Below are 144,179 nucleotides of genomic sequence, written 5' to 3' on the forward strand. Positions count from 1 at the left end.
AAAAGGACCGAGAAGGTCCATTCCTATTTGATCGAACGGAGAGCGGGGTGTAGTAACGGGCTTGAGAAAACCCGCCGGCTTAAGCGGTGGCGTCTTCCGGCGCTGGCATTCACGGCAGCTTTTTACGTACCTTTGGACATCGTCCGAGAGTCCGGGCCAGTAGTACATGTTGCGTATCCTGGCGAGCGTCCGGGAAAAACCCAGATGGCCTGAAGTGGGCTCGTCGTGGCATGCCAATAAAATGTCGGCGCGAAGATCGGCCGGAAGTACCAGAAGGTAAGCTCTTTCTTGGCCTCTCGAGTTCTTCTTGTATAAGATACCTTCGCGCAAACAGAAAGAGCCGAGACGTCGAGCGAAGTGTCGTGGTAGAGGCATGGCGTGACCTTCAAGGTTGTCAATCAGCGGTCGGAGGTCCGTGTCAGCCCGCTGCCGGGCTATTATGTCCGATGCATTAAGTATACCGAGGAAACCGCTGTCGTCGTCGATTTCGGGACCGGAAGAGTCGAGTGGTGCACGCGACAGCGTGTCGGCGTCTTCGTGTTTACGGCCCGACTTATATACGATGGTAATGTCGAATTCTTGGAGCCGTAAACTCCAGCGGGCCAATCGTCCAGACGGGTCTCGCAAATTAGCCAGCCAGCATAGGCAGTGGTGGTCGGTTACGACTTTGAATGCGCGGCCGTAAAGGTAAGGGCGAAATTTCATGGTGGCCCACACGACAGCAAGGCATTCCTTCTCTGACGTAGAGTGCGTTCGGCGCCGGAGAGAGTACGGCTAGCATAGGCTATAACTCTCTCAATGCCCTCTTGGTGTTGGACAAGGACAGCTCCAAGACCGATATTGCTGGCGTCGGTGTGGATCTCGGTGTCGGCCTCTTCGTCGAAGTGTGCAAGAACGGGAGATGTCTGAAGGCGTTGGCGGAGCGAAGAGAAAGCCGTCTCTTGGTCTATTGTCCAAACGAAGGAGGTGTTGCTCCTGGTGAGGCGCGTCAACGGCTCTGCAATCTTTGAGAAGTCCGCAATAAACCGTCGGTAATATGCACAGAGACCCAGAAAACGCTGGACAGCTTTCTTGTCAGTCGGAGTAGGAAAATTGGCGACGGCGGCTGTCTTGTCGGGGTCGGGTCGAACTCCGTCGGCGCTCACAACGTGACCGAGGAACTTGAGCTCTGTGTAACCGAAGTGGCACTTCTGGGGCTTCAGCGTAAGGTCAGCGGAATGGAGGGCTCTGAGGACAGTTCGCAGGCGCACGAGATGCTGTTCAAAAGTTTCTGAAAAAACGACAACGTCGTCCAGGTATACAAGACAACTTTGCCACTTGAGGCCGGTGAGGACAGTGTCCATCATCCGTTGAAACGTCGCTGGCGCAGAGCACAAGCCAAAAGGCAGCACTTTGAATTCATAGAGGCCATCTGGTGTAACGAAGGCAGTTTTTTTCGCGGTCCCGTTCGTCCACTTCAATTTGCCAATAACCGCTCTTCAGGTCAATGGATGAAAAGTACTTAGCACGCCGTAATCTGTCCAGTGAGTCATCAATGCGGGGCAACGGGTAGACGTCCTTTTTAGTCACATTGTTTAATTTACGGTAGTCCACGCAGAATCGAAGTGTTCCATCCTTCTTTTTAACAAGGACAACAGGCGAAGACCACGGGCTTTGGGAAGGTTGAACTACACCGTCGTCAATCATCTCCTGAACTTGCTTTTGGATTACTTCCCGTTCTTTGGCGGAAACACGATAAGGCTGCTGGCGGATAGGGCGAGCGTCGTCATACGTAATGATCCGGTGTTGCGTTAGGGGCGTTTGACGAACTTTCGACGAAGAAGCGAAACACTGTTTATACTCCAATAGCAAGTGCTCTAAGGCTAGGCGCTTTCCTTCGGGGAGGTTGCAGTTGATGTCGACATTCGGAACAGATTGGTCGTCAGTGGCGCGCGATGATTGGTCGTCAGGGGCCGCTGCCGCGAACGCAAAGCAGATCGGAACATCCACAACAGCTTCAGCGGTAGCGATCGCAGTTCCAGAGAAAAGGTGCCGGTGCTCTGGAGAAAAATTTGTAACAAGGATCGCAGACCGGCCAGCGCGAATTGTTAGTAAGCTTCGAGCGGCGCAGATGCCTTGAGTCAGGAGGAGCGAATGATTAGCCTCGGCGACTGCTTCAGCGTCGTGCAACTCAGCACAGGCGACTTCAATCAAAACACTGCTACGGGGCGGAAGTGTGACGCTGTCGGCGAAAACGCGAAGTGCGGCACTGCGTTGGCAGGAGTTGTCGAGTTCGGCGGCTTGCTCTGTGGAAAACATGACGATTCTGTTGCGCAGATCGATAATTGCTCCATACTCCCGCAGAAAATCGATGCCGAGGATTAGGTCCCGAGAACACTCGCCCAGGACGATGCAGCTGACGACGAACGTGGACTTGCTGATCTGAACGCGAGCAGTGCACATACCCTTGGGCGTAACCAGATGACCGCCGGCAGTTCGAAGGTGCGCGCCAGGCCAAGGGGTAATCACTTTTTTCAGAATGGTCGCCAGTTGTCCACTTAAGATCGAATAATCGGCCCCGGTATCAACTAATGCGCTTACTCTGCGACCATCGATAAGAACGGGTATTTCTAAAGAAACGCGGTTTTTTAACTCTGGTGATGGCGTCGGCGGGTTTTTGTCGGATTGTAGCGGCGACGACGGGAGGTCTTCAGCACAGCGCCCCCCAGCGACCTCGCCCCCGAAGGTCGCTGGTTTCAGTTTTCCCGACGAGGACTTGGCGATCGGCCCGGTGCCGCTCGCGAGAAGCCGGGAGGTGTCGGGGAAGAGCGCCTCGGTGAGGGTGAGCGCGACTGCCGCTGCACTCGGGATGGATTGCGCTGGTCCGCAAGGAATTCTTCAATTTCAGGGGGTCGTTCACCTTGACGGGGTCTCGGTGAGTCGGTGCGGAAGCCTTGGATGCCGATGCGTCGGTAATAACAATTTCGATAAAGATGACCTGGCTCTCCGCAGTGAAAACAGAGCGGTCGTCGGTTTGGTGTACGCCAAACGTCGGCCTTTCGGAGGGGTGCTCGACGATCCTCGAAGTACTGCACCGGTTGCACAGAGGGCCGCGGGGCTTGAGGCGTGGCGTGAATTGGTGGCGGCGAAGCGGGAGCCGGACGCCTTGCAACTTCGGCGTACGTCGGACGGTGGTAGTCCCCAGGCAGAGGTGGTACGTCGACCGCAGGAACAGGGCCCCGGAACGCCTGTTGCACCTCCTCTCGTACAAGAGCGGAGATGGAACCGAGCGCAGGCTGCGACGGGCTACAAAATTTGTGAAGCTCCTCACGCACGATTGTGCGAATAAGTTCCCGCAAATCATCAGGATGCTGTCCGATGGTGGCAAACGATGATGTGACTGCAGCAGCATGCACGGGCCGGTCGTAACTGGCGCAACGCTGTTGCAGGACCTTCTCCATCGTTGTGGCTTCCGAAAGAAATGCAGCAACTGTAGATGGTGGGCTGCGCACGAGGCCTGCGAACAGCTGCTCTTTGACGCCTCTCATTAAGTGCCGAAGTTTCTTCTCTTCAGGCATGGCAGGATCAGCTCTCCTGAAGAGCCGCGTCATGTCCTCGACGTACATTTGTACGCTTTCGTTCGGTAGCTGGACGCGGGACTGGATTGTCCGCTCCGCTCTTTCGCGGCGATCCGCGCTGGTGTAGGCCTCCAGCAGGCGACGGCGAAACTCTCGCCAGAAAGTTAGAACTTCCTCACGGTTCTCAAACCACGTGCGGGCGCCATCCTCTAGGCTAAAGTAGACGTTTCTTAGTTTCGCGGCGTCGTCCCACTGGTTATAAGCAGCCACACGCTCGAAGTAAAGGAACCAGTCCTCCACGTCTTCGAAAAGGTCCCCGTGGAAGGCCTTGGGAACCCGCGGGGTCTGCAAGGTATAGTGGGCAGGTGTAGCACCGGCAGCTTGCGTGAGAATACCGGTGGCTGGTATCATGACTGTCGCGAGTGGTCCAAGCTCCGGTGAAAGTCCCTGCAGCCTCCGGCTGAAGCGGTGTACCGGGGTGTCAATCGGCGCAGGGCTGGCGACACGGCTCCCTGGAGGGGTTTCTTGCATGGGATACTCGTACCCAGCAGGCTCCACCAAATTGTCACGGAGTTCTCACGGAGAGACGCTTCAACAGCTGGAGTCGGCAAGAGGAGACGGTAATGGCGGCCGATCCGCGATAGCACGATCGCAACCTCATCGTCTTCGCGGACAGCTTGCGCCACCTGGCAACACTAGGTGGCAATATATATATATATATATATATATATATATATATATATATATATATATATATATATATATATATATATATATATATATATATATATATATATATATATATATATATATATTTATATTAATATATATATATATATATATATATATATATATATATATATATCCCTATAAAACGGGCAATATTAGAGAAGACAGCACTATTGAAAAAGATCGGTCCTCTGATCGAAACGTCCCGTCAAATAAAAACGTTTCCTTTAGCAAAGCGCATACTTCGCTATATACTTCTTGAACATTTAAAGCACATGCGTCATGCTCTCGCAAGCTACATATATGCCCGGTGTTTCAGCGAACAGTTTCAAAAATTTTCAAAAATCGGCTCTTTCGCCTAAAAATATGCTTTTTCCATCATTGTATTACGAGTGTTGGCGGACACCAGAAAATTAGACAATCTTTGTTAAGTAGTAAGCTAGATAACTCATTGTTAATAATTATCTTTTAACTAGCAGAATTAGGCGCCAAGTCGCCATTAGAGATTTGTAGCCGGTCGTTAGTAACAGCCATATCAGGTTTTAGAATTTAGAAAATGCGATTAGCCTTAGCGCTGTGGCTCGAGAAAATTTTGCTTTTCAACTAGTTACGTGCAATGAAGGGATTGCTTTGCCTGCATGCTTTTGAAAGCGCATTTATTTTCGCTCGATGCAGCCAAATTTTGTCGAGCCACAGCGGCGAGGGTAAATTATAGAAGCTGACATGGCTATTACTAACGGCCAGCTACAAATCTCCGATTGCAACTAGGCGCCTAATTCTACTAGTTAAAAGTTAATTATTTAAAATATTTAACCAGCTTATTAAGACCATTGACCGGTGTTCTCGTGTCCGCCAACACTGCCAATACTATATCGCAAAAATCATACTTTTACTCCAAACAGCCTGTTTTTCAAAAATTTTGAAAGTGTTCGCGTAAACACCCGGTACACACGCTTGAAAGAAAACAGGCATGGAGAAGAGACAACGTAGTTTTCTTGACGTTTCGGCCGGGGACCGACGTTCGCCTGAAGAAACTGAGCTGCGGACAGTCCCTTAAATTTATATGATGATGTTATCATTATCTGCACTCGTGACGATACAGAAAAGGTTAAAGTCAAGCGAAATCATGCAGCCGCAAATGCGCTTAAGTTAAGTATCAGGGTTCGTCTAAAATACCAAGAGAACATTGACACGTGTCAAATTTACAACGTGCGTAATAATTCGTAGCGCACGCGTGCGGAAAGGGTGGGGTGCAAAAAAAAAGACATGGTGCGAAGCTACATTCTGTTTCATATGCGTAACCCCCGATATGTACACATTCAATAAAGTGAATAAAACCACACCAAAAGGTAATGATTCAGAGCGCAATGTATTCGCAATAAAGGTATATTGTCTACTCACGTAGAACGCCTTTTATGAACGAAATAGAAATAAAAATCATGTCGCCGCTGTTCTCAAGACGTTGGTAAGAAAAATGGGGCGATTAAGACAAGCAAGTTATCTTACCTATACTTTGGTTTATACTTGAAGAGCCGGCTTTAATCTTGTGAATGAAAAATGATTTTCTGACTTCTCGGTAGTAGTGTGATCGAAACCAATATTCCAAGGTGGTGGTTTTCAATTTATCAAATGAGTGACATAAAACATTTACATGCTTAGATAAGGGAGGTTAGGTAGACTTGCACTGTGAACGTTGCGGATGTTGAAATGCATTCTCAAAGACGTCGCAGTTTGACCTGTGTATTGATGTTGAGAGGCGGAACATTCTACTAGATAAATTACGCTTTCATTGTCGCGATTGAAGTTACCTTTAATTTTTGCACAGTCGCTGGAATTTGGGCTAACAGCTATCTGTGACGTCGTCTTCTGTAAACAAGTTTTACAGCAGATTTGTTGCATGGTGCACAGACGGAAAGCGCTGGACGGGAGACTTTGTCAGAAGTTAAAAGAGCTCGCAAATTTTTCGCACGTTGGAATACAGGTAGCGGTGGTTCTTTAAAGATGCTGTTTAATCGGTCACTCTGCATCCTGGTATTATGATGTGTTCTAATCTTAGAACGCCTTTTATGTTGAGAGCAGAGGCCTAGTAGTTTAAGACAAACTTAGATTGGTTTTGGAAGATAGGTCTTTTGTTTCGCCCTTGCCGGCTACTTCTGCTTCGTAAGAACACTTCGAAGTTCTGCGCAAGTCTGGTAAAATGCCGAAGGAACTCAGCATATTGTGTTAAAGCGGATGGCCTGACTCTAGGGAATGCTATTTTTACAATATTTTACATGACTGCTGTTAAAGTGAAGATATATACTGTTGGCAGTCCGCAGAGAGGGAGAGAGAAGGACAAACGGAAAGCCAGGGAGGGTCAACTAGGCGAAACCCAGCACGCTACAATACATGTGGGAAGGGGAACGGAGGGAGAGATAGAAAAGGGAGAGAACAAAGGGATATGATCACTTTTCCACGTGTCCGTTGGCCGTTACTTGCAGGGTACATAGGGCACACACTGATAGTTCACAACCTTGCGCTCAGTCCTGAGTCCTTCAAGAACTTGAAAATTCCCTTCACAGTTGTCCTCTGCGATGAACGCCCGTAGGTTTCGGGTAAGGGCAGGTTCATAGTTTGTTATTGTGAAGAGACACTGTGACATCAAGCAAATTAATAGTTGAAGATCAGTAGGTGTGCGAAAATGACATTTAAGGGTGAAACGTATTAAATTTGGCAGTAAACGTAAAGAGTTCTTCTTCACTGTGGTGCCATATCATAAAAATATCATCAATAAAGAGTAAGTTTTAATGAACGGCTCTGAAGGAATTTGGTTTTTAAGCAGCCCATGAAGATATTGGCATAACTAGGTCCTATTTTGGTGCCCATTGAAGTTCGCTAACCTGAACCTAGTGGGTTCCGTTAAATTCAAAATTTTTAAGCTCAAGTATAAATTTCAAAAGAGCGCCTAAACTGGAGCTGTCGGTGGATTTTGGACGGCAGTGTTCATCATAGAGCGTCATTACGGACTGAACACCATCCATATGAGGTATATTTGCAAACAGTGAAGTCATATATAAGGTTACAAGCAGCGAGCCTGGCGGGATATTAAGTTCCTTGAGATCACAAAGGAAATAGGTGTTATCCTTAATTACATAAAAAAATTAGAAGAAGCATTGTTAATGAATGAATCTAAAAAACATGAAATATTTTAAGTTACCGTTTCCACACCGCAGACAATGGGTCAGCTGGGATATTCTCCGATTTTCGGTAACAAGTAAAATCTCCCGAGAACTCGATAAAGAAGAACTAAAGAGTGGCGAATTTTATCTGTAAATTTTCCAGCTGTCATAAGGGTTTCTAATATCAGAACGACTTATGATCTACATTGCGACGCCGGACCATAATCAAGGCGCTTATAAAAAGAGCCGTCGTCTACCTGTCTGAGGCCCTTACGGATGTTATCAGACGTATCATAATCACTACAGCGCCGCCTTTGTCTGCCGGTTTTATAATAATTTTGGAGGATGTCGCCAAGTTTTCCATTGCTTCAGATTCGTCCACGGATAAAATGTACCTGAAAGGAACTTTATATGCTTCTAGGATGTCGTGCTGAACCACTTTAATATACATATCCAGACATTTATTACGCTGCGCAGGAGGGACTCACTCTTTGAATGAGGGCAACGAATTTTCGCTATAATTGGCCCTGGGACGGTCATGGAAAAACTCTAGCAGTCTAAGGTTGTGCACAAAATTGTCAGCATGTTTTACCAGGGCAACTTAATTATCCCCTGATGCGGTATATAGATGGCACTAGAAAGAGCAACACTGGATAAACTGACAATAGTGGTGGATCGAAGAGGGTGAGGGTTTAAAAGCGACAGCCTTTGCTTCTTTCCTCGGAGCGATTTCGCCGTCACCGCACGTTTCACCTTGAACGTCCGCCCTGCGCCGCTGCCTTAGCAGCGCATCACCTGACTTCGCCGCTCAGCCGAGCAGAGTCAGCGCCGTCGTTGAGCCAGGGCTCCACGGCCGCGGAGCGGCTGCTGCCTGACAACGTGATCTAACCAAGTATCAGCTGGATAAAAAAAAAACAGCTGTAGTTTAGCAGCTGCTGACCTGGTTGCAGAGCGAAAGCTGTGGTGTATCAGGCAAGTAGGCGCGGCTTGCAGTCTGTAACGTTGAGTGCGTTCCGCACACTGGGTAGGCACGCACCCACCGTTGTTCGCGAGAAGTTGGTCACTCAATGAACGCCGCGGCCTATTGCTGCAGTGCCGCGTGTCTGCTACAACGTTGCCAGCGCCAATGCATGTAGCCCTCATCACTCTCGCACCATTGCGACGTACTTAAAAGCGCGATTGAGGTGCACACTGACCCAGGGAGCCAGTTATGCGCCCCTCGTTTACTCAAAATCATCAGCGTCTAGAACTTTGTCAAAGCTAACGACAATGAACACAATGAACGCCGACAGATTTCCCTTTGTATATCCTGGATTAGTTGAGCTAATCCACAGCCTAACTTTTTTTGACAGCATCAGTTAGTGATGCGACACCACAGTAGTTTGCTCTTTTCAGCACTGCTAGCGAGAAAGCAACTCAACCGTTTGACGTGGTATCATGACATCACACACCGCGTGGACCACTCAGCGCTCAGCTATGTGACGCGTGCCTAAGATATCATTTTCTCCACAAATCAGTGGATTGTATGACTAAGCACGCTGTGTTTCTTGCGTTACGATGCTTTTAATGATTTCCCATTGAATATAAACACTTCAGGGTTGCCGCTAGTAAAATAACCGTCCCGGCCTGCTCCTGCCAGAAAACAAGCCAGAAAGGCTTGTTTAAAAACAGCGACTAAGGATAACCAGGCAGGTAAAAAACCGAACTGTGGCAAAACGCCTATTTCGCACAGGGGTGAAAGAAAATCGCATCGTCGTTCACGAACATTAGCCCGAGTAGCCCATGGGAAGTATTTAAGTAACCATACGAAACTAACACAGCTGCATTAAATTTTTATGCTCCTTGTGTCTAAAGGCATCGTTATTCGGCGGCTGTTAAAAAAATGAGAATTGGTTGTTGCGGGAATGAAATGTCGCAGTATCTGTCTCACATCTGGGCGGACACCTGAACCGCGCTTTAAAGGAAGGGGTAAAGGAGGGACTGAGAGAAGAAAGGAAGGAAGAGTTGCCGTAGTGGAGGGCTGCTGAATAATTTAGACCTCCTGGGGATCTTTAATGTGCACTGACATTGCACAGCACACAGGCGTCTTTGCGTTTCGCCTTCATCGAAACGCGGCCTCGCGGTCGGGTTCGAACCCGGGTACTCAAGATCAGTAGCCGAGTGCCCTAACCACTCACCACGGCGGGTATAGTAAAATTATGTTTTTTCCCTGAGCTGTTGCTTAAACTTGTTTCCTTCGTGTTCGAAAGAATTAGTCTTGCCGCTGCTCATATTTGGCTTTGTGCATTTAAATAAATGCCAGTTCTTTGAGGTTTCTTTTGTCACATTCTCCCTTTGTCCTTTCACCACGCTGTTGTCATAACGCTATCTAGCACAAGCTTGCACAACCCCAAACACTCTTCAGTTGTGGTAGAACTTTAGTTGTCCGCTTGAGCGGTAACTTCACGTCCGTTTTTGAAGTCACATTTGATATAGAAAGGGTGAAAATTAGCATACTTCTAGTCCTAATCACTGTGTAGTATACAGTGCACTCTGGACTGCCAACGCAAAAGAAAACACTATTCCCCCGTAGTTCTTGTCAGGAGAACTACTGGAAGCCGAAATAATCTATTGCGCATTCCTCCGGCTGTGTCATGGCAGTTGGTGATGCCCTAATGGCTGCTATTACCAGAATGCCCTTTCTAGGCGCAGTATGCACGCTATAATCAACTTTAAGTGCTATTTTGGAGCCTCAAGAGGGTGTTTTAAGGTTGCGTCCAGTTCAATCACGAGAAAGAAAAAAAAACAGGTTCTTCCTTGAAATTGCTACGTCAGAACGCTCGAGCCTCCCACATCTCGCTCTGCTGCTGTCTTGACGAGACACAAATGTACTCGCCAGTAACCTGGAGGCATTAAGATGTCCGGTCTATGTCTCTTTCTTCCAGCGTTGGGGATTTTCACGCTCTCGGTAGTGATCCGGGATTCTTCCCGTAATCCGGGCTGGCGCACCCGTCGCAAATCCCAGATTATTTCTCTGAGAAAGCCGCTCAGCGTCGATGGAGTGAATCATTGGCCCCTTTGCATCAGAGTGTGATTACGGATGGTCTGGCGTAGTTGACACACACTGCCTAAAGGCTTCGTCGTTTATTTTTTTTTTTTTTGCTGTGGGCTTGGCACTGTTGGCTTTACTCCTCGTCTGATGCGGCCATGAGGCATAAACGTAAACATGTCTTCTCAGCGTAGCCTCATCTGGCTCAAGGTGCGTTAAGAAGCTGCGCTGTATGTGTCAGTGCCTTCTCTTGTTCCTGTTGCAATGGCCTCGGTGACCTATTTTCTCAAAGTCGGACGTGGTAAAAAAACCTTGAGCCAGTTCGTAAGTTTCATACGGGAAAAAGTGTGAGCACATTCAAACACCACTACATTTTTCTCGGCATAGCTCCCGGCTTGAAGTGCCTTTGGATCATCGGCGAGCATGTTTTCATCAAAGTGCATTGCTAGCAACTTCGGGAATGTAATGACTAGAAGTTCGAGCGCGCAAATGTACTCTGCGAGAACATCGCGTCAAAATTAAAATTATGGATATATAGCACAAATGATGTCTTTTTCAAGCATAGGCTAAGCTCAGGCCTAGTGGGATTGCATGAGCGGTCGACTGGTCATGCAACATAGGGATAATTCTTGTACCTAAAGATATTTGACTTCAAAAAAAATGTTTATGAACCGTTGAGTCTGTGTGAGTACAGTCCTTGGTACTTTCTGTAATTATTTCACGATATCTAAACTCGAGATTACTCTTATTTGTAAGGCTCCTTTAACTGTTCTCCTCTAATGCACACAATGTCCGAAGAGGACTAGTGTGAAAGAGGGCTCCATAATAATAAATAGTAGAAAGAAACAGGCTTTAAAAACGTCGGCTATGGTACACACTTGAAGAGTCTTCCGCCTTCAATTGCCGTGAAAAGTAAGGAAAGTATTTTTGAAGTTTTTCTTCGCATAGGAAAATTTGAAAACAGGATACCAAATATATCACAAGCAAGGACAAACTTTCGAATGAAGGCGCCCACATCGAGGAATCGCATTTCTTAAGGAGTCGTGTTTATTTTTTCTAGCATTTAGAAAAAGCCATTTAATAGCCTTACAAATCCGACTTAATTCTTTTGGAAATCCATTAACCCTTGTAAGTATTGGCGCCAAATAGTGATATTGGGAAAGTACAATCTGACAGACTGTTCAAAGTAGCTGCTTGCTACCTAGGTGGGGCAAAACGCCACAATTTTTTATTTAATGCTCCCTAGGTTTTAGGTGCGGAATCATAACTTCATGCCCTCCAACATGTCAGCTGCAGTGTTACTCACAATAGTATGTTTTGCTGCGCAGAAAAAAAAAGTAGTCAAGTCAGCCTTAATGAAAAAGGGTGCGATCGAAAAGGCGCGAAGTAACACTTGCCAAAATATTTTTTTTTCAGAACTGCTCAGCTGAATCTACCTGGAGTCCTATTCAACGTAAGCAATTATTCAAATAGAATGCATAATGGCAATGGTAAAATGTTGGATGTTTTGCTGCTCCGTTTCCTAGAGGAAAATTATTTTAACAGCAGGAATAAGAGAAAAGAAATCGATTTTATTGCTTGCTGTTTCTCTAAAGGGCTACGATTGATTCTCTGGTCACTGGGATAGTCAGAACATGCAAAAGTATTGCTCTGAGTGGCGACTACCGCGCAGGTCATATGAAGAAAGCTCTGAATAAATGCAAGGAGCGCCACTCCTCTCGAGCGTTTCAGCATTCCCAGAAGCGGCAGTGACGGAACTGCAATATATATATATATATGAGATATTGTAAAAACTGCTCTGAGCACCAGCGTCAAACTCTGTCCGGCGTGTAACAACAGCTACTGTACAACTCACTAACAATGGAGCAAGCATCGCTAAATCTGGCCGCAATCACATTCCAAACAACGAATTCACGCGCTACGGATAGAACCAAATCGCATGTCCGCTAAACAGCACTGAGCGAAAGGGGAACAGCTGTGGCACTAAAATAGATAAAAAGCTGCGAAGGGGGCAAGCAATTCAAAAATATCACATAGCCTGGCTACACACAGAGGCCAGAGGTAGAACCGTGTAGTCTGTAGTGGTTCATAGAACAAAGAACAAAACAGCGCCAGGGTAAGTTATAGTAGAGCGTCTATCATTCGAACAGCCCACCAAAAACTGTCTACATGTCCGCAGAGACTTGTATGTGTGCATTCATTGCATGGAAAAAAATATCCTTATTTTGAAATGCCATCCCAATTTGTCTCGTGAAATGTCTTGATTCGCACCGCAGGGTGCAGAAAATTTTCATATTTTCAAACTTCAAATATCATTAAATTTACCCTATGCCTATTTAGCTGCCCTTTTCACAGTTGGTTGACATGAGGCTGGTATGATAAAGGTAATTGAAAATATAATATTAATAATTAAGTTATATTTGTTCTTAATATGGGCGAATAATACAAAGGAAAACAAGATTATCGTATTTGAGTCTAGTTTTGCTCCACTCTCCCAAAAGTGCCTCGAATTGTGCTTAGTTACAATTTGTATACTGTACTATTCAATGGATGCAGCAAAAGATTCTTCGTAACAATTCAATAGAGATTTCGAATATGACCTAAACAAAGATAAATATGCCAGTGAATTCAATGCTAATTGCTTAACTAAACTGCAAAGTCACTCATCAGGAAGTGACTGAAATAGATTTCCATGAATATGTATATTGCTGGGAAGGTTGGAGACATTTGTGAAAGATACCTATCAGGATTTTTTTACTGAGCTTTATCACTGTCTCTCTCATTTATTCGCCCGACATTTTGCTGAATGCGGATAATAAGTGGACTTCTCAGAGACCCACAAAAACATAGTGGAAAAAACAACTCCTTAGGGTACAAGAAAGCGAGTAACGGCAAGGCAGCATGAAGTCATAAGGGAGCAGCTGAACCGAGATAACTGGGACATCTAGGTCGCCATCCATGTGGTCCAATGACAACATGAGTGTCCATTACCAAATAAAATCTAATCATATCATTCAAAATCAGATTTCACTTCAGCAGTAAAATGATTAGGCTAAACGGAGACAAAAAGACATAATAGGAATCTGGCTATGAAGTAACCGCATGTCGCGTGAAGCTTCTAAGCACCAAAAACACTTAAATGCGGTCTACCACATAGCAGGGTAAGTGGTTGAGATGCCTCCCCGAGAAAAAATACTGTTTTTTTGCTCGTTCCTCAATTTTACGCCGTTGTCATGAGCATCGGCATCCGCAGCGCCACCTGCTGTCAGCCACCTGCTAGATTGGCCTGTGGTAAAGTTGAGATAGGAAAATCCTTTCTACAGTTTCGATGAAGAGGAGGATGCAGAAAATTGAGGGAAGGAAAGAAAGTTGAACGGTGAAAAGTGTAAGTGGGAATGCCGCTCTGTATTTTTACTGGAGATGCAAAGTTGGTGAGTGAAGAGGAAAGGGTGGGAGCTTACGGGTCGCCTAGTGGCTAGAGCGTTCACCTAGCAGCGGGAGGTGCTCGATTTCAAACCCACCGCCAGAGAAAAATGGGTAGGTTGGGTACAGGCGGATCCTGGCAAGGCGCAGAGCTACTTTCTTTGACGTCCCACCACAGGTAACGCTTGGAAATTTGCGTTACACACTCGTAGCCGTACTGATCTTTTTTTTAAGTCTTCAAGGTATCAGTACATTAATAAACGCTTTCTTTCAGCGTGTGCCAAATGAGTGCCCCGTTTCAAGCGAAACCGGGTGAAATGCGTAAGTGGGAGAAATAGGAAATTTTCTGCTCATTTCATTGAAGGAAATTGAGCCTATACTGCAAGAAAATGAAAGCTCTGCTCTATGATCCGGGAGGCGAACCGCAGATAACAGCATAAATGCCTCTTTTCTGTTCTGCCTTGTAGCTTAACACTGAAAATCTGAATGCTTTCCATGTTGAGAGGCACTGTCAAGCATGTGCATTGTTGTTCGCGCCTACATAGACTATAAAAATTGCGTTCAATACATGAAATGCGGTGGGCGGTAAGGGGGGCGGGGTTATTCAATATATTCGCCTGGTCTTTCGTCTGGGTTGATTCCTGATGTAACTTCATAATAACTTTTGCAATAAAGGCGGCTTCCAGCTTTACCGAATTATTTCTTGCGAAATTATTCTCGATGCCTGAGAAAAATCGGAGCAGTATCATGCTTCCATTATTGTTGACAAATTTTGCCTACTCTTTAACATTACTTGATGTATTTTAGTGAAAATCTGCCCGTTTGTGAATAACGGAGATTGTGCTAAGTCCAAAAAGTTACCCCTTTAGGCAGGGAAAGTGCTTCTCGAAAAGCTTTGTTTTACGTATTTTGTCGATTCGTCTAATAAAAAGTGCATAGCCATGAGTACTTACTCACTGGCGTCCATGCTGATGATATCACATTTTTCGCATCAGCTTCTGATGTGCTTTTTTTTTGTCTGAGTGGAAGCAAGTTTATTTTCCCGCGAAGAGCGGATGAACACACTGCACCTGTCGGCCGGCATTTGTAATTGTGGGGTACTTGCCGCCCGGTCTTAATTATGCATGTACTCCGTAGTTCCGCCACTCTAAATCCATTTCAGAACCAATCATTGCGCAGCTTTTAATGGTTTTCCTGAGCCAGGTTCATAAGCAGCCTTGCATTTTCCAGTTTTTTTCTCTTCTCGCGTCTAGTTTGTTTCTCTAAATCGCTCATCGTGCACCTCTATTTTCTGCTATATTGAGATTTGCTTCCTTCATGAAGCGTGGCGAGACTGGATTCTAAATAAACTAGCTGGCTTCGCTCACAAGCTCACAAGCTCGAGCTCACATTTTCGTTGTTTGTAATTATATAAAACACAAAGCGCACAGTCAGGAACAAACCCCCTTCTAATTTATTTTCAGGCCACCATTTTGCATTGGCGTATGCTAAAGAGGTCAGAAATAAGTTGCTCTGTTCAACCCAATGACTGTTTATCTTGGCTCCATTTTATGGACAATGGCTGTATAAATATGCAGTAAACTATAACGGCACGAAATAAGTCACAATGAAAACAATGTCAGCCCCAGGCCACGAAAGCCATCAAAGAATTCAGGATCACAAACTTTTTACCCTCAGAATTTGGGGAAAAAAAGCGAGTTATTTTATAGAAGTTAACTCCTCGATACGTGTGGACGCGACAGCTCGCTCGAGGTCGATCTGAAGCATGCATGAACGGTGACTCCGCGTGGAAGTGAAGACCGTGGACTCAATAGAGTGTTCTCGGGAAGAAGTGGGAAGAGAAGCAAACAAGGTAAGGCAATCCTGTCATGCAAATTAGGAGGCGGAGATGCTGACACAAAGGGAATTGTTCTGCTATTTGAATATTCAAGCATATAGGTTAAGTTAGCAAGCCAGGTTCGGTTATAATTGCTGAAGCGAGCGAAAATAGCAACATAAAGGCGCACCAGAAGTTTCCGCAGTCGATGTTGAAGCAGTTGCACCCGCACTATGCATGAGGGTGCACTTGTTAGAAGACAACCGGCGTAAATGACAAGTTCCAATAGTGTGTGTCTGTTTTTTCCTGCTTTTGTTTTTTTAACGATCAAAATAACTTATTAGACCTGAGCGGTGCCATTCAACCTCGCACAAGGTGCAGCGAAGCGGGCAGTGAAGAAAAACACTCATTTTGTTAGTGACAAAGATAACATTAAATATTTCAGTGCATGACAATACTATGACAATACATTGAACGAAAAAAAGAGAAAACCATCAGGTGCTTTGCCGGATTTAAAGAGATGGCTTACCGCCAGTCTCTCTCTGGTCTATTTTGTTGTAGCCGCGGTGAGTGAAGCGGAAGCAGAATGACTAAGCAACATTTATTCGGCATGCTCGGCCGTACAGAAGAAGACTAACACCGGGCGATCTGCTCGCTCACCTTTTTAACAAGAGAGCAACGCCCCCTCAGCATTGCATCATCGCACGTCACGCTTCATCACGCGACACTGCCTTCCAGTCGCCCACAATGCGATCACATGACACTTCATATTTCACTCGCCCCACTAAGAGGATAAACATCCAAAACTCCTGGAGTACGTTCTGCACTTATCGACCATAGCAATTAAAAAGAACACTAGACACCATGAAAACCGGCAACCCATTGCCGAAACCTGAGTCGACGGCAGCTTTCCTTAAAGTTTAATTACGCATCTTTGTATGTGTCATACACTGGATATTTTATACCTGTATGCCTTATTTCCTAAACAAGAGATGATATAGATCGCTGCAAAAATTTTGCAGTCGTCAGTTACGAATTCCTCGCCGTCAATATTAGATTCTGTTATTTTCCATCTCTAAAAGCATGGCACTACTAAAGCCATTTATTTATTTAATCAAAATACCCCCAAAGGCCCTCATTCGAGGGCACTACATGGGGGCACTACAGTATTAGAAAGATTTAACGGCCTTAACCAATTAGAACATCGTGTGCTTATAGCTTCTACGTCAGACTGCAGTATTTCGCTATCAGTGTAAGAGGTTATACATCGATAAAACACACAATCGTCAGAACATAGTCTGATCCAAGATATCGTGCAACTGGGTAAATAATTATTATAGATGAGAAAAAGTAAAGGTGCCTGTACACTTACTTGTGGAACTCCAGATGTAACATAAGCATATCATGAGTTAGCGTTGTTAACTGATGTGAATTGAAATCTAAATGAGAGGAAATCTGCTATCCATGCAGTAATAATACAGTGAATGTTAAGTTGTAAAAGTTTAAGTAACAACCTTCGGTGAGGAACGCGATAAAATGCCTTAGAACATTCTAAAAATATTGCGTCAGCTTGAAAACCAGAGTCAGTCAGTGCATGTATGCCGTAAATAAAACCGGCAAGTTGGGAGTCCCATGAGTGGCCATTGCCAAAACCGTGCTGACGATCGAAGAAAATCTTATGACCTTCACGGCAGTTGAAGACATGAGTACTTATGATATACTGGAGTAATTTACAAAGTGTACTTGTAAAGGAGATGGGACGTTAGTTAAGCGGAGAAGCACAATCACCTGATTGAAAATGGATATTTTCTGAGCTATGCGCCAGTCGTTAGAAATGGTTCCATTTGATAGCGACTGGGAAAATAATGCGATAAATTTGCAGCAAATACTATGCGATGTATTCTCTAAAATATTATTAAAGCCCTGATGATCGGCGCTAGAAGACGTTTTAAGACCGTTTACTACAGATAAAACACCAGGCTTACTGGTGACTATCTCGTCCATAGTTAGACCCACTAAAGTGCTTAATGTAGGCAAGGAAGTAACGTCTTCATAAATAAACACAGTTACAAACGCATCGTTATGTTGACCGCACTCTGAATAAGGGATAGGAACGCCAATATAACCTGTGAGAGTGATGTCAGGTTGAGTTACTGGGTTTAACACAGCCAAAAACGGCGAGTGTTATTTTTCGACATAGAAGAAAAGTCGTGAGGAAAAAGTAGCGCCCAGTAGATTTTAATAGTCCCTTATAATCCTTTTCACGCGCTCTGCAGTTATCAAGCGAACTCGCAAGACCAATCAGTTTTGCCTGTCATACAGTTTTTATTTTTGTGGTCCAGCCGCCGAAGACGATTCGTAAACCAAGGAGAACTGCTATCACAGGTAATTAATAACATAGGAATGAACTTGTTGATAAGATCACTGAGGGCGGTTTTAAAGAGAATCCAGTTCTGCTTGATGGAGCAAGAACAGAATTCATACAAAGTTTTTGGAAAACTGTCTCTATTAATTCTGTGAAATTGGCTCTGCCGTAACGTCGTTAAACGGCCCACACGGTGTGCTCTGGAAACAAATACAGTAAGCCCAAGTTTTCTCTGCAAAAATCATTTACGAGTCGTTCAGACTCTTCCCAAGTGTCCGACTTCTGTGGATCAGCTGCACCGTAAAATAGAACATTGGATTGCCTAGAGCGATTTTCAAAGTCATCTATTTTTTCTTGTGCAACTGCAAGACCCCAGTAACTGTTCACCGCAGTATGAGCCGATGGTGCGGTTGCAAATTGCTCCTCTAAATCGAGAGCTCGCCTCGTCGAAGGTTAAGCTTTTCTTCTTGCGCCTTATGCATGGGTCCCGGCTTTGGCCCGATATCGCCTTCCAAAACAAGCCGGCAACATATAGATGATACACAAGCGTGAACACTCAAATCATGAGGTGGTCAAGACACAGCTAAAAGACAGAAATCATCGTCATGATAATAATAAGCGTCATAGTAACAAGCCTGAAATGGTGAGCGTGGGATCGCAGGGGCGGTGCCGTGGCCCAGAGGAGCGTTGAAAGGCGCGCTTTTTGTACTACCCGACCAGCAGTTTCAATCCCGCGTTGCCAGACGGAATCGAACACTGCATCCAGTATGGCGGGTCATCCGGTAAAGGTTAAGAAGGAAGAAACATGTCGATAGGGCGCAGTGGGCTGCCGAAGGCGTGTTGAGCTGGGAGCTTGTGTCGTTGAGCCATTCTCTCGTGTGTGTCGTCCGTGGCCGGTCCAGGAAAATCAGCAGCATGACCTGTAGAAACATCCGTGATGAACGTGGGATCAAAGGAGCGGTGCCGTGGCCCATGACCGGCGTTCTTCGTTTTTTACGCGGCAACTTCACGCTAATAACACCTCTTAAAAAGGCGGTCGACTATTTGGCGCTCATGTGTCTAAAACTATAATACCCATGTGAAATCTCGGGCCCTCATCATAAAACCTTCCTCTTACCCTCAAACCTACCGACAATCATGGAGCGAGTTTTATGCATTCAGAGTGAAAATCATAAGTTCAAAACTAATCTATCATCCCTCTATTGCAGCCGCAAGTTACCCAAACTAGATAATTCTCACAAATTTCATGACTCATTGCGTGGAAACCGCGTCATCATATCTGCCCGTAGCGTTTCTCTTGGCCTTAATAATTATAAAGAAGTCCGCTCACCATCTGAACATACAACTGCGCATATGAAAATTTTTTTGTCTAGACAGCAACGGACAAGAATGACCTTCCGGCCGACGCAGTTCACATCATTCAACCCCGCCTGTAGTAGGCCAAGTGCCGTAATGGGATTTTAGGTATTAATAATTAAAGGAATGCCCAAAGTTCGCCAATGAGATCAGCTGTATAAATACGTAAATAAATAATAATTGAATAAATAAATAAATTACGCCTATATACCCAGACCAAGAGGTTGTAAGGTCTCACAAGAACGATATTAAAAATGGCCATGTGGAAGTTCTCTTATTTTCCTACCTTATGACTCCACCCATGAAATTGTAATTTCATTGTTTTATACTTATCAGACATTCACAAAACAAAATGGCACGTAATAAACTTTTTTTCTAAATTGCTAGGCGCTTACGGTAACTTCACATTGCTCCTAATTTTTGCGGTCATCACACAGTTGATTCAATACTTCCTCCGCGTTCCCTTGCGATGCAACATCAAAGAGTGTACAAACATGGAAACACAACCTCTGTTTTTGTAATGAAAAATACGTGGCCACAAGGTGAGCGAATGTGCAGGACATAATTCTGCTCCAAAATAGTTTTGGTCTGCCCAGCAGCGCACGCGCACTATACACGCAGTGCAACCTCGTCTCAACAGTGTTGCGTGGAGAGTGAAGACGCGCAACATAGGCAATCGAACTAAAGCTATAGTCGTGTAAACGACCTGGTATATTTTTAGGATGAGAATCAGGAGGCCGGGGTTATATGAAACTTTCAACTTCCTTTTAGCTCTATCCTTTAGTCGTAACGTTTTGGTAGAGCCGAAAAGCGAAATCACTCAACTGCTGTGCGATAAGAGTGCGCGTTGAAGAACCGAAGGTAGCCGAAATTGTTGCGCAGCCCTCCTCAGTGGCGTATCAACAGCCCCTATCAGCTTTGTAACGCTACTCCCCACATACCGCACCACACCACACCACACCATACGATACCACATTATGCACCCCATAAGATATACCATACCAGATCATACCACACCATACACACAGAACCATACTAAACCATACCAAAGCTTATCATACCATACCATAGCACAACATAGCATAGCATACCATACCATACCATACATACCCAACATACAATACCAAACCACCGCATACCATACTGTAAAAAAGCATACCCATACCTACTGCGCCATACCATGCAAAACAATGCAGTACCACTGAAAACCATGTCATGTCATGCTATATAACATCCCGTAGCACACCGAAACATAGCAAACCATACATTACCGAACCATACTGTTTTCATTTTGTCGGCCTAAATATTTCCCATGCATTGCCTTTAGGCTAAAAAGTAAAGAATGGTCCCACATTTTGAAAGCATACGATACCGTACTGCACCATATCGTATGCGCCGCGATACCACACGAAACCACACAGCATGATACCATCATCTTCATGAGCCTCAATGCGTCTACTGCAGGGCAAAGGCCTCTCCCTATCTCTCCATTAACACTATCGTTTGCCAGCTGCGGCCACCGTAACCCAGCAAATTTCTGAACCCCATTCGAGCACCTAACTTTCTGCTGCTTCATGCTACGCTTGCCTTCTCTTAGAAGCCACTCCATTACCCTTAAGGACCACCAGCGGTTATCTTTCCTTCGCATTATCAGCCCTGTCCAAGCCCATTCTTTTGTCTTGATTTCAAATAGGATGTCATTAACCCGCGTAAGTTCCCTTACCCACTCTGCCCGCTTCCGGTCTATTAATGTTCGGTCTTTCATTTTTCTTTCTATATCTCATTCTGTTGTCCTTAATATGAGATGGACCCTTTTCGTTAGCCTCCACGCTTCTGCCCCAAAGGTGAGCACCGGTAGCATACAACTGTTGTATACTTTTCTCTTGAGGGATACTGGTAAACTGCCGTTCATGATCTGAGAGAACCTGATGTATGCACTCAACCCCATTCTTATTCTTCCAGTCATTTCCCACTCATCATCCGGACCAGTGCTCTCTACCTGCCCTAAGTGACATATTCCCTCACCCCTTCCAGCACCTGGCTACTAATTCTGACTGCTGTTAGCGATACTGTTGAACATTACTTTTGTTTTCGGTATGTTAATTTTTGGACCCACCATTCTGCTCTGCCTGTTTGACTGATCGATAATATTTTGCAGCTCATCTCCTGAGTGACTTACCAAGGCAATGTCATCAGCGAATTGCAAATTACATAGGTATTCTACATTAACTCTTATTCCCAACTGTTTCTAATCCAGGCCTCAGAACAGGCCCTGCAAACAGGCGGTGAATAGTACTACTGAGATCGTGTCTCCCTCTCGGACACCCTTCCTTATTGGAATTTTATTGCTGTCTTAGTGAAGTCCTGTACTAGCTTTGCTGTAATTTTAGATGTGTTCCAGTATTTTCAGATAGCACTCTTCTACACCCTGATTCTAGAATGCCTTCGTCACTGCTGAGGTTTCCACTGAGTCAAATGCTTTCTCGTAATAAGTAAAGGCTATATAAAGGGGTTTGTTAAATTTTGCTCATTTCTGTATCACCTCATTGACAGTGGTATGGTCTTTTGTCGAGAAGCTTTTACGAAAGCCTGCTTGATCATTTGGTTGGTTGAAGACCAGGGTTGTCCTATTTCTATTAGCCACTACCTTAGTGAATATCTTGTACTCAACGAACAGTAACTGATTTGTCTTCATGACGTGCTCTTTCTTATGAATTAAGATAATATTAACGTTCTTATAAGCTTCTGGTACGCTCCAGGTCATAAGGCACTGCGTATACAGAGTGGCTGCCCTCTTTGCATTGCTCCTAAGGCTTTCTCTACTGCTTCTTTCGTTTTTGGTGGCATGTCGCGTTAGCTTGTGCTACTAGCTCCCTCTTTAACGTCATAACTTCATTAGCTTCTCTATAGATTTGTGTAGAACCTTTCGGCTACTGTAACGACCTCATCTATATTGCTAATCGCATTGCCCTCTTTGTCTTTTAACGCACACGTCTGGTTTTTGCCTCTGCCTAGTTTCCTCTTCATCGCTTTTAGGCAGCCTCCGTTCTTCAGAGCATGCTCGATTATCTCTATATTAAACTTACTTACCTCTACTAACTTGCGATTATGTATGGACTTTACACCTCTGGCAGTTCTATTCTGTCTGTAGGGTTTGACGCCATCATGATTTCACCTTTCTTATCAGACCTTTTGTCCCCTCAGAGAGGTTGCCGGTATCAAGCCGAACCATCCTACCGACAACTTCTACTGCGAATTCTGAAATTATAGCATTGAGGTTATCGTTCATTGTTTAAACATTATGATCACCTTCCTCATTTAAAGCCGAACATCTCTTCTACAGCGACACCCTGTAGTAATCTTCTTTCTCTCGTACTGATAAAACTTTAATTGGCTTCCGTTTCACTAGTCGCTTCCGTTTCATCTTTGAGTCAAAGCCAATTCGAGATGTTACCATTCAGTGGTCGCTACAAGGCCAACTTCCGAGGACCTACACATACTGCACAATATGAGGGTGAGCGCATAGTATGAAATTTATTTCATTCCTGGTGTACAACTGGGTTTCTTCCACGTCCACTTCCTGGTCTCTTTTCCCTAAGAAGGTAGTCATGATCCGTAAGTTATTTCGCTCTGGGGACTTTACTAATGCCTCCCCTCTGCCGGTATCTGCTGTTCCTGGGGCCAATGCCAAAGTCACCTACCGCCTCGTCTACGGCCCTCTTCTTGCCTACCTTCGCATGGGATTAGCCCATGAGTACAGCGTACTGTGATTTTGCTTTGTTCATTGCCGATTCCACGTCTTCAAACAAGCTTTAAACGATCCGGTAATCATAGTTGGATGTAGGCGTGTAGGCCTGCACCACATTAAGCTTGTACCTCTTATTAAGCCTAATTACGATAGCTGCCGCCATTTCGTGAACACTCCTCTACGTTGCCAGCTATATCGTGATAGCTGAGGGATTTCACAGCCAGCTCTTTTCCGTCCGGTAATGCATGATAGTACAGTAAGTGCCCGCTCCTTAGTACTGTATGAGCCTCACCTGTTCTCCTAACCTCGCTAAGCTGTATGACATCCCATTTAACACTCTCTAGTTCCTCGAACACCACTGCTAGGCTAGCCTCACTGGACGATGTTCTAGCGCTAAACGTTGCCAGTTCAGTTTCCAATGGCGGCCTGTCCGGACACAGAGATACTTAGCACCCTCCGCTGCGCCACAGGTCTGACCGCCGCCGTGGTCAGTTGCTCCGCAGCCGCTGGGTACTGAGGGCCGAGATTTAATTGCTTTCTTCATCGAAGGTTGTAGACAAGTGCTACACCAGGATGCCAAATCATGCTCTGTTGACAGAGTTCGTGGTCGGTTCTGGTCACAGAGTTCAAGCCGCACCTCAGGCCTAGTTATGCAATTTCACAATGCAATTGGACAGTTAGGCTGCACCGAGATTCGAACGGCGGTCTTCTTGCACGCGACGCGGATGCTCTACGCGTCTACGCCATCGCTGCCAATACCGTGGTGGTACCATGGCATGATACCATACCATGCCATATCCCATGAGAGCATACTTACCGCAACGTATCATCTGTATCAGCCGCCTACCTTCAACGCGCAGAAGTTCGAAGTCTTTCTAGATTACGGATTGTAGACCAGCAGCGAACCTACGCCAGACGCTACAATCTACGAAGACGCCACGCAGAATAAATGCCAGGAGACGGAGTCTGGGGTTGGACCCCCATTCGCCGCTGCGGATTGATTGAAAAGCTTTTGCGCTGCTATTTCGGCCTGTGCAAAGTTCTTCGCCGGCCAGGTGAACTGGACTACGAAGTAGTTACGAAATGACTGCATCCCAGTGATGTCGCGTACGTCCAGACTTTTTTCATGTCGTCCGTCTAAGCCGTATTATGCGCGCCAATGGACGCTGTGTTTCCGTACTATGTGTTTATTTTCGCACGATCTTTTCCAATTGTTGCTAGTCGCATTATTAAAGCAAAACTTCTACTAGGCAATGCTGACAAGGTCGGGTCCGCAAAAACGTGTCCGCAGCAGTTTTGGGGAACACAGAACAGCTATACGTCAATCGATTGTTTGTAATAGGATGATGTTAGGATGCGCAGAAATCGGATGAATAGTTAATTAATTACAGCCAAAATATCCAAAAAGTGGGCGGGACGAAAACAAACGTCGCGCAAAATTTGTAAACGCCGGCTGTGTAGGACCATGTGCCCGGAAGTGTGGGCGGGGCTAAGTCGTGGCGCCACATTTGAACACTTGAAACGAATAGCGAGATGATACGAGGCAAATTGCGGAGGTAATCAAAATCCGATCAAAAATTAATGTTTAAAGAAAAGTGTTAAGCGTGAACTCAGGTGAATCATACGTGAATTATTGGTGAAATAAGGATGAATTAAGGGGAATTAATGGTGCAACAATGCGACGCCGAGCGATGCCACGCCAAGCTTGGAATGAGTATACCACCCCATCCGCTTCGACGCGTCACTCCTACGCCATTGGCGGTTTACTGAAGTGAGGTGACGATGCACCGAGCGACGAGGCACCAAAAATTCAACTAAAAATAAGTATACGGCCCCTTCCGCTTCGCCGCACCGCTTGAACGCCAATTGCTTTCTCGCCGTCTTCGCGTGCAGATGCTGTGTTCGCGCGCTTATGCCGCAGTGCTTATTCACGCATTGTGCGGGAGTGTTGCATCATGCTTACCCCACTTGTGCCATCTCAAAGCGCAGCTTCAATGTCCAGACCACATGTAAAGAGTGGCAAAGAGAGGCAAACAGATGCAAAGAGGGGCAAAGAGAATCAAAGAGAGGCGACGAGTGCCGAGGAGGCGGCAATGCTTTCGCATTACTCCAATTCCGGTTTTCCGCAGTGAACTAGAAGTTTTTTGTTTTAAAGAATCGGGTCGATGGTTCTGCGAGAGAGGAGTAATGCCGCGAATGCTATGAAGTGTTGGTTCATTCTTCAAAGCTGCTTGCGTGCCGCTTTATCGCTTTGTTTGTGATGCGAGTCGCTGCCACCACTTCGCGAACTTTAGCGTGCACTCTCAGACACCCTTAGAGCGTGTGGGGGTAGCGGTCTCCGTCACAGAGAAGATGCCTTCGACTCAGCGTAGCAAGCTCAGCCGGAGACCAGCTACCAAGTGACAAGGGGGCTGGTCGTTTGGTGCCCAGCTTGCGGCGGTCGCAAGCCAGCGAATGGGTCGAAGCGAAAGGTTCACAAAACAAAAGAAATTTTATACAGCAAAGAGAAGATACAGAGGATTTCACAATCACTCGTACGAGCACATACAAATTGATTTACAAAGCAATGCAACTCGTGCCGCGTAACACTTGATAGAGATTACAATAAAACAAAATCCTTGCACCTTAAGTGCAACAATACAAAGACAAAAACAAAAAAACAATTTTTTCACCGAGCACTGCCGCAGTCCGACAGCCTGAGGAACACGACGGAACCGATCCGCAGGTATGCGCACGTTACCTCGCTGGTCCGTGGCTGGCCGAGTGGTGTTGACCCGGGAGTCGAGCGGGCGCGCTTTTCTGGGGCTTAAACGGCGGCTCGGGCTGACAGACTGGTCCACGCCTCTCATTTATAGGCGCGGTCCGCGTCTGTTAGCTATTCGCGCCGAGGCAGGCGCGCACATAAGCGCAGTATCTACTGCACAATTTCCTGCTCCTTCTCCCGCAGGACGCGTGACCCCATTGGTGGAGCGCGGAAACCGCTTTCCAAAAGAACGCAGATCTTTTCTAGGGTGCCGCCGCTGCCGGCGCGAGAGCGAAAGGGAGAGGGCATCACTTTAGCACGGTTGAGGCTACAGTCTCTCCGCCGATATTGAGTAGAAATTACTCAGGCATTCTAGAGAAATCAAGGGCTCGCGCGGCCATGCTTCCCCCGCCGCCGCACTGGCGAGCAGAGTGGAAATGGCTGTAGCACACGCAAAGCCACGCGCTCCCCGGAGTTCGCCCTCCGCTTTTCACGTTCCATTTACGGGGCCCGCCGGCACGATTGCTTCCGCGTTGCGCCGCTTTCCCCGAATACGCGACGAATTTTGCGACAGACGTGAACTGCTATAGCTCGATTGATCGCATCAAGGCGGAGCTGATTCCACGTTGTTCGAGAATGTTGTAGAAACTTTGCCCCCAGCATCTCCAAATTTCGCTATCACCTTTAAATTGAGCTCGGTCGAGAGCGGTGGGCGTTACGTTCTACGGTCGGTGAGCACGCTTGTTATTTTCGCCGCCATCCAGTCAGTCACTCCATTCTCCATGGGCGCAGGTCAGCCCATGAACAGTTTTATTTTAGAATAACTTTTGGCTACCTTCCTCGCTGCTTCGACTGCCGTCACCACTACGTGACAATATAATCACATCAGGGCTTGCAGAACACACCTGACTACAGCGGATGTCAAACCTTTTTTATTTAATTCCCGAATTCTTAGCAATCCGGGAAGCTAGACTGAATTTCGCCCCTAGGCCATGTGAAAACGATTCTATCAAAAGCGAGGTGTTGCAAAACGGCCCCAATAGAGCGGCAGAACCGTAAATATTTTACGCCATGAGGCTAAGTTCTACATTGGTCTGAAAACCCCGTGCCGACGTCGTCCCTGGACGCCTGTTAGGTTACGGTATCGTTAACAGACAAGGGCTGTCTTTCTTGACTTACACTGCTGAAAATCCAGTTCCAAACAGAACAAGCATCACTGCGCGCAAATAACCAGAAACTAAGACCACTATCGTCAAAGATCATCTGCAAGAGCCAAATCCTGCGCAAAGAAGCACTAGGAGATTATTTCTTGATCGTTGGCACAGTCATTCTATCCTGATTCTAAATCACCAGTTTCTTGCTGAAAGGCTGCCCCTTGTTATTGTCCCAACCTGCATAAAGGTGCTCATATGAAGAGAGCTAGCACTGAAACAAAGGAGACACTTAAAGACCCGAAAAGTACACTGGAGAGCGAGTAATTAAAGGGTCCTCAGCCAGAACGTTTTTGCGGAATAATTCTGATTTAAAGCTGATTTGAATAATCTGAAAAGTTCAGAAATATTTTTCGTTCTATAAACAGAAACTGTACAGTTAAAATAGATTACGTTTTACGTTTTTGTGTCCGAGATTTTCGCACCAGCCGCCATGTTCTTTGTTGTTGGGCTCTCGGTTGCGGCGAGGCACACAAATATGGGGTGCTGTGCGCCGTGGTGCTCGTACGCCTGCGCATACATGCCTTCTGTCGTGACAAAAGTTGCGAATCAATATATGACTCAAGAAGCTGGGACTATGACAGGAATATAAATTCTGCCTTGATGATCAAAGTAAAATTTGTTTTCAGCAAGCATATGGAACGCTGGCACGCGTGTTTAATTTTGCAAAAAACACACATGCTTTTTTCAAGAAAGCAGATTATTGCAATATTTACCTCTTATCAGTGTCACAAGAGGGCGCATTTGTGCATACAGAATAGTAACACAAATCACGCATACGGACTCTTCAGTTTATAATTTCTTATTTTTTAAGTTCATTACCGCTAATTCTTAGAGCGGTGGTGTGGAAAAGGCAACTGGCTCTGAAAAAAAGCGATCTCCCTCAAGTAGCCACGGTTATGTCGTCTTTCAGTCGTTCCACTCTTTGAAGTTATACCGTGCTTTTTGCCTAATTCTGCGTACCCTAGAACAGATGACAGAATTCAGCGCACGTGCTCAATTACGCAACACAGATGCACAGGCATCAGACTGAAGAGTCATTGTCAGTTGCTAATTACTCTTAACATGCCATCGTCGTCAGCTCTGCCTAGAAACGTGTGCGCTGTGCCGTTATCGGTGATGTTCTACGAGAGCCATGCAGTTTCGGATGAAAGCCATTGAAAATAAAGTTTAACGCAAGGTTTCTACAGATCGTGTTCTTCCCGCACACATGTTCTTTGAAACTACGTGGAAGAGGCAGCTGTTGAGAAGAGACGTGTTCATGAGACGTCAAAGAAAATATTCAGTAATGGGTCGTCAAAAAATTTGGTGTAAAGTTAGAAGCACGTTGTATCAGACGTCGTGACGTATCCCTCAAAGTTAGACATTCACAGTGCGGCACAAACGGCTGTAAGCTTCAGCAATTGCTCGGCTTTCAGAAGCGTGCACCATGCCGAGAAACATACGACACCATTTGCAAAACCTGCTTTCAAGGCGGAACTCAGGCCACATTTTACCACACTTGCAGTCACCTATTTCTTACAGTTAACGCAAGTAATTATTCTAACTGTCGATGCATTGCATACAACAAGTTCTATTTATCGGCTTCTGTGCATGATGTGAGTATTTTAATATAATAGGCCACGCTTGGGAGAAGCACTTGCGCAAAGGGCGGTAAAATCGCCATACATATAGCAGACTTAGTAGTTCACAGAAAAATGTCCTCTTTCACGTATAAAAATGGCATACGGCAAGCAATATAAGGCCTTACCAAAGTTAGAGAAAACAAAACTAATACGGGAGCACAGAGTCTTAAGAAAAAGTCGTCACCTTATCTGAATGTGAGCACTCTTTAGCGTGTCTTGTTTCCAGCGATGCATAAAAAAATACCAGAACTTTTTGGGGCCATGGTATGCAGCGAACGCTTCTTTTTCAGAAACTCGTTTTATCCGTACCCTTTTTGGATAGGGGGCGCAGTTTTATCCTCTCTCTTTTAATCAGCCGTTATTGCAGGTTCTTCTTTTAAGCTCCCCAGCGAAAATTGTGATTATCGCGAAACTTGCAATTAGAAATCTGAAAGTGGACAAAGTGTAAGAAATTAAGTGACACTACTGTTTTTGCGGCTGTGAGCAGTTAGATGAGACAGTATAAAAAGAATGTATAAGCCTTACAGGTACCCATGTCTTCTTATTTTGTTACATTGTTGCCATTGTCAGGAGCCGATGCCTCGTAATATTTGGTACTTTTATAATTAACTCGAGCTCAGAAAACAAAGCAAGAGGCCAGCATGAACTTTCGAAGCCTTAGAACGAGGACATCTCGGCTATTGTGCCCTGTAGCTTCATCTGTCGGAAGCGCAGCTCTTTGTTCCGCGATGCATTCATTATGTCCGAGACCCTTAAAGACAAAGAGGTTCATAAAGAATGTCAGATAATCAAGTGAGAATGCGTGAAAACTTGCTGTTACGATTTAATGGCGAGCCTCAAAAAAGAGCGTGGTGCTGAAGCGTTTCTTCAGTGGGCTGCTAAGCAGTATGCGGTGCGTGGGAGAATACAGCTGGAGCTGATGAGTTTGATGGTGTACTTGAAGCAAGCGCATAGAAAGCGAGTTGCAAAAAGACACTAGCTGCATCAATATTTTTGAGTGCTACACGACTTGAGCGATGCAAATTCTGTGAGAACAGCGAAAAGCATGACACAGAAAGAAAAATTTGAATACATTATTTGAGTAGTGAACGGATTTGTTGGCGCCGCGTGTGTTTGGTGAAAATAGCGCAAAAAAATTCGGAGTAGGAAAAGTGTGTACAAGGGCAAGCACTGAATATAAAAAATGATTTAGTTTGGAGCGCTTCGCACACGTATACAGGCTGTCTCAGGCGAGGCGTATCGGTGAAGCATGGGTTAAGGACAAATTTTTATCGAAGATTCGTATCGCAGCCCATCTCGAAAAGTCAACTCGCAAAGCAAGCTATCCATTGCGATTCAGGAATATCAATCCTCATACTTTATGCCCTTGGATTTTCTGGCAATAACAGCGCTGGGCCGCCGCGGTGGCTGAGTGGTTACGGCGCTCGGCTGCCGGCCCAAAAGACGCGGGTTCGATCCCGGCCGCGGCGGTCGAATTTCGATGCAGGCGAAATTCTAGAGGCCCGTGTGCTGTGCGATGTTAGTGCACGTTAAAGAACCCCAGGTGGTAGAAACTTCCGGAGCCCTTCACCTCGGCGTCTCTCATAGCCTGAGTCGCTTTGGGACGTTAAATCCCCATAAACCAAACCAAGACCCAAGTACAGCGCTGTTAAAGTTCGGTGGACAGCCACATGTCGCACTATGCGTGGAAAAAAAAAATCAGGACGCTCTGTTCGTTTTGAGAGTTGCTTTCAGTTTCCTTGTTTGCTTAAGGTTGCCATCCGACATCTCTTTCGAACTGCGATACGAATTTCAATAAACTTCCGTGAGCAGTCCATTCTGCACAATCAATAAAAAGCTTCCTGCGCTTCCTGCTGTTGCTTTTTTTGTTATAGAATAGGACTTCCTCTTCGGACATCTAGCCAGTCTTTTAAAATTATGTCCCAGCTGTAAACGTAATGTATCACAGCAACCATTTGCCTGTTTCGTGCTGCAGCTACACGAAACTTTATCTTAACACGGTGCTCAGTGGCTCAGAGAAAATTGCGCTCAGATCGGCTGGCCGTCAGTCATCCCCCCGCTTGACAGCTCAGGGTATAGCCTAGAAAATGCGGGCAAGCGTTCCCCAAGCAATCTTGAAGGAAACAGCGCTAATGCCCTTTTAAAGAGGTCTGAGCGGGCGGAGTTGAAAAGAAAGAGCTGTTTTTGGCGTAGGATTGTGATCCTGAGCAATGCCATCACATTTACCAGAAAAGCCTACTTCTAGAAATTTAATTAGGTCCTTTACGAGGGCCTCGTATGTAAGGCAAGAGGTCTCGTAAAATTTACCTACAAAGCAACATTTGTGCCCGTAGGTGTACAGTTTACACTCTTTGAAACAGGCGTCCCCTCTCTGAACAAAAAAACTTTAAAGCGTTTTCATGGTGTAGGAGGAAAAAACTGGGTAGAAAACTGACCATCATTTTTGGACAACCATGCCTGGCGTCTACCGCGAGTTCGCGCAACGTTTGCAATAATAATAATAATAATTGGTTTTTTGGGGGAAAGGAAATGACGCAGTATCTGTCTCATATATCGTTGGACACCTGAACCGCGCCATAAGGGAAGGGATAAAGGAGGGAGTGAAAGAAGAAAGGAAGAAGAGGTGCCGTAGTGGAGGGCTCCGGAATAACTTCGACCACCTGGGGATCTTTAACGCGCATTGACATCGCACAGCACGCGGGCGCCTTAGCGTTTTTCCTCCATAAAAACGCAGCCGCCGCGGTCGGTTTACGTTTGCAAAGGCAAAAACCAAATCAACAATGACGAGCAATAAAAGAGGAAGAAAGGTTTGACTGCTTAATTAAAGCGTGCAAAAAAAGGAATGTCCAATCAGTATGAAATGAAAATGTGGCCCATGTTGCGAAACGTATATGAATACATAATATGCGGATCTACAGGCCACGATGTAAGACGGTTGCCACGTGATTTCAAAGAACTTGAGAGAATACGAAGTCACTTCAAGCTTTTCCGCGTCCTCTGTTTACTCTTCGTGACATGCGAATTGACCACCGTGTGCTCATGTTCACATGCTTGGAAGCTATCATTAAGATATCGAAAAATAAATCCCTAGTTGTCTTTTTTATTTTTTATATTTTTGCATAATATATATATATATATATATATATATATATATATATATATATATATATATATATATATATATATATATATATATATTTCCCTGACAAGTATCAGCTGTAAACTATTGGAACATATCATAAGTAAACATATACTAACTTTCCTCGAGGATAACGCGTTCTTTTATCAGCATCAGCACGGGTTCCGAAGAGGGCTATCTACCATAACACAGCTCATAGAAACGATACATGATTTTAGTTCAGCCATAGATGCCCAAGAACAAATAGATGTCATTTGCGTAGATTTTGCAAAAGCATTTGACAAGGTTCCACACAGTAAATTACTTTTCAAGTTACACAAAGCAGGAATTAGCGAAACCATTCTTAAGTGGAATAAAGCCTATTTGAATAATCGTAGGCAGGTTGTGCATGTGGATGATTGTTTTTCTTCTACATTAGAAGTATTTTCTGGTGTTCCTCAAGGGTCGGTTTTAGCTCCATTACTGTTCCTAATTTATATTAATGATATTAACGAGGTTACCGAGTCTCCCGTAGAATTGAAGCTTTTTGCAGACGACTGTTTAATTTATTCTCGAATAACACAAGCTGCCGACCAAATTAGAATAAACCGTGTCCTTAATTCCTTGCATCTTTGGTGCAAAAAATGGGGCATGGAAATTAATTACACAAAATCAACTTTTACGCATATAACTAATAAGAAGACTTTGCAGTTATTTTCTTATAATGTTGGAAAAAATAATCTAAAAAATGTTGATACCTTCAAGTATTTAGGCGTCACAATTGCACATAATCTGCAGTGGCATAAACATATTAATAATGTGTGCTCGACAGCTTCCCAAAAACTTTACTTTCTGAGGAAGAAATTGGAACATGCAACAAAAGATGTCAAACTGATAGCTTACAAAACATTCATCCGCCCATCCTTGGAGTACGCTTGTGTTGTCTGGAGCCCGCACCAAAAAGTTCTAAATGATAAACTGGAACGAATCCAAAGAATGGCTGCTTGGTTTATATCATCAAGATACAGAAGAAAGGACTCAGTGACGGAAATGCTGAACTCATGTGGGCTCGAGTCACTGGAAAATCGAAGGAAAAAATCAAGACTAAAACTTTTCTTTCAAATAATTCAAGGGCACTTCAAGATAAAATCAGATAGATATGTTCAGCCTCCGGGAAGACGGAGCGCGAGAACAAGCCACACTCGATCGATCAAGCCTTACGACTCACGTATTGATGTTTTTCGTTACTCTTTTTTTCCTGATGTCATCGAAATTTGGAATGCTTTGCCTGTTGAAGTTGTCGAACAATCGGAAGTGCACAAGTTCGAACGTTCTATCGATATTTTGTGTCGGGGGCACCCAACTTGATGTTATGAGACATGAATTTTTTCTGTTGTATATTGCATTGTATTCCCTCCCTGTAACGACCCTCAAGCGAGGGTCAACAGTATCAATAAATAAAATATACAAAACATTTTCTTGGTCCCATAGCCAAACGTTAGTGGCGGGTCTACCCTCCGTTTCCTTTTTTCCTGTTCATCTATCTACTAATATCATTTGCTGCTAATGTCCCGCGATTTAATTATTTGCTTTATTAACTCATTTTATTTCTTTCTTATCAATTCCCGATGTAGTTTCAAGATGACAGGTGGGAACATGTCTTTTTCGAAATTATAAAGGTGCAAGCACGAAGAATATATATATATATATATATATATATATATATATATATATATATATATATATATATATATATATATATATATATATATATATATATATATATATATATATATAAGGAGGCTGAGCAAAACTAATTCCCAGGCTGCAGATTAACTGCAATGAATTGAGGAGTCATTATAATAAATACATTGATTACTGCATCACAAGAACAACGATAGAGATTGTTTCCATTGGTAATGAAGATTGAAAAAAGAATATATAAAACATTCAACTCGTGAGTGTATTGTTGTGATTGCAAGGAAATCAAGTTTTTGCAGCATACTTAGGTACAAATGCCTAGCACCACACTGAAGAAACTAAGGTGTCAGGAAGAAGGCCGCAAATTTACGTGTGCTAGGAAGCATTCAAGGACTCTTTTTGTCTCATTTTGGGACATTTTTCAAGGCAGAAGAGGAAAAATGGTATGTAAAACTTTCTTACATTTCTTTAAATCTTAAGTCTTACGTGTGTGTTTGTAATTCTTTCAACCGCTCATTTGCTTTGTGAATAACTCATTGACGTATCATTTTTCGGGAAATTGCGACTGTGGGTATTTCCGTGATTTTCACCTGTAAAAGAATATGCATTTTAAGTCTAACTTATTTTTTCATATAGCCACTCTCTTTCCATATAGCGTTTTTCTGGAGCAGACGTGCTGAGGGTTTTCTTGGTACATCTCAAGAAGTAATTTAAGGAAGCCAGAATAAAAAGGAGGAAACAAGTAACACAGTAATAGCGCTTCGAGTCATTCGGAGATATATCATAAAACTGAAGTTTTCGGGCCGCCACCCATAAGCACTGACTCGTACGTTCAAGTATTGAAAACTTCGCGCTGTTTTCAGTTCTTCAAAAAAAGTTGCATCTCCTGAATATTCGACTGCTCTTCGGCAAACACCACATCTGCTATTGTTACGCCCTCGCTTACTAACAGGCCTCCAGCTCCCCGATTCAGCGCATTCAAAATATTGAAGCATGCGATTGCCCTAATCGCTGTTCGGTACGCACCACCACGAATTGCACGAAAGTTTGGAAAGCTAGGTGCAGCGCCTCTTATCGTCAGTGCAACTACGCCGTCTGCTATAAAGCCCTCGAAGATATCTCATGAGCGTCGAACCGCCTGCACCGCAGAAAGAAGCGGTCAGAGAGGTCCCATCATCATCATCATCATCATCATCAGCCTTACTACACCCACTGCAGGGCAAAGGCCTCTCCCATGTCTCTCCAATTAGCCCTATCCTTTGCCAGCTGCATCCACCCTTTGCCTGCAAACTTCTTAATCTCATCCGCCCACCTAACCTTCTGCCGCCCCCTGCTACGCTTACTTTCTCTTGGAACCCACTCCGTTACCCTTAAGGACCAGCGGTTATCTTGCCTTCGCATTACATGCCGTGCCCAAGCCCATTTCTTTCTCTTGATTTCGACTAGGATGTCATTAACCCGTGTTTGTTCCCTCACCCACTCTGCCCGCTTCCGATCTCTTAACGTTACACCTATCATTTTTCTTTCCATGGCTCGCTGCGTTGTCCTTAACCTAAGCTGAACTCTTTTCGTTAGCCTCCACGTTTCTGCCCCGTAGGTGAGTACCGGTAAGATTATGCTGTTGTACACTTTCCTCTTGAGGGAAATTGGTAAACTGCCACTCATGATCTGCGAGAATTTGCCATATGCGCTCCAGCCCATTCTTATCCTTCTAGTTATCTCCCTCTCATGATCTGGATCAGCTGTCACTACCTGCCCTAAGTAGACGTATTCCGGCACAATTTCTAGGCTCTCGCTGCCAATTGTGAACTGTTGTTCCCTTGCTAGGCTGTTGAACATTACCTTGGTTTTCTGCATGTTAATTTTTAGACCCATCGATCTGCTCTGTCTGTCTAACTCGTTGATCATGATTTGCAGTTCACCTCCTGAGTGACTCAGCAAGGCAATGTCATCAGCAAATCGCAGATTATTTAGGTATTCTCCATTTATTCTTATTCCCAACTGTTCCCAATTCAGGCTTCGAAATACCTCCTGCAAACATGCGGTGAACAGCATTGGCGAGATCGTGTCTCCTTGCCTGACGCCCTTCCTTATTGGAATTTTATTGCTGACTTTATGGAGGAGTATAGTAGCTGTGCAGTTGCTATATATATCTTCCAATATTTTGACATAAGGCTCTTCTACCCCCTGATTACGCAATGCCTGTATGACTGCTGAGGTTTCCACTGAGTCGAATGATTTCTCGTAATCAATGAAAGCTATATATAGAGGTTGGTTATATTCTGCGCATTTCTCTATCACCTGATTGATAGTGTGAAATGATCTATTGTGGAATATCCTTTAGGAAAGCCTGCCTGATCATTTGGTTGATTAAAGTCTAACGTTGCCCTGACTCTATTAGCGATTACCTTAGTAAATACTTTGTAGGCAACAGATAGTAAGCTGATCGGCCTGTAATTTTTCAAGTCCTTGGCGTCTCCCTTCTTATGAATTAAGATAATGTTTGCATTCTTCCAAGCTTCTGGTACAGTTGAGGTCATAAGGCATTGCGTATACAGGGTGGCTGGAGAGAGGTCCCAAGGTGTGTTTCAAGAATGTGTTTCTATGAGTGAATTGAATACGAAGAGTGTGGTTCTGCTGTCGAATCGAGTAAGGATAGCGTAGAAATAGTCATGCAGGGTTGGGCGAAGTGCACTGCAAAATTGAGTCGATTGCACATAGAGTGTGTTCGCAACCAAATAGAATAAAAATAGTGTAGGTAAAAATCAATTGGAGCCGGAATTGAACATCAATGCGCATGTTCGCTACATGGGCATTCCTAACGGAAACAGCAATTAAGGCGTTCCCAGATCCTTCTTTGGAGTAATGGCTGTAACCTTGAATACAGACAAAGCTATTCTTCACTGGAGCAAAGACGTAATGCAACGCCACCATGCCACAGTCATGCACATAAAAATTAAGCTTCACTGCTGATGTAGGAACTAGCTTCAGTGTGGTAGATGAGCGCGGTCCGATCTATAATCAGTGGCCCCCAGACTGTGTATCGCGCCGAAGATTCCTAAACCTGGTTAAGCACTGCTGGATCATCTTGTCTCGGCGGCCTTGTATAAGCATTACAAATGCTTCCCTAATAGCAGACCCCTTCGCGGCGCTAATCTATCCTTCCAGCGAATACTGAATGCTATTTAGGATATAGTCGTCGAGTGGGCGCTGTTTTGCGAAATTGTTGGCGTCTCTGCATACAAAATACTCGCAAACTAACTGAAAACTAGGAATATATTCTAGCGTTAAATATATTTCAACATGCACTTGTTTTTTTACTTCAGAGAATCAAAGAGGAAGGTATTCGTTCCCCTCTGCAAATGTTTCCTGCTCTCCAACATCCTAGCGCATTTCCTATGGTACAAAAAGAAATTTAGGGTTTATGGTTTAGATTTTAGAGGGGAGGGGTAACGTCCCAAAGCGACTCAGGCTATGAAGGATACCGTAGGGAAGGGCGGCTAGGATTTTTTACCGTGCACTGACGTCGCACAGTACACGGACCTCTAGAGTTCCGCCTCCATAGAAATTCTACCGCCGCAGCCGGGATCGAGGCCGCGCCTTTTGGGTCAGCAGCCGAGTGCCATAATCACTGATCCATCGTGGCGGACTATAAAAAAAAATTTCTCCCGACTATACTCGCGAACAGCCGCCCTCCCTTACGTACACCGCTGCTCCCACTACGTTAAGGCAGGCGGCGGATAGAACAGGAGCACCTTATGAGAGCTTGTAGCACATGGGTTAGACAGGGAGCTACGTAAATGACCGCCTCATGAAGCAAGCGTGCGCAGTGCCACAAAGCATAAATAGTTATCCTTGCACTGCGGTAAAAAGCGAAGAAAATGATTGATGTCTATTTTTGTGCAGGGGAACATCATAAAGCTACAGGCGACCAAAAAACGCGAGAGATCAAAGGTGATCTCACTTTTTTCAAGAAAGGGCACTATGCGTCACCATACCTCCAGTGCGAAAACAGCCACGTGACAGCGGACAAAAAGTGACAGGACGCTTATCACTGTGTAACGCGAGATTCAATGACAGCTGTTAAGGTACTCATACTTCACAAAATGATACGGCCGAGAATGTGCGACCGACTTCATATCTTTATAGTTGTGCAGTGATTTTTTGTTTTCCGCGCATACTCGTTTTCTGGATAACACGCCTCTCCTGTGCGCCGCTCTATGCGCGTGGCATCATTGATGACAGTCTTTTCGGACGGCGCGTTTCCCAGCAGTCGCTGCAAGTGAAAGTGCTACATTCCTACGCTCTCGCCAAGCTTCCTCATTCCGGAGATATCCTACCCCTCCTTCTACAGTAAATAAACTCCTGATAGTTGCCCTTGAAAACGCCTTCCTCTAGCACTATGGGCTCTCATCGCACCTTCCTCCTTTCACGATACCCACTAGTCGAGTGGTTCCTGCTGCAACCACCCTCCGGTTACACTACCCTACAGTTTCACCATACACTTCTCCTTCCGCGGTAACTGCCCTCTTGTTGACTACTACTCGCTTTCGCAACATCCTCCTCACTCCACGGCGACAACCGAGATATGTGTGTTCCGATGGAAACCACCAACCTGCAGCGCCTTCATACGCTCTAGCCATACCCTCCCCAAGTCCCTTCCACGGTAAACATCCTCCGGTTGGGGATTCCTTCGCTCTGCACACACCCTTCTCCCTTCTCCTTAAACGCCTTCAGGATGGTTTCGGTAGAAACCGTGTACTGGTTAAGCATTTTTTCGTTCTTATTATACCCTCGTCCTTCCATTGTAATCACCCTCTGAGTGGTATCGGATGCATTGGGATGTGTATCGGATGCTAGTTCTGCAATATTTTAGACGGCTGCTGTTGAAGTGAATGTACTGGTGACACTGAGCAGGTTTCCTGTAAAGCAATCAGTTAGATGATCTTTGCCACGGAACATTTTCACATGCAGAAAAGTAATTGTCGGATCGAGTAAGACTGGGCAAAGGATATTGATGGAAGAAAATTATGACACTCTGCAATGAACGTGATGGGTTTTTCCGACTCCTTCTGAACGATGACTCGGTTGTGCGTAATTGAAAGTGTCAACGCCTCCAGTGCATATAGCATATTCTGAATTACAGATTAGACACAAGACAGCCAAATGAAAGTTTTGTGTTGCATGCGTCACCGAGCGAGGTGATTACATCTACATAGGTTGGACCTCGTCACCCACATCGCGCGTTCCAGTGTGGGGAGAAGTGTAACCCACAAACGCACCTATAGCTGCCGTTCCCTCTTTTCACCCAATTTTCTTTACAAATAAGTCCCACTGCCTCCGACACAGGCGCCGTGGCCTTTTCGCAAGTCCTCATAATTTTAGTTGCTTCTGTGGCTTTCTTGGAGCAGTCGAACGCATCCACCATGTTTTGAAAGCCTCCCGACTTTTTGGCATGAGTTAAAGCATGGAAGAACGAGCTGGCATGCTGCTCTTTCCTAAATAAAAAAATTGTCTTTTTTGTGCATTTCTTCTCCTTCACTGTGGTTTGAACACCGGCGTTGTACACGCATAGAAGAAAAAAAAAACGCAGGTGCACACAGTAAAGCCGCGAGGGAATGTTTATGCGGCACACTTGTGTAATGGTGTAATGAAAAAACACGACACAACGTTTTTTATTTCAAATTGTAGAAGTGGAAATATTATGGCACCGGATTCAGAGGCACGCGAATCGAAGTGCATCGTTTTTATGAGAGGCTCAGTTATCTGCTCAATAATAAGGTAAGCCTGTCAAGCTACACGCGATGCACTACACAGGACATAACGCGCGGCCATAATGTAAGGTATAGGGACAGTACAAGGAGACAAGATGGGACACAAAAAAAGCACATTCACTGCACCGCCGGATAATGTCTTTAATGTGAGCATCATATCCGCTTCCACATGTTACGAGCAATATGGTGGCGAACAGTTTGATCACATTAAAAACTACGGTGAACCCTGCATCGAGTTTGAAAGGGTCATAACGTTATGATGCATTTATAGAAAAATTGTTTTATTTCCTGTATAGAAAACAATAACGTGAATTTGCTCGCATTCAAACTCTTGACCGAATGCTTATAAAACATTTGTGTCTGTATCTCTTCTACGCTTCTCTAAATAGTGTGACGATGATTGTCTGTTAAAGGATAATTCAAAACAGACAAAATAACCCGTATTAATTTATCTGCGTTGTTATTTTCCTTCCGTCCCAGTTGTAATGAATTCAAGCCGGTACACAACTCTTCCAAGAGGCAATTAATAGTGACCAAAGAAAAGAACATTTACCAACATGTGGAAGCGGATATGATGCTCACATTAGAGAAGCAATGAATGTGCTTCTTTTGTGTCCCATGTTGTCTCCTTGTATTGTCCCTATACCTATCAGGCGCTTTCAGTGTCCATGTACCTTGGCTACTACTTTCTTCTATGAGAAAAATAATACAGACAGAGGCGAGAAACAAAGAGCAACACGACGCAGTTAAGGGGGGGGGGGGGGGTTGGCTACCCTAAAGATTGTGGTTAAATTATTGGCAAAAATAGTTGATTCACTTCTCCCAAGGTTCCACAATTTAGATATAAAATTCTATTTATCCAATCTGTAGTGGCGAGGAGTGCTTGGTTATTGATAGTAGAACAAGGAATGCATAAAATGGCAGCTATGCGTCAAACACAAGAGGCGACATGACTCGTTTCGAGCATTTCCTCTTTTTGAAAGTATTAATCCGAGGATGGGTGGAACATAGTGTTTCTTCCCATCTCCAGCAAATTGTGAAGACATTCTTGAAAGCTGGCTGTGTAACGTTATGGTCTTCCTTGCAGTATAGTTGCTTAGGCAGCCGTAGCGTCTCCTCAAAATGCTACCTTGTATTGGCGCACCAAGGTCGCCTTTTCAACACCACTATCTTTATTTAACAGACTGTGCAGCAGTGCGCGCTGGGTTAAATCGAAGTTTCTTGTTATTGTAACAGACTAGAATTTGACAAAGTGGGCGGTGGGTCGGCACAGAACACTCGCGCTAGGCCCACCGCCATTAAATCATACCATTGCCATCTGTAATGCAGTCCTCTCTTCAACTGCTTGCCGTCACGTAACATTTGGTGTGAGGTGCGGAGTTCATCCCCATCCTGCTCCTAGACCTTCGGCGTCCTGCGTGTGCCGAGGTCATCGGTTGTGCGTTCCTGTCCGCACCGCCCGGCAGTGCCCCAGCCCACCAGACCAGAACCGACCACGCCGTTCAGCCCCCCCCCCCCCCGACCAGAGGACACGGCGACATGGCGAAGCCGCTGCTACTCGAACCTATGACCCCCACCAACCCTAGAAGCCGCCAACATATTCGAACACAGCCCCTGCCCATGCCGTTCGGTGTGTTAATGGGCCTCGGCCGTCAGCTCAAGGTGACCTACGCACGGTCCGGAAGCTTCCTGGACCAGCGCTCATCTGATCAGCATCTCGCATACCTTTCATTGTGACAGCAAGGCCTGCATCTTCTTCTCTACTGTGTTTATCCCTCCTGTCACGCCCATCGTCACGTCCTACGTTTCGTCTTCACGGCCATTCTTCTAGTTCGCGCGATCGGGACGATCGCTGGGCCGCCGCGGGTAGTGTCACGGACTAGAAGACGACAAAGTGGGCATTGGGCCGGCACGGAGCACTTGCGCTAGGGCCACCGCCATTAAATCATCCCATAGCCATCTGTCATGTAGTCCTGTCTTCACCTGCTTGCCGTCATGTAGCACTATTATTGAAAATAGGTGCCAGAGAAACTTGTCGTGAAGACTCAATATGCCACATGGTGTAATATTCTAGCACTGATGACAGATGCGAATAAATACAACCGCAATACAGCCGCTGACTTTAAGCAGCGTTGAATGTGTGATTTCAATATGTATAAGGCTGTTATTTGCATCTGAGTAGAAATATCCTCAAGAATGTTTCGTTCTGCTTGCCGACGAAAAGACCCTGCCTGAGAAAAGAACATAGGTAAACAAAGTATGAACTACTAAGGGTATTCTGCTGTCATAGTAGTAACGGGGAACCGAAAGAAACGGCCGCTGACCGTTTTTATCATCATACTCTTGCTATGAACCAACCCTGCGTTTTCTAATAGACGTGGCGCTCGCGTATACCGCAGTCGACGGGGGGTGAAACATAGAGAATACTTGTAAAAAAAATTTCAAATCAGTTTCCTAATTTAACATTGAAACCGTAATGCCAGCCCTTCTAGAAGAGTAATCAGGTAGAACTATGAAGCGGTTTTTCGAAGGTGCTGTAACGTTAAAGCACCGCGATGCGTGCGCGTGGGAATCACCATAGGCTTAGGGGGCAGGGCGGGAGCCAAGAAACAAATTGAAGTAGTTTCCTGCAATAGATTTCTCGTCAGACAGAGTACCCATAGTGATGCCCGTTCCTTAATGATTGACAAGTGCTTTGAAAAAGAGTTTGTCAAAGTGTGCAGCGGCGTTTCGATGCTGTCACTTCAAATGGCCGCATTGTTTGTGTGTTGTGAAGCCTAACATTCACACTAAAGCCGATCTCATTCGCTGTCGTTACTTTGAATCATGGAAGCATCTCGTGTAGTCAGACATGCTACATCGTAAATTACGTTTCCTGGAAAAATACTCCAGTTCATATTAAACACCTTAGATAGGCTTACATCGCAGACAGCCCTCACATAGCCCGATAAACGAATCGTGCACAACAGCAGGTAAACATCGTGCTTACACATATATTCGCGTACACCGAAGTGTTGTGGGGGCATACGTATCGTATGCGCCCTCGCCTGCTGCAGTGCATGATCCATTTCCGATCACTCGTCGTGGCGCCTGCGAACTGTGTTTCCATGTACTTCTTTCTAGGTTGTCGAACTTGAACGGAGCTATTTCGGATGAAATGCAGCACACGCGCATCTATGCGCGACTACAAAAAAAGCTTAGGCGATACGAGGAAACACCGAACGAAAAAAAATGTCTATTGCGGGTAGGTTTGACTTCACAACATACATTCATCGGGGAATTTCCTAACGATGGCTACGAAATCACATTTCATGCGCCGTCAAACTTTACTTCAAGCAGTTGGCAACCTTTAGCGAACAGGCACGTAAGTGAGTGCTCTGATATACGAAACAAAGTTTGAAAAGTTTTGCTTACGTGTGTTTCTACCTGTCTCGATCCCGCCCCGTGCACCCAGCTGAGGGTGACTGTCACGCCCACGTAACGAGGATTTCAAAAATACCGCGCCTTTGAAGTGATGTTTCGTACTTTCACAATCTCTTCTGAAAATGTACATGGTAATTCTTTATGAAAGGAAAGCATTGTATGTGCGCTGTGAAATCAGAAAACTGCTTTGAAATCTTTTCACTACATGTATTCCAGTGGGAGCTATCCGTACTTTTCACCTCCAGTCGACTCAACTGGCAACAGCAGCGCCATCGCATCTTGTTAATGTCACAGATTTATCTTAGTGTGTATTCAGTTTAAAAGGATGCTTTTGTTCCTCTTTCGACTAACCAAAACTACGACCTAGAACTTAACTGCAGCAAAAAAGCACTTCCTTCCTATTGGGCGGGCTCAGGTGGTCTGGTCCTCCTCCTATCTGCTTATGATCGCACTTGTCAGAGACGAACGAACGAAATGGGAATGCGGAAGAGCTCGATCTAGGCATAAAGACTCATTCGTCGCGACTCTTCGCGTATACTCTCCAGATGCGCCGATACTGTAATACGGGGAGCGCCGAACAAAGGAGTTTTTTATCGTGCCGCTCACGGATATAACGCATTCTGATACAGCCTGTGTACAGTGAGTGGGAGTACAATTCATTTGTGGCGCTTTTAGCGCGAGACTCACGGGTTGTGCCACCGCTCCTAATGGCCCTTGCAAGCGTGCGCTACCGACACAAAAAGAACTTAACAGTAAGGATGCTGGCCAAAACAGCACGTTTCATGTTTGCCGCCGTTCCTACACACCTTTTTTCCTCCTCAGTTCTCTGTCGCCGCCACTTTGCAATTCCTGATAGCTCTTTTTTATTCTTTCTCTTCCAACACTCCACCAAGAGAATAGAGTGATGTTTTCTTTGTATGCGCTGCGTTGAATAACACGCTGAATGTTTCATATTGTCAACAGCCGCTCGCGCGTGAACTCTTTTGCGATTCTTTACTTGGCATTCAGGTCAAAGGCAAAAAAGATGCTGTTTTTGACGAGTAGCCTCCCGGGTGTTCTTGTTTTGCAATGTCTTTTTTGGCTGGCCAGTTCCAGCTAGTGCGCTTGACATTCAGCTCCTGCCATTCTGTTTCCTGAAGTCCGTGTTCTTGTAGCGCTCAGTAATTCCCTGTCTCCTTCCTCGGTGCATGACAAACAACTTTTTTGAATGATGATAACGATAAATTTTTATGGCTAAAGTGCATCTGTGGCCAAAGAACGCCATGGCATAAGGATTTTTTTATTCTTCTCAATGTGGGGCCAAAGACCCATTTCCCAAGCATTTAACTCTAAACAACCGCAGCCCCAGTTAGGGGAATGCTTGCACCCATTGTATCACAGGTGGGTGGGTGCACGGCGGCACTGGGGATTTAACTCCGCACCTCCGGCATACGTGGCGGATGCCCAAACGACTATGCCACCGCTGTGGAAAGGCAAAACGCAAATCGTCGGTCGGTGGAAGCTTGTATCTTTTGATTTCATTGTTTTGGTCTTCTACTAGGCATTTCATTTCTTATTGAGCAATTGCGAAGCAAAGTGGTGCAGTCGATTTTATCTCTACATAAATTATCATTGGTTTCCTAGCTGTACGACCAAGAGCTTTCAGAAGTACAATATGCCCTTTGGGCTGGCAATTCTGTAAATTTAACCCGCTGTAAATGTAAGCCCTAAATAAAGTCTATTGAGAAAGTGACCGCAACAAGCAGCTAAAATTGTGCGGTATTACACTCTTCTTTGCATATCATCGTTCAAAATTGTGATAACACAAGTTTAGACATGTAGATCTTAAAAAAAAAAGAAATCCTTGCATGAGCATTTGCTCCGAGAAGCGTTACACTAATCACGGCGGGGAATTTTAGAGCTTAGTAGTGTGACCACGTGCAAAACTAAATAATTCTCTCTCGTTAACTTCCTAGAAATAAAAAAAAACAGCAGTAATATACTTTAACCTAATAAAGATTTCTTTAGCCATGTCCTCAATCTAAAGATGAAATGGAGAATTCATTTTTTATCTAAGGTTTCTCGAATGTCGACACTGAAGTGTGCTGCTCGTTTAAGAAGTAATTGCTGATTTCACCTGCTTTGTTTAAATGGATTGTTGAGTGTCTGAGCGAGCTGCGTTCCAGCATCGATTTGCAAGGTGGTGTCATGACCGTATTTCTGTTTTAATTATTTAATTAAAACATTTGTTGGCAAAGACAAACAAACATTTCACAGAAACGGCCGGAAAAGAGTTCTGCGATAAAGAGAGTGTGTTGGCACCAGAGGTTTTCTACTTGCATGGCCTATACAGCCCACACACTTTTCTTTCCAGTCTCAGAATAAAAGTCACAATGAGCCTTGATTCAGGCGTCGAGTGGTTGACGTAGAGCTCTTAGAAAAAGAGTAAAAAAGAAGTTATGAAGATCTACAAAACCTATTCGGCCCGAAGGTCGCTTTAACATCATTTCATTTTATCATCGGAGAGGAACAGTTTTGAACAGTACACAACAAAGAACCAATCATAAATTCAGCATATACAGTAGGTCAATATATGACCTGCTTTGAAGCATGACTGTTGGTAAGGAGCGATCATGATAGCTGGCCACTCAGTAATGGCGGGGAAAAAAATAAGGAGGTTTTGGTTCTTTCAAAGTACGATATTCTCACGAAGTGGTGACTGCAATCCGAGGAGCATAACGACCGCGAAGATGGCGTCTAAACAAAACTTTATTTGGGGCTGACTTGCGCACACACTGGACTTAATCACTCGGCGGCGGCGTAGCAACAAGCGTGTTCAGAGGTCGTTGAACAGAATGCCCGCCGTTGTTCGCCGTGCTCAATTTAAAGCTTATAGCGACCTTTCGGGATGAAACGTGCAAAGTGACTACAACATTCTGGAACAACGTAGAATCAGCTCTGCCTGGCTGCGGTCCTTGCAGATAAATCTAGACGCGTCTTGCGTCGCAAACAAAGCGATAAAGCGGGGTGCCGGCAAATCTGAAGAATGGTCAACCAAAAACTGCAAATTCTCGTGGAAATATTATTAATTATCTGTGCCTCTTCATTGTCAAATATGCCAGAACTGGGCTTGGTTGGTTCTTCACCTGTTTTCTTTCTGCCGTTGTTTTTGTGTTTCATAGGTGGCACTTGTCAATCCCCTGGGCAAAACACAGCTGCTCCATTAAAATCACTTGCTTGCTCAAGCTCTCTGTTTTGTTCAAGAAGTACTTTGGTTTCGGCTAGGGTGAATCGCTTTCCTGTTGGTTTTGCGCTCGGATAATCTTGGGACCTAGTCAAAAAAAAAGTTTGATTTTACCAGGAGTGTAGTGCTGAATGCATGAATGTAACTTCCGGTCTGTTAGAAGTAGCACCTACTTCCTGAATTCTGATTGTTGTTTACAACCTCTTATTCTTGTGCGATCGACTTTTGCGATACGGCTGGCGTGCATCATAAAAAGTAAGGATTTGGCAGAATAAACCTCAGTTGCAAGTTGGCGCCTGTCCTGTTGTGTTCGTGTGCCTCTTTGGTCCTTGTTCTTTTCGCGCCGTCCTGACATCATCTAGAAGCAGTATTTTGTCTTTGTTATTTTTCAGTCCGTAAAAGGTTTACGGATTTTAGCCTTGTAACCAGCAAATAGGAAGGAACAGACAGCTTGTTATTATTCTATGAAAACAGTAATTCGAGCCTTTGGACTTAGCACCGAGGTTTGAAGGACAGTACGCCATGTTGAAGCATCGGACTTGTCGGTGAGTCAGCGGTACTGTATTTAAATTATGTGAAACTAACATCTTTATGTTGCAACCTTTCTACTTCATTAATACAAAAATCAATCAGCGCGAATGAAGGTTGGGGGAGGCTGAAGGCAGTTGGTGCAAGAAAGTGTGCTGAACATACAACTGATTTAATGAGCGAAACGTACATAATATATAGGTAAAGCAGTGGTACAGAAATATCAGATGCAGTCAACGTCACATGACTTAAAAGGGCATAAAAGTGAAAAAAATAAGAAGATTAACAAGGCATAGTTGAGCGTTTGAGGTTACGTTATGTTGAACTGTACAATACAACCCATCTAACGGCCGTCCATTTGTAGATCGCAAATGCAGCTGTACTTTCTTTCGGCATCAAAACCAGATTTAAGATTCGATGCCAATAAATCGCCCGCTTGGGTAACGTCCGCAGCTCACCCTACGGGACCGACTGAAAAAGGGCGGGGGGGGGGGGGGGGCAAAATAGGAGTTATTTGAGCAGCACAGCTTAAGGCCTTGTTCTTTGTTTACCTCGCACAACTCGGAAATGGGGGGGGGGGGGGGGGGGCGGTGCCTTCCCGGGGTTGGGGAACTGTGCAGACTTGATCGCTAATGCTCTTCCTGATACCCTTGGCCTGCAGCTGATGCGGCTTCTTCAGAGGACACCGGGGAGCTGTGACCCCTTTCGCGGCCCCTACCTGGCGGCGGACGAACTGTTATGACCGCAATTTTAGCAACTCGTCATCCGTGAGCTGTGAAAATGGTAGCTGTTATGATCGTGCTTCTAGCAATGCGTGCTGGAGCACACGACATCTTTCAGCTGTCAACGAAACATTCACCTGTCAACGGCTGCACGCCGGATCCCTTCTTGTCCCGGGAAAGAAGGTTCCGTCTCTACCGCGCCTCCTGGCCACTTTGACGGGGCGCTGGAAATAGCGCAAGACTGAGTCAGCACGACGCCTGGGGGGTGACAAAGGTCCCAGATCTTCCTGCACTGAGACCAGCGGCGGCAGGAATAGGCCAGAGTGTCGAACCTGATTTTTTTCATATTCGGATCGGATTCGAATTCAAGCTTTTCTAGTTCAGTTCCGGGTTCAACTCCGGAGTGACATTCAGTTCCGGTTCGAACCGGTTCAGATAGGATCGACGCGGTTCAAACGGGTTTGGGACCAATAAAATTCAGAACACATCTTGATTTTAATGAACCTTGTTATTTTGTTTACACTTTCTCTGACATTGGGTATTAAATTAAATAAGCAAAAATTGTTTATGCGAGATCATTTCTCTTTGCCCACTTTAAAGTTATCGTCTAAAAGGAAGGAATTTGCGTCAATGGAACACAAATCGAATGAACGAAAAATAAATGTAAATTGGCCATGTACACACCAGAATTGCCTTGCGGAGCCACTCGGAAGGTGAACTGCAAATAATGATCAATGACATGCAGAGCAGAATGCTGGGTCTAAAAATTAACATTCAGACTACTAAAGTAACGTTCAAGAGTCTAGCAACGGAACAGCAGTTCACAATTGACAGCCAGGAACTGGAAGTGGTAAAAGAATACGTCTACTTAGGGCAGGCAGTGACAGCTGATCTGGATCATGAGAGGGAAATAACTAGAAAGATAAGGATGGGGTTGTGCGCATATGGCAGGTTCTCTCAGACCATGAATGGCAGTTTACCAATATCCCTCAAGAGAAAAGTGTACAACAGCTGCATCTTACCGGTTCTCGCCAACAGGGCAGAAACGTGGAGGCTAACGAAAAGAGTTCAGCTTAAGTTAAGAACAACGCAGCGAGCAATGGAAAGAAAAATGATAGGTGTAACGTTAAGGAACCGGAAGCGGGCAGAGTGGGTGGGGGAACAAACGCAGGTTAATGACATCGTAGTCTAAACCAAGAGAAAGAAATGGGCTTGGGCTGGGCCTTTAATGCGAAGGCAAGATAACCGCTGGTCCTTATGGGTAACGGATTGGATTCCAGGAGAAAGTAAGCGTAGCAAGGGGCGACAGAAGGTTGGGTGGGCGGATGAGATTAAGAAGCTTGCAGGCATAATGTAGGCGCAGATGGCAAAGAACAGGGTTAATTGGAGAGACATGGGGGAGGTCTTCGCCCTGCAGTAGATGTAGTCAGGTTGATCATCATGATGATGACGATAGTTGAGTTTCCTCCTTCAGGTGGCGATGAGAGGAAACATCTTGTTGATGAAGAAATCGGGGTTTCTCGATGACCCGGTGATTCTAACTCGCAAACATTCACGTTACTCGAAGAAAGGAAAAGGTTAACTGCATAAATAAAACAAAAATAAAGAAAGAAAGGAAAAAAACTATTTACATGACTAAACCATTCATCAGACGAATTCAGCCCTCGTTGTACCCAGAGCGCTTGTTTTTTAAACCCTCTGTCTGCGCCCTTAGCGGGGACGGCAACCAATAAGATTACAAGCGACTCACCTCACCAATCATTGGTTAGGGAAAGGAAAATAAGGTTTCCGCCAAGTGATCACAGATTGGGGAAAGAGTACTGATTAAACATTTGGAAAGGGACAGGTTGCAATCAAATACACAAACAGCACAAACGCGATCACCCTTTCCCACGGTACCCACGTCACAGCCGTTACGGCTTTTCTAACATTGTCATCTGTTTTCTCATTCGCACACGCGACAAACATATGCCGACGAGACGATCACTAAAGTTATTTACAGAACACGTCGAAAGAAAAGAAGACAGTCTTTACGGGAATAATCGGTTTTATGTTCACTTGGATCCTACCTAGCCGTATTTCTTCCATCCCCAAGGCCTCGCCAACCCCTTGGCAACACACACATGTCAACAGCTGTACCTGGTTAGGTTTCTTTCCGCGGGGTTATGCCCGTTACGGCGCGGTGTAGACAAGTACATCCGCCGCAAGCAGGAGAGGCCGGGGCGGGACGGGTCCCTTTGTAGGCGACTTCTGAGCGGACTTCCTTGCGAACACAAGACCAACAAGTTTGCAGAAAGGTCAGCGAACTCCACTATGATGACACCAGAATACATTTGGTGAGGTACATAACGCGATTTTGCATCTACAAAACCCTCCAGCTTCAGCAGTTTCGGAAACTCTGACACGAGTAGTAGGTCTTCCCTGAAAATGATGGGAATGATGGTGGTGCGGGGCCGTATGACGAGACCACCGAATTCGATTCGGTCAGGTGGCACGAGGAGGCTCAGAGAAGTTCCTGATAATCCATGGAACCACAGTAGATTGGAGCTTCGGAGATAGCCGAGTAGTCTAAGGAAGAAATAAAGAAGATTCTAGATGGCCCTGCCATTGGTTGAAACCCCACTAGGTGTTTAAGTGTGGTACTTATTTTTATTCTAATGCGAAAGCACGATTAGCCCTATTACGAAAAAAGCAGGGGGCGTGTGTGTACTCACAGAGGGTAGAGAAACTCGCAGTGATAGCAGGAAAACAGGGTGACGTCATCAAGCGGCCATATGAGACACAGCAAGACGAGCACCTCCCAATATTACCAACAATCGTAAAGAAATTGTGACGCGACCGTTTGTCGTACAGCGTTCTAGGTGGTATCATGCGAGTTCTCACGCATCTAGCTTGCATATCTTAGTCAAGTTGGAGGATAGCTTGCGACACAGATTCGAACCGGCGACATATGCGCCTTCAATTGTATTCGTTTCCCGACTTTCATATAAAAATTGTCACGAAACCGTTCGTCGTACAGCATTCCGCGTGGTGTCATGCAATTTCACGTTACATATAGCTAAGGGTTGTACTCTTTGGTATTTATTTTTACAAAATTCGGCGGAGTTTTTTCGGTGTTTGATTCAGAACGCCACTTTCTGTTATTTTCGGGAGATATTTTCTTCTACATTTGATTTTGCAGGTTAAAAATATGATGTCCTTTTGAGATAAAAAGTGACATACAGTTTTCATTGGCCATTTTTTTAACTAACCGCTCATGTAGTAGTATGTTCCACAACAATCGCCATTTTACGAGCTATCTTTGCAGAAAAAAGTCATACAGTCGTATAAAAACCAAAAACACCATGAAACAAAAAACGAATATAGAATTGGAATTTTAGTGGTGGATACTTTATTGTCACATTCTTGCTTAAATTTGAAGTAAACGGAAGGACCGAGTATCCTGTGCTCCGCGTACTGAAGCAGCGATGGAACTGCTGCTTAATAGTCGCGGAAGCCAGAACACGACATCTTCGGCGCATTTATGCATGGTTTCGCATTGACGGTTGCTTGTTACACTACCAATAGTTTTCAAAGCCCTTACAAGCCGTAGAAAAATATACTTAACCAAAGACAGCCCCAAGTCGATGATACGTCTCAGGCGGCATTCCTCTAGCCAGTAGCACTTAGCTAAGTGGTCGAGCCTTCCTACGTGCAAAGGTGTGGCTGAATTCGCTAATAAATGCCTCAAAATTAAGTCACTCTATTAAATTCCTCAAATACCTTTGTCTCACCGTGTTCTTGGGACCAGCACAGTCTTAATTTTCTGCTCTAATGTATTTTAACTGGCACTGAATAGTCAGATGTGACAAGCATGACAGAAGTACCGACTTTTTTCGATTGAAACCCAATTTCAAAAAAAATAAATTTGGCTTACTTGCCACGGCGCTTTTCGGTTTAAACCGAGAAGTTCAACCCCTACATATAACTTAAATGCGCTAGTCAGGTTGCAGGCTAGAGCGTGTCATACGGGCGTGCGCATGTGTGTGTGTAGGTGGGTGTCAGTGTACCCAGGGACAGAAATGCTTTCGCATTCCAACAAATAAGCGGTCTTAAAGGTGAACTAAAGAGGATTCTGAGCTCGTCTCTTTACCACGGGAACTTGATCTACACGCTCAGAGCATTCTTAGAAACTGCAAATTGTTCTCCAGTGCGGGTAATTTTCCTATTAAAGCGAAAATAAACATCCCGGCTCCGCCGTCTTTTTATTAACGCACCTCTGAAAACAGAAGGAATCAGCCAGTGCGTGTGGCGCCTTTCAGCGAGCTGCATGGCGGCTTGCCGCTCTGCCATCAGCGGAGGTATATGTAGCGATCGGCGACAGCAAGGATTCCACGCGGAATTTTATTTCTGTGTGCGTAATTTGCGGCTACGTAGTCTGCGACTGAAGCTATGTAATCACGGAAAGTTAAAAACAAAGTAAAATCGAAATCGAAGCCGCCATATGACTGGCTGAAGGGAGCTGCCCTCTATGGCTTCCTCCTCTTTTCGGAGGTGAGTTCAAGGAAAAGGCTGGAGCGGGGACGTTTAGTTCGATTATTAGGGAAATCGGCCGAAAAGACCCAAATTTGGAGTCTCTAAGAATGCTCGGAATGTGCAGATCGAGTACCCGCAGTCAGAAGACGAGCTCAGATAACACTTTAGTTCATCTTTAAGCGTCCCTGCAGTATTCTTTTTTTAAGGCGAAAGCGTAACTTTCCTCATGAATCCGCCGGCAGTGTCCATTAGCAGGAAGTGTCTGCTTCGACTGTCAATCAAATGACGTCATCAAAACGAAAAAACTATAAAAAAGAAATAATAAAAAACACAAAATTAAGAAGCACAGAAATAAAAATACGAAATATAAAACTAAAATTAAAAATAAAAATAAAAACAACAGAAAAATACAACGGGCACTGACGTCGTGGAATAAAACTCGCGTTTAGAAAGTTCCATGGTTTCGCATTCGCGCACGCAAGCAGACTTAAAAGCCCTCATAAAGTTTTGCTTGAACAGTATAGACTTCTTTCCCAATTATAACCCTAGTTTGTGTTAGTGTGCTTGTGAGTGTGTGTGTGGGTATGAGTGGGTGCCTGTGAGTGTGTGCATGTACGTGTGGTTGTGTACGCGTGCGTGTTAGTTGTGTGCGTGTGTGTGTGTGTGTGTGCGCGTGCGTGCTTGTGAGGGTGGGTGCGTGTGTGTGTGTTTGCGTGCGTACGTGCGCCCGCCTGTGCCGGCGTCTGCAGCCTCCACCCTTGGTGCATCCAGTGGGCACACATCCTGACACAAAGTGCGAAAAATGCATCGTAACCAATCTTCACCCACGTTCACCATCGCCCCTCACACTCACTTCAAACACATGCAGCCGAGGCGGATTGCTGTGAATGCTCCACGTATGCCGTCGCCCAAGCGTTCTATAAAAGAACGGCGACAAGCATAAGCCTCTCGTCTCAGGCAACAAGAATCGGAAGGGCGACACCGAGAGGGAGATAGAGTTTAGGCACTTATTTTGGCCTCAGTAATAACGAACGCTCGCTTGTTACGAACGAGGGCGCGTGCTACCATCAGAATACGCATTAAGATACAACGAACAACCATGTCAGTGTAACTCGGTTAGAAGCAACGAAGAGGCGCCGTAAATTCGGGATCGCAGTCGAGAAACCCGTGCATCCGGTAAGAGAGGATTTCGAAGAGCGCCACCGAGCCCCGTAACACCCATCCTCAGAAAGGATGGGGAAACCTAGAAAGGCAATAGGAAAACAAAACACTTCCTACAAAACTGCACGCCTTTACCAAATGGTGCCATCTAAAACGAATGCCTTGCAAGGCGACATCTGCGCTGCTGGAAGTCCCCTCAAACTTTCGCGTTAAAGTGCTTGAGTGCACGGGGATGAACGCCTGCGACCGGAGGCTGTCCGTTGTCGTCAGTCTAGAAAACGGTGGTACTTTGGGTGGTAAGCTTTCGTACGCTACAAGCACAGCACAACGCCCTGCTTACTGTCTCACGTTTTGGTGTTCTTCGAGGAAAGTGCTTAAATTTCATTGGAGGGATGCACGATATTCTGGTCGAGTGGTTTTTCAGTTAGAGCAAGGCATGGCGACAAAGACATTAGATAGTGCTCGTGATTAACAATTTTGCGACACACTACCTGTTGCCTTCTATGTCTGTGGTGACAATGTTCTTCTCGCCATCGAATGAACTGTGCAAATTCATCCACCGCACATGGGCTTTATTCACTCAGTAAAGATGTCCTAGCATCGGTTCTACAATACAGCGCATGCTGATAGCAATTTAATGGCAAAGTTGAGGTTGGATATGTTCGTTCACCACCGTCGAAATTTTTAAGGCCGCGTGGATGGAATTCACGGCGGTGGGCATTGTATATTGCCTCTGTAAAGCATTGTTTATGGCCTATGAAATGACTTTACACGCCGTTGAAAATCCGCATTATCAGACAAAAGATAATTTGTAGCAACGCGTGTTTACAACACAGATGCCGGGCATGAGTCTACCTGGGATGACATCGCGAGATGCGAACCTTGACGCTGGCATTGAAAAGAGGTTGCTTACGAAGCCATTCTACGGGAAGTACGAGCACTCCCCGAATGCCAAGAATCAGCCGACGAGTAGGCATACCTGCCACCGGTTGCCGCGGACGCTTTAGCCGCACTTAGTTAAATCATATGCTTAAAGCAGCTTAATTAATGCTTGGCCTTGGCAAGAAGCATACGTATGACCATTCTGCAGAGCTTGGAAAGCGCCCTGATATGACCTCCTTCGAGGAAGCCATCACGCATATCGAATTTTTCTGAGAAACAAACGCCAGTTTCGTCGCAGTTCGCTTTTCTGGTATAAAATAAAAAATCCTTATACTACAAACCTCGGATACAACGAACGCAATCCGCGTGACCCTCAAATTCGTTATAAGTGGGCTTGACCGTGAAAGCAGCCCGACAAAGAGTTCAAGATTCAACAATTCTAGGAAAGCGTGACGAATCCGCCTTTGTAGTGATTGTCATGCATTTTTTTAATAAGCACAAGGCATAACTCAAAATCATTTCGTAGCAGCTACATTTCATCCCAGTAGTGTCATTCGGGGCGTAATTATCTTCGCACGCCAGCTAGCGCATGCATTTCTGCATTGCCCCTTTGGTAAGCGCTGGTTGGTATTTTACGGTAGCTTTTTAAATTTGATTATTTCCGTTCTAGGCAACAAAGAATATCCAGATTCTGAAAAAAAAATGTACGAATTTATATATCCTTTGTATGTCATAATAGTACACTTCAGGCAACAATCATCTAAGCTGGAAGTTTAAATGGTTGTCGTCGCCCTTTAGACTCCATATGTGAAAACATTTACTGCGTCCAAATGTTTTTAAAATGTGTCAAATAAATAATTTTACACCCTGCACTAAATAATATGGTATAAAGGAGGTTCCACCTCCTTACAACTCTTATTTTTATATGCGGTTTATGGTCGCAATGCGCCCCAAGTCCCCGATGGAGTAAAAACAACACCATTTTGCGCCATCCGCCCCGCCACCTAGTGGCTCCTCTGCTTTCAGTCAGTCGTCTGATAATTGTGGTGAGTGGCGACCGCTTGGTTATCATCATTGCTGGATCTCTGCTCATTGCCTGCCGTGGTACAAGATATCTGCTTGCCGTTTTTCGCTATAGTAAGCTACATAATCGAAATGCTGCTGTGAAGTCTCCAGTGCTATCACCCTACCTGATCTTCCTTTCTTAGTGTCGCCACCGTGTTATAGACCCTGCGTGGGCCGAATTCTCACAGCTTTTTTTCAGTGTGGTTCTCACCGCACGTTGCAGCAGCTTCCAGTACATTGCATGAACATAGATCTCTGAGAGAGCGTAGTTTCAACGCTGAGCTCCTGGTTGAGCTGATGAGGGCAAGCTTTTCTTGAGTCACATTGAAAAGGCAAGCCCTAAATAATTAATGTGAACGCAAACACTGGCATACCAAAATACCTTCAGGGGTGTTTGCTTTCAAATCATTCTGCTCTTCTTAGTGAAATATAGCGTGGTGCATGACAGCGAAAACAATTCCGCGACTCCTTTTCAGTTTTCAACTATTGATTCTGTAACGTGGCTTAGGTCAGCGCTCAGGCGGCGGCAAAGCCACGGCGGCGACAAAATGTCTGCTCTGTCCACGTCAGCAGGCTCTCGCTCTGAGTGATGGCAGTGCGGCTAGGATAATGCCCTTCTTCTTCACAATTTTAATGCAACATCGCTTTATCTACGATCACAGACAACCAAACGAGCTTGTAAAGCAAAAGCAAGCAGACGACTCTTTCTGCCTGAACGGTTCCTTTGAATCGTTCTGGATCGGGTCCAGTGCTAAGATGACAAAAAAAATATGGGCTCGGTTTGGTTGCGGTTCCGGGTAAAAATACGTGTTCGGTTCCTGTTTCCACTACGTGTTCGGTTCTGGTTGGACACCTTGTACGAGAGCACTGCCAGAGCCAGATTTACTGAGCCTCTGGGATGGCCATCCACTCCCTAGGTGGTGGAGCCGAAACCGGACACCTCATCTCGAATAAAGGATCTGCCGGGCCCTGAGTCGGCGGCCACAAATATTTCCCAAATCAGGGGACGCCCGAAACACATGCGCTCGGGGATATATAGCGAACTTTTATCCTTGTCCCGCGCCTCCAGCAGGGAAATAGATGCAATCCTCGGCAGGTTAACACAATAGATATTGAAAGGCTAGCGCAGCTCCCTCCAGAAAAGAATGAAGGGTAAAACATTTAAAATTGTTGAAAAACCACTTAATTAACATTTGCTTTTTACACCAGAAAAACATGACGTGGCTTTTATAGTATAGTTGAACGCTATAGTCGTATTGAACAACTACAGCGACGTCCGTCTTTTAACTAAAGCATACAGAAAATCAGCTATAAAAGTGCTTTACGTTGAAACCGATTAGGCGCCCTTTACAGAAAGAACAACCATGTTCACATGCACATACATTTTTAAACCTAGCCAGTAGTCACTAAATAGGATACTCAACGAGCTGCCCCGAGCAATTAGACCATTTATACACGAGGACGAAAGCTAAGAGATAGATATACCTTATCTAATGTTTGATATCGCCCGGAAAACTTATCTCCTACCGCATTTGTTCCGCCTTGCCTCTATACATGATTCTCAATAACAAACTTTCACAAAACGCTAACATCGCACGAGTGCATACGAGGATTCTGCCACAAGTAATGTAAAATTTGGCATAAGGTTTTTTAACGTGACGCGCATCATTCAAATTCTACATGTTTTTAGATTAGAGCTTATTGAATAATAAAATTTTTTCTCTGGTTGCAGGTAGCCAATGGATCTGTTTCATTGCATGTATCTGAGAAAGTCAAAAAAAAATTAGGGTCCATCATAAAATTTTTGACAAAGTAAGGATGTAGGCTGTCGAACAATTCAACCGGCTACCAAAGTTTACAGAGATTATTGACAAGAGCAATGTGCTCAGGCAGATTAAAAAATACAAACAAAGAACAACACCTTTGAAGACAAAGCATGCAGTGAGAGAACACAGGAGAACATCTGCCATAACCAGTAACACGTTAATCGTAAGCGACCACAAAAATTGACGCATGCCCAAGGGAATCGCTTGTAATGGAAACAATGTTGAGTAGTACCTGTGCATTGAATAAGCTGCTTTACAGTTATGTTGAATTTGCACGTTGTACATCACTTGATAGAGAAGTTATGCCAACTTTTGCAATAATCTCAGCACAACCCTAGTATTAGAAGAATGCTTTACACCAAACAAAAAATTATAAGATTGATTGCTCAAAAAATGGTAACCCTACGTCAGAAGTGCTTCAATATAGGCAAATAGGAGCAAATGCGAAGCGTGCCTCAGTGCGCAGTGATTTTCACTGGGGTTGTAACGGTGTCTCTTCGAGCTGTAGAATCGGTGGTCATGTCATAGAGCATCCGCCCCGCATTCTCGACGTGCTGGATTCAGTCCTAGAAGATATTCGTTCCGCCGCCAAAGAAGTTAAATATGCCATGTGCGGTAAAGCATGTTTGCTGCCTTTTTTTTTTTAGGAGTGCGTGTTCGAGCTCACAGTGAATGGAGTTTAAGGCCATCCAATCAGGAAAGGGACCACGAGGCGAGAGGAATAAATTTGTACCTGTGTGATGAAACAAGAATATTGAAAACAGTTTTATCAACACCGATTCCCTAGGTGTGATCATAGCACAGTACTCCAGAATACAACACTTCACTTAATAGAAACGTCATACATTATGTTAAAACAGCCCAAACGTAAAGACATATGACTAAGTTCTGTTCTTTCGTAATCCACATCGGTATCAGCAGCAACAAAAGGTTTAGGCTAGCTTTGCACCAACCCGCAGCGTTAGAATAATGCGAGAAAGTGTAACACAGAGGCCTGGGGCTCGTTCGGAGTAAATTCAGAGCTAACTGAGAGGTTTCATGCGATAAAAAAGTAAACTGCATATTGTATATGATTGAGCAGGTAGTCTAAGAATTGATGTCATGTAGACATCAAAAGCTCATCACACAAGTGACCACAATATCGCCTTTGTTTCGGGCATAACAATATCCACAGAATTTAGTGCTCAAAAAACAAAACGAACAAGTGCACGACGTTCTCAGAGGTCTGGTCTGAATAAACTACTTTTTATTTACATTCATTAAATTTAAGAATTTAAGGGAAAAAACTTTTTACGCGTCATTACAATAATTGCATCCTATAGTTTACATACTTTTTTTATAGAAAAAATGCCCCGCGATAATGTTCGTGGGTTATTAGTTCTCTAAAAAGGAACTAACGATTGAAGAAAATTTCAGAATTTAAAGATATTTCGGATCTTTCAAAAAACAAGCGATGCTTAAACCTTGCTTTGGCGCATCATGGCTGAGTTGCCTATGCGGCAAAATCGCAGCGCAACACTAAATCTTCATTAATGTTGACAGCTGATCCACCTAGGCGGATACTTGCTAAGAGCATTGACCGCGAGACCACAATTGCGTTTCTTTTTCCTCGTCTTCGTATATTTTGGCCTCATGGTCATTTATCTGCATATTTCGGGATTTATTTCGCGTGCTTGCACTGAAGGCTAATGTTTGAACTGTACTTTTTCTTGTTTGGCTAGGCAAACCGCGGTCCAGCAGCTCCTTACTGGTGTTCATGGTGACCAACTGTGTTTGGCACAAATTGGTGTGAATATAACTATCATTTTAATTTAAGGAGGGCAGCATATATATAACCATATTACAAGTAATCTTTTCCATTCGTTTAATGCTCCTGCCACTTTCCTCATCGATCGTACTGATTTTACTAAGAGGATTTATTTCTCATCGTACCACTTTCGTTCGATTCAGTAAGCGAGGCTGTAAATTACAAGACACCTGCCTTTTAGCCACTCCAGCCGTATATATCGGATGGCGAGAGACCGCTCTGGTGCTGGCTTTTTGATGGCCTAATTGACTTTTAATGTATCGTATCACGCGCTGATGGACGGCATGCCCTATCGGCGCACACTGGCACCCAAGTGGTCCCGTTCATTAATCACCACTCACGCAATATAGCCCGTGGGCCCAGATCTTGGCGGCTCCTGCGACCTCCTCGACCAGATGCCCAGCATGCTGTCTCTCTCTCTTTTTCTGGCTCCCCCGGTTACCATATGTCGCACTTTATTTCCTTTAATATGGTGCACTTCTCTTGCATGTCCTTTGGTAGATGTTATCTCGAGGTGGCGGTGGTTCAAACGCGGAGCTCCACGTATCCGGAGCCTCATTTCAGGCAACTGCCCGCTCTCCCCAGGGCGCAACACCTGGCATGACAAGAGCAGTCAATGAGATACTCGTCTCACATCGAATTATTTCTTGCTTAGACGCTTATGCGCGGCTTGTTTCACCGGCGCCTGGTGACGGCGCTGGTATTGGATTCCTCCCGTTGGGAATTCTGTCGAGGGCCGCGGGGAGACGGGAACAGGGCAACGTGAAATGGTGACCGCCGTGTTCCTCCCGTTTCTACAAATCGGAAGGAATCAGGAGTAGGAGTTCAGATTACTGACCGGAAGCTGATCACCCTGTGCGCACTATCTTGAGTATTTCCCTGGGCGTTGATTCGATAAAGGACGCATGTGCTATCTAATATTACAGTGGTATTCATATAGCCGCGCTACCATTGGTTTCAGCGCGCCTCTTCTTTATTCACAATTAAAACAGCGCGGATGTGCCTATTGCATCTAACTGGCATCGATTTTACACAACCTATTCGTTGAGTTAATGCGCGAAGGCCAGATAATTAACGCGACATGTATAGAAACGGTAGATTGTGCTTAATTGGCTGCACGCTGAGAAATGCTCACTCTTGTGAAAACTGACGCGTTTCTTCGCTTGATGCTTTACGGTTCTTGCCATTGCCATTTCTTGCTAGTTTAATAAGAATGAACCACTCAATCCTCTTAGTTCTTGAATGTGACGTTTTGTGCGTGCGCTGGGTTAATTGCCACTTGGCTGCAAATATTTTTTCACTCTATACTCACACTAGGCCGCGCATATCTTACTTCCTCATCTTTCCATGACGGCAAGCATTTTTTCACACCTTACAGGGGTAAAGCCATGACGCCCGCATGAGACAGGATATGCGCTTGAAACAGGACACCATTGGTTTTATGCGCTCATCAGCACTAGTGTCGGCAGATCAGTCACCAAGGTCAAAAGCGACGGCAATTCGTGTCAGACTTCCGCTTTGCTGTATTTCGTTTCACAGCTTAACATCCATAAAAACTGTCACTTCTGCAGAACTATTCTGAGCTTTTTTGACGTGAGTATTCGTTGAAAGGAAGACGATCAAATGACACGAAAAGTTCCTCTGCGAGCCTACATTATAAAATGGCTTGTTGCACAGCACGAATGAAAGTGAGCTAACATTCGCTACTCTCCGTGACAACTTGCAATTTGTCTAAATCGTAGCAAGTTCTGTTTTAAAGCGAGAGCTCTACTCTTCGCGGTACAACTTCCGATTTCGATGCGGATCAGACAATGACCTTCAATTCCTCGCAAGGTCAAAGCGCACTTGACTGCGTGGTTCCTTAGCAATAAAAGGTTGTACTAAAAGCATTTGGCACGTATTTTATTATTCTGATATAAATTTTTCATTTTTGGTCCCTGTGCTTAAATTGCAATAAGGATGCTTTCTAAGTACGGTAGGAGTGATATTTTGAACATTATTACGAATTCATCAAAAATACAATTTCTACCGGCTTGGTATATTTATTATGAATTAAAAATATACTAAAATATACATTAAATGCAATATATTACATTAAAAACTATATATATATATATTTATATATATATATATATATATATATATATATATATATATATATATATATATATATATATATATATATATATATAGTTATTACAGAAAAAAATATTCACCGTTGCTTTAAAAAGGTGTACTAATCGGATTTACCGGATGGGACCGATAAATGCTGTCAAACGCAGAACTAATAACTAAACCGGCTATAAGTATAGGGAGCCCATCCCACAGAAAACGCTTTGTCATTAAGAAGTCTATGACAAAGCGAGGTTACGTGAAAGGACTTAAACGCGAAAGACGTCGCCACACAGCAAATGCTGACAGAAAGTGGCGTCAGCACAAAAGAGCTGCTCCGACGAGAGCGATACTTGGCTTGCTTTATATATGCCCCCCGAAAGACGACACATTATCTTGCCAGTGAGGCGTTTTTTTGCGCAAAGTCTGTGGGCCTAAAAATCGTTGCAAAAGTGACTGAGTGGTCGCGTTCGAATCTTAGGCTCTTTAAACCGAATTCCTTGTCGTAACTAGCGTGAGGCATCGGTCAGGAGTCGTACTGTCAACCAGCAAATACATGGGCGCCTATTGGAGCCGGACGGCCTTGGCAATCGGGGCTCTTCTCGCTAGCATGTTCTGGCTCGGAGGTGCGCATGGCGCCCTCGCCGGTATAATACTATATCGCTCTGCACACGTAATTTAAATAAGCGGTGATTGGCTTGCTACTAGAAGTCACGATCAACGAGAGGACGAGAAAAAAAGCCAGAGTTGTCCCTTTCCCCGAAACGTTATTTCGAGCATAAGGTTATTCCGCGACACCTGGAGGTGTCCTGCAAGTACGGTTACGCGGACAGCCAATTTGTTAGCGTTCAGGTATACTTTGGACGAATTAATTTTGTGTTTAAAAAAGCATGCTTCAAATAGATTGCCAACATGCTAATAAGATTTCTCGAAACACGATTTCCACCAATAGATTATTCTACGGCAGCTGGAAGAGTGCTGCAAATATACGTACGCAAACTGCTCATTTAATAATATTGAATGATACTTTGGACAAATTAATTACGTTTTTACGAATGTACACTTTGAATGCATTGCCAACATGAAAATGGAATTTTCCGAAACGTGTTTTCGAACTCTAGATTTTTCAACGGAAGCTTGAAGTGTGCTGCAATTATTTTTTCGTTAGAATTTAAGTATACTTTGTTGGAATTAATGTCGCATTTATTAGCGCACATTTTATTTATATTCCGAAACTACAAATACCACTAAGTGTTACGAAACGTGATTTTGAGCACTTAAATATGTTTAAAAGGACTGCCCGTTTCATCAAAATGCAGTACTCTTCAGGCGAACTAATTCCATATTTACGAAAGTATACGTTTATTAGATTGACAAGATTCTAAAGCCGCATACATATTTTTTCACGTGTTTAGAAAGTGCTCGAAGCATGGTTTAGGTGACGGATTTATGGCAGATTTCAATATTATACTGCGAATACAAAGCATAAAATTTCAGGAACCTATTTCTAACATAATTTTAGTTCATTCTTGAATACAAAATATGCTTAAAAAAGAACATAATTACCCCGGTCCCACCGCATATTCCAAACGCATTATTTTTCGCTAAGGGATGGTATGGCCCAAGCTGTGGCAATATGACCACGTGATCATATAGCAAGACCATGGGATACCTGATTTTGACCTTTGACCTTGACGCTGAACCTTGACTCTTAACATCTGACTTCAGACAGTGGGCATCACGTGCTTATAACCTTTTATGTGCAGTAATAAAACATTCAAACCAAGCGAACCATGCCTCACCATGCTTAACAGGTTTTGCTCGTATAACTAGGTTCAAAACAAAGTTTACCTACAGCCATTTTTTATTTGAACCCAGTTACTCTGTGTTAGTTTCCGCAGCATGAAAATTCCTGTGCAAATTCAGAACTAGCCTCCGGCCCTCTTACTTCTATTCAGTTGGCTTCTTGGTTCACTTCATGGAATTGAACTGAATAAAGCAAGCACTCATTTCAGTATGCGAAGAAATTAACAGAAGAATAAATGAATCCTTTATTGCAAGAGAGGAATGACACCTGGCCGCTGCTGGGGAATAGGTAGAAGAGATGGGGGCTTAGGTGCAGAGGCAACTTATAGTCGGTCGACTTCGTAGCCTTCAGAGCAGCGCGTTGTAAGGCCGTCGACTTCTCTTACATTACTTGAAGCAGGTCGCACTCATTACCGTATGCACCGATGGCATGTTGCGCTGCCTCCTTTGATAGTATCTGGCCTGGCAGTGTCGCCATGTCCTCATGTCCTATGCGCAGAAGTTTGTGTCGCCTTCGTGTGTAAGATGTAGATCTGCTCTACAGTGACCTTGTGATTGGGTGCATCTGCTGTGCATAGGTTCGTCGTGTTTGGCAAGAGACCGCATGTTAAGAAGAAAAGTTCCAATATTGTCTGCTGTCTTACCCGGAAGAATAAACAATGCAGGATTGCACTTAGCATACTCTAATTTCTTTTGTATTTGAGTATAACATCACGGGAACACTGTGGCCCGTTTTATTTGCTGGTGACTGCTTTTATGTCAGGAAATCCATTCTTCTTTTGTCCGGTGATGTTGAGACAAACCTCTGGTGCGGATGAGCTTGATTTTGTTCTTGCTGAGATCAAGAAGTTTTCAGCCGGTCAAAATGAAATACTCCCTGATGTGGAGAATTTTGAAGGCCAGATACGTTCTGGTGAGCAAACAATTTCTGATCTGAGTCTGCCCCTTGCAGACTTGGAAAGTCTTTTTTGGGATATTCCAACCATATATCTGATATAGAATGCCCCCCGGCTGTCGCCGCTGCGACTGCTACTGTTGTTGCTAACCTTGAGCCTCGAATAGACGACGCAGAAAACAGGTCACGCCGCAAAAGTTTGATAGTCTATGACTTCCAGACTATAATTACAGATAACCATTTACCGAATCAGAAGAAATACTAAATAGGCATTGTTAGGATAAGTTAAAGTTAACCTTGGAGCCCAGAGAGATATAGCGTGCACATCACTTGGGTCGTTATAACGAGGACCGTCAGTGGACAGTTATTTTCGTCTTTCAAAAAAAAATTCCTTTCAAAGGGACCCATGTCAAAGGATACAAAATATAGCATTCGAGAAAATTTTACCCGCCCTGTTCAAAAATACTGCAAAAACATTGTCGCGATTGCGACAGAATAAGTCGGACCGTTTTCCTTGCAGTACAAGACTTTATTTAGAGGCAAAAATTATAGAAACTTTTTGTGCCGAAAAGAATCGGTTAAAGAAATAGCTTAGGTTAAAGAAATAGCATTGCCTAATTATGGTCATGCCTTTCTCTTAGAATGTTTCCTTTTAAGTTATCTGCCACTTACAAACCGGCAGCAGAGAAGAATCAGACACAAAGAAGATTCACACAGACGTGAACGAACGTGCATTGACAACTGAAGATCTATTAGGAATGCCGCGTAATATACACTGCAAAAGTCAACTCACCTAATTAGTTCTTATGGTAATTTGTTGGCACCGCTGCGCAGGCAGTTCACTTCTTTCTTCGATAGGCACACTGAAAGCGAGCTGACACATTGTTCTCCGTATTCATGGATTGTTAAGGCTTCCAAGATTTCTCCAGGTAGCTTGTCTCGGCTATTTATGAGTATCTGCAGATGATGTATGTCAGCGGGACTTGGTAGTTTTTTTACATTTTCACAAACTTAAAAGAGCACCGCCAGGTTAGTTCCACATTTCCCAGCTGTGGGATTAGCGTGCTTTCTTGTTCTGTCATTTACAAATCTCCCATCTGTCCTATGTAATGCTTTGCACAGGATACGGGGATGCGATAAACGACGTTTGAACGAATTCAGGGTACTTCGTTCGGTGTTTTGTCTCTGTTCTTGATACTGAAGCGGTCATCCACATGTTACACACTTAGCTTAGTCGATTGGCAAGATAGGTCGAAAGTTGCAGTTTCCACGTGTGATCTTCTGACTGAATCTTCCGTAAAAGAATCCCGACATTGTGCGTTTTCGCGCTCAAAAACACTTATGATATGCTTTGTGTGGCAGATTTTACCTTGAGGCAAAGAGGCTCTAGGTTTGCAACTTCGGGCAGAGACAACACCTTCTTTTTGTCGGTCATTAGGTTCTTTGTTTGTACTTTACGAAAGTTCTTGTTAGTGCTTCCAATGCTCTCGTTCCGAAGTTGCTTGAATCCACCACTACAAAACCCGCTTCTTTATCCGCTGGGCACAACTTTCCGTTGTTCTCTTTGTTCCTTTATTGCTGGTTCAAAACTTGTCTTCTGTTCTTCGCATCCATTTGTGCCGTTTAAGGTTTCAATTCGTTATGCCACAATTCGGCTTGCGTCTTCGTCGTCCGCTTTGGCAGCGACTTGTCTAAAAATGGCGAGCTTCCTAGCAGCATCAAGTTTAGGTGGAAACGCGAACTTTGGCCTGCGTTCCGACACGTCACTGGTTCCCGACGTATCCGACAGTGTCAAGAACCGTGTTTCTCGTTTGGACGCATTTTTTCTTCTTTCTTCAAGCCTTTACCAATGGAAGGAACCGTGCATTCCACATATTCTCTACATGAACTCTCGTGGAGACGGAAAAATTACGAAACGATTTGCCGCCTCGGGCTCTCTCCTTGAGAATTTTCCTGCATAATTGAATCTGTCTCCATAGACCTGAACGCTGTATCTTTATTACCCTTTTTGCATTGCCTTGGGTCGATGAGATCATCCCGAAGAAGGCGCCTAGTTCGTCCACCAGTATGTTTTTTTTTTTCATGCAGCAAGACAGCAGACGTGTATGACAAGTGAAGGTGGCGATGCATTGGCACATTGGTGTTGCATTGGCTTCTCGGAGCGGTTGGGAGCATACTCAAGTCTACCATTGCTTCACAAGAGGAATCCCTGTACGTTCAGAAAAGTGCAGGGTGCATTCGTTCAAGTGTGGCACCTGGCGTAACTGATATATACCTCACTCCCTGTGACAGAAGGATTCAGGAAGCACTGAAAGACAGACGCATCGTGAGGATCTTGCAATACGTCGATGATTACTTGGTGCTATGAAGCCATGAGAAGGAGTATAGAACGGTAGGACTAAAACACTTCGCAATGACCATTTTTCGAAATAACTACCCAGGGGTCAAATTCAGCTGGTAGCTTCCTGAGCAGACGCCTCGCGCTTCCTAGACCTGCTCCTTGAAATTATGCTGGGGCAGTTGTGTTGGGCATACCAGCCCCAAGCAAGCAAGAAGGTCCTCCCGCTCACGTGAAATCATTCAGAGACGGTAAAAAGTGGACTTGCGGAGGCGTAAACGCAGTCTGCGCTAAACAACTCATGTTAACGTCAGATGGGCCTGAGCTTCTAGCGCTAAACTTTTAGGCTTCAGGTAGGCTTCAGGCAAATTCTTAGGCTTAATAGCACAAAAGGTCTTGCTGCTGAACAAATTTGGCAAAGAAAATAAAAATGCACCCGATGAAACCACGCAAAGAAAAAAGCTTTGCGTGGTTCCTTACGTCCACAGGCTGAACCACAATCTTATGCAAATCGGGAAGAGGCACCACATTGAGATCGTTTCCGCGTGTGTGCGCGCGTGATTGGGGAGCAGAAAAAACGCGATTGTCAGACCAGACATCGAACGAAGTACTCTGAATGTGTTCAAAGCGTCGTTTATCGCATCCACGTATCCTGTGAAAACCAATATATAGGACAGACGGTGAGGTTTGTCAATGTCAGAAAAAGAAAGCACGCTAAAGCCATAACAGGGAAATCTGGCACTAACCTAGCTGTGCACTGCAGGGTTTGTGACAAATGTAAAAAAACTAACAAGCCTCGCTGAGTCATTTCATGTGCAGACACTGAAAAAGACCCAAAACAAGCTAACTCCAGATATCTTGGAAGCCTTAGCAATCCTTAAATATGGAGAATAATGTGACATCGCGCCTTCATGGCGCCTATCGAAGAAAGGAATGAAATTCGTGCGCAGTGCACGTGCAAACAGATAATGATAAGAACTCTTGCGATGTGTTTACTCTTCCAGTGTATATTATACGGCGTTCCTGATAGATCTTCAATTGTCAGTGGAACCACGTCCACGTCTGAGTGTTTCTTCCTTGTGTCTTGTTTTTCTAAGCTGCTGGTTTTAAGTGATCATGCACCAACTAGCTCAACAATCTACCTTATTAACAGTTATCTATACTAACATACGCAGTCTGCTTTCTAAGTGCGATAGTGTGTCCAGCCTCATGGTTTCAACGAGCAGCAATCTTCTTGTACTGACAGGAGCGTGGCTGACGGATAATGCGGTCGGCGTTGAAATTCTGTCCAATCATCGAAATTTTAACCTTTTCCGTGCTGATCGCTAAGATTTCGAAAGAGGCGGCGTCCTTATCGCTACAAGCACTCAACCACTTTGTTCTCATGTTAACATCCACTCAGACCTCATAAAACGTATTATGGCTCGTTTTTGGCTCCACATCGCTATCTATACTAATTGAAGTTTGTTAAAGACCCCCCCCCCCCCCCCCCAACCTCCACAATAACCGAAAATTGCCTGGAAAGCTGCAGAAAAATTTGAACTAACTTACAAGAAGATAACCTATCGCACACATCCTCCTTTTTGGGGATTTTAACTATCCCGAAATAGATTAGAAGACCTCTCGTCAGCCTATTTTTAGACGCAATGAATCCCGGTAGTTTGTGGATGTGTGCTTAAAATTTAAGGGCACAGGGTAAGCACTATACTTCCCATGCATTTTAGGCCATGTTGAGGTACATGTTTGTCACTAACTAATAACAGTAGCCTAACAATACATATATCATTGTTTGCCAAATTTTGTGCTCTTTTTACTGAACTAGAATATTTGAAATGCGCTGAAAATTCGATTTTTAATAAAATTTTTTCCGGTAGTACACAAATCTGGCCTTTTTTTGCGCATTTCAAAATTCATAACAGAATAACTGCTCAGTGAAATTGCTTAATTCCAGTTCAGTAGTTGGAAACACTTATGTAGATGATTGCAAAAAAAATCAGTCGTCTGTCTTGAAAGGCATTGGAAATAATGATACCTTTGTAAGAAAAAACACTGTTTTGAGATAATAGAGCGTAAAGAGAAAAAAGATGTGAAAAACCATTTTTTATTCGCAGAAACGCCTCCATAGTAATTGGTTTAATAGCCCCCTGCTTCGTAGTCACTGTCGCCGTCATTTTTTCGCTTTTCGGCTTGTCGTTTTGACTGTCGGGCCTCTTTTGTAAGCTGTCGTGTTGCTCGGTCCGCAAAGTACATGCGCTTATGGTCAGCTTCCCTCAGCCACTTGATGGTGTTGCTCCCTGGGTTCAATCCACACGCCTTCAAAATGTTGGCCCGTGCGATGCTACCATCATTAAATGAAAGAACAGCATCCAGTGTTGCCATCCGTAGGGTCCGAAGCCTAACAAACACGTTCTTTGGCGCGCGTTCCCAAACAACATGGTTGAACGACTCATTTGCATTTTGAGTTCGCCCATGCAGGCACTTCTCTAGGAGCTCAGCCTTCGATAGCTCCCTATAAATGAGTTTGATAGCCTCCAAGACAGATGCAGGCAAACTCTCCTTGTGGAAAAATGGCTTGCCCTCTGACTGACTTCTGTTGAAGGCACACCACGTATCAGGTCCCTTTGGGCAAAGTCCATGGCATGGGTCATCGTCTGTGGCCGATAAGTGGAAGAAGGTTGCCCAAACGGCCTTTCGCATTTCATCCAGGTTTCCTACATTTCTTCTGATGGCCAAACCATAGTACGTCTGGAGCTTGTCTATTACTGCATCACTCAGTCGGCCTCGGCCCGAGAGGCTCTTTCCATCAGAGAGTTTTCCTGCTTTGTTTCCTTTTTTTAGCCTTCGTAACCTTGTGCCCATCCTTTTTGATTGTCTTGGCTAAAAAAGAGGAGCTGTACAATAGTTGCCAAACAATTTTTTATATGTAGCTGATTTTAGACAAGTTTTGAAATCAGGTGGTGGACTTTTTGGTTGAAAAAATTGACGTTAATCCTGAAAGGGGGCGTGGCCGCTCACTACTTGGTTTCGGAAAAAGCGTTTTTCAGCCGTAAATATGGCTTTCTGAGGAAAGTGCGATCATGGAACATGTGTAAAAAGAATTGAACTTCTAAAATTCCAAAAGAAAAAAAAAACGATTTTTTTCTAATTTTACCTTACCCTGTGCCCTTAACGTTGCCAAATTTGTGACCTAGCCCACACGCATCACTGGAGATACTGCTAACATTCTTCATCTTACACTATATAGCCACCCCTAAAGCCTCAGCTCCGTTACTTATCTGCTGGAAATTAGTGATCACAAAGTGATCCGTGCATCCTTTACATTCACTCCAGTAATAAAAGAAACGTCCAAGAAAACGATTACCTTTTACAACTAACGATATCATGAGGCCGTCAACAAGGAATCAGAAGGCTTTTTCTTATCACTTAAGCATTCCTTTCAGGAAGAGTATCCACGAAATCTGGTCGACATTTAAGCATAAAATGAACGAACTCGCTAACAAATCTGTTCCCAAATGCAGCTTTCAACCAAACCAGCAGAAACCATGGTTCACAAAGTTTGTGGGCAGATTAGAAAATCAAAAGACACGTTTGTTCCGCAGTGCCCCACAGAATGAAGATGACCACGTATGGGATACAGTTTACGCTGCTGAAGAGGCATACCTGCTCGCAGTAAAAAACTTTAAATGGTCATTTTATCACAACCACCTACCCAAAATACTTACAGATAACCAGAATAAAGTCTGGCAGCTTTTAAACCCGCAATATATGCGTAATGTTGCGTTACTGATGGTTCCGGTTGTGCTTTTTGCGAGGTTGAGTGCGCTTACACATAATTCTGCCTTCAAGTCTGCATTCACTAAAGAACAGGAACCGCCCCCCTCATAAGAGCAAATCATCAAACAACAGTAATGCCAGCCGTTACTCTCACTGAAATCGGAATATCGTGTCTATAAAAAAACTAAAGTTGTCATGATTCACCAGCATTGAGGAAATCAGTACAAAGGCACTGAAAAACATTAATCATACTTGTGCCAAGTTTTTATGCTTGTGGTAATCTCAACCTCTTTCAACAGGTTTCATATCCATGACTGGAAAGTTGAGAAGGTCGCTCAAGTCTACAAGTTGGCTAGCAAAGATTCATCGCTTAATTACTCGCCCGTATCACTCGCCAGCATACCTTTTAAATTCATAGAACACGTCATTTGCTCTTTCGCTATGCAGTTTCTGGATCAAAACAAGTTGTTACACTCACTGCAACACGGATTTCGCATGGGATATTCCTGTAAAAGTAAAGTAGCCATTTTTGTTCATGACTTGCATACCAACCTTGGTGCAAACTTCCAGACAGACTCAATTTTCGTCGACTTTGCTAACACATTTGACTAAGTACCCCTTTGTCAGAAGTAACCGAGCAGTGGGGTTTCCCTTCTTAGCCTTGTGGTGCAGCCGGTACGGCGTCCCTACAAACTGGAATATGGCCATAGGGGAAGACAAACGTTCTTCTCACCTCACCCAGATTCGCAGCTTAAGAGCTTACCCAAGTGCGCCGCTTTATGGCTAAGTAGCAACACCCCGTTGCTGGGTTACTTTTGACAAAGGCGGTACCTCATAATCGCTTATTTCTGAAGCTTTCCCGCTTAAACTTGCATGCCGAAATTCTAGCATGACAAAAACAATTCTTAATCCAGCGCTGTCATACAGTCGCTGTCAACAAAAGAAAATGTTTAAGTTCTTATCAGTCTCTTCAGGCGTGTAACAACAATCTGTCCTTTAGCCACTTCTGTTTTTAACTTATATTAATGACCTACATGAAGAATTAGAAAATAACCTAACTTAAATACAAAACTGGTGCAATGACTGACTAATGACAGTTAACACAAGTTGGTGCAAATATACATCTTTCCGCCATCGGTGGGACCCTCTCCTTCTCCACTACTGCATATATATATCTTTGTGTTCATCCTTGTCACGACCTTACATGGATTACGCATATTTCAATGATTATATCATCCGCCAACAAAAACACTTGCATTTTCAAAAGCGTAATCTCCGCTCTGCTCTTGGCATGTGAAACTCCTTCCATACAATTCAGTAGTGAGATCAAAATCAGAATACTCACCTCCCATTTGATCTCAGAAACAAGCATATCTCGGTAACTCAATTGCAGCAGTTCCAAACAAAGCAACTAGATTCACTGATTCCTCATACTCTTTTGATATCAGCATATCTTTAAAAGCGCAGTCCAACCTCGCTCAGTTTTCGGTTCTTTTGCTGTGCAACCTACTTACCCTTGCTCATCATCGCCACATTGTTAGTTTATGTTGGTTTTATAAGCTATTTTATTATGAACTACTCCAGGAACCCTACATCTGCGCACCGCCTTCACGCATCTCCCTTCGCATCGGCCATCAACAGAGCAAGTGTCAAGACCTCACACGCGCACTGCTACAACCTCTTCGTCATTCTTACCCCGCACTGCCAGCGACTGGAACGTCTTTCTCTGAGAGATTGCTGCTATCATCAGCCCATCTGTGCTCTTGAATATTTTCTTTGTATAATTTGCTTAAAAATTATATGTACGTATTCTGTTCTTCATTTCTGCGTGCCCCACCCCTCATTTATTACCCTCTAACGAAGGTCTTGAAGCTTTTAAAGTTAAGTGAAGGGAAGCGTAGCTGGTATCCAGTTGTGAAATTGTCGCGTTTCTTAGTGGCTCGCGTCGGTGGTTACCACCTACCATGAGTCGATGGATTCGGCGACAATTGCAACACTATGCTACCCGTCGTATATTTTAGTGTCGCTCCGACACTATTGAACCTAAATTTAGATCTCTTTGTATTGATTTTCACAGTGAACTGAGTGATAACTAACCTAATTCAATTAGGTAAAAGAGTACTCACAAAATTTTGTATGCGTAAAAAGCCAATGAGCTTTTTTTGTTTATATATTTGCTCGCGAATGGCAAAAATATCAACAGCATGAAGCTTTATTCAAGTCGGGAAGCTCATGCACCTTATGGGTGGTAAATTCGCCAGGCAGGTTCAGCGGAAAACGCCTGGTTACATTAGGTATACCAAAATTTGCAAGAAGAAAGAGAGAAGGAGGTGGTGGGGGTCTAGAATTGATCGATAAAACTACAGGAGGCAATGTTGTGACCAAGGGCTCAGTGTTTGATTAATATTTTTGCATTGGGAGACTTCAGCACAATTTTGAAATACTTCTCCTATAGTACTCTATCCAAATAGGCGCTGGCGTGCTCTAAGGCAAGTCTGTGATATGTTCAAGTCATACTGGCTGTTGCGCTCTATGTTTTTGAGCAACTTTTCTGAGCGCATTGTGGAAAGATGTAAAAATACTGCAAGCAACACTCTTAGGTCCTCATCAAGCATGTTCATCTGCCTTTACAAGTGTCGGTGGTCTTCTGCTGGCGGCTGATTGCACTTCTTCAGCAGGGCGACAAGCTTCACAGCAAATAAAGGGGACATCTTGTATGCCTGGTTGTTCTGCTACAAAAGCGGCGTCATAACTTAGAATAACCAAGCAGATTCCCTCTAAGTGAGAGCAAATTCAAGATTTTTTTGTTAATCTGCAGAGTTTAGGCAAGTGGGTTGCAGTCTTGGCACCCATCTTTGACGGCGTCAGTGCGCTTGAGAACAGACTACAATGGGCGCTATCGTTTCACAACATCGGCCGGGGCCTGATAGGACTTAACCTCATTGCTGCTGAGTGGGTAATTATGGAGGGGCTGTTTTATTCCGGGCCTTGTAATCCAGAGACTGTTGAACTTAACACCCCAGTTCAAGGCAGCTCTTCGAGAGAGCCGTGATGTAGTAAACTTCACCTAGACGGCCCATATTGGCGGTCTAGGTGAATATTGGCCAGGAGGCCGGCTGCATTCGAGGTTTCTTCACCGTATATAAAAAATCGTCCCACGCATCGTCCAGAAAAATTATCAACTAATGAGAAATAAATTCAAGAGTCAAGTCGGCTGCTAGCAGTTATGTGTTCGGCCGTGCCTACAGTGGTATTTGAAGGAGAAAACAATGCATTGCAGGGCTAATGTAGTCGACGTAGGTTGAAAACATTTCAAGGTACCACAATGAGAGTCAGCTTAGTGTTTCTACACCATGAAAAGCAAAGAAGCATGGAACTTTCTTGGGGAGAACAGTCACCGGCTAGCTTCAAAATGTCCTAAAACCGGCACTTTTCGGTTTTAACGAAGTTCATTAATCCGCCAGATGTTTATCGGTGTTGGTCAGCTAACAGCGGAAAGTAATCGGCCTAACACGTAACGTAAAATGCACAAAATTTTACCGCACAGTGAAACTGGTTGAACGTGGAATAAGCCGAAGTTCTCGGATTAGTGACTGAATGTACCCTTATAGTGGGCCGAAAAGCTTGCAGTGCCTCTGTATTGACCGAAAAAATAGATGAAACAGCTAAATCAGGACCTCGACGCTCGGCAACCATGTTTTAACTCTGTTCATATAAATATATATTTCGGCCGCCGTAGGTCGTTCCGCAAAAAGGCGGTGGCATATCGACCAAGATTTCAATGTCGCTTAGATGTCAGCGCGTAAGAGTAGCCCCTCCGTATAATTTCCTACGCTACGGTTTTCTACTTGCAATTTCAACGACATAAAAGGCAATGCAAAATCAGAACTATGCAGACACTAACATATCCTAAGCGGCGTGGCTACTTACCAAGGTAAGGCTATCACTACGTTCTGTGAATGACTGGTAAATAAATGTTGCCGAAATATAGTTACTCATAGTATCAAAATCAAATTACTCACACTTTTTGTTATGACTGGCAGTCGGTAAGTTTTGCCACAACGTCCACATTGCGTACTTGAGTGCCAATGCGGCTCTTCAAAATCGAGCTTAGGGACTGTAGCATAATTTTCTTTTCAGTGTCATGTCTATAAGAGGATATGAAAATACGCAATCTTTACAATCTAAAAAGCACAGCACTCAGCCTGTGCTGGTGCTACGTAGGGGCTGAGACAACGCCCCTACGCCCTTAATGGCAGTTGAGCGCAGTGAGACAACCGAAACAGCGACTGCTGTCTACACGACCAGGCTCATAATCTGACGACGATGATGGGTTTTTAATGGCACAAACACATTATTCGCCAAAGGGTTTCATTAAAAAGAGAATTTTGACTCCTGGGGGTTGGATCAGAGACCCGTTTTCGAAGTAGTTGGCCTGAATAAGCTAAACAGCAAGCCAGGGGAAAGCTGTGCCATCGGTGCCCACCAAGCGGCACAGGAGACCGAACCCCGCAACTCCCGGAGGCGAGGCGGAGGCTCCTTGCTGTTAGTCTCATCAAGTGTGTACGATTCAGTGCGGTTGAACTGCAGTTAGATAAAGAGCGTCGCTCTAGTATGCCCACGACGGCTCCATTCAGTAACAAAGACCGTGTTAGTTGCGGCGCCACAACCAGTCCTCTTGGCCTGAACAATATTTGCCGCACCTTGAGTGGGCCACAAAAGCTGAACCCTTTACTGCAAAATGCGACTCTGACTGCAATCCGAACGCACCGTTGCCTCTGTACGCATAATTTTTTTTTTGCTTTTAAGGAGGATTGCCCATACCAGTGTGTTCCAGCCAGACACAAGGGGCATTCCGGACGCTCTGAGCAGGCAAACGCCCCAGTAGTGTAGCCGGTTCCTTTTCTTGTGCGACTTCACTTCATCAGTCATGGCTTCTCTCCCTCCTCTACAGGAGTCCATAGCCGGGAATATTCGATGGCCTAACGAACGCGCGATTCTATTGTTTCTAGATAAGAGCAAAAGAGCACAGGGGGAGCGAATTATATAGACAGAATAAGGAGGCGGTAGAGATTTCAGAAATGGAATTCACACTACGATGGGGAGTCGGCGGCTTTGTGTCATGGCCTACTAACGCGCGCCGCCTGCGACATGGACTTCAGTTATTGCGGAAGACTGTCTTCCTTACGTTCGCTTTTCGAGCGTTTTTCTCATTTCCGATCGCTGTGTCGAGTCGTTTCCCGTTGAACGCCATTTACTCCCAAAAAAGTGCAAGTAGAGGAAACTCGTCTACTTTACATGCGCAGCAGCCCGTAAAAGTTCCGGAGCTGCATGCGAAGTTTGATAAAACTTCTCTGTGCTCATGCAATTAGCGGAAAAGCTGGAAATTCAGCTGCCTTCTTCTGTCTGCTGTTTAGGGCCGCCTCTCTGCATCATTCGGCAGGGTCAAGAAAACTGTGCGAAGCAGGCGGGCAGTGGAGTGCAAACGAATAAAAGATGAACGACAACAATCGAGAAGGAAACTTGGAAGCTCCATACATTTCGGTTTGAATAATACAAGCAATAGAAAACAGTTCAGTGAAGAACGACTGCTTTGATACCTATTTTGAGGACAGTCACTGTCAAACGCACAGCGCTACACACAAAGCAAGGGTATAACTCACCCGAGATATGCGCTCATAGCTCAAGCTTTTAAGAAAAGGAACGCATACTAGCATATCACTACATTTAGTGCTTGGTGTGCACCGAGCAACGAAGCTTGGGATCGACACACGCTGCTCTCCATCTGGGAGTAGGGAAATGAGGCCGCAATTGTACTCTTAATGTGACCTCCTTTTGTGTACTCACCCTCTGCCATGAATAGTCATTTGCGCCAGCTCCATTTACAAAAGACAACTGAAATGAGCTCAACACACGTAGATGCGCGTGTCAGTAAAGTTTGAAAAAAGAAGCAAAATAGCAGTGAAAGATATCGAGGAAATCTCCGCGTAGAACCTAGCACTGTACTATGCTTCCACTAAACTTATACGAACTTTACATCAAGAAATCAAGAAGCAGGACACGAATATGCAGTTATCAAGAGACAAGAGGGTTTACCATGCCTGCAAGTTTTTGGCCGCATTATATTTGGCCGCATTAGACTCAGATAAACGTCATGGAATGTTTTCCCAGTATAAATCAATTATATGCCTCTTCCTGCATTAGCGGGTGTTTGCCTGGCAGCAAAGGCACTTGTTTTGGTGTGAAAAAAGGATGTTAAAAATTTATCTGCCGTTCCCTTCATTCTCGTCATGTTAGGAGCGGAAAAAAGATTTCATTGTCAATATTTAAGAGTAAAAGGCGGTATAGTTTCAACAGCCCCAGGGATCGCGACGAAAAAAACTGTCTCGACGAACCACAGTTTACTGCGATGGCAGCCTCGAGTGGCCACACCTTTATGTGATTTTTGTAAATGTTTCCAGTTTAAAGAAGCTAATTTTCGATTCAAGTAGTGTCTTTTTCAGTAAAACCTGTAATCTATCAACATTATTGTCATCAGCTTGCCTGCACACAGAGCACGCAAAGCCTTTCTCATTTCTCTCCGATTAATTTTGTTTTGTGCCAGCTGCGGCCGCCCTATCCCGCAATACTTCCTAATCTATAAATACCTTGCAGAAACAGACCGTAAGCTGATCGATCTCTAAATTTTCAAGTCTTTTACGTCTCCTTTTTTATGAATTAAGATATTGTGAGCGTTTTTTCATGATTCTGGTACGCTCGAGGTCAGCATACATTGTGTATACAGAGTGGCTAGTTTTCTATCACAGTCTCCTCTCTATCCTTCAACAGATCTGCTGTTACCTAATCCTCACCAGCTGCTTGCCCTCTTTGCATTGCTCTTAAGGGTTTCTATACTCCCTCTTTCGTTACTGGCCGGATGTCGAATTGCTGTGCATTACTGCCCCTCTCGTTCGGGTTCTGATTACTTTGGCTACTCTGCATATTTGTGTAGAGCAATTAGGCTACTTTAACTACCTCATCCATATTAATGCGAAAACACTCATTCGCTCACCAACACGATCCAAGAATCTTGTCACCGTATGCACGTTCACCGTTCACCGTGAGTACGTTCGTACGATCTTGTGCCTGAGCTTACCTTAGTTACTCGGGTTACCTCTGGTAGCAGCTTGGGTAAGTACGGAGCAGCATCCCGCCAACTGAGCGAGAGGTTATTCGAGAAGACCAATCTTGGTCACACAATGCCTACTAGAGGCTGGTACAGAAACCGCCACCTGAACAACAGTGACGCATAGCTTAATCGCTGTTCTACTGAGCTGGTAGTGGTATGAGGACTCGCCGCCTTCTGTGCAGGCTTAGTAGAGAATTACTGATTCTGCATATACAAGCACTAACCGAATAAGGATATTACGTCGTAACTTTAAGGAGACGCTTAAGTGTCCCCTTCAATTGAAGAATGAAAACCTGCTTTAGCGCGTGACACTGTTTAACTGTGTTAAACAGACTACATGTTAAAACGCAATAAACGTCAAGCTGTTAAACAGAGAGATTTGTACTCCAAACTGGACTCCATTGCCGTTCATTTATATCTATTGCGAAATGGGCATTCTCTGCAGTGAACCGCACTCTGGTAAGGTAGAGAAAGCTGTGGCAAAGGTAAGAAAACCAACAGTACGGAAAACATTGAAGCAGCGCTCAAATTATCTCCGCATTATGAGTGTCAGCATGGCCTCTGCCATCTTCACCATGCTGTTTTAAGAGTGTTTGTAAAAACGCTGTCGTCAATTTTCTTACTAAGTTATAAATGTATGTGCGAGATGTATTTTTACGATAGCGAAAGGCGGACCTTCTATGCTGAAAAGGAATTACATCTTGAAAGAGCCTCACTATCAGTGGAGCCTTCACATTCTAAAAGTGTTTGAAAGCATTTGCTGAATTTATCTAGAAAATTGCTAAATGGAAGCAGAAAAACAAAAATGCGTGCTCATTAAAGTATGCGTCCCGTGCACTTCTAATGCGTTTACGTTGGCTTCTCTTTGAAACAAAAACGTGTCTTAAAGGCCCATCTACCTTTCGCATCTCCAAAGCTCCACCAAATCAAGTCCTTGAACCTGTGACCTGTTCGCACCATGTTTCTTCAATTCATAGCATTGTTCTACAGCTGCACAAAGAACGGTGCGCGGGCAAGGGGGTGCCTGAAAAGATGAAGTTTGATGTTTCATTCGAGCAGACAAATGTGACCTGGGTTTGCTGAAGTAAATAATCGAAATCCTTTACTTAATATGAACCCGTATAACGGTGGCCAGAGGTATTACTGGCAGTTAACAAGACTTCCTAACCCGCATCCAGTAAAGCGTGAGCATCGCAGGGTAAGTGTTCTTTGATAGCAAGGCTGGTCCTTTGATGACTTACATACCACAACCAGGAAAAAATTTCTCGGTCGTGGTTCATTAGAGCTGTTATATGAGTGGCGGAAAACTGGTTGTGCCTGACTATAATTCTGCAAAGCAAAAAAGAAAATGCTTTCCTGCCTGACAACTATGAGCACCACTGCTCCTTGTCCTACTACTCGCAGTTCTAGTCGAAGGTGTGTTTGACTTCTTTGGAGTGCGTAAATTGGCTGCGGTTTTTGACAAGCTTGCGGCCATGACGTAACAGAGGTGCGACGGCCCTGGCGTCAGCACAGACTTCATTTGTATAGGCGAAAAGCGAGATCCCGCACGTCCGGTTTGCTCACTGGTGTGTTTTTGTACATATTTCACGATATTCCGGCGCTTTTTGCTACCATTAAGGAAGTACATGATAAGATTCCGCATCTAAAAGCGCAGTGAAAACCTCTTCGTGGCATCTCCTTCATGAAAAAGTAATCGGGTATGGTCTATCGGCCCGAAAGCTGGGAAATGTAGACGATCAGTGTCTCTTCATACCTCGTTTGCGCCGTTTTAATTGAATAATCAATGTAGTCACTCACAGCGAGATCATCTGATGCGAGGAGGACGACAGATTTCTTTATTTCTTTTATTTCTTACTATCATTCAACTTGTGTATTCGTTACGGGTGTTTTCCTATGTAATAAAGATATCTCTGTTGCTTTATTATTATTATTATTATTATTATTATTATTATTATTATTATTATTGTTATTATTATTATTATTATTATTAACTGCGTATTGTATGCGCGCTATGCAATGCTGGAAAACCAAATTATTTAATGAGCGTGGTATAACTACAGCGCTAGGCACTGATCTTGCGTTACACAAGTCGAGAAGAGACAGCCGAGAAGCATCAAAAAAGGAGAACCCTAAGAGAGAACCGTATGCTTTGAATTAGTTTCTGCAGCGGCCGGTGCGCTGCAGCCATACTGAGTGTTCTTACCTGGCCGCAGATCGAAATCCTTTCCTTCGGGGGAGAAGAAACGCGCGCTCATTACAGCAGAAGTCCCCATACAGGTTTTTCCTTCTTTCGCTCTGTACCGCTTCCCCTGCCGCCTTTTCTCTCTTTTATCTGAAGTGGCAATACTTGTACTCGCGACCACACAAAGTCAAGCAAGTCAGAATTGCTCCCAGCGGCGTGAAAAGAGATAATGGCCTCTTGAGCCGCGTCTGACAGACCGGAACACAGTGGGCAGTTTTGCTTATAATCATCTTTTGCTCTTTTTCAAATGAATGCTCCGAAAACAACAAAAAGAAAATTATTCGACTGGATGTGCAGATCGCGTCAGGGTGCACGCTGTCTATCGCACCCGCCTCACCGCCGCCCCGGGGCAAAAAGGTGGCATGGGATATATATGGGCCCAGACACCACACGTACTCCTCCCTTTTTGGATTTATTCTTTTGGTTAGTTCTGCATCCAGAGACCCTGCCTCATACTTCACTTCAGGGCATCGTAGGAGCTCCTCATTTCGTTGCTGCATGTTTGTACTTTTAAACTTGCATTCGTCAATTTGGGGAAGGGCGGCGAAAGTGGCGATGCTGAAGGATGCACTCCACGCAGTTCCCATCTCTCTCTCTGCGCCTTTCCGAAGTGTTAGGGTGTCGTGTGGAGATACCACAAGATCCCTTTCTTCTTTACGTCCGCGCCCTGCGTGGTGGTGGCTTTGCTACTGCCTCAAACTGAATTCTGGGCTTAGCCTAGCGTGGTCACCTCAGGCAGTTTACCAAATTATATGAGGCGGCAGCCCAGGTAGTGTTTTGTGTGTGTTGTAATGCAGACAAGGCTAAGTCGCAAACTCTTCATTGCCTTCTGTTCACAGCGCTCGTGTTCGAGTTCTTCGTGATAATACATCTCGAACCGTTTAGTGCACGCTTCCTGCATTCAGGCTTGAGATCAAAATATTTTAGTGAAAAGCAGGAAGACGTTGTAAAGAAGAACAACATCAGTCCGATCTGTGTCATTTGGTGAATCAAACGAAAGGGTCAGAAAATTAACTTATGCCTGCCCTTTGACAGCGCTCTATCGCAAACGTATTGTTTCATTCGCTGTCTTTCATTTTAAAAAATCTGCGTCACAAAATGCATTGCTTGGCACGAAAGGTTGTTGTATATCACCAATATATAACAATGATTCGAAGGCCTCATTTCTTGCATCGCTTGTTTTCTTTCGTTTTAATACTTAATTTTGCACTTTGAGCTTTCCAAGCCGAGGAAGGCTATCATGGAGCTGGTAAATACCTCTGAGGTGAAATAAAAATCGTGCGTCCTCTGCTCTTTTGTAATTCGATTCCTAGTTCCAGGTTATTTTATCACGTTAAGAGGAATTTCAAGTCAGTTTTCCAAATCGATGAATATGAACACGTGGGCGTGACTATAAATAATAAGCTTACACGGTCAACGCATATCTGGGATGTTTGCTCAGCTGCGATAAAAAAATTGTAGTTAATAAATAGGAAGCTTAAACACGGCCCTGTAAAAACTAAAATGTTAGCCTACAATGCAATAGTGGGATCTAAGTTAGAATATGCTTCTGAAATCTGGGACCCGCATACTAAGCAGGACACTATGCAACTCGAGCGAGTCAAGAGGAAAGCCGTGAGATTTATACCCGGAAAATATGCCAGAAAAGATTCGCCGCCATCAATAATGTAACAAAACATAATAGAGACAAAAGAAAACACGCATAAAAATTAATCGTTTTGTACATGTACAAAATACTTTTTTTTTTGCAAGTATAATAAGACGCTACCAGCTTCCCTTTGTCGGCCTACAACGAGAACACGACAAAGTCATGAATATTTGCTTGCGCCAATTTTCGCAAAAACGAATGCTGACAAGTGCAGTTCTTTCCCTCGAACGGTGAACGAGTGCAATTCACTTCCCACTGGTGTATTTTAGTCCAACGATTTCACGGCTGCATTGCAAAATCATTTTTTTTTAATTTAACCATGTTGAGGCGTGATTCGTGCTTCTTTCTGTGGATTATGTTCATTTCATGTTACATTATATACGCTGCTCTGTGCATTATTTTTGGTTGTGAAATGCACCTCCTGCTTGGGCCAACGTATTCGCCTGTGGCATTACTAAATAAATAAATGAAATATGTAGCTATTCGTATTAAACTTGTGCCACTTTGTCGCCCTAAAAAAGGGCGACATTGCGACTGTGTTGATTGTGACCGCTATCTGCAGTTGATAGCAACAGAGCAGCGTTTTTGTTTTTGCTGTGTCGTTTCGTTGGAGTCGTAATACATGACGCCATGACAACGCAGCTTCTTGATTGTTCAGAACAGGTTGATATGATACTTGATGCCATGACAACGTACCAGGCAGACTGTCTAGGATCACCATCATCATCAGCCTGACTACACCCACTGCAGGACGAAGGCCTCTCCCATGTCGCTCCAATTAACCCTGTCCTTTGCTAGCTGCGCCCACTCTATGACTGCAAACTTCTTAATCTCGTCCACCCACCAAAACTTCTTGAGCCCCCTGATACGTTTGCCTTCTCTTGGAATCCACTCCGTTATCATTAAGGACAAGCGGTTGTCTTTCCTTCACATTACACTCCCGACCCAAGCCCAATTGTTCCTCTTGATTTCGACTAGAATGTCATTACCACGCGTTTGTTCCCTTTCAGGAAATTTCAAGATCATAGCGTGGCAGAAAGGAAGGCCACACAACTCTCCCCCCCCACCCGCCTCCTTATGGTACGGGTAAATGTACGAACACAGACAAAAGAGGTCGTGAAGCATTGTGCACAGTTTGTCGCACTGAAGTAAACGTCATGACTGCCGAACACGATGCGGCTGCACTGCACTATAGTGACGCTTGATACACCTGAGAGCTTCGGCACCCTCTGAGAGACACCAAAACGAAGGCGAGGGGCAGGAGCCCGTCTTGATTTTTAGAGCACCAACGCCCTCGGTATTTAAAACTTGACGGCGCTGGCAAAATGTTACAGGGAGTGCTGGGGCAGTAAGAACCCATTTTTCTAACCTGTCCACTGTTCTGTCCGCTTCGTACTGCCTCGCGCCCAGTGATCTACGCAGCCATAGTCGCCTAACACTTCAGATACTGCCAACACACCGCTACGAGCATTATGTTAAGGCACTTGTAGCTTTCAACAGTTGCTGCTCCGTGTAGCGACGAAAGCTGAGTAGCAATCCAGACGGACAAAGGCTGGCTTTTAATGCATAGCGTCGACAATTTTGGTGCTAAAGGCATCGGCCATTATAATATTGCAGCAGGATTAACGTGCAGACATGCTGCGTAACTCACGTCCAACGAAAAAATGCTTCTCGCAGGTAAAGAGCTAACTTCTCCTCGCTCGTATTTTGCACAGAGGGAGAGTTTGACAGTTAAGTTAATTTGATACTTTTAAAGAGAAAGACGCACATTCGTGAAAAGACGAAGATGAACCTGCGCCTCAGCAGCATTGCCGTCGCAGCGAATTTTTGTGCTCAACCTGGCTAGCCTCAGACTGTTTTCGCCGCTGCTCCCGTCGTCACACTTCCCTTCAATACACCCCATTCTTACATCTGGTGGACGTGCCAGGCAACAGCCCTGAAACTCCGAAGCCGTACTCTCCAGACACCTGCGATGCCTTATAAATTCACAATCAAGGCGCGCAAGTAAGGCCAGCGGTGATCTGTGCCGGTTCCCTTCCCCAACGGGTCGCGACCATCTTCAGCGGGACCGATGAGCAAGATGTCGAAGATTGGCTGATGTCTTACGAGTAGGAGAGAGAAAGGGAATTTTAATGAAAGAAAGGCGGAGAGGTCGGCCGGTGGTAACAGGGCCCTGGCCTGCTACTCCACACAGGGGAAAGGGAAGAGGAGGAAAAGGAAAGTGTGAATGAAGGCTGATGATGGCATAATACAATGAGTTTCACGGGTGATGTCTATGCACACGCACACACACACACACACACAACACTGGCTGGCGCTCGCATCGCGGTTACTGGACACACATAAAACTCAAAACTGGTGTCTGCAACACAACACCGACACATGTCATGAACCATGCAGGTTGTGCACAGGCGGTCACAAACGAGTATCCAGGCCTGTTTCACACAAAAAGTTGAGCAGGGCTTTTGTCACACGCCACCAATCAGAACGTCTCGTCCTTGCGCCCACAAGAGTTTCCTCAGAGAGAGGGCGAGAGTCCAGGTTTTTCACGGTCGCCTCCAATGTTGTTCTTTCAGAAGTATACTTCGGGCACACGCAAAGAAGGTGTCCAATAGTCTCTGGTGTGTTGCACTGTGCGCAATTTGGGTTACTTTCGATGCCGATCTTGTGAAGATAGTGTTTGGTGTAGGCAACGCCAAGCCGTAGCCGGTGGAGTAAAGTCCCATGACGTCGCACCACCACAGATGGGAAATGTAATCGTGAGCCAGCGTCAAGCTTACACACGCGGTCCTGTTGATGACTCGGATCATGCCAGTGCGACTGCATTGCCGCCTGCATTAAAGGCGCCAACAAGGCTCCAATGTCTGATCTTGAAAAGGCTATCTCAATGAAAGCACCATCACTATGTGCCATCCGAGCCTCGGCGTCAGCACGCTCGTTTCCCGCTATGCCGCAATGGCTCGGTATCCATTGAAACTTTATGATATGGCCGCGGTGGAAAGCCTCGGCTAACAAAAGCACAATCTGTTGAACCAGCTGCTCGCATGCTCTTGGTTTTAGATAAGTTTGTACGATCTGTAATGCCGATCTCGAGTCGCAGAATATAGTCCATTGCTGCGCTGGCTGGTGACCAATATAAAGGACGGCTTCTCGTATGGCTGCCAATTCGGTTGCCGTAGAGGACGTTTTGTGCATGAGCCTGAAACGGTGACATGAGGCATTTCCTGGCACTATCACCGCTGCAGCTGAAGAAGTGGTCGTAACGGATCCGTCCACGAAAACATGCTGGGTGTTAGTATACATAGATGTAATGTATGACAGTGCCTGCTGTTTCAGTCCGACTGTTGGAATGTGCGTTTTCTTTGTTATCCCTGGGATTGTTGTCCGTATAGATGGTTTTGGTACTGCCCAAAGTGGCACCTCCGCAATCTGGTGTGGCGCGTAGTTCGAAGGCAGCGCATTGCGCTGCATCCAAAGGGCTCTGGAAAAGGCTGCATCTGGACGCACCGCACTAATGTTAGTCAGGGGGTGATGACGATGCCTGGTCAGATGCCGCAAATGCACACGAAGTGGCTCCTGTTGAAAATAAATTCGTGCTGGGCAGGCGCGGGCCTCATAAAATGTGCCCCATGTAGAAGTTTTACATGGCAAACCCAAGCATACTCTTAAAGCACGAGCCTGCGCGCTTTCAAGCACACGCAGGCCTGATAGTCTGACCCCCGAGAGAACGGGTGCACTGTATCTGAGAAGGCCGACTACCAGCGCCTGGTACACGTGTAGTAAAGATCGCTCAGAGGGACCCCAACATTTTCCTGCCATACACCGCACAATGCTTGCAAAGCTGTCGAGCTTTTTCTTGAGCACAGAAGTGTGCTTCGTCCAGGACAGGTCACGGTCTATCGTAACACCTAAGAATTTGTGATGTGTTACGTAGGGAACAATTTGCCCGTCGATTGTGACCGGATACCACGCCATTATCTTGCGTGTGAAAGCCAATGTTACGCTTTTAGTTGGCGAAAGTTCAAGCCCCTGACGGCGCAAGTACGCAGACGTAATGGACACCGAACGCTGCAATCTTGCTTGCACTTGGGGACGCGTGACACTTGATGTCCAGATGCAAATATCGTCTGCGTAGGCGGATATTGAAACAGTCTTCGGTAGTTGTTTGAAAAGGCCAATGAGCACGAGATTGAACAACGTTGGACTGAGCACTCCTCCCTGAGGAACACCACAAGCAACATGATGATCTGCTGTGTCACCTTCAAGAGTCTCCATGTAGACTGTCCGGTTTGTCAAATAGCTTGCAATCCAATTGTGTAGACGTCCGCCTATACCACATTCTTCGAGTGCATTTAGTACTGCATCATGCTGAACATTATCGAATGCGCCCTTTATGTCGAGGAAAAGAGCAACAGTCAACCTGTGACGGCGTTTTTCATGTTCTACCGTTGACACGAGATCAATTACACTGTCGATGGCAGACCGGCGTTTGCGGAAACCCGTCACTGTGGAAGGGTATAGCCCATGTTTTTCAAGGAACCATTCTAGACGGGTTAGCACCATACGCTCCATCGTTTTGCCAATACAACTTGCCAGAGCTACTGGTCTGTAGGATGTTAATGTGAGTGGCGATTTCCCTGGTTTGAGCAAGGCCACAATGCGGCTTCTTTTCCACTGCTGTGGTACAGTGGCAGAGGCCCAAGAGTGGTTGAACAATGTTAAGAGGGCTTCCATTACCTGTGGGCCTAGATGACGAAGCGCATTGTATGTTATTCCATCAGGTCCTGGGGATGAAGGATGCGTGCAAGCAGAAAGAGCTGCTTTCAGTTCTTGAGTTGTGAAGGGGATGTCCAGTCGATCGTCCATCGTGGGGGGAGCACATCGATGCTGCCGAGGTAAAGAAGCGCTTCCGGCAATTCTCGAGCAGAAATCCTCCGCCACCTCTAGTTCTTGCCGTCTATCATGAAGTGCCAATGCACGGAAAGGGTGTTTCTGCTGGGGAAATGTCGGCAGTGCTCGAACAACGTGCCAGATTGTGGAGAGTGGTTTGCGGGGATCCAATCTGCTGCAAAACGACCGCCACCGTTGTTTGCCTAGGTTCTCCAAATAGCGCTGTATTTGCTTCTGGGCACGTCGAGAGGCCCGGAGATCCGAGACATCCTTTGTCCTCCGGTATTTTCTTTCTGCGCGCCGACGAATCGCCCGAAGCTGCGCGTAGATCACATCCACTGGTGCTGTGGAATTTGGCGCTGAGATATTGCGTGTTGCATCGTGCATGGCCGAAATAATACGCTGTTCCACATCTGTTGGATCAGCGAGTTTCCCACAGGTTTTTTCTAGAACAATGCGGAAAGCACTCCAGTCGGTGCAACGTATTTTGGCATTTGGAAGACGGTGAAACCACCGTAGCTGCACATACGTCGGTATGTGGTCACTTCCATAACTTTCAATATCAGAACACCACGTTGCGAACGATGACAGGCGCCTGGATACAAATGCAAGGTCCAGGCAGCTGCTGTAGGTAGTCCCGCGTAGAAATGTCGGCGTGCCATCATTGAGCAAAACGAGACCTGCATTGTTCATGAACGTGGCGATATCCCGTCCTCGAACGTTCGTAACAGCGCTTCCCCAGCCGTGGTGATGCGCATTGAAATCTCCTACTATTATATGGGGTTCCGAAACGCTGTCAAGTAGCGATTGTAGTCGTAGGGCATCAAATCGACCCCTTGGTGGTATGTAGCCACCTATAATAGAGATTGTGCGCCCATTCAAAGTCACAGTGATTGCTACATACTCGTTGCTACGGCCCCCAGGAATTTGATGCCGAACGTAAGTGAGGTCACGACGGACGCATAGTAGTACCTTGCTCAAATGCCCAGCCGCTTCAGAGAGGAAACTTTCATAACCGGACAGTCGAAAAGGAGATGTGATATTAGGCTCACATATTACAAGCACCGGAAATCGGTATTTGAAGATCCTGTGCCTGAGATCTGCTAGGCGGCCTCGCAGACCTCGAGCATTCCATTGTAATACTGCCGATCGAGAGATTCTCTCCTGCAGTGAGGGTGCTGGCGACAGTAGAGCCATAATTTTGACTGCTATTAAAGGGTGGCAAGCACCGGTTCAATAGCGTCTAAAATTTGGACAGCAGCCTTAGCAATTGGCGTGTCCACTCCAGCAATTATCAGCCGTAAGGTGCCTATCAGCTGTTTCAGCATCGCCCTGATTTGATCATATGTTGTCGACACAGCCGGCGGACGCACAGGCGGACGTGTCACAGAGCTTACAGTACGCGATGGTAGAAGTGGCCACTCTGCGGGGTCCTCCTGGGGGGTTGTCAGTCTTGGCTCTTGCGGAGCTGGAGGCAGTGGCTTTTGCGCGGCAGAGCGGTCTCGGTCCTCCTGATGTGTTGACACGTCATTTACTGAGCTCAATTTCTTCTGCCGACTTCGTGTCCTCCTCCTGGAGCGACGTACTGCGATTGCTGCTTCTCGGTGAGTAGAATGGTCTCTCACCATTTTCTTCAAGGTCTTCATCTCTGTTTTCACCTTCGGACATTCCCTAGATGTTGCCTCATGAGGACCTTTGCAGTTGGCACAAACTGGAGACTCAATCGTACATGTAGGTCCATCGTGCACGCCACCACAACGCGGACATGTTTTCGTGCTCGTACACGCAGCACTTACATGTCCAATCTTCTGGCATTTTCGGCACTGCACCGGTCGGGGCACATAAGGACGCACTGGGTGCCTCACAAAACCCACTTTCACATGCGATGGTAAAGTAGTACCCTCAAACACTAGTTTGACACACCGTGATTTGCCGAAACGATGGATGTCAGTTATGCGAACAGCACTTGATAGCAGTTGCACCAAGTCCATATCCGTGATCTCTATGTCCACGTCAGAAATCACACCAGCAGTAGTGTTAAGTCCATGAGCGAAGAACGAGCGGACTCGTATGTTGCCAAGGACAGACACGGTCTTCAACTTATCCAGGGTTGCCCGGCTAGAGACATCAACAGAGAGGATATTCCTTCTTGCGTTAATACGCACTTCTTTGACTTGGCCCGGAACCAGTCGTTCAAGAAGAAGAGTCAAAGTCTTCCTGTTGATGGAGTTGAGATTCTCTTCCTCAACAGGCATGTATGAAATTGTGTAAGTGAGAGATTGCTCACTTACATTGGCCTCGTTGGTTGTTTCCTTGCTCACACTGGATTGGTGAGGCATCTTCGCTGGCACAATGGACTTGTTAGCCCGCTTCGTACACACACTGGGCCCACACTCAGTCGGGGTTTTGGAAAGCTTCCTCTTCAGGCGCCGACTCACAATCTCGGTGTAGCCTCCGTCGAACTCCATGTCATCCGAGTCAGAGAAACTGGACGATACCGGGAGCTCTGAGGGGAGATCCATACTGCATCCAGGCTGATCTGTGCAGTTCACACTGCTAGCCACAGAAGGCAGCAGAGGCGGCGGGTCATCCGCCATCGCCTGGGACGGCGAGGTTGCCTTGAAGGCTACAGAAGCACAAAGTATTTCAAAAAAACAGGAGCTCGATCAAGAGATGCTGCCGTTCGCAGCGCTCTTCTTCTTCCTTCCGAGTAGGTGAGCCAGTACAATAAATAGGGCGAAGCGACGAAACTAAATAACGTCCTTTTTTATCTTACGAACGTGACTAACCGGTTTTATCGGAGCCATGAGGTGGGGATCTAAAAATGGTCGGACTTGAAGACGAAATACTCCCATGTGTTCGGTCGTCCTGGAAACTCCGCGCAGAACGACGCTTGCGCGAACGGCCTTAGCAGGTCGACAAAAATTTCACAGCCTACATCGAAGATGTCCTTAACTAACGCAAAAGTTTAAACCTCTACATGTCGCAAGCAGACACGACTAAACACGTCTTGAATGGCACAGACGAGGACGCCTTTGAGATGGTGTTAAGGCGCGACTTGCGGAGCGTTGCTGAAGTCGTCACCCCCTGGCAAAGCTTCGCGTAGCTGCGTAAGCAGGTTGACGTCCATATTTGTCTCCGGCTCTTCGACATGGCATCCAAGAGCAGATTTCCGAGGCTCTTCCGCCCGCCCGTCTGTCAGCACCTGTCGTCGCTCCACTGACATACGCCGACGTTGTCGCCACATCTCGGCTGCCCACCTACCGTTTGTATCCAGAACCTGTGCGAGTGGTGGCTCCTTATCTTCGACCGTCTGTGTGAGTCAGCTATGCCTTGAAGCTTGCTGACACTTGCTGCTGACAATTGCGGCTTGGCTGTTCATGTGACATGGCTTTCCCGTCGTCGTCTCCTAGTCTGAGAACTAGCTTCTCAAGCTCCCGCGTACCGGCCTGCCACGAGTCAGTCCTCCGGGTATGCTGAGCCTTTGTGAACCCCTGATGTTTGCCCAGACTGTTCGTCCTTCTATAGACACCGTTCACCTCCGCCGAAACACCACTCAATCTCTCCTATGCGCCGTCGCCACTATACAACTAAAGATGAAAACTAGGTGCTGCAGTTCATAACGGTAGACGTGCGCTCCTGTCGAACTTTCAAAGGCATCGCGCAAAACATGACAATCAGTGAACTTTCTGTAGAGGGCATTTCTGTAATCGCGCTTCTGGAGATGGTTGCTGCGATTTCTATAACTGGCGAAGAGCTACGTATCTCGCTAATAGAGGTAAAGGCAACAATTTCTGGTCTGCAGCTTCGCACGGCCAGCGCTCAGCGCATCAACCCGTCCGCAGGGTGCGCCGTCCGAGTGGCGATCGAGGACTCCTTCTACACTACAGAGTTCTTCGTGCTGCCTTCGTGTTCCCGTACTGATATTCTAGGCTGGCAGTTTATTTCGCCCCATGAAGCTATCATCGACGGTGCTGGAACTCAAGTCGGGTTGTCGGTCTTACTCAATGCTTTGGCGGCCGCTACTCCTCCGTTTGTCTGTGTGTGTGAAAGCCCTCGCCACCAAACACATTGACCTTCCTCCATGCTCTTCTGTCCTTATTCGCCTCTCTTGTTACTCCCTTAGCAACGACACTGTCCTCTTCACATCGGCTCACTCCGCACTCACTTTCTCCGCTGGCTTATCAGTACTTTATATATTTATCCCATTTTCATCTCATACCTCTTTGTGTCTTGATGAATCTCTCTGCAGTGTCCAACTCATCGAGTCAGCTCATCCGCAAGGATTCTGACAATACGCTACTCCTCGTCATTAACGTGCTCAGCCCACCTTTTTCTGCGCCAGATCACTTTTCTACTGAAGTGTTTATTCGCTCCATAGACGACGAACTTCCTCCACATCAAAAGACACAGCTTATTACTGTCTTTTTAAGTCCCGCTCCTCCTTTGACGCTCACCAATGTTCCTTGGGCCAAACTTCCACTGTCACCGATCGCATCGACGCTGCTGCCCACACGGCGCTGCATTAGTGCCCCTATCATATGTCTGCAACAGAGCGCCAGATTATTGAAGAGTAAGTCGACGAAATCCTTCAAAACGGCGTCATTCATCAAAAAAAAAACATTCCTTGGGCATTGTTTGTTGTGCTATTGAAAAAGCATGTTGGCTCCATATACTTTTGAGAGGATTACCGTCACCTTAATAAGATCGCGCGCGAGGACGTCTATTTCCTCCCACACATTGACGAGGTTCTGGACTCTTTGTAAAGGGCAGACTTGTTTTCTCTCTTTGATTTGCAGGTACTAGCAGGTCCCCATGGAACGAACGATTGCTCAAAAACAGTTTTAGAGACAACGAAGGTTTGTACGAATTCACTGCGATGCCTCTCGACATTTGCAATGCCTTAAAACCTTCGCACGAATGATGGATAGCATTTTACAGGGATTAAAGTGAAAGATGTGCATGCGCTAACAAAACGACATTGTCGTTTTTTCCCCTGACTTTGGAACCCATGTAACCCACCTGAAGCACGTCCTTACCTGCCGCCCTGATGCACACCTGCAGCTCAACTTGCAAAATGCTGCTTTGTTAAACGTCAACTAAGCATTTTAGGGCCATGTCTCCTAGGCAGGCGTTTTTTCCCGACCCGGCCAAACTTCTTGCTGAGGCCGCCTTTCCCAAACCTGCCTCCATCAAAGACCTGCGCAGCTTCCTGGGACTCTGTTGCTACTTTCGTCGGTTTATTCGAAACTTTTCTCCCATTGCTGCGCCTTTAATACAAACGCCCGGCAGTCCCGATTTGTCGCTGTGGTCTCCAGCGTGCGACGGTTCCTATGACCTCTTGCGCCGCCTACTCACGGCGCCACCCATCCTGCGTCATTCTGACTCTATTGCTGCTCACGGACGCCAGTTGTGCTGGCCTCGCCGTCTTACTCGCCGACCGCATGTGCTGTTTTGACGAAAACATCTGTGCCTGTGCGAGCCGCACACTCCCGACTGCTAAATCTAATCACTCTGCGAGTAAAAAAGTGTTTGGTCATCGTATGGGTTCTTTCCAAATCCCGTCCTGACCTCTATGGTCGCCTTTTTGACTTTGTGACGGAAAAAATGGGCTTTGTTAGCTTTCCTCGTTGAATGACCTATCCAGCCGCCTTGCCGGTGGGCTTTTCGTCTGCGTGAATATGACATCCGCTTCGCCTATGCCTCCGTCTCCGGCCGCAAGCATCAAGACACTGTCGGCCTCTCGCGCGCCCCCTTCCAGTCGAGATCGCAGGTTTTTCCCCCTCTGACGCAACCCATCCTTGGTTCACATCAGCGACATGCCCTGAGCTCAACGTATCGACCTCTGGACCACTTTTCTTCTCGACTTTCTCTAACCCTGCGGCTGCTTCTACGCCACGCGTTCTCCGCGGCCATGCATAATAATAATAATAGTAATAATAATAATAATAATAATAATAATAATAATAATAATAATAATAATAATAATAATAATAATAATAATAATAATAATAATAATAATAATAATAATAATAATAATAATAGGTTTTTGGGGGAAGGAAATGGCACAGTACCTGTCTCATCTATCGTTGGACACCTGAACCGCGCCGTAAGGGAAGAGATAAAGGAGGGAGTGAAAGAAGAAAGAGGTGCCGTAGTGGAGGGCTGCGGAATAATTTCGACCACCTGGAGATCTTTAACGTGCACTGACAACGCACAGCACACGGGCGCCTTAGCGTTTTGCCTCCATAAAAACGCAGCCGTGGTCGGGTTCGAACCCGGGAACTCCGGATCAGTAGCCGAGCGCCCAAACTACTGAGCCACCGCAGCAGGGTGCGGCCATGCTTTCCACTTCGCGATTCATGATCATCTCCTCTATCGCCGAAGCAACAGCTCTGAGGGCCGCTAGTGGTTGCTCCTTATTCCTCGCCATTTTCGCACGCACTTATGCGTCATCCATGATGAGCCACAATGTGGTTACGCGACAGTTTTCAAGACTAACAACCACATCCGGCTGCTCTACTACTGGCGCGGCATATGCACCACCGTCCTAAAGTACATGCGGTCCTGCTCTGCCTGTAAACGTCGAAAAACGTATCCTCATCGTTCTGCTGCAGAGTTGCAGCCGCTCCCTTGCCCACCACACCCTTTATACCCCATCGGCATTGATGTTTACGGCCGGCTTCCGTACACAGTGGCCGACGATCGTTGAACTATCGTCGTGGTTGACCACCTGAAGAGGTGTGGACAAACCGCCGCCCTTCCGGCTGCCACAGCGGCAGGCGTTGTCTACTTTTTGCACTGCTTCGTTCGTCGTCATTGTGCATCTCGTGAACTGCTTGGTGACCGAGTCCGCGCCTTTTTGTCCGATATTGTGAAGACATTGCTCTGCCAGTGCAACATTATTCATCGAAACCCGTGCGCCTATTATACGCAGGTGAACGGACTCACCCAGCTATTTAACCGCACTCTCCGGGACATTCTCTCAATATACCTCGCTTCTAACAGCTTGAATAGGGATCTCGTCCTGCGTATACGTCATACACACAATACCGCTACACAGTCCACTACCGGCTTTACAACTTTCCGTCTTTTTTTAGGGCCATCCTCCTTCTGCTATGGTACATACAATTCTCCGCTACCAACCTGACGTCTCCGAGTACACCTCTGTTGATGAAGCCTTGCAACACGCCCAGCACTGTCGCCAAATAGCCCGCTCACTCACGACTGGCTATCAGTATCGCCAGAAATCGCACCATAGAACAATCACACCACACCGCACTTATCTCGCGGCTCCCTTGTGCGGCTACGGATAATGCCATGTACCCCTTGACTGTCCTGGACGTCCTCGAGCGCAAAACTACTGTTTACTACGTCGTCGAACCCCTCACACCATCTCCAGATATCCACAGCTGCGGCAAGACAGTTAATGAACAGCGCCTCAAGCCTTACTACAACTCCGCCATATTACCATCGCCGCACGTCGCCAAGATGGCTACTCTTCACCCAGGGGGCGATTGTAAAGACGAAAACGCGCATTCGTGAAAAGACATAGGTATCATCAACATCATCATTGCTTCAGAGATAACAACAACAACGAAGATGAATAGGCACATCAGCAGCATTGCCATCGCTGCGAATGTCTGTGCTCTACGTGGCTGACCTCAGATTTTTTTGGTCGCTGCTCCCGTCGTCCGAGTTCCTTTCAATAAACCCGCGTCCTAATACTACGCTTTGCCAGAGTTCTTGCCTGATTCGATAAGAATTAAACGAAAGTTCTGGTCACGTTCGGCAATGCGGAATAAAAAAAACGCTTTCACAGGCATAGCATTGGAAATGTTATCTCTCAAGACTACGGAGGTCCAGGGCGTTTTTCCTTTGCCACCTGGCGTTACTTCCGTCATTCCGCTACCTACGCTATTTGAGCGAGTCAGTCCGAGAACTGGCAGGTGAAAAGTTTAGTCCGTTGTAGTTGCTTAATGATGATGGTTTAGAAATTTTAATTGCTGTCAACTGACTTAAGCAGCAATTGCTGTCAACTGACTTAAGCAGCAGACTGATGCTTCAGTAGCAGCAACGTAAAAAGCTCTTTATTCGATGCAGCAGCGTACTTTTATAGATAACGCTGGATGCCGGTCAGGCACACTTCATTTACGGTACAATCTTATCAGACTACCTGGCCGACACAGAACATTCCTTCCTCCTTAATAAGAACTACACGTGTTTCTTTCCGGGCTCATAAGCAGGCCAAAGAAGGCTCGCAGTTCAGTTACGTTGCTTGGGTGAGGTGCTTCCTTGATTGCTTTTATCTTTGTTTCGGTTAGAAAAATGCCATCTGTTGTCACTTTGTGTCCAAGATAAACGACGGACTGCTTGAAAAATTCACACTTCCGTTCTTTTACGGTGGTATGGTGTTTTGTCAGTCGTTGAAGCACCTTTTCCACGGTACCTTGACAGTCATCTATGTTGTCGCGTACGACGACTATTCGTCTATATAGCAACCCACTTTTGGAATCCTTTTTAAGACTTCGTCCATTAACGACTGGAAGATAGCGGGTGCGCTCCAGATATCGAATGGAAGGCGCTGAAACGGAAATAACCCGAGATGAGTGTTCACCGTCAGCAACCCTTTGATTTCCTCAGCAAGCGGCACTTTTATTTCATTTTATTACCTTGAACACCCACGAGGGGTAATACATAAGGGATGGGTACATATATTTTGGTAAGCAAGCGTTAACACAACGAAACATGATTGGTAACATTATTGGCAAAGTTGGATGAGCAAGTGATGGCTGCGATGTCGTTGGATAGGTCGTTCCAGTCTGCTGCAGTACGGGAAAAAAAATGAAGCGGCAAATGTGGTAGTTCGGGACCGAGGTCGGCAAACTTAATAAAGATGAAGAGTGCGATGAGATATGTGGGCTGGAGGGACGATATAGGGTGCGCGAACGAGGGAACTATGGAAAAATTTATGAAACAAGCAAAGGCTGGCAATGCGGCGACGAGATAAGGGCATTAGGTTGATAGGCTTGTGATAGATGCAGGACGCAAAAGATTTTAACTCCAGCGAGCATGGAATACAAACCCTCCGGCAATGGCAAAGGGTCCGTTTTTAGAACAGAATTAACAGTGACCTTGTAGTCGCCGCATAACCTTAATCCTGCACCGCCTTTCTTCGCGACCAACACCGGAGGCGTTGCCCAGTCACTTTTAGTGACCCTGTTTGGTATCCTGGCTTGATCGAGCGTTTACAACTTGTTTGATACTTCCTCTTTGATGGCAAATGGTATTGGCCGTGCTTTTGAGAACACTGGTTGAGCCCCTTGAAAAAGATGCGAGCTTCGAAGTTTTTGACGATACCCGGTGTGCTCTTAAAAACCTGGGCATACTTCTTCCGTAAAGCTTCCACCCTCTGCTCCAGAGGCCTATCCGTGGACAGACCGTATAATGCTTTCCAGTTTATCTGCAGTTTTTCCAGCCAGTCTCTTCCCATGAGAGCGGGCGTCAGCGTTCAGTTTCCTTGCACTACCACTACGAGCAAAGAGATCTCGCTTCCTTCCTGTTGGACTAAGACGTTTGTGTTTCTAAGTACCTTTAGCTTTTCTCCTGTGCAAGTGCGCAACGACGCCTTTTATTCAACACATTTGACATGCGGAAAATACTTCTTATACAACTGCTCTGGCACGATCGTGACCGCTGCACCGGTGTCAATTATCAGCGAAACAGTCTTCCCTTCAATGTTCAGGTCGACCACACAAGTCTCCGGATTCGTCGTCCGTGGTGTCAACATATCTGACAGCTTATGCTTTGGCTCCTCTTTTGCCGATGGCTTAATAATAATAATAATATTATTATTAAGCCATCGGCAAAAGAGGAGCCAAAGCATAAGCTGTCAGATATGTCGACACTACGGACGACGAATCCGGAGACTTGTGTGGTCGACCTGAACATTGAAGGGAAGACTGTTTCGCTGATAATTGACACCGGTGCAGCGGTCACGATCGTGCCAGAGCAGTTGTATAAGAAGTATTTCCCGCATGTCAAATGTGTTGAATAAAAGGCGTCGTTGCGCACTTGCACAGGAGAAAAGCTTGCAAATGCCCTTTTTTGTTACAATTTCTGCAGGCGTGGTTCCGATACCAACATTTGTCTCCCGCATGACGCTTTCCGCAATGCCTGCAAGCAGTTCGCTGCTCTCCCTGTCGATTATCTTTTGACCAAGCAACCGTCCTTGATTTATTTTCCTTTTCACGGAGAAGTTCGCCCTGAATGTCGTTGACGCTGCACGGTTTTGTGTCAAATTCAGGCAATTGGTTCGCATGTTGTGCAGCTACCTCTTTTTCTAGCGCTGTTTTGCACGCCAGCTAGAACGTCAAGCCAGCCTGTGCAAAAAGAACCCGTTGCGCTTCCTTGTCACGCAAACCAGCCACCAGTCTATCCCTTAAGGCATCATTTAAAAACGCGCCGAAATTGCAATCTCTTGAAAGATGCTTCAGTTCAGTGGTGAAATGTTGGACAATTTTAATTTCTTGCTGCGTTCGGCAATTAAATTTACAACACTCTGCAATAATTGAGTGAGTTGGGCTGAAATGAGCTCCCAGAAGCGGTTTAATTTCTTCGAAGGTCTTCTGAGAAGGCAAATTAGGCACAGTTATCTTCTTTAGCTCTTCATACGCTTGCGCGCCGAGTACGTCTCAGAAACAACTTCACTTTCTTGTCTGCAGAGACACCATTTATATCTACGTACTTCTAGAATCGTTCAAAATTCGAGCGTATGTTGTCGCCTTTCGGGTTGTATTCTGTCATTCTGCCCAGCTTCGGACCATGTCCGGGTTCTGCTATAATGAGCAAATTTCATTTATCTGCCCAGCCAATTCCCTCGATGTGCCTTGTCCGTACTGCCGGTTCTTGTTCGCTTGCTCCAGCCAGCCACTGAAGTCCATGCAAGGGCTCCGTGACGCCTTGCTTCCTCGCGACGATCTTGCGCTGCTCCCGTGGCTGCAAGGGCTCCGTGTCGCCGTGCACCGTAGGCGGTTCAGCCTTGTGACTGCTGCTGGCAGGCGGCGGTTTAATACGCGCCGGATCCCATCCTCGTCGCCAGATGTTCGGTTCTAAGCAGCAGACAGGCGCTTCAGTGGCAGCAATGCCAAAATTCCTTTATTGGAGGCAGCAGCGTACTCTTAAAGATAACGCTGCATGCCGGTCAGGCACATGTCATTGACGGTGCAATCTTATCAGACCGCCTGGCCGATATAGAGCAGTGTGAAATATATAGCGAGCTCTGGATGAAATATGGTAAAAAAGGCGAAAAATCTGCCATGCCGATGAAATATGCAACAAACGGCCATTCAGCGCGCCGATTTCACGTTGTTTATTCCGCAAGCTTATGGAAATTCCAAATAATGCCGCCGTGTTCTATGTTTGAGCCGAGTAGGCTTTTGTTTCTAGCTCGATATCTTGCGGGACAAATTACAAGGCGCGGCGTAAGTACCTGAGCCTTCTGATTGCTTTGATGAAATTAAATTAATCTCTACAGATAATGACAGATCCTTTATGAAGATAAAGATAAATGCAAGAAATAGAAGCAACATCTATATTACAGCATTCGTTATGCGCAGCTTAGCATGCTTTGCTCACCCAGAGGAAGCCTAATAGGTGGAATTGCGACGAAAATTAAAGAGCGTAGCCCAGAAGCATACTCCAGTAAACTCTAAAGCTTGTTTGCTCTATTTACAGCATCTATGAATCCCTCGTGAAAAACAAGCCGCCATAGAGCACGGTCCATGCTTTGCGATTTAGTGATTTGCGGCTTTTAAATCTATGTGTCAGCGAGCAAGTAACCTTTTCCTGTGTATTTTACGTCGTGTCTCATCAAGTACTTTATTTATAATTATTTAACAATTAAGGACCGCTCATTTCAATTTTGAAACATTATTCATGAAGGTACCAACAATGACACTTGGCCAGCGTTTTCTGTTGCGCAAGGAATTCATGTTTCACACGTCACAGATCTGCACGAATCTTTGGTATTATTGCCGGATTGGTTATGCCTTGTCACTGCTATGCGAGAAGGATATTTCTATCTCCAAACGTCGCGGTTTCGTGGGAACCGTGAACCACGGCGAATCTGTTTTTTTTTAATTTGGGGCCGGCAAACTTACGGTGTTCTGGAGCTCCTTTTCTAGAAGTCAGCGTTGTCACAAACTTCAAATTTACCGGGATGTTCGCCGAAAAGAAAACAACAAACAATCCTTGAGGGCGTGGCGTCGATTACACTTATCGGCTCACGTGACGAGGGCACTGGGATCAAATATCACTGTGAGCGTGAAATGGAAAAGAAAGAACGCGCAGAACAGAACAACACAGAACATGACTTCTCCGGAAATCCTACCCTGACAGTGTTTGTCGTTCCACTCAGGCCCACAGAGCTCGACGTTTTCGCTGTTGCTCCCCAAAGAAATAAGATGTGTGCGTTCGAGAGAAATTCAGCAACGGTTTCCTCGCGACAAGCGGAATGCGGCGGATTGTCGAAGACGGCACATAATGAAAAGTGAGAAAGAGGGGCGGTGGAGGCAGCGCTAGACTATCTGGGTTTGCTTAAAGGGGTGTGTATAGACATCATGAGTGGCAGCCGAGGTCGACAGCGTCACTTTCCCACGGTAAACAGTAGAGCAGAGATATTGAACGGAGGCAGTGAGCGGAAAATCGGTGGCTGCAAAGCGTTTGCGTGGAATGCAGGCGATCAAGAATGTGGCAGAAAAAACAAAAGGATAATCTAGCACCATGCTCTCTTTGTGCAGAATGACAATTTTCCTGTCAAGTTTCATAGCGTGACGGGCCAAAAAAACAACGTAAACTCTACTAAAACCTAAAATGGCGCATGGAGATTCATTCCTGTTTGCCAGGAGTACTATAAGAAGACTGAGATCAGGTTAAAAAACAAATGCAAGCGGCAGATGCCACGTGACTGAAGATATGCGCTACGTGTGCAATATTGTGCGTTTGCATGCCGAGAATGGTGAGTGTGCAGTGAGCTGGGGGCGAGTGATAGTCTGAGCTGTATCGTAAACAAACCTCAACGCTGTTCCGAAATCGAAGAAGCGCTTAATTACGGAATGGTATCCAAACACGCAGACCTGCGGAATACATTGTTTCGGCGGCACTAAGGACTTGCAACCTTTAATCGCACATTGTTTTCTCAGATGAAGAATATCCATAAAAATGCAAGAAATGAGTCTGCAGGTACAGAAGCCACTTTTGGGTGACGGAAAAAATGCAGGCGCTTTAATACGCATTCATGGCAGGAAGCCGTCTTCTCGAGAGAAGCTCGAAGATTAAAATTACGCACAGTAAGCACCGCAACAAAATGCTCAACTCAAGAAAGTTTGCTTCCATAAAGTGTTGCTTAGGGGCTATGACAAGGAAGAGTAAATGCGTCAAATATGCGTGAAGCGAAACACAATTTCTTCTATGACTTTTATTTGTTAGCTTTAAAGTGCGAGCACGGCATGATCCTCTTTAGACACCCTGTTAAAGGCTGCAAAATATTCAAAACTTGATAAACGCGTGTTTAGCTAATAACGAATATCCCGTTGGCCTACGATTGATAAGCACTGGTTTAAATGAACGCGAAATTTCCTTTAACCCTTTGTAATGAAGCAGGAAACATATGGTCTTACTTGCCTTAAGTGCTGGCTAGTGGGCAACGGCGCACCTACATGTCATATTTTTTTTTTCATGTTGAATAGTACGAAACTATCAAACAAAAAGTCAGCGCGTTTGTATGTTTTGCTTATAGGCCTGTTTGGTTTATGGTTTTTGGAGGTTTAACGTCCTAAAGCGACTAAGGCTATGAGAGACGCCGCAGGGAAGGCCTCCGGAAATTTCGACCACCTGGGGTTCTTTAACGTGCACCGACATCGCACAGTACACGGGCCTCTAGAATTTCGCCTCCATCGAAATTCGACCGCCGCGGCCGGGATCGAACCCGCGTCTTTCGGGCCGGCAGCCGAGCGCCGTAACCGCTCAGCCACCGCGGCGGCTGCCTGTGGTGTTCTGTGTGTAGTTACAAGCGGAAGTGTACAATTCGACCCTGCCCACATCCGTGGGAACAACAAAATTGAATATTTTTGAACTTCGGAGCATCTTCCATCAGTCAAGTTCCTTATAATACTTCTTGATTCAATGTGCACTTCTAATGCAAGTTTTAGTACGCGTGGACAACACTGAAGTACGAATGTGTACCCCATTTGAGGTCTCTACAATGTCATTGGTATAAGCGTGTACCACTTTTTTCCAGAATCTCCAGATTGTTCCATGCACAGCTAGCCAAGTTGGCCACCGTAATAGCCCCAATGTAGCTAAGATCAACAATTATAAGTAGCCTAAAAGTAGCCAAAAAGCTTTGTTTTTTTGTTGCAAGCTAACTCCTTAGCCAAAGTAAATTCTTTTTCGCAAGTATATCCGAATAATAGTATTAAAGGTGGGCACGTTTATCTACATAATACTACTAGAATTGGCTCAAAGCTGGTCAGCATGCGAATTCATGAGTAGGATTAATAAGCAAATGCAATTTTCATCACAAACTTCCTGTTTTATTTTTATTTCAAAGAATTGAAAATCACTTAAATAACAGTACACAATTAGCACCGCACAAAAAACCCGATAAGCAATTATATGCTTTCAACCGTACAGTATAGTTACAGCTCACGACAATTTCACTGAACAAAATTAAATAAAGAAATTCGCTCATATTCACCGATAATTTTGCTTGCAAATTCAACAACAATCAAATTTTGGTCATCAGTGTATATTTCCATATTATGTGCTCTTGATGCATAGCAGCGTTCTGTACTTTTGATTGCATCAAAGTTGCCTTCAAATATACCCACTGATTCACGATTCATCGCAAGGCAGGTGTAATGCTGAGCTACCTTGACGCATAGAAGCTCGTAGTTGTATGTGCGGCAAGAATCTCATCCCAAGATGTCCACCACGGCCGCCATCACTTCGGACTATATCACGAATAATTATTAGCGACATCACCCTGGCCGGAGCACTGTCCCCGTAATCATGCTGCCGTTTTGGAGAATGTGTTCAACTGTTCAGTGTAGAGGCAGATAGAAAGCCAGCAGCGAAGAGCCGCATATTATCTTCGATCTTATTTATTTGTTTAATTTTATTCTTTCCGAACCGCTCTTCCGCCTTTATATCCCAAATTCTCTTCCGCACACAGAGTACCATGCCAGCATTTTTAAATGCCGGCCAAATTATCTGTTATTTAATTAAAGGGCTCTCTCTCTTTCTTTCTATTTCACAGAGAGTGCCGGACGGCGGGACCAGAATAATTGCTCATGAAAAGCTGTTTTCCTCGATCATGTTTCCGAGGTATTGCAGGCGTTGAGCAGTGACGAGAAGGTGCATACGTACACGCTTTGTTTTATACGCGCAAGCATTTAAATGTAGTTCATCATACACAGCAGCAAATGAGGAGCCTGACTACGCCCAGTGCAGGGCAAGGGTCTCGTATGTCTCTACCTCTCCTTTGCCAGCTGCGGCCACCGTATCCCCGCATGCTTCCATGTATCATCCGCCATAATCATTTTCCGCCGCCCCCTGCTACACTTGCCATCTCTTGGAATCCACTTCGTTACTCTTAAGGACCACTAGTTATCTTACCTTCGCATTAAATGTCCTGCAGAAGCCAATTCTTTCCTCTTGATTGCGGCTAGGATGTCATTCATTATCCCGCATTTGTTCCTTTACGCACTGGGCCGGCACCAGCACTCTTAACTTTACACCTCTCCATTTTTTTTCTTTATATAGCTCGCTTCGCTGTCCTTCACTTATGCAGAGCCCTTTTTGCGAAAATCCAGCACAGAATTCAAATATTGCAGGTTGACCGCTGGAAGGCATTCTGTGTCTTACTGGATCCTCCAAATCCTCTCTCACGCACCTGAAGTGTGTTGCATGGTCTACGAACAACTCCTCAACAGCTCCAACCATTCAAGTCTCTCGTACTCCACAAAGGACATAGCGAAGCGGAGATTAGTGAAGACTTTTGCGCAAGAATAGCAGGTCCCAGGAACCTATCCGTAACTCTGAATTGATGCGAAGCGGCCTAGATCTGGAGACTTGCGAATGGACATTCTTTTCAATATGGAAGAACAAGACGCCGCCATGGCTGGTTGCAGACAAATTTCATCGCCGGGGCCCAATGAAGTAACATACTCTGCACTTGAAAACCTTAGCCAGGACGCTCGACGTGTTCTTTCAAACCACTTCAACACATACTGGTGTGCAAGTACAGTTCCGGACGCGTGGAAACCAAGCCGTCTGGTTCCAATCCTTAAACCCGGAAAATCACCACTTCACCTAGCATTGTATCGTCCAGTCGCATTGGCTAGTTCCATGAGCAACCTCATGAATCGGATGGTACTTACGCGAATTGAGAGGTATCTGGAGCGCTACCAAATATTCCCATATGTAATGTCCTGGCTCGGTGTGGACGTTCGTCTATTGATAGCGTGGTTGACTTGGTGTCATCAGTTCAACATCATAAGCAGCTGAAGCACTTGACCGCGGCGTTGTTTCTGGATGTTAAAGTGGCGTAAGATGATGTAATTCATCAAGATATTTCCGACTCTCTGGAGTCTTCATATCTTGGCTGCCGCATGTTCTGCGTGATACGCAGTTATCTAACAGATTACTATTTATGCTTAATAAGGACGGACCAGCATCCTCACATTTCACTTTCCGTGGGGTCCTACAGGGTGGAGTATTCCTGACGAAGACTATCCAGGGAAGTCTGCCCTGTCTGCGTTTTATTCTGTTTATTTGTTTACTCGTTTTGGCCAGCGGCACGCGAGTACATGCATCTATAATTTTTATTTGTTCCGCGAATCCGCCACCATCAGTTTCTGTACTTAGCTCAACGCTTTTCACTCTTGCGCGTGCCGATCTAATCAATGTACTACCACAGTCGGCGCGCGTCTCACTCTTTGTGGACGATATTTGTATCTGGGCATCAGGAGTTACGTCACCACAAGTTCGAGCAAGGCTTCAAAAGGCGGCAAGCAATCTTACGCCCTACCCTCGCAAGCAAGGCCAGGATATTTGAACTGAAAAATGTTCCCTTGTTGCCTTTACACGCAAGTGCATGTCCCATTACCTCGTACGCATAAATGGCTCAATACCCTACGAAAGAAGCCATCGCTTCCTTGGAGCAATCATCAATCGTAACCTAACATGGAGTCCACATGTCTGGAACATGAAAAGGCGACTAACAAAGATCGTTCACGTTCTCTTCTTTCTCGGAGGGAAGTCGTGGGGAGCATCAGTACATTCGATGCTCCAGCTGTACGCCGCATTACTCACAGAATTCCTTTGGTACAGTATCCCTGCAATAGGAAACTTGAGGAAAACGAACATACGGTGTCTGCAAAGCGTTCAAGCTCAACCTCTCCGGACGTGCCTACGACTGCCAAAATGCGCGTCTACAACCGCAACAGTACTAATCGCTCAGGAGAATCCAGTGGCAGCCTGTGTAACAACGATTAGCGAAAACTATTACGTTTGGAATATACTTCAGAACATTTATAATGGATTTTAAACATATTTTGTATTTATGAATGCACTAGAAATATGCCTGAAATAGATTCCTGAAATTTTATGCTTGTTATTCGAAATATATTCTTAAAATTTACCAAAAATACGTCACTTAAAGCATGCTTCGAGCACGTCTCAAATACGTGAAAAAATATGAATGGGTTTAGCATCTTCTCATTATATTAAAGTGCACTTTATTAAATATTAAATTAATTCATTCGAATTATACGTCACGCAAAGCACGTTCGAGCACGTTTAACACACGTCAAAAAATATGAATGCGGTTTTAGCATCTTATCAATAAATTAAAAGTGTACGGCTGTAAATGTGAAATTAATTCGTCGGAAGTATACATCACAAACCATGTTTCGAGCTCGTTTCAAACACTTGAAAAATTATGTATGCGGTTTTAGCACCGTTTCAATGTGATAAAAGTGTACTTTCGTAAATATGACAATAATTCATTCGAAGTATACGTTACTTCAGGCGCGTTTCGAGCACGTTTCAAACGAGTGAAAAAATATGTATGCGGTATTAGCATCTTCTCAATGTATTAAAAGTTTACTTTCTTAAATATGAAATTAATTTGTCTCAAATATGCTTCAATTTTAACAAACGGGCAGCTCTTTTAAACAGATTTCAGGCACACCTTGAGCTGCTGCAGAACGATCTAGTGCTGGAAAAGGCCTTTGCATGTTTGCAATGTATTGAAAGTTTACTTTCGCAAATACGACATTATTTTGTACAAATTACACTTCAATCATAACGAATTAGCTGTCCGCGTAAACTAATTTTCAGCACACTTCAAGCTGCCGTTGAACAGTTATTGCTCGAAATCGCGTTTCAGGAAGTGACATGTTGGCAATGCATTTAAAATCTACTTTCGTAAATTCGACATTAATTCTTGCGTAGCATACTTCAATTGCAGCACCTGGGCACTCCACGTCAACATATTTGCAGCACACTTTAAGCTGCCGTGGGACAACCAAGTTCTCGATATCACGTTTACGGGAACAGTGAAAACTCTCCCTTTTCTCTCGTCCATTCGTTTATGTTAACTTCCAGCAGAAAGGCAATCACCACTTATTTTAATTACGTGCGGGCAGCGTGATAGCATTATAGTGGCAATGGCGCCATGCGTGCCTCTGGGCTCGAACATGTCAGCGAAAAGGACCCTGACTGGCAAAGCCGGCCAGCTCCCATAGACGCCCATGTATTTGTTAGTTGACATTTCGACTTCTTACCGATGCCCGACGCAAACTACGACTAACAATTCGGTTCTAGGTAGACCGCAGATTCGAACGCGACCAATACGACGCTTGTGCGACAAATTGGGGGCCCACAGTCTTTGCGCAAAAAGCGCCCCACCGGGCAAGATAATGTGTCTCCTTTCAGGTGGTATATATAAGCCAAGCCAAGAATCAAGCTCCTGTCTGCTGACGTCACTTTTTGTCGGAATTTCCTGCGTGCCGATAACTTTCCCGTTCAAGTCCCGTCACGTGGCTTTGCATCAGAATATACTTCTTAATAACAACGAATTTTCTCTGGGATTGTTTACCAAAAAGCAATAGGAGAACTCAGAAAAACATTCAAGAAACAGTATTATTAAGAACACATACCACATAAAAGTATGCTTACAGAGGCAAGAAGCAAAAGTTGGGATCGGCTGTGTTCAAATGTAGGAAAAATCTATTTTACTCCCATACAAGTGGCAAAAAACAGCTCAAAACACCAGTCATCATAAACAGTATCATGAAACCAGATAGTAAACAAACAAACAGTGCAGAAGAAACAATAGAATGCATACTAGAAACACTATTCGAGACACTCTCATCACAAACAAATACATCACTTTAATCAAACTCTCCACTGCAAACCACAAAAAATGACATCTCTACAGATGGAAACCCGACGGATGTTTTACTGCCATATGGAACAGCAAAATACGACACGCAAATGACAGAAGATTAAATTGGTTCGGTAGTAAAAATCAAAGAACAGACGTTTCAACCGGACCTGACAAAATCAACACTACATTCGTACAATACATTTACAAGCCACACAGAAATGATTTCATAACTCTATTTAATGCATGCCTTAAATGCATATGCAAATAATGCAAATGCAAATGCAATAATTTAATGCATATCTCAGAAATGAACAAGAAAATGAAATCTCCAAAATTTTCAACATAAACAGCACATTTAAATGGGAAGGTCAAAAATTCACAGGAACACAAATAACAGACAATTTCGAACATTAGGATTATCACCCTGGAAAGAAGCCCCGATATACATACTCCCAGTCAGTCACCAAACACTCACATTACAACATATACACAGACGGATCACAAGGCAAAGGAAAAATTGGAGCGGAATTGGTAATATATGATAAATCAGGCACTCCCATTCATTCCAAACAATACTCACTCCAAATTCACAGTAACAATTTTGAAGCTGAAGCCACAGTAATTTAAAAAAAGCAGTAGAATACTTTCTCAACACCGAACTTAAAGATCCCTTCCAAATAATTACAGACAGCTTAAGCACATTAAAGGCGCTCAACAACCCAAACAATACCAATCCATTCATTCACGCTTTTAAACAGAAATTACAACACTCACCAACGTAACATCATATTTGCTTACATCAAAGGGAACAGCGGAGATAAGGGCAACGACAAAGCAGATGAACTAGCCAAAACAGCGTGGAACATAGGAGAAAATGTCCAGCCACCCATTATGAAGCATTTCATAAAACGACACCTAAAGAAAAAATATTTGATAATTGGAATATTTATTGGCAACAAGAAGGTAAAAGTACTTGCACACATCAATAGATTAAAATATGTTAAACACATTCCTCCTTATTTCCCAACAAACCAAGGGTATCACAAGCTATTACAGGACACGGAAGATTTCCTTTTTACTTATCAAGGTCCAATATTACAAACTCCTCTAAATGTAAATGTGGACAAGATACATCAGATCTTGATCATTACCTGGAAAGTGGCACCATTAAATAAAATAATAACACAAAATTAGTTAAAAATTAGAATCTAACTTAGCAATTAGGAAACCCGAAATCATTAGAACTAAAGATACAGCAGATATTATACAAGACATGATTCAGATCATATTAGAAAGTTCATACATATAGCCTCCCAACTTGCCCCCCAAAGTGAACTTCAGGGTCGGGAGGCCGAAGGATCAGACATCTTTTTTTTTGGGGGGGGGGGGGGGGGGCGGGGGGGGCGGCAAGACTCCGTACACGAACAATCAGCATTCTACATAACAACTATGTACCCATTCACCAGTCAACAAATACCAAAAGAGTAAACAAACGAGAACAAAAAGAGAAAAAATTGAAAAAATGAAAAAACAAAGACAAATACTAAAATAATTGTAAACCGAGCTCACAGGTCTACAGGAGGCCACACCAGCTGAAGACATCCAGGCCTTGGCAAGGAAGATCAAGACTGGTCTTGGCCTGACAAGCTCAAGAAAAGACTACAGGAGCACAAGAAAATAAACTAAAGAAAAAAAATAAATGCCGCTGGTATTGCTGGCTTTTCCCTTGGCACCGGGGACACTTGATGGTAGATCATCCTCTTTTTTTAACTATTATTATTCTCTCCTTCTTCCTTGAACCTCTTTCCTATTACACTTTAATTTCGGCAGTGGTTCGATTTATTTCATTGTAATTTTTCTAATTTCCTTCCTTTCTCTACCCGCTGTACTATTGTGGAGCGGGAGCCCTCCTTCTTTCGGGCCCATCTATATTCTGTCTCCTGACGTTCATAACCAGTTCAGTCATTACTTCTGCTGTTGACAACTTTGACAAGTATTATCCGGTGAATCCGCCTAGCACACCTTTTGTGAACCGAAGTGAATATATTTGCAATTTATTACTTGCATATTTTTAGTTACTTTTATGTATTTTATGTATATTTTAGCATATTTCCAATGCAGTAATTTTGTATTCTTCGTATATTTTTTAATGCATGTAACGTGTATTTTAGAATTTTTCTAATGTGTAAAAAATATACTAAGCGGACAGAAAATGCATTTTTGATGCATTTGAAAGAATGTATGGTAATTCGTACGGTAATTTAAGCATACAGACAAAAATGCAAAATAATACGAAATAATACCTATTATTCGAAACGCATTTTTAGCACAGCCTGTTTTCGCTAAGGGAATCGAAGCCTTGAGAGCGCTTATTCGTCACCTCTCAGATTCCCGCACACCATCTTGCCAGTATTTCTGCTAACTGGCCGAGTACATTGCTTGCGAAAATTATTGATGCCCATCGCGACTTTCTACCAGCCCAATTTACACCAGCCTCGAGATCGTCTTCTTCATTATGGAGTCTGCATAATCCTCGTGTGCTCTTTTCCATACCGGGCATGAAGAATACGGCTGATTTATCGTCGACAGCATTAAAGCAGACCGCTCTAGATTGCTTGCATGAGAAACACAGACACACACTGCACGTATACACCGATGGCTCAGTGACCCCTTCCAGTTCCTCGGGCTCCGTGGTCACCCCCTCAAGGATCATAGTTATGAAAGGGAAAACACCACACCGGACTTCATCGACTGGAGCAGAACTAACTGCTATTCGCGTCGCCATTAAGCGTATCATGAATAAACACCTCAGCAATGGTCTGTTTTCACTGATTCAAAAGCAGCGCTCCAAGCCTTCCAGTCTGCTCTTCGTAATGGGTCCCATGAACAACATGCCTCATAAATCTGAGAACTCCACCATACCACCATCAATAACGGGTGCGATAGTGTTTATCAGTGGCTGCCAGGACACAGCGGCATGGCAAGCGACCACCGCGCTCAGGAGACCGCGCGAACTGCTCACCATGAGGGCGATTCTGTGTCCATCCCCATCTCGAGAGCCGACGCAGTGGGTGAGCTTAGACCACTGGCACGGCACATCACGCTTGCCGCGCAGAACTCATGCCATTTTTTCAAATCGCGTTTAAAAACCTTGCACCCAGATCTGAAGCTTCGGCTTCCATCCGGCCTACCACGACGTGAAGCAACTTTGCTGTGTCGCCTGTGGCTTGGTGTGGCCTTCACCAAGCATTACTCTTTCTTAATCGGTATGGCTGATAGTCCTGAATTTGCCATCTGCGGGTGTGATGAGACTATAGCCCACATTCTTTGTGTATGTCCTGCCTACAGCACCGAAAGGCAGTCTCTCTGCCGTGCACTGGAGCGTCTAGATCCGCGCCCGCTGGCGGAAATGAAGATTCTAGGCGACTGGCCGCGGCGATTGTCAGCGGCGAACACCTCCAAGGCACTGCTCCGCTTCTTGTGGACTTCTGATGTGCACGATAAGCTGTGACTTTACCAAACGTAGTGACTTTATATAGCTACTTGAATTTACTGCTGCTCTTTTCTCGATCTTTTTGTCCCCTCACCCATTTACCCCGTGTAGGGTAGCAAACCGATTATTCCTCCGGTTAACCTCCCTGCCTTTCCTCCTCCTCCTCCTCCTCCTCCTCCTCCTCCTCCTCCTCCTCCTCCTCCTCCTCCTCCTCCTCCTCCTCCTCCTCCTCCTCCTCCTCCTCCTCCTCCTCCTCCTTTTTTGTTAGCCTCCACGTTCCTGCACCATAGTTGAGTACGTTGAGATACATCTGTTTTATGCTCTTATCTTGAGAGATATTGGCAAACAGCCATTCTTGATCTGACATTACCAGCCATATGTCCTGCACCCTGTTCTTATTCATCTATTTCTCTCTCATGAACCGGATCAGCGGTTACTATCTGCCTCAAAAAGAAGTATTCCCTTACCAATTCTAGCACCTTGACACCAATTGTGAACTGCTGTTTCCTTGCGAGTCTCTTGAAAATGACTTGAGTTTTGTGCATGTTTATTTTAGTCGCACCGTTCTGGTCTGACTGTCCAATTCATCGTGATTTGTAGTTCATCTCCTGAGTGAATTAGGATGGCAATGTCCTCCGCGAATCGGATATTTCTTAGCTATAATCTATTAGCTCCTAACCCCAAATGCTGCCCATCCAGGCCTCGGAATACCTATAACTACAACCTAGGCGCGAATTTCCCAACAGGATAGTAAAAAGAGGGTCAACGGTGCTCTAACGTGCTCTCGGATTCTCTGATAGGAGCGTGGTATGTTTCCCTTGCCATGGCGTATGTTTGCGTTAGTAGAAATATCAAATACTTAAAACTGACTACGGAAGTACATTTCCTTTTGAAAGCGTGCCATGTTCTTGCCGCTACCAAGATTTTAACCGAAGTTTCAATATTGTTTAATTGCTAACCTGAAGACCCCCGGTTTTGCGTTTAAAAGTACTTTTCCATGACTAATCGCATTATTTAAAAAGCTTTCAGGTGCCGACTACGCATCCGACCCTAACAGTAAGCATTCCGTATAATTATTGACCGAAATTTACCCTAAAGCGAAAATCTCTTAATCTACTCCAATATACTGTCAGGGAGTACTCTAAAGGACAGCTTACCTTCCTTTTACTCAGTTATAGGGTAAATAGTGTTTGCAGTGTCCTTCGTGCGTTGACCCAAGGCAGTGTGATTAGATGACTCTTTTTAAGCAATGTCTCGAAAATACGAGCGCCCGAATAGTGAGAATACCAAACATCAGGCCAGCATGAAATGTTTTCCTTACATCGGGATGATACACAATGGTGGCGACCCTATTTTTCTACATATTTTTTTCTATCAGAAGTGCCCCTATTCGGAGTATTACATAAGGGCTAGGTCATTACAGCTTGTCGGTAATTCTTTCAGTGAGCGCCATAAACTATAGTAGGTGGGTGTGGTATACTACGAGTGCAGAATCGCTGTCCACTCTTTTGCTGTCTGAACGAAGGATGCGTTAAAACGCGCAGTGGTTTGTTCAGTGTGTGGATATACTTCGTCGTTACCATGATAAAGGCAGTGTGAAACGCGGCGAGCAGTTAAGACGGCACAATTTCCCAGTGGTTAGCGGTAAATGTTATGAAAAAGACGCAGTATGGCCAATTTGTGGCGTGAATTGAAAAGTAAGAAGTTATACTCAACTACAGATTGGGGAGATAATGAAACACGATTGCCGCGAAGCTTTGTAACATTTATTCATATTTTTTGCTCAAACCCGCCGGCCAGGGGCTTATAGCAATGTCAAGCGGGTGGTGAGCAGAGTTTTCTCTCGAATCCTTGTAGGCACATACGATGTTTAGGGTTGTCATGCGTGCTTTAGGCTTCCTATCTTGAATTTCGCCGCTACCCTAAAACTCAGCGTGGCCGAGACCGACCATGACTTCTGATCTTCGCCAAACGGTCTGCACACTTCAAGCTGTCAGCGCCGCTGGGTTTATTTATTTATTTATTGTACCCGTCAGAGCCAGAGGCATTACAAACGGGGAGTGGAAAAAACAAGAATAAAATTCGAAAAATATGCAGATGAGAGACAAAGTTACATAACAATTAGTATACAATGTTAGCTATGGCTTTGCGGAACATCTCATAAGTATTATGGTCGGCAATATCGGCGGGAAGGTGTTTACAGTAGCGCGAGGTAGGCGGCAAAAATGAATGAGAAAAATATTTGGTACTGCAAGAATCAAAACCGAATTTATGAGGATGATCAGTACGATGGGCGACATAAAATGGCTGTGGGATAACGCGACCACGCAGTATGGGGTGATGGTACAATTCGTGAAACAAAGCGATACGAGGCACTTTGCGACGAAGAGACAGCAATGAAAGAAAAAGACTAGATTTCATTATAGTTATGCGCACAGTGTGGTTGTAAGTGGTGAGAATGAAACGCACGGAGTAATTTTGAGCCATCTCAAGAGCATTAATACGAATGTCATTAGTAGGATCGCAGACTAAAGTTGCATACTCCAGTTTAGAGCGAATTTATGTTTTAAGTAGCAAAAGTTTCAGAGAAGAAGGACCATTGAAAAAATTGCGACGTAAGTAACCGAGCATGCGATTAGCATTGTTGATTACGTGTTCGATGTGAAGACACCAGCTTAGGTTTTCAGTGAATATAACGCCAAGATATTTATATGGTGCTACAGACTCTAAAGAAACGTTATCAATGTAATACGAAGACTGGGCAGTAGATTTTCTTGAAACATGCATGACTTTGCATTTTTTAATATTTAGTTACATTGACCATTCCTTGCGCCAGTTAGCTACAGTGTTAAGGTCAGACTGAAGCAGACAGCTGTCTTTAGTTTAGGTTATTTCTCTAAATATAACACAATCGTCCGCAAAAAGAAGGATATGAGTTAGCAAGAGACAGAAGATAATTGATGTAGATAAATTAAGGACTGAAGAGGTCCAAGGACAGAACCTTGAAGAACGCCTGAATGCACTTCAGTAAAACCGGAATTAAAACTATTAGCGGTAACAAACTTCGAGTGAATAAGGAGAAGGCAATGAATCCACTTCAGTAGATTGGGATCAATATAAAGAATTTGTTTCAACAAGAGGAGCCTTCGACCTACCTTATCGAAAGCTTTATTGAAATTAAGGATATATAGAGTCAGCTAGTGATGATTGGTCAAGGACAAGGTGTAATGCATATTAGTTGAATTTTGCATAAGTAATATTTTCGAAAAACGTGTTGTACCATTGAGAGGAGAGCGTTTGATTCAAGAAAATTAAAATTCCTAAATATTATAATTTCAAACACTTAGCAACATGTGTGAGTTAGAGAGATGGGACGATAGTTTAGGGGAGATGTTCTGCTACCCGACTTGCAGACTGGAATCACCTTCCCAATTTCCCACTCTTTCGGTAGGTCAGATGGGTCAAAGGATTGTGGGAAAAGTTTTGTAAGCATAATAGAAACTTAGGCTCAAGTGCATTTCAAAAACTTATCATTAATATGATCACAACCTGGAGCGGAATGAAGATTGAGGTTATCAATAAGTTTAGTGACACCAAAAGTATCAAATAATATTGGCGACATAGTTGCGTAATGGTGATTACGAGTTGTAGGCATGCGTGCAGCAGATATGACAGAAAAGTTCTCAGCAAATGAATAGCTAAGAATTGAGGCAACAAGGTCTGAAGGAATAGGGTCACCAGAGGAGTCGGTGCATAGGATTTTTTCATCAATAGTGGGATTAATCACGCGCCAAAATTTTTCTAATATTTGTTGTGAGCATAGACGGAAGAATCTGTGACTGAAAGTGTTTTTTTGCATCCTTAATTGCCTGCAGGTATGCCTTGAATGGAGCCGAATATGAAGCCTAACGTTCTCTAGTGGGAGAAAGCTTAGCAATATGATAAAGTTGCTTCTTTTTATTTGATAAGCGCTAGATATGATTGCTATACCAGGGAGCATTGGCGCGATTGATGATGGTGCGATGAGGAATGAACCGTTCAGTGAGCTGGTTTACTTTGGACGAAAACATGTTCTAGTTAGATTGAACAGTACGATTGTCTTAGCCATCAAGAAAAATGTCAATAAAAGAGCACAGTTCAGTGTTTATAGCCTAAAAATTGGCTCACTTATAATCGCCGATCACTGTTACCTTTTTGTTAGATTCTGGACAAGTTAACTTAATGGAACATTTAAGGAGAGCGTGGCAGATAAGTTATTGATGAAACTATCGCGGGTTCACAAATTAGGATTAAGTCTAGTGTATTGGCAACATTAGCTGTTAGTCTTGCCGCTTACGTGCACATTTGCTGTAATGAGAAAACTGAGCATACATCCGAAAATTCCCTATTTAGATACGAGAATGGCTGCAAATTGGGAATGCCAGAGCTCCAAGTGATGTTAGAAAAATTAAAATCACCTAGTAGCAATATCGGAGATGCGGGAAAACGTGTAGTGACAGAATTAATGACATCGTGAAGTTCATTGCAGAAGGTGGGCGAGGAAGATGGTGGGCGATAGTAGACTCCTATTGTGACTTTTTGGTGATTAAGCGTTATGCCTGCCCCTACCATTTCTAAGTCAGTCTGAACATGCACACATGATGAAGTGATATCGCTTAAAATCGCCAGCAGCACGCCTCCGCCTCTCTGTGTTCCGCGATCACAACGAAAGAATGCGAAAAGGCGAGCGTTAAGAAAGATATCAGAATCACAGACATGCGCGGTTAGTCAGGTTTCTGTTAGAGTACTAATTTTTGCAAAGCACGTGTCTGTAGCTGATTATAACGAGTTATATTTGTTAAGAACACTTCTGATGTTAGTGAAAAGAATGGATACAAAGACTTTAGATGCCCGACAACTACCCCTCACGTGTGGCTAGGATGTGCTGGGTTCGCAATAGGCTGCGGGGAAACCAGAGCCTGTCCTGCGTGTCGCAATGTTCACGATAGCGTCCTTGGCCGAGTCATACATGTAGCAGCTGTCACTAACATGCAACTTGTTGTAGCGGAATTCGTGTTTTGGGGCACCGCGTTGGTTTTTAGCAAATTCAAGAAGATTTCTTACGAGCGGTTCTTGTCGCAGCTGAAAAGTCTTTAGAAAGGGTTATTTTAATGTCCTTCAGACTGTTACGTGTAGCGAGAATGGTGTCTTTTGTTTTCCAATTTAGATACTTATCTATAACGGGGCGACATTTATTCTGGCTGAAAGCTCCCAAGCGATGCACTCGTTCCAATGCATCAGGAAGGAGGGGATCAGTCACTTCTGTCTCTTGTCGTGTCTCATTAGATTCTGGAATGCCGTAGAATATTAAGTTGTTACGTCGAGACCTGTCGTCATGATCGTCTATTCTTGTTTGCAAAAGCTGACTATCTCAGAAAGTTCTTCAGTAAGGGTTTGTATGCTTGAAACTTCATAACCGACTACTAGCTTTTTGAAATTATCTTCTAGCTCATCTACACGAATTATAAACAAAAACGTGGCATATGGACAGGACGTAGAAGGGCGAAGACAGGCGAAGACCGGAAGGTTGCTACACTTACAACTGAAATGAATGAAATGTGACAGTAACCCACACCCCATCGCAGAGCAACAAAACGCATGCGCATAACATAAAGCAAGGTAAAAACAAACTGATAATCTTAAAACGTGCGGAAAAAGATAAAAAAGAGAAAAGAGTAAGAGCGATAGATAATAAAAGTGCTAAGAAAACTCAAGTGCGTTTTAAAAACTTCAATTCCTTCTCCATCAGATACACAGATGGGGTACTAATGCACGTGCCTTCACTACATTTCGAAATTTCCTGGGCTTCCAAGATTTCCCTAGCCAATTGGGTTTTACCACGCCCTACAATCTTAGTACTATTAAGCAGGGGAAAACAACCATTGCACTTCTTGCAATGCACTGGCACGTGTTCTCCAGTTTGTTGGCGAAGTGAAGAGGCATGTTCACCCAGCCTCACGTTTAGACACCTGCCCGTCTGCCCAACGTACACCGACCCACATCGGAGAGGGAACTGATAAACAATATCTGTTGCGCATGAGACGTACGGTTTTCTATGTTTTGTGCCACAACCTGGTTCTCTTTCCCTCTCTCGATCTGCTAAAGCACATAGCATTGCCAGCTTGAGGGGCGTAGAAAACACGACGTCAACGCCAAATTCGCTGCCACTCTCTTCAAGTTGTGGGAGAGCCTGTGTACATATGGCATAACTTCAAACTTCCTATTCTTTTGGTCACCTGGTGTGATATGACGTAACAGGAGCTCTTGTTTTTCTTTTAGCAGTTTCTGAGAGCATCTGCAACTGCCACAACAACATCGGCAGGGAAGCCTGCTTCCTTAAGTCTCTCGACCTGAATGTCAAAACTTCTTCACATTCTGCGAGGGCATGACTTTATAAGTGCTGACCTAAAACATGTAGCTGCTATGCCTCGCTTTATGAGCTTCGAATGGGAAGAGTCGTAAGGCAGAAGCGCTTTTTTGGATCGAGGTTCGTAAGCCCAGAAAATTTGCCCACCAGTAATTAAATACAGGTGAATATCTAAAAACTGAATGGAATCATGAGCCGGTAGTTCAAAGAAGAAGTTTAATGAATTCATAATTCCTTTGAAACGAGTTAGGATCGAGTCTGCTACTAAAACCAAGCTATCTCTAGGAGAAAGTTTGAGGACAAGAAAATCATCGACATATCAAAAAATACGCACAATGTTCTCGTCACTCAACTGAGACTGAAGCAATCGTCCAAACTTAGCCAGAAAAATTTCGCAAAGCACGGGGGCGACACTTGACCCAATACAAATGCCACGTTTCTGAATGTAGAAATCCTCTCTACGGTTAACAATCGTGGAATTTAGGTACATAGACAGGAGTTCCAAAAAGGAATCAATGCTGACACCACAAGAATTCTGAAAGGACACCGGTCCCGCCTCTTCAAAGCACTCCCTCACCGCAATAAACAGTTCGTCGTGCGGCACCGAGTAAAAAAGTTCCTCAATGTCCACAGAAAAAGCCGAATTAGCACCGCACAAATCCCCCCGCAGGATGTCAACTAACACAGCCGAGCTGGCGACTTTGAAAGGGTCCACAGTAACAAGCCTGCTCAAGTGACCCTGGAGGAACTTGGCTAGTCGAGCTTGCCAGCTGTGTCTCTCTGTGATGATGGCTCTGAAGGGACAGTCCGGCTTGTGCGTTTTAGCGTTGAAAAAAACCTTCAAAGCATTGCCCTTGCAGTTTCTCACTTCCCTCTCCAGCTTGTCCGGCTTAAGAAGCGAGCGCCTGAAGTTCTTCTTCATAGTGTTGGCCGCCTTTGCGGGGTGTGGTTTACTGTCGCATTTCATTCATTTCAGTTGTAAGTGTATCAACCGTCCTGTCTTCGCCCTTCTACGTCCCGTCCATATGCTACGTTTTTGTTTATAATATGTCTGAACAACTGGCCCCTTAGTATACTCTGTTAAGTTTCATCTAGACGATTCTGTATAGCCGTGATTTAGGTTTCGATGTTCTTTTGTCCCGTTTTAATGTCTTTAACATCGGCTGCGATTTCTGTCTGAGCTTTAGAGCTTTGCATAGACCGTGTATGAACATCTTTAAGCAACAGAAAAATAACATTCCTTTGATCCGCGGAATCAGAGGGCAAAGCCTCGATGTCAAGAAGCGAATCAGAGCGCAGGGTTTTGGGCCCGGGGCTGCTCTCAATGTAACCGGCGCATAACAACAACAGTGCCATACGACAACATTCGCAAAAGAGTTCGTTCGGTACCCGTAGACATGAGAACAGCACCAAGCATACGTCATTACTCCTCCTCGCATACAAAGGAAGGTTTGTACCCACCTGTATTGTAAAGGGGAAACGTCTGAGCGTCTAGTCTAAATGGCTGTTCTCGTGTCCACTGAAGCGGTAAGGGCTGAGCTGGCTTCTCAAGTACTTCATTCCGGATGATGCAGTGGTCGGTCCGGGAGGTTGCTTGAAGGTGAGTTCTAGCAGTCCAGCCGCAAACAGTAGAGGCTTGAAGACAGGGAGCGAAAGAAGCATCCCATAACTTGCGCAGGCGCGAGCGAGGTCCGATTCCAGGGGCGACGAAGCCAGGGGTATCCCATCGCAGGAGGCCGCCGATAACCAAGGCACGATGAATACAAGCCAGGTCTGCACTGTAAAGGGGAAATGTTTGAGCGTCTGCGCGAAAGGCCTGTTGCCGTTTCGGTTATCCGCGGGAAAATGTTTTCTCTGAGCGACAATGCGTCTTCCTTCCATGTCTGTAAGGTTCCTGCTCTGATCAGCGCCGTTTGATTCTATTTTTGTGCTACAAAGAAACCTATTTTTCCCAGGCCTCGCTTACCGTGATGAAATTCCCGATGAAAAGTCTATTCCCGAGAGTTCAGTTTTTGTTATCTTTTGATCGCGCAAGCTAAATGCTTGGCACCCTGATTTTCATGCGTCACAGCTACACACGCGGAGGCATTGCATTCCCTGTCAACATTTTAAAGACAGAAACAGATATCAAATAGGTGACAGCGCTAGGAATGATCGAATTCACTGCAAGCCTACTTTGAAGTCGGAATCCTGAAGCCTTTTGCAATTTTTCACACAACCACTGCTTTTTGCTGTCACTTTTTTACTTTACTCGTTCAAAGAAAAACTGCTTTCTGTCTGTAGAGACATGGAGCGGACCCATTAATAAAAGCGCTATCCTGGAGAATATGGAGATGGATTCTTGCATCATGGCGTAAAAATATCTGAACAGAAAAGCGGTTCTTGTCTCAAGAATATACTCCGTGCGACGAAAGAATGAGGCACAAGGTTGTTTTACGAAACCCAGACGCCTGGGCGGAGACACTGATGGGCACGCGCTGAATGTTGACCTCAGTTCCTGCATAGGACCGACAAAAGGAACTGCAAAACGGGGGCACATGTCCACCCACGGCCCGTTCCGATACGTGTGTTCCTGTGTGCTGCTGTCAAAAATAGCGCAATTTCTTCTGATATCATACACGCTTTGAAACCCCGAAAAAATAAAAAAAGCAGTGTTCTTTCTTGCCTTCGATCGTCACAGGAACTAATACAAGAAAGTTCACGCAGGAGAGCCAGTTCGTGGTCGGCAAAGTCGTGCGTGGTCCTCACCGTTGAGTGCGTTATGAAAGCGCGGGCCTAATAATTTGATTGTGCAGTACTGCACAAACAAAGGAAATACCAAGAATATCAGAACAACGAAGGAAATGCCAAAAATGTCAAATTATCAAATTAACGATGATAGGGCAATTAGGAGGGTAACCAGATGCGAAAGAACGGGGATGGCTTTAAACGTGCTGACCAATTTGAGCTAGTCTCCTTACGCCGGAGTCGGTTAGCGTCGACACAGAATACTTGCCAAACCCGGAGGCGTGTTCTCTGTGGCGCAACAAACGACTCGCGCTCCGCCTGCTCACTGTGTACAGGTTGTGCCGATATTCGTTATATCCATGAGCAATGGCATCAAAGGTTCCTTTGTTACTCATTCAGCGTAATTTAGTATCGCTGTGTCCGGAAAAAAGACACTAAAAGCGCAGGTGTGGGCCTCTGTCTTCACATCGAGCTCCTGTACATTAGAAATTTCCTTAATATGAGACTCTAGTGCCACCATGAGCACGAACGCTGAGGGCCAGATTGACTTGGTTAATTCGCCATGCTGGATGAGCGCTCGCGTGCCAAAAAGCTTGAAGTGAAAGTTTTGGTTAGGAGCGCTTTTAGGTATAACAGCTCTGTAACTGCATGACAAAAACTGCCAACGAATTATCTGCTTTGGTTCAGATCGCTGCCCGATCTGGAGGGAACCACAGAGCATTACACCTTCTTCGATGGATATGTGTATTTTTCAAACAGCATCTTCTGTTTGCAGATTGAAGCACAAATGCATGGACGCATACCGCTATCGAAAAGCATTAAAAACGTATATCAAATTCATCATTTTCACATAAACACTATTCACAAAAAGGAAAAATACAATGAGGTATACCGCTGCACGAACGTTTTAAAGCGAACACATTATAAATTCATCATACTCAAATAAACAACACTAAAATTAAAAGACTACTTCTTCAATGTCGAAGTACATATTCGGTTCCGTCCACTGCAAGATCCTCTATTTCCTCGCTTTATTACTTCACAACAGTAGCAGCAAGCATGCAGATTTTGCGTAATGCAGAGTGGTCGACGTTGCGGACGTTCAAGCTGTTCCATTTTTGTGGCATTTCTTTTAAGGGCTCGTAAAGCTGACGGCTTCTGTCGTGGCCGTGAAGTCTTAGAACACTTCTGGAAATGCAGATGTAAAGATAAAAAATAAATGGATGCGACAAGAATTCTACGTTATGGTTCTTATCTTTCGTCCCAATTTCTTCAGGACAATAAGGTTTGTGAATAACGAGCTTCGTCTGCGATTCTACGGAAATAGAAGGATGGCGGTCGCCCGTTTCTGTATCCATATCCACATATGGGTGCGAAGCTAGAGTTTAGGCTCTATCATAGTCACCTTTATGCGTTGTTTATTTTCTGGAGTTTCGCTCTAACTGTTATGTGTGACTAATAAAACAATGACGCAATTCTTGACCTTGACAAAAGGTTGTGCAGATCTTTGTTCCCTAAAAGCTTTGTGGAGGTGATTGCTTAGTTTGTGTCCACCGCTCAATCCAAATTCTATCAGATATGTAAGAAGTGTAAAATATGCTCTTGACTTCTCCCTGTATTTCTCACTGTGGTCGATGTCATTACTTTCATAAATGAAATCGCGCCTATGGGCATGGACACTTGGAGATATTTAGAAGCAAAGAAGGTACAGGGGTGATAAAGGGAGGGAATCAGTGATCCAGGAGCAACGCATTTGTTGCGTAACCAAATAATGTTTTATTAACATGTAAACCTCTCCGTTCGAAAATAAGTCTTCTCAATTCTGGTCGTTATATCTCGCTCCTGAATCTTGTATCGTTCGAACTGGTAAAAATTTGATCAAAAAATGAAAATATTTGAAGGAAGTAGCGCAGCTTTAAAAGTTTAAACATATTTGTGGTTTCCAATAAATAATCTGTACGAAACTATTCCCAAGCTTATACACGCCGGACCGATATCACGGAAAAATGTATTATCGTGTGGTACCGTTTCATTGTTACAATGAGTCACAAGTTTGCATCAGGTATTTTGTAAGCAAGGGTTAAGGAGAGTTCTTGTTTAAATGCGTGATAACCTTTTCGATCTTCGGAGCACAATGCCTTCGTTAAGATAAGCGCTGCTCTTGAAAGCGAACAAATTGCTCCCTGTCGTTTTCCTCGTTGATGTGTGCATACTTCTATGGCACCATGCGATATCCCCGTATGCAGTCCGTATATTATCCCCGATAAATGTTTTCGTCAGCATCTTATAAAGAAACTCAGAGCTGACGCTCTCATTTCAATAAAACGGTGCAGTTGAATTCAGACGGCGTATTATCAGTCGTTTTGAATTCAGGCATTTTCCAGGGCGGCTGCGTCTTGTATTGTTCATGAAAAAGGTTTATCTCGGAAAGATTCACTCGCGGAATAACACAAGCGCGCTTTCGTTAATAAGCCGTAAAAATACATTTACTACTGTGGGCATTTGAAAAAGACGCAAGCTAATCGCAAACTTCGCTAAAGTTGGGCACTTAGAATCTCCCAAGCCAGCCGCAATATTGGTTTCACTGCGCTGTCTCTCATTGTAGTCACACATTAAAGTCAAACATGGCCGGCTTGTTAACATAGCGTGAGCACCTCGTCTCAAATAATTTTTTTTTTTGCTGCCTGGTGGCTGCTTGCCGATGGTTGGTTCCACCACGAAAAGGAAGTAATGCAGAAAAACGACGACTTGTTATGCCACGAGCAGATGCATCTGCATCATCAATATTAGGGCAATGCGGAGGAATAGGGATTAAGCTAAGCGCCATGTTTTCACCCGTGCGGAAAAATTGAGAGGGTTTCAGGAAACTGAGAATGAGTTCGACCGCTCCGAAAAAGAGAGAAAAGTGGAGCAAAATATCAATGTTTGCACGTAAGAAAGGCAGCCGTGCTTGTGCCGTGATATCTGGGGCTTCTTCGTGAAGTAAATGGAGCGCAAAGAGAGAGTCACCTACAGGTGCCTTTGCACTTACACGGCTTCGGGCGCTTCAACGTGGGGAATGGGCCGTGAAGTCCAATTGATGTAGCTTTAATCACCTCGCTAATTAAGGCATGAAGCGTCAACCCTCGTCCCATCGTTTCGGTTCCCTAACAGCAGTGAGGCAGAACATGTCACAGGCACTTCGCTCATTTTCACTTTCAACGAGGCTTCATTGAGGAACATTACGATGCTGCTGGAAACAATAGCGCGAGCCATTAGGGACAGAACATCACTCTTACTGAAGTCCCTTATAGAGTAAAGCCTCCTAATGCAAGTGTTCAAAATCTATGATTACACTGCGAAGGAATGGACACACTCGATGTAATTGAAAATAAATCACTGGAGTTGAAATTCTAATATAGTAATATTAGGAGGAAGAACATATATCGAGCGTTAGCTGCTGCGTTCGATTATAATTTATTTCAGCTAACACAAGAACAAATGGCTTTGCGGGCATAAATCATATTTTAGCGATGTTGATATTGAATTCGACGTTTAGTGCTCTGCGCGGCGCATTGCACATAATTTAGAAAGCTCAGGCACGTCTGCTGCCACTGTCAGCAGTGCCACCCCGCTATACTGACGCGAAAATAAGTCAAGGTCTGTATCAAAAACGTGGCCCTAATCACCATTGTAGGATTTGTTTGCCGCATTGAGGGTAGAGCTTTTAATGCGGTTTCTAAAAAAATGTTCTGTTTTTTTGCGCTTCTTTGAAGGAGTTCATTCCTCAACTACTAAGGGCCATCCTTAAGTCTTTTCATGAAGCGTGTTGCAGGAAGGACCACTATACCTTTTTATGTCGAGAAATAATTCAGTGGTAACAGGTCAGACTTGTTATATAAAACATTCCGCCCTGCCGCGAATTTCATACAGAAACTATGACATGGGTTTTCTTTCATCAAAGAATATTTTCCCATGAGAGAATTTCTTTGGCCTGCCTACGAGAACACTACCACTGCAAATAAGACTGCAAGCCACGTTTTACTCGCACGCACTGTGCTGTGGGCCCGAGCCGTGGCTATACACAACACGTGTTTGTCTCGCAGCTGGGTAACGCCTTTGCCGGCGATCCTTTAACATCGAGCACAACGCACGCCTGCCCTGAGTACCTTAAAGCATTGGCGCATTTTCAGGACGTGTCTTTAATCAACGAATCACCTGAAACATGCTTTATACTTCCTATGCCCTGTAAAACTCCTGAAGCATTCAGTTCGTTTCGATTTTTGAAATGACGATGCACTGCTTAGAGCTGTGTTCCGACTGCACGCGAGCGCATGATCAAAGGCATGGTCACGTTACATTGAGAAAATCACAGTACCTTGTCTCCGGTTTGAGCGTCCACTTAAGACTACGGCACGATAATGCTGATGTATTATATTAAGCTTCCACGGATGTTGGTCATGAGAGGTCTATGCTACGGCACTAGCAACCATCACGCACTGGAAGCATACCCAACATCCTCCTGCCCGTTCCTAACGCATGTATTTCCTGTCCACACATGTAGCAACGGGCCTGTAATTTGGATCGTTCATCCGAGGAACCTCACGCTCCGGCACGTAAGCACGTAAGCATGCACGATCGCTCGGCTTCTCCCGCGGTGCTTCGTTTCCATGATAAGACGCGCGCAAGAAAATAAAACAAGGCATCAAGGACAAGGGTGAAGAGCAGTAGAGTGAGTCTGAGACGAGGCTCGATGCGGTGATTGAAGAGATGGTGGCGCCATTGCTTCCCGCACACACCACACAAGGCATCTGCTCGTCCGGGTGTTCTTGAGTGCCGCGGCAGTGTTGATAGTCAGCAGACAACCTAATCATGTCCCCAGTAATTGACACCTAGAGATAACCAGGCACAAAGAGAGGAAAACAAAGCAGACGATAAAGCTGTCAAAAGCCATCCTGTTTCGAGTTACATGAGCAGTGGACAAGGCGGACGCTTCAAAATAGTGGGCGGACCTACCCGCTACCCCTTGCTTGTGTGTATTGGTACGCCCAGAAGAAAGTCAGAAATTTCGGCAGCTAGCAATATAGGACCCGAGCACCTGTCGCTATTCTCGTTCATTCGGAGCCAATCGAACATTATCCTCTATTTATATACCAGAGCAAGGGCTTAGTTAGGGCTGCTGCTTACGCGCCATAGTAATTCGGCGCTAAAGAGACACGTTCATTGAGGCTATATACGTCTGGCAGCGGTGGCGGTAGCAGGACGCTGCACAAGGGGCTCATACAACTGTTTTGAATTTGTAGTCCCCGGCAAGATTACCGTATCGACTGCAATCTGCAGTCTTCTGGCTTAGCTGAGCATGCAGCTGATTGGGGCTGCATGCCGTGCTGTCATGCGCAAAGATACGCCTCTTCGTTGCGACTATAAAGCCGTGCAACTCGTCGACAGCCTTCATACATCGGGCAGCGGTGGAGGTGGCCGGTCGTTGCACAATGGTGCTCAAGCTACTGTTTTGAACTTGCAGGTTAGTGTGTCTTTTCTTATTGTTGTTAGCTCGTTGCTGTCACTGGTGCCACTGCTGTCCACGGTCTTGTTTGCAAAGTCGTCAGAAGATCCCTGTTCTGCATGCTATGAAGACATTGTAGATGGGGAGGAACTTTTTTACCTGTGCGGATTGTTGTCAAAGGTTTCATAATGGGAAGTTTGTTGCAGTTGGGGAGCGGAGTTTCACAGTAAAATCTGCTAAAATAGGAAATCCCCTGAAATGCCTGTCATTCCTAACTTCTGCGTCCCACATTCATGATGGCAACAGTAATGTTGCTTCCACCGCAGTATGCAGATATCTGAGATTAGTACAAGTTTAGTAAATATCACAGCCAAAGTTGATGCTGTTTCATGTAATGAAATGTATGTTCAACATATGTCTGATGCGTACAGAGGGCAAAATGCATGTCTCGAACGGCCGAACTGCATGCTCCGGGCCGCTCGGACGTCTAGCGGAACGCATGGTTCGAGACGATGGAGTGTGGGCGCGCGTGGCCAAACTGATAGAGTTCCTTGTCTTTTCTGAGCTCGCAGGCGGCCGCGGCTTTCCCTTCTGCTTTTGTCGTTAGTAGCGCTGATTGGCGCTACCGTCTGCGAAAGGACATACGCGTAGGAGTGCACGCCACTGGCTTCTCTTTTCTTTTACTTTCTTTTTGTGAGTTGCAAAGCTCAAGTGAGGAGCAATTCACCGCATCACATACGCGCCGGTGTACTGCATCGGCATCGCGGCTACGAGCCTTATATAAGGGAGCGAGATTTGGCATTTTGCGTTCTTCAGGCAACTGCAGGAAGGCAAATTAGGGTTCAATGTGCCGCGAAATTAGCGTAAGCGGAGGGTTCATTTTTATTGCCTTTGTTTTTTTCCTAATAAAAAATGCAGCAGATCGCTGGCTTCCCATTTCAAGTTTTTATTTTTTCCACAGTTTTAGAGGGGGTGGAGGGGACTAAATAATAGCGGATTGGGGCTCCCCCACACATCTTTAGGCTCTTGATTCTCCTCAAGAGTGACTCGTAGATGGAGTCCACGAGAGCGTGGTCATTGCGGAGGAATCCCCACTCCTTTGCTCTGATTTCCCAAAGCTGATCTGGGTTGCTATTAGTGAGCCCTGATTTCATTGATAAGCTTTTTTTTTGTCACTCCCCAAACGTTTTTTATAATGCTTAGGTCCGGGTTCTTTCAGGCCATTAAAATAGACGTAAGGCCAAGGCTTTGAAGAAGGGCTTGGACACCCTTTGGCTCTGTGCACAAGCGCTCCATCTTGTTGAAAGTGGCAAAGCCCATCCGGAAACGGCCTATCAAGCACATAAGGCAAGAGGACCATTTCTTCCACCTCCGCGTAGACTTCGACCGTCATAAGTTCCGGAATGCAGTACAGGGGTCCTAGTCTATCGCAGCTGATGGCTCCCCACACGCTGACTGAAAGAGGGCCGCTGCTACGCACATTCCAGTGGATTTTGTAGCGATAGCTACATTACGGTAGCATTTCTAGCCTTTACCGTGGCGGCGCCGCCACCATGTGGCTGCGCCGCCACATGGTGGCCCGTGTGCTGTGGGATGTCAGTGCACGTTAAAGAACCCCAGGCGGTCGAAATTTCCGGAGTCCTTCACTACGGCGTCTCTCATAGCCTGAGTTGCTTTGGGACGTTAAAACCCCATAAACAGTAAACCAAACGTGCATTTCGCCCTCTGCAGGACAAAATTCTTAGAAGTATCCAATAGGCACGACGAGGAAATTGACATCACGTAATAGAGTAGACGACATTGAGACAAACCTTGACTGGCAAAAATATCGAGAGTTTCGTCTGGAATTAAATTAACTAAGCCAGTACAGTAGGAGGCAAAACATGGAAACTCATGGAATGCCTGTGACTGATGTCAAAAATGGGCTGAACAAAGTTAACATCCTTGCGAAGAAGCTTAACTTACCCCCAGTTGTTGCAAGGAACGTTGAAGCTTTAAACCACCTTCCTTCTGAACCCGACAGGGTGCCGCTTGTCTTGATACGTTTTGCCAACCGATCAAGAGCTGAGTGGATTTCAAAGCGGAATGAATGCGAATCTGACATTCTATTTTTTAATAACTTGATGGCTTGCAGCAAGAATTTGCTGTGGTTCGCTAAAACAAAGGCTTAGGAAATGAAATACCCTTTCGTCTTGTCACAGGAAGGAAAGATTTAAGCCCGAAAGCAACCAGGGCACGAGCCATAAGAATGACTTGTGACGAGGACACTGATCAGATTGTTTAAGTGCTGTAGCAGTGAGGCTACGCAGTACATCTGCTCAATAATGGCGTAATTTACTTCCGTGTCGTTTACTGGCATCCTAAAAAATAATGCCTAAAATCCTCGCAAAACACTGCCTCTACCAATTTACTGTCAGAGCCTAAAAATAAATCAGAAGTGCAATTTATTACTTTTACTGAAATATATTTTAGCTCATGTGCAGATGTTACATAGTTTGCTCATTACAAACCGATTTAAGTATTCCGAGGTGGAAAGCGTGGTGGTGGTGTATCTTTAAATGTCCAAAATCGTTGCTCCTTTGATGTATTTCCAAATTATTCACTTCATTGTGCTGACTTTGAAACTGTCTGCTTTGCTTCTCATAGACTCACTAATACTGTTGCGTATCGGTCCCCTCAAGGTACTTCAGTCCACTTTTTTCGGTTTATTGATTCGTTTCCGAAATTTGCAAACATAAATACGTTGCGTGTGATTGTGTTAGGTGACTTCAATATTAACTTTTTGGAGAATAAGATTTTTAGGATCAGCGTAAATGAGATAATGCTGTCTCATTCTTGTGACAATGTTATTGAATTGCCTATTCGTATATTATTACACTCTGACAGATTAATTGATTTCTGTTTCACTAATTTTCCACTTGAGAGCTGCACTCAGGTGTTTTTTCTTCTGCTATGATTGATCACTTGCCGTTCTACTCACCTTTTCCTGAGACGACAAAATCCAATACTCCGATACGCGTGCGGAGAATTTATGAAGAAAAGGACATCTCATGATTTTGTTTCTGATGTCTATAATTAACTGGGTATATATATATCGTGAATGACTCGTACCGTGTCTGATACTGGTTCAATGTTACGATGTTGCGTTCCCAACGCATACTATAAAAAACACACAATGGCTAGAAACGACTGAATAACAGGAGTGGTATTAAAGCAAATTAAAAAAATAATAAAAGGTTCTCTTGTTTTTTGAAAACGCGATGCCCAGATAATTCATTTAAATTTAAGAAGTTTCGTAACAAATTACGCTCAGCTTTGAAGAAGGCTGAATCTTTTCTCTTATAATAATAAGTTTTGTCTATCTTACACAACTCTAAATTACTTTGGCATAGTATTGTTGTCATCATAGGGAAGAAAAAACGATTTTACATCTGAGCTAAACATCATTGCGGTGATTTATGCCAGAGTGTCACTTGCCGATAAACTCAATGAACTGTTTTTAGCGGCCGAAGCATACCAATCTTCTGTTAGCTTCCGCTTAACTCAAACTTTAGACAAATATAGACCCACTAATTCTATATATTTGTCCCCCACCTCAGTGGATGATATTGTGTCTATCATGAATGCTTATAGAAACACTTGCTCACCTGGAGGCGATGAAGTGGCTGTTTTTCCTATCAAATGTGCTGTTGATATATCGCTGGTCTCCTTACGCATATTTGTAATAGAATGCTGCACTCTGGTGTATTCTCCAGCATATAAAAGCCGGGCGTTTTGGCGTGCTATTCAATGGTTGCAACAAAAATGACCCGAACAATTATCGTTCTATTTCTGTATTGCCTCTGTTTTCAAAATAAGCTGAACGTGTACTCCTAAGGCGAATAAATAACTCCTTACCAGTTAAACGCCTAATCTGTACATAACAGAATCGCATTCAGGCCAAGAAATGAACCTAATCAGCTCTGTTAGATATTAAAACTGTATAATTATTTATTTTGAGAAGAAACTTTACTCTGTTGAACTTTTTGCAAAGCCTTTGTTTCTATGAATCATTCAATACTAGTATATAAATTAGATACTTATAGGATCCGTAGAGTTGCCAGTGCACTTTTGGAGAGTTACCTAACTGCACGAATTAAGTACTCTCAGATTCACGATGCAAAATATATTTCTTGCATAAAAAATTTTGGTGCCCCACAGGGTTCACTTTTTGGACCACATTTATATTTTTATACATCAATGACATTGTCAACAATCCATGAACTCCTAATATTATCATGTATGCCGACGCTACTACTGTCTTTTTTTCTTTCTCAAATCTTCAATTACTTGAAAAGCAATGTAATGCCTGGCTCAACGAGTTAGCGGTTTGGCTCTCTCTTAGCCATCTTCAGTTAAACGACAGCAAAGCAAAACTGATGCTCTTCCATCCAATAAATAAACCATTACATCATCACGTCAAATTAGCTTTTAATGACTTGAACATCGAGCAATTTCATAGTTCCGTGTTTCTAGGTGTATATTTTCGCAGTGACATGGGGTGAACAGATTATGTAAACGGCATTAGACTGAAAATGGCCAGGTCTATTTGTGTTATCTATCATATCAGACATCTGCTTCCACTACAGGTTAAAGAGGACAATTATACTTGGCCCTTGTAGCGACCCGCGCGGCTGGCAGTGCGCGTGATGCCAAAAAGGACGAAGTCTTCCCAGCACGCACTAGAGGTAGGACGCTCGGGACCTTGGCCATGGCGCACGCTGCCACCGCCGCCCCGCTGCTGTCTCCTCTTCGGCAGCCCTCAATAAATGTGGCCGCGGTCGCCTCCCTAGGCGACCTCCACATTGTGGTGACCCGTTCGGCCTCAGGGCGTCGGCGGGTGGTTCGCTCAATTCGAGGTGGCGCTGTGCCTGGACGGCATCACCATCCAGCCGTTCAAACACGCCGTCCTCTGCGATATTCTCCCGCCCGACTTGATGCGCCGAATCGCCTGCCCTGCCTAGGGCTGCCGGCCGTACGACGAGCTGCGCGCTGCCATTCTGGCGGACTTCGGCGTCTCCTACTTCCCGCTGCCGCTCTACGACGCTGCAGACCCGCTGTCGCCGCCGCCAGCAGCTGGCGCAGTACCAGCCTCGCTCTCGCCCACGCCGCCTTGGCGCCAGCACTGCCCGCCTTGGCAGCCCCTGGCCGCTAGCACTCCGCCACTCCAGCTCAGCGTTTCCGGCCACGCCGTCCATCGTCACGACTCACGAGGTGGACTCACCATCCGCGTTTCCGCAAGTCCTACTCCCACACCTGCCTTCTCCGCTTCTTTGGACGCGCCCCATTGCAGCAGTGCCCATCCAGAGATTCATTCGGCCCAGTCCCCACCACCTCGCCCACCACTGCCGTTCTCGCCAAAGGCTCCTGACACTAAGGACCGCTCTGTGCCCGCCTTCGAGTCGCGTTTTTTGGCACCTCCATCTGGCTCGCCACAACAGGTCTCTGCAGCGCTGTCGCAGCCGCCAGCGGCTGATTTTCACGTGCTCTCGGCCAAGCCCCAGCCTGCTAGCCCCAGCCCCAGCTCTCCCGGCAGGCTCAGCGCTCCCGGCGCCCCAGGCCCCTTCGGCCTCGGCACTTCCTTCGGCCTCGGCTCTCCCGGCGCCGCCTGCCTTGCCGGCGTCTCGTGCCCTCCAGGTGTCTTCGGCCCTCCCGGCAGCCTCGGCACACCCAGCGCCCCCAGTCATCCTGGCGGTCTCGGCCCTCCCGGCGGTCTCGGCTCTCCCGGTGATCACGGCCCCTCTCGGCAGCCCCGGCCCTCCCGGCAGCTTCGCCACTCCAGGCTCCTCCGATTGCCGCTACCTCGCCGGCGTCCTGCTACGTGAACGGCTCGGCGCCAGTAAGAAGGGCGCCACTCGTGCGGCTGCGCGTCACGTTCAAGCCATTCGCTCCCAGGCTGGCTGTGAGCGTGTCCCAGCAGCCCCATGCAGTCCACCTCAGCCACTACCCTGCCTGGAATCCCGCTGTGCCTGCCGTAGCCGACCCTCTGGGTACCGGACAGCTCGGCCCGGCATCAGCTCCGCTAATCTTTCTATCCGCAACACACCTAGCTCCCTTTGCTGCACCACCTCTCATGCGCCGGTCATCTGCAGCTGCACCTGAACCACCGGCACTGGGTGCACTTCGCAGGCTGACCCGGCAGACCCATCTTCATCACCTGCCCCTCCGCGTCCCTCTATGCCCTCCGAAAGCTCGTCCTCAACGCCACAGCCAGAGCGCCCGCTTGAGCCTCGCCTTCAGATCCCGGCCGGCCTGCACGTCTCTTGACTCATAACGACTGATCTTCTGGGGGGTGGGGGGGGGGGGGGGGGGAGCCCTGTAGCGAGCCGCGCGGCTGGCAGTGCGCGTGATGCCGAAAAGAACGAAGTGTCCCCAGCACGCGCTGGTGAGAACGCTCGTGATCTTGGCCAGGGCGGACGCTGCCGCCGCCGCTCCGCTGCTGACTCCTCTTCGGCAGTCCTCAATAAATGTGGCCGCGGTCGCCTCCCTGGGCGACCTCCACACCCTTGATCATTCCCCTTTTGTATACTGAAACCTGGTGTGCGGAACCTACAACAAAACTGATTAGCATAACTTGCTTTCATTTCGGAAAAGAGCTCTACGTTCATTATGTTCAAAGCCCAGCTGTCGAAGAAAATCTTTTCGAAACTTTAGATGTTCGCAATTTCTTTCATTTCTACAATTTCAGTTTGGCTGCTCATTTTTTAAAATAAAATAAAGCATAATTTCAGTCGTTTCCAAACTGCTTATATTTCAAGAAATGTTAGTATGGCTTACGTGCAGTTGCCGTATTCACTGCAAGACCTATAACAAACTATTCAAAACATATTTAGATAGCCAAATTGTAACACTTGGTAATACCTATCAACCTCTTGTAGAAACCGCTGTAGAAAGTCATAGTGTGTCTGAGTTTAATAAAAAAAACTGAATATTCTTTTCCTCCCATATAAATTTCAGCTAAGTCCGTATGCTTGTTCTTTTGCGTTGTGTTCTTATCTACCCGAATGTGCATATCACGAAAGTGCTTTTATTTGTTCATCACCTTCGGCATCGTTTTTCAGTGTTCACTATATCTATTGTGATAATTTGTTTCTTTGTTTTGGAAGTGTTTTTTTTTTCCATGCGTCCACCGTGTTCGGTGTATAATTCGGAGTGTAGGCATCGTCAGGAGGCTTGCTTCGTCTTCTTCCTTTAGCCTCACCTTGAGGGCATATTGTACTATTATGGCCAAATAAAAACTACTACTACTACTACTAAAATTTGATTGGGATCGATACTGTAACAAATTCACTGCATGTATGCGAAATTTACCCGCGCTCTGCTCTGGCTCAACAGAAAGCGGAAGTGAAAGCGAGCTGATTGCCTAATCCTGGGCGTTTGTTAGAAGCTCGTGCGAGAGCTGCAGCATCAGGAAATGAAGGTCACAAGCGTGCCCATAGTGAAATGCATATTTAAGCGCATTAGCCAAGCGTTCAGATGGGGAGTAGAAACTGATTGACTTCCATTTCGAACCAACCACTGCCCGCAAGCTAGAACAAAAACGGTTTTCTCTGGGCCCTACACCATGTGGTATGGTTCGTTTGCGGCGGCTGATTATAAAAAGTGTTATCGAGCCACCCTAGTTTGAGCTCCGACCAATTGGCCGAAGTTCCAAGGGTCAAATGCGAGTCCAAGCTACGCGCTGGAGCATTCGTGTGAAGGTATTGGGCGACGGTAATTACACACTACGAATGGAACTAACAAGAGTTTGGGCGATACCGTAGTACCATGACACCTAGGACAAAGAACTCTAACTAGCCGTCAGCCGTCGGATTTGACGGGGATGATATCTTATTAAGTATAACAGTTGGTTTCGCCCAAATAACTCGCCGGCTTAGTGGCCCCACGTCCATGCCATTCTGCCGTCGTTTCCACAAGCCGGGAGAATAAAATTCTTCGTTGCAATGAAAGGTACGGGTTCAAAGTACGGTAAGCGTGCAGTATTAGTCAAGCTGCATCCCAGTTGCACCATGATATTGCCAGCACCTCGCTTTCACTAAAGCAACATCGAATCTAGCCTGTTTCTATGCTGATCGTGGTCAAACACTTCTAAGCGTATAGCCACTTGCCCTGCAAAAGGCTACTAGATTTCAATTTTTTTCAGCTCCAGTCGTCGCAAAAATGCGACCATCAATTGTGATTACCGTCATGGCAAGTGTATTAGGTTAAACTTGAATAAATTTGGAAGTACTAACATCTTAGAAAAGCACCTTGTTACTGCGACGCGGAGTGGCCTCCATCGGAATTATAAATGGTAGCTTTGGCTCTTGCGGGAAGCAGGTTATTGTCGAGGAAGACGAAACAAAATGCCCTTTCAGTGAGACAGTTCCAAGAATGGCTTAAGTAATTGTGAAGTTTTATCACTCTGATTTCCCATCTGACTCTCAAATTTCTTAGGACACGAATGAGCTAGTGACTCATTCTATTCGCCCCATTCGTCGTTTGTGTCCCTTTTCGAAATGCACCCATAAACTTCCTGCTGTATTAGGATATCTTTCAGCTCTCTTAACTGAAATGCTTTAAAAGGGTTAACGGTTGGGCTAGTTCGTAGCCTGAGATCACAGTAAACTTATTTAACACAAACAACAGGACGCAGAAGACGACGACCAGCACTACTGATAACTGAATTACTGAAGGTTGGAGAGGACAAAAAACTCTTTTGTTTTTGGTTTTGGTTGCTACAACTCCTTTTCTCTATGCTCCTAGCCCGAAAAACGCGGTTGCAAATGTCCTAGATAGCACACTCGTGTTTCCATTCAGGTTTTATTTATTGAATGAGTGCAAATAAAAGCTCCGTACAAGCCACTAATGCAGCAGGACGTTCGCCTAGAAAAACCTATCAGAGGGACTCCCGACCAGTAAGTACCAAAATTGAATGCTTACAAGTAAGGTAGATGATTATCAGAATATTAAAAAAACTAATGTGATTACAGAATGTGACAAAAATTAATATCGATAAGTATTTCGAATGTCAGAAAAAAGGCTATTTTAATCCTAGGGGGAATACCTGCAGCTACTATAAACCCGTATATAAGCGAAAAGCAGTTCACATGTATTTATGCCTCAAGGAAATGCCAAAAGTAGTTAATTAGCAAACACGCTACGACAAAATGAGTGATCTAAGCAATGCGATTTGATCAATGTTGATTGCGAGGTCCAAGCGTAGTGGCCGAAAATGAAGTTGATAGCATGCCGTAAACACTCGCTTTTCAGAAGCAGGGTATTATGGTGTTAAGGATATCTTTTGTTATGAACTTTACAAATGTGTGATGTCAAAAACAGAGACTGTAATGTTATTTTTATGGCCGCGAACAATCAAGAATCGTAATCTCACTTGCACTGAACACATGAAACCGGAAATAACAGATTCCCGGTGAAATGGAACCATTTCTGTGGTTTCTGAGCTAAAGGTGATCATTCGAATAGCTTGTTTTTGAAGATGACACACGAGTGACAGATGCTGTCGTATTTGTTACCCCAATATAGCGAAAAGTATGAAAGAGTAATGAACAAGTGCCTATTGAATTACCGCGATATTTTGCTGAAAATATTATAGTGCTGTGATTAGTATTATTTTTCCATATGCTATTTTCGCTCATTTATTTTGTGTGCAGCTTCAGATCTGAATGAATCTTCACGCGAAAAATCACACAATCATATGAAAGGATTATAATTTTTCATGTAAACATGAAGTACTATGCCAAGCCGCTGATGATAGAAGTGACATACCATTAGGTTGGATGGTGTGTTTATGCAAAAAAAAATGTTTTGGCACCAATTCTTTAGATTTCGATTGTCAGCATTAATTTTAGTCAGCTAGGTGAAGCTATTACTTGAAGAAATTATATTGGTACTATGAGCGGATAGAATTCAGATTGAGTTGTAATGAGATGCCGGCAAATCATTAATGTAAATAAAAAACAAAATGAGGCCTTTATCAGAAAGATATGGAAATGCTACATTTTTTTATTCGTTCAGATAAAGCATTTGACCCTTCAACAAACTGAGAAGTCTGAACAAAATTATAGAGATAATTAGGTCCACAAATTCAATGGATTCTAGTTTTATGCATTCTATATAATGACTTACTGTATCCAGTGGCTTTGTAAAATAGATAAGTGCCCCTACCTTCGTATGTCCGTCGTTAATAAACAATGTAATTGATTTAGTTAACTCTGTCGCTGCAAGCAACGTTGAAAAAAAACTGTTACAAAGGGCGAACTTTAAAGGTGTTAGAAGGATGGATATTAGTGGAATGGCAAATAAATGACTCACTATCAGCTTTTGTTTATTTTGCTGCAACACAAAAACATAGTTAACGGTGCATAATTAGTGCTCTTTATTAATTCGTTTGCGTGAAGACTTTGCTTCCCAACATTTAAACTGTTCTGAAAGGCCACCGGATTTGAGTGCCTTAATTATATTGACCCTAATTTTTTTTACTGTTCGTTCGATGAAGCTCAAAGCCGCTGGAAAGCGGCTTTATCATTTTTTTTTGTGACGCGAGATGCGGTCATACTTTGCTCGACTGATCGCGGCAAAGCGCAACACCTTCAAAATTTTAATACTTTCCTGTAGTTGTTTTGGTTCCTACCGCAAAAGTTGCTTGCCAGTTTTATATTTAGCGTGGTCCAGAACTTGAGCCATCATGCTCGATGTCTGCCGAGCACGCTTGTTGCTACACCGTTTCTGAGCCATTCAGCTCTTTGTATTGGCAGGTAAACTGAAAAAAAAACTCTTTCTTTTAGAAGTTCTGACCGCTGTCTTACTCACCTCCGTCACCACTAGGTGACATCTCGTAGAGGGGCTGATCTCCAATACTGAGATGCAATCCAATGAACCTTAGTGCGCAGTCAACGTCCGTCGTGCTTCGCCAGCCTCGTGAGCCTGCGACTTTTCATGGGCAATCTCATGAAGATGTCGAAGATTGGCCGGATGTGTATACCGTGTGGCCGCGCTGGATGCCCGGGACGACAACCCAAAGCTTCGAGATGTTTACTTTGCATTCGACGGCCCAGCCAAACCGTACTTTGAAAACCACGAGATTTGCGTCCAAGGCTGGTAGAACGACAATAAACAGTTACTGGTAACGTTCAACAGCGTCGTCCGGAAAGAGCGGTGGTTCTACTGGAGTCTCAAATTCAACATTCAAATGAGACCGTGGATCGCATGTCGTTGAAAAAAAGCACTTTTTTCGACCCGCAGTTCCAAGTAAGAGCAAAGAGCACGAGTAACGATATCTATATTGAAGTTTTAAGGAACCTCTTTTTGCCGGTCTGGTACGCAGCCCACTGAAGAGCATCGAAGATTTCACCACGCTGACTGCCACCATCAGATGACCCTAGAACTATTAACTTGCCAGCATGACCGGAAGCAACAAATCTTCTACGGTAGCCACTCCAGTGCCTTGTCAACAACTAGCGGAAATTTACGGTCAGTCATCCCGGTGGCTGTCCGGGAAGAGCTTCGCCGTATTCTACCTTCATCAACCCACTCCGCACATTTAACGGACGTGATTCCTGAGGAAGTCTGAGATGCTTTGGGCGTCCCTCGGGCAAGAACCTCAACCGCAGAGCCTCATGTCATGGCTTACGCCGCCGCGGTATATAGCCAAAGTCTTCCGGCTCGCCCGTGCCAGGAGCCCTACGTTACGCCGCAATAACAGTGGGCCGCCCTGCCGCCCGTCTATGTTTCTGCAAGCTCATGCAAGGAGAGCAAACCTCTGGAGGACCAGCAACTGGCGTTTTCCACTCTGCTGCCACTGTGGTGAGTCCGGTATTTGCCATACAGGCGAATGGGGCTTGGTGGCTTTTCCTTTGACGCTCCACAACCACGCCCCGGCTAAGGACCCTCGGGAGACCGACGATATTTCCTTTGAGAGAAATACGCGCCGAGCAATGATTCACACTCTCCTTCGAATTCAACTGCGCAGTTCGCATCTTCCAGCCGCAACCACGCAGATGCCATTCGCAAAAGGGCCCCTAGCCCTCTTTAGGGAAAATTAGAAATTTTGGAGGTAATGTTTCTTACCGATGAAACGACTCAGATCCTCAACGTACCGCACCACATCAGCCCGCCGCCCCCACTACGATGATGCACATACGAGGACCTGCTTGACAAAAACTCAATGAAATTTAAAATGACGTCTTCGCCCAGCGAAATAACAACGATCTACCACCGCCACGTTCACAGCACCTGTTAGAGCCCAGAACGAACTCCGAGGGCAACCTGCAGTACCAAAGCACAAACCGCCGACCTTGAGGTCTCAACCGGTGGTCGAAAAGCTACTGTAATTGTTGACACGGGAGCGGATCATTGTATTATGACCGGAACATTCGCCACGCAGCTCAAGAAAGTGACGACCACATGAAGCGGCCCACAAATCTGCACCGCTGGAGGCCACGTACTTTCGTCGTCCGGAGAATGTACGGCAAGCGTAACGATCAGCAGAGGTACTTACCCTGCGGCCTTCATAGTCTCGCAGTAATGCTCCCGAGACGTGATCTTAGGCACTAATTTTTTTTATTGAATATCGAGCAGTCATCGATTTAGAATCCAAGGCCTTCACGTTTGGGAAAGAAGCTTTACCGTAGAAGACTGCACCGAGGCATCACTTCGCCTTAATTGTGCTCGATGAAGAAGTGAGCTCTCCACACAATTCAAGCCTCATCCTCTCGCTTGGTGCCAGCACTCGCAAGAACATCAAGGGAAACACGCACTTTCTCTAAGCTCTAGGACTGAGCATCGCCATAGGCATCGCTTATTTCCAAAATGGACAGGCTGAGGTGCTAGTGGGATACTTCAGCGAAGAATACCGACAGCTCAGCACAAGCACGATTGCTTTTTTAGACCAACTACCCGACACAAGGGTACCTTCGCTATCTCCGCCCGATCCGCAGCAAATTTGCATCACCAAGACAGCCCACCCGCCACTGGAGATATACGGAGCCTTGTTGTGGAACAGACAGGATGAAATACGTAACCTTCTTCAAAGTTACAGCCTTTGGTTCTCGTCGTCATCAGAAGTCCGACAAACGCTGATTGCCAAGTTTCGCATTGTAAGCTACGGACACGGCCGACCTCTTCGGCAAAGCCCGTACCGTGTGCCGCCAAGATAGCGCCTAGCCATACAAAACCATGTTTGAGAAATAGTTCGCGACTACATCATCCCGCCATGAAAGGGCCTCTGGGAGGCACCGGTTGTTCTGGTGAAAAAGAACGCCAGACTTCGTTTCTGCGTCGATTACCGCCGCTTGATGAACATAACGAAGAAAGATGCCTACCGGCTTCTCTGCATCGAAGGCACACATGCGTCTACCGGCTTCCCCGCATCGATGGCACATCGATGGTTTTAAGGACTTCTCTTCGACGGACCTCGACAGTGGCTACTGGGTAACTGAAGTCGATGAGACAGAGAGAAGACTGCATTCATCACACTGAATGGCCTCTTCGAGTTTAAGGTGATTAGACTCTGTTCCGCGCCAGCAACATTCCAACGGATTGTAGACAGAGCATTGTACGGTTCAGTGGGCACGGGAACAGTGACATCGGCATGCCTCCAATGCTTCGTTTCTTCACTGTGCAGGCTGTGCTGGCGCTCGGCATATCAACTTCGCCGGCTGCAGGCACTGACTCGACGTCTTTCCCTGGTCCGGTGGTTACAAGCTCTGGGCTTCGGTTCACCGACAAATTCAGCCTTTTACCCGGCCAAGATTTTCTGCTCAACGAATTCCTCGTCCACACCCGTCCAGAGTCATCGACGATGGCATCGACACCCACACCGGATTTAAAGCGACAACACGCTGGCTTTCCCTTCAGTGGGCACGGGAACAGTGACATCGGCATGCCTCCAATGTTTCGTTTCTTCAATGTGCAGGTTTGTGCTCACAATTCGTTATTTCATACTCAGACTACTGCTCTGTCGAGGATAACATGATATCATTCAAAACAAAGGTTCACGAACTAACTGAAAAGTATATCCCAAACCGCATCGCCACCTCTAATCCAAAAGCACCATGGCACAACTCTCACATCAGACGATTATCTAACAAAAAGAAACATCTATACCGCCGCGCGACGCTTCCACCATCTAATGCGCGATGGGCGAAGTACAAGTCTGCTTCCGACGCTTACGTCAACGCGATTAAACTTAAAAGAATAACCTTTTGTCTGCCACTTTACCAACAATTTTGAAAACGAGTGTTAAAAAATTTTGGCGTGTTATACATCCTGCGAACGACCCATTAATTAGACTACAAGACGCCTCAGGTAAACTTATCCCCAATGATATTTGTGCTTCCGTGCTGAATGACACATTCGTTGAAAGCTTTTCCTCCATTTCAAGCGTTAATCTTCCATTCATACCGCATCACAGGTTCCCGACAATGCCACCCATAACTGTCGATCCACCTGGTGTAGCCAAATTAATCGAATCTTTAAAAAATGATTCTTCACCTGGTTCTGATGCGATTATCGCTAATTTCCTAAAAAAATACTTGTTCTTATAGTTCAGTTATACTAACCAAACTTTTTCAACAGTCAATCGACACAGCAAGCCTTCCTATCGACTGGAAAATTGGGAGGGTGGCTCCACTTCACAAGTCCGGTAGTAAGCACTGCCCTCAAAACTTTCGCCCCATTTCGCTCACCAGCACATGCTTCAAATTACTAGAACATACCATTTTCAAGAATGCCGTTACCTTTCTCGATGAGAATTCATTTTTCACGCCTGCGCAACATGGTTTTCGTCAAACATACTGCTGTGAAAGTCAATTACTTGCCTTTACTGATAAACTGTACCGCATACTTCACAACTCATCTTGCGCTGACTGCATTTTTTTGGACTTTTCCAAAGCCTTTGATAAAGTATGCCATAAATTGCTACTACATAAACTGAGCCATCTTAATCTCGACACTAACTTCTTTCAATGGATTAAATCTTTCCATCTAAACCGTTGGCAATTTGTGCATGCTAATAACACTAATTCACCGATTGCTAACGTGCTATCTAGTGTTCCACAGGGATCGGTCCTTGGGACACTCCTATGTATAATCTATATTAATGACCTTCCTTCTGCCATATCTTCTAACATTCACCTTTTTGCTGACGATTGTGTAATATTTCGGGAAAGAAATAATGTCAACGATACTGACACTCTCCAGTCAGACCTTAATTTGGTGTCAAACTGGTGCACTACATGGAATATGAAATTAAACACTAAAAAATGTAAAGCTTTGCGTGTTTCACGGACATCTAACGCTCTTCATTCATATTATATAGATTACACTCCTCTTGATTGGGTAAAAACATATAAGTACTTAGGAATTCACATCACTCAAAACTTAACATGGTCTATTCATATTGACTACGTGATTAATAACGCTAACCGCATGTTAGGATACTTACGTCGCAAATTCTCTACCGCTCCCTCTTTCCTTAAACTTCTACTCTATAAAACACTCATGCGTCCTAAACTAGAATACACAGCATCAATATGGAACCCTACGCATGAAAACCTCATATATTCCTTGGAATTAGTCCAAAATAATTCCGTTCGCTTCATTCTTTCAAATTACAACCGTACGGCAAGCATCACTGCCATGAAATCTAACGTCTCACTCCCACCATTACAATCTCGCCGCAAAATTGGTCGCCTAACGCTATTTCACAAGCTATATCATCACGTTGCGCTGCACAACTATTTCATGTCACCCCCCGAATACATTTCACGTTGCATCGATCACCGCCATAAGGTTGGCATCCCAACATGCTACACCAAATCTTCTTTTCAGCCTTATCTTCCCCGCACATCAGTGTAATGGAACCGCCTTCCCCCCGATATTGCAGCCATTCCTGATAATAAAATCTTTCATAACGCTGTAGCTAATATTGTTTATTCTGAAGTAAGTTGATTGTTTGTTTTATCTGTTTTACTGTATTGTATACATTGTTTCTATACTATTTACGTTTTCTGGATGTTGTTATTTGTTTTATTCTGGAGGAAATTTATTTTGTAATACCTATTTTCACTGTATTCTATTTCATTGTTGTTTATCCTAAACCCACTCCCCTCTGTAATGCCTTTGGCCCTGAGGGTACAATAAATAAATAAATAAATAAATAAATAAATAAATAAATAAATAAATAAATAAATAAATAAATAACGTTACATATTTGTCTAGTATACTTAAATGGCGTCATTTTCTTCGGCTTAAACTTTGATGACCAAATAAAAAGCTCCGAAGAGGGCTGGAAGCATTCAAGTCGTCCGGGCTAAATTTGAAAGCAAAGAAATGGTACTTCCAATATGAGCAGCTGGCTTTTCTGGGCCACATTGCTAGCAAGGATGGAGTACGCCAAGGCCCACAGAAAACTTCTGCTGAAAACTGCTGCGACTCCTTCCCAAAGTGCACATCGGGCAACAAGTAGATTATCGTGGCGACCGAGGCGACCCACTACTTGGACCGCTACTCCGAAACGTAAGCCTTGCCGAGTGGTACTGCGGCGGAAGTTGCAAAATTTTGAATCAACCAGATACTTTTCAGGCACGGCGCCCTAGCAGTTCTCATCACGAATAATGAAGAGCATTTACGACCGAGCTCACCGAAGTCGTTGTTCTAGAGCCGCACAAGCCACCGGCGCACTACTGCATACCACGTGCAGACCAAAGGTCTAACGGAGCGCCTGAACGAAAGTATCGTTAATATGCTGACCATGTACACGGACGCCGGTACAAGACCTGGCATGATATCCTCCCTTGCGTCGTTCTTGCGTACAGCAACGCTGTGCAGGAGACCACCCAGGTGACACCGTTACCTTCTGCGCGCAGAAGCCCGACGACTTGCCCGGCTAACTATCAAAGAGCAACAGCTCTCCAATGCCCAACGCTGCAATTTACGCCGACACCACACAAAATATGAGCCCGGTGACCGCGTGTGGACGTGGACGCCCATTTGCCCCAGTGGGCTCAGTGAATAACTAATGCGGCTCGAAATATCGCCGGGAAAGTTTCTTCTTCGACTAGGTGAACTGGACTATGAAGTCGTTCCTGACGGAATGACTGCATCACAGCGACGCCGTGCACGATAAGACGTTGTCCATGTTATCCACCTAAAGCAGTATTATGAACTGTAAACGACACAGCGTCTATTATCAGTGTGTATTTTGCCGTGTGCGCGTTATGATCACCTGTTGCTATAAACCACCGGGTAAATGCTTCTTTAAGAGGAGCTTAATGCCACGAATATTTCAACTGTTTCGTCAAGCTGCAGGCCGCTGGCACGCGGGGTTATTATTTTGATTGTAACGCCAGATATGACCTGATTTTACTAAGTTGACTGCGGCCACGCCCTACTGCTTCAACATTTTTCTATGTTGTTGTAATAGGTTTTCCCTCTTTATGTCGAAGGTTGCGTCAATTTTAAATTAAGCCCGCCCAATAACTTCAGGCAGTCTGTTTGTCGAACGCTGAACACGGTTGTTGCTACGCTGCCGCCGAGTCATTTAGTTCTTTGAGTGCACAGGCCGACCCAATAAACAGTTTTTGAACCCTTTCCGCTGTTTTTCTAACTTCCCTCACCACTACGTGAAAATATATAAACAAGAATGCATAATTCATCACGATAAACAAGTATATTTTAGAGTCACAGATGAAATATATTCTGCAGGATGGTTATTTAAGGCTTAAGCCTTTTATTAATGGAAACCTTCATTCGGTGAAACTGAGTGCGTAGGAAAATATTGCAAGTACCGGAGCATGTGTTTTGCAGACTGCTTTTTATGTTGTACTCTCAAAAAATTAGCGGAATCAACTTGCTATGCAAGTTAGCTATGGCAACTTTAGTTACAATTGCCATCACTAATTTGCTTTATATTTCATTACAGGTCAGTCAAATTTATAAATTTTTAATTATTTATCTTCTCTTGTGCGTTTCCCTTGCACCTTTAAGTGTATGATTCTCACCGCAACTTCTTTTACGTTGTTTAACTAGCGAAGACAATATATTAAAGCATTGTTTCAAGGCTAGGTTAAGTGGTTGACCTACTACTTTCTTTTGAAGGCTATCTATTTTTTAAAGCAACATGATTTTCCTTCAGTAAATTTTTGATTTCTTGGCACAGAACATCACATGTGTTAATGAGAGCTATTATTTCTGTGGAAAAAACAATTGTCGGCAACATTAGTGCACTTTTTGTTAAACACAACCTTGAAGTGAGCTCGAGTTAGGTCAGAAAATATTGAACTGAACTCACCTTTTTGGCGATGATGTCTGAGCTGTTTCGTATTAGTAGTATGTAATGATCAGTTTCGTTAAATTCAGGAAATTCCGCCATTTTGAGCAAAAACAGCATCATATAACAAATTTTCAATGAGCATGCCATGAGAATGAGACACGTAACGACTTCGATGATCTAATCAGTGTCATCAGTGTCAAGGGCAAGAAAGCAGTCTATGTTCCCTGAGCATGGGCTGTGAGCGTTTTCACTTACGTTTTTTCTCTTAATGGCGTTATATTTTTGTCCTGTTGCTAAAGAAGATAAAATGCTGTCCATTGCTCTAAGATAATATTCTAAAACGAGCACGGTGACCAAAAATTTAATGATGCTGTTAATTTTGGCTAGCGGGAAGTTCTTTTTTTAGAATCCTTTGATTTGGACACCTATTTCGCGGGTTGAGGTTCATAATATTTTGGTGAGGTTTGCTTCTTAGTCCTTTATTTCCTGAAATAATTCATAGAAGAGATCGAGACTGCCTTGCAGCCCTTAGGCATTCTGGACCATCCTGTCGAGAGTTCGCGGGTTCATCCCAAACGAGTGTAGGCCCAGTACGCGTACGAAGCGGCCTAACCAGCCCAGTGTGAGCACGAAAACAGTTAACGAGGCCAATGTAAGTGTGAAATCTCTCACTAACATGATTTGATCGAGGATTTAGAGAATCTCAACTCCAACAACAGGAAGACTTTGACTCTTCTTCATCGACTGGTTCCAGCCAAAGTCAAGGAAGTACGCATTAATGGAAGAAGGAACATCCTCTATGTTGATGTCTCCAATCGGGCCACCCGGGACAAGTTGAAGACCGTGTCAGTGCTAGGCAACCTACGAGTCCGCTCGTTCTTTGCTCATGCACTTAACATTACCGCTGGCGTGATTTCCGACGTGGATATAGAGATCAAGGATGCGGACTTGGTGCCACTTCTCTCATGTCCTGTTCGCATAACTGACGTCAATCGTTTCGGCCAATCACGTAGTGTCAAACTAGTGTTCGAGAGAACTATTTTTCCATCTCATGTGAAAGTGGGATTTTTGAGGCACCCAGTGCGTCCTTATGTGCCCCGACGGCTGGAGTGCCGAAAATGCCAGAAGATTTGGCATTTAAGCACTGCGTGTACATGCACGAAAGCATGCCCGCGTTGTAGTGGCTTTCACGAGGGACCTACGTGTACGACGGAAGCTCTAGTTTGTGGAACTGCAGAGGACCCCATGAGGCAACATCCAGGAAATGTCCGAAGATAAAAACAGAGATCAAGATCTTCAGGAAAATGGTGAGAGACCATTCTACTCACAGAGAAGCAGCAATCGCCGTACTTCGCTCGAAAAGGAGGACACGGAAGTGGCAGAAGAAATGGAATTTAAAAAATGGAGAGAAAACACACCAGAAAGAACGACATCGCTCTGCCCAGCAGAAGCCATGGCCTCTAGCTCCGCAAGAGCCGAGTATGCCAACCACCAAGGAAGACACCACAGAGTGGACACCTCTACCATCGCACACTGTAAGCATTTTGACAGATCCGCCTGTGCGTCCGCCGGAGGTCTCTACCACAGATGATGAAATCAGGGAGATGCTGAAACAATTGATAGACACCTTACGGCTGATAATTGCTTGAGTGGATACGCTCATTGCTGAGCTTGCTGTTCAAATTTTAGACGCTATTGAACCGGTGCTTGCCACTCTTTAACAGCGGTCAGAAATCGTGCCTCTACCGTCGTCAGCATCAAAACTACACGAGAGAATCTCTCGAACAGCAGTATTACAACGCATTGCTTGAGGTCTGCGAATCCGCCTAGCAGATTTCAGGAAGAGGATTTTCAAGCACCGATTTCCTGTGCGTATGATGTGTGAGCCGAATATCACATCTTTTTTCGACTGTCCGGTTATGAGAATTTCATTTATGAAGCGGCTGGGCATTTGAAAAAGGTACTGCTATGCGTCTGCCGCGAACCGACTTACGTTCGGCATCAAATTCTTGGGGCAGTAGAAACGAGTATGTAGCAATCACGGTGACTTTGAATGGGCGCACAATCTCTATTATAAGTGGCTACATCCCACCAAGGGGTCAATTTGACACCATACGACAAAATCGCGACTCGACATGGTTTCAGAGCCCCATATATTAGAAGGAGATTTCAATGCGCATCACCATGGCTGGGGAAGCGCAGTTACGAACATTCGAGGACAGGAAATCGCCACGTTAATAGCCAGTGCTGGCCTTGTTTTCCTCAATGATGGCACACCAACCTTTTTGCGCTGAACTGCCTACAGCAGCCGCCCGGACCTGGCATTTGTATCCAGGTGCCTCTCATCGTCCGCAACCTGGTGTCCTGATATTGAAACATATGAAAACCACCACATACCAAATTATGTGCAGCTACGGTGGTTTCCCCTTCTTTGACATGCCGAAATACGGTGCACCGACTGGAGTGCTTTCAGCAATATTCTATAAAGCAGCTGTGAGAATATCGCTAGCCTAACAGATGTGGAGCAGTGCATTATTGTGGCCGTACAAGAAACAACGCGCAACATCCCAGCGTCCAGTCCCACAGCTCGAGTGCATGTGATCTATGCGCATCTTTATTCATTTCAGAATACTGCAGGCCACTGTTTGGCCCAAGCAGGAGCTGCCAATTCGCCAGCCGATTCGTTGGCGCGCAGAAAGAAAATAGCGAAGGACAAAGGAGTGTCTCCGATCGCCAGGCCTCTCGACGTGCCCAGAAGCAAATACAGAGCTATTTAGAGAACCTAGGCAGCAAACGGTGGCGGTCGTTTTGCAACAGGCTGAGTCCACAAAAATCACTCCAAAATCTGGCACGTCGTCCGAGCACTGCCGACATTTCTCCAGCAACAACAGCCTTTCCATGCCTTGGCACTTTATGAAA

This window comes from Amblyomma americanum, chromosome 3, assembly GCF_052857255.1.
Source record: "Amblyomma americanum isolate KBUSLIRL-KWMA chromosome 3, ASM5285725v1, whole genome shotgun sequence".
Classification (NCBI taxonomy): Eukaryota; Metazoa; Arthropoda; class Arachnida; order Ixodida; family Ixodidae; genus Amblyomma; species Amblyomma americanum.